Below are 141,090 nucleotides of genomic sequence, written 5' to 3' on the forward strand. Positions count from 1 at the left end.
GTAAACAACGAGAGTAGTCATTGTTTGTTCACACATGCAAACAACGAGAATAGTCATTGTTTGTTCACACATTGGGTCATCCACCACCGTACATGAAGAATCAATAAAGAATTATAATTTTTTATTTTGGGGATAAAATAGTTATTTACTCAAAATTTCATTAGTTTTGTTAACATTTTTCAGAGGGAACTAGATATGTGCAAAGAAATGTAACTTCAATTAGAATTAAGCAATTTTCGTTAGTTTTGTTAACATTACTAATCAATTTTCAAATTTTATTTATGCTCATGACGAAGCAGTCAATAAATTTTCCACTGAACAACAGCTGACGGAAGAGTGAAGATTCATCAATATCAAAGTAATCCCCAACTAGAATCTGAAGTCACACTCATAAATATTATTATATTATATTACATGGGATTACATATAGATAAGAATACTTGGGATTGAGGGCAATATTGATTTGTAATAGTCAATTAACACATTCCTAGATCGCCCTCAATATTCATCTATTTGATGAATACAACAAAAACTCAATGAAGGTAAAAATCTAAAAAAGTCCACATTTAAAGCTAGCCCACAGGGCACAGCACATGTTCGAAATTGAAACAGCCTAGAGACGGAGCTAGTAACTACAAGGTAACAAAATTGAAGAAATAGCATTTAATGTTGGGTTATTTCTACCTAACCCCCAAATCTTTCAACATTTTCTACCGCGTATCTAAATTTTTTGATATTTTCTACCACCCACCCAATTCCATTAATTAACCGTTATTTTTAACGGAACTATTTAAAAGTTAATAAAATATCTGAAATATCCCTTATCTTGAATTAGAAAAGAATTAAATGAGATAAAATGTTAATCCAATAATTAATATTTACATTAAAAATTATTAATAATAATCATATCAATTAACTTATCAAATAAATTTAATTTATTATTATCAAATAATATTTAGGGCATAAACTTTTAAAATTATCCTTTGACTGTTAGAATAAACGGTCAAATTAACGAATTTAGGTGTGGATTGAGTATTATTAAAATATTTAAGTGTATGGTGGAATATGTTGAAACATTTGGGGGCAGGATGGAAATAACCCTTTATTGTTTATAAAAAAATAATAATAAGCATTGAAAGCCCAAAAAGATGCAGCAGGCGTTTACCAGGGGTTAAAGGTTCTGCCAACGGCCACTTCCATCTCGAGCCCCCAAAGTCTCCCACTGAAGTCTTTTACTCTTTCCGTTTCTTCAATTATTTGCCCCGCTTCTTTCTTCCACCAAGAGAGCCAGAACGAAAATGTCTAACAAATCTCCAATCTTTCCTATGCCAGAGCCTCAACACTTCAGTGATTATGGCTTTGATCCTCAAATCAACTATTATCAGGTTCTTTTCAACTCTGTATTCATTTTCTGATTCTTTACAAAGTTTGTAACTGACCGTTTTTCTGTTTTTTGGAAAACAAGGTGTTAGAAGAAGCAAGGAAGCACAAGAAAGAGGCTTCATCAAGATCCATAGACTTATTACACTTCAAGCTTCAAAAACCCATCTCAAAAGAAGAATCCAAGTCCAAGAAATCGACTAAAAAGAAACGTTGGTGGAAAAATGCTCTCTTGTTCTTCAAATGGAGGTGGATCCACAACACCCATCAACATGATCTTGACCTTGATCATGATGTGCATCATGCTAGAGCTAGAGCTTTCAGGGCATCGATATCAGGCCCAGTTTATATAACCGAAAGCAGAAGCGGATCAAGCACTCCATATAGAACCACAAGCAGGCCATCTTCCGGTCCACTCGCCGGAACCCTAACGCCGGTTGCCAAAGGTGACGTCCAAGTTCCTTACTTGAGTCTCAGGGAACTTAACATGGAGCAGCAGCAGCAGAGGATGTCTACGTCTTCATTGCCTATATATTTGGTCACTTAGAAAAGGGATTATTACTGTTATTATTATTATTTTCATTATGAAAATTTTGTTATTTTACCAAAGTTTTCATTTTTGAGCTCTGTGTAGCTTTAATTGAGCTTTCATTAGGGCATCTAATTGTGGAGTGGAGCGTTTCTTATCTTTTTGGATTACGCCTGGCTCCCCCTATTTACTTGCTTCACTGTAAAAGTGTTTGATGAAAGTCTGATCCTTTTTGCTGGAGGAAAAGCTGATTCCTCCCTTTTGCGTGTTTGTTTTATTTTTGTTCACTTTATTGATTAGTGCAAGTAACACTTTGACTCGGTTTCTTCACACGGTAGTTTATCATAAGTTGATGATCAAAAAATAAAAAATCTCCAAGTGCAGAACAACAGACAATTCTGGTTCTGGGAATTTGGCAAATTGATGTATTGAATATGATAGTGATTTATTGGTAGTTGGATCCAAGAGAAGCAAATGAGGGGCCAGATTTGCTGGTCGCTCGCCACGTGTTTGTGAGTAAATGCATTACAGACAAGGGAATGCGATTGGTGCGGAAGTTAAGATAACGTGATAGCCGTCAGATTGGTCATGGAGCAATCTGACGGCAGTATTTGATTGGGAAAAAGTAGGGCTACCCCTAACAGCGACTTGTCGAATTATCGTGGTGTTTAAGTTATGTTCAAACTTCAACGGCTAATAAATAGACCAAAGAGGGGGGAGTGGACAATGTGAAGTGTCAGTTTCACGCAGAAAGGGCATCAAAACGACAAGCGGCTGCGGCGAATTATCATCAATTCATGTGCTTGCTTCGATAGCAGAGCTTTTAATTTGCACTAGTAGTGGCAATACCAGTGGGATTCGTTTTTTTTTCGATTCCACGCGAATTTAACGAGTTTAGTTTAGAAAAACATTGATTCCTGTGATAAATGAGTAAAATCTCTAATTAAATGAATGAATTCGGATTTAAAGATATTAATTCGTTTATTTATTTAAAATTTGTTTAATATATATATCATAAATAAATTGAATATATGTCGATTTGTTTAAAATTTATTTATTTTTGTTTAATTAAATTACTTTTTTATTCTTAAGTTTATTTAAAAAATTTTTTAAATTTGAAGGTTATTTGTATTATTAAGGATTTGTAATTTGGTACTTAGATGATTGTATATTTAATCTTAGAATATGGTTTGATTATTTGTATTTTGGTGTAGAATATTAAATTTGTGGCTTTTTATATTTATTTTGCTTAATTTTATTTATTAATTATATTTTTTCTAAATGAATCGTAAACCAATCTTGATTCGATTCGATTCGTTGTGGATTCGTAATAAGATAAACGAATAATAAACAAATCCGGATTCGATTTGATTCGTTTATTAATTCTACTAAGCGAATTAAATTAATCGAACCGAAATTCGTTTAATAAACAAATCGAATCTGAATACTGAGATTTCAATTCATTTAATAAACGAATCGAATCCGAATCAGTAGAATTCTGACCTAATCCGTTTACGATTCGAATTCGAATTCGAATTATTTATCCGTTTTGCCAACCTTAAATTTTGCACCCACCGATGATGAGCAAGAGCAATGTTGCTTTATTGGCACGAGTAGTGCTAGAGAGAGAGAAGCACGAGAGAAAGACGAGAGAATTTTATTCTCTCTCTCTACCCACTCACTCTCTCTCTACCCATTTCTTCATTATTTCTCTCATCTTTCTCTCGTGTTTCTCTGCACCAAACATTTTCCTATTGGCACAAACACTGTCAACGTGGCTTTGTCAGTTGGACAAACAAGTGTTGTTTTGCTTGGTTCCTTTATTAGTAGTTCTGTTTAGTCAATTTATGGCACCGGGTAATTTTTAGTTTCCTCCCCTCAGTTTTTGGCTTGTTGCACTTAGATGGTGAAGATTCGTTTATTAGTGAAAAACTCCCTGCCGTCAGTTAATTTCGTGCGTGACTGTTAGTTGACATTAGAAAGACAAAAATGCCCCTGGTTGGATTTTCAATATATATTTTTTTTCTTTCTTTCAAGCTTCCTATTTCTCTTTCTTCAAGTTCCGTGAACAGCTCTGTGTTAGAATCAAATCGAAACCTTTGTCATATGCAAACCAGTCCAGTGCCCAATCTTTACGTGAAGTAAAGGAACAATAGCCACCGCACCTTGTGTTTTGATATGAGTTTTGTCAGCGTCTTATACCTTCGGATTGTTTTGGGGAAGCCAATTATAACAGGTCAGCGTCGAATTCAAGTCTTGTTTGGGTTCATTTGGAGTGCATTTATGCTGCCTTTACTAAAAAATGTAGAATGCATTTTTGATAATTGGTCGTGCCCGAGTATTTGTTGTGGGTTTATTTACAGTGAAGAAGCCTAATTTTTTTTTTTTTTTGGGAGGGGGAAGGGGAAAGAAAAAGAAGTTGGTAAGTTTATTAAGCTGTGATTTTGCTGAAGCGTAAATGACGATAGATTAAATGGGTTTGATGTTGGTGCTAAATCAGAGCTTGATTTCAACTTAGATGGGTTAAAAAATTGAATTTTTTATTCTTAGTTTTATTTTTATGTCTAGTGATGCTCCTGATGTATTTGAAGAGCACTACCTTCAAAATTGTTACACAAGTAGACTAATTGATGCCGAACTTTGCTGAGTTAAAGTGGGTTTAATGTTAGTTGATGATGATGCATGCAAACAATTTTAAGCTGCCTTTCACCTGAGACACCATGATGTGAAGTTTTCTATTTGATTTTCTTTTAATTTGCCCGATCTTGAAATTTTTGTGGAGTTTTCTATTTTTTTTTTTTTTTGCCTGTATTTGATAAAGATTATGTGCATCATACATTGCTTATATATGTTGTGGATTGTGTCACAAGTGTTCATGGATGTGTAAGTTGTAGTTCCCAGCATCTTGAAAGTGGTATAGCTGCAAAGATTATCATGTGCCAGTCCAACGCCTGTGATAATGCTGAGATTTTAATTCAAATTCACATTAGTTTTTTTTTTAAATGTAGTCAGTAACCATTGGTATGTGTTTAATATCGTTTTTCATTTTGATTGTTTGTTTTTTTGCTTCTAGAAACCAAGATAGCTTACCCAAGAATGAAACCACTTGACCCATAGCATCCAACAATGAAGCAAATCAACTAAAGCTGCATTGACAACCAAAGCATTGAAGCATAATCTAATCCCACCAACTGATATTTGAAGGGATTGATTTGATGATATAACACATTTTGATAGGCAAAAATAGAAAGGCGGATATATCATCTTCTTCTCAGACTATGTATAGGTTTGAGTTTTTTCTTATTTTGTATATGAAAAATTCATGTTGCCAAAGACAAGTAATATCGCAAGCTTGCTATTCCTGCAGATTGGACATGAGTTGCGAGGAGCCTATTGTGTGCAACTATATTGCCTGCTTTGTGAATGTTGTTAATTATGGCTATAACTAATACTGCTTAAATTATTTGATACTAAAATGCAATATTTGGTTTTATATTCAATTTAAGCTTCACTTCTCAGTTGTGCTAAATTCAATTGAATTCATATTTGAGTGGAATATTATGTTTGTTAGTATTGTAGTTACGGCACGAGACCCGTGGTGGATTAAAATAAGCTATCGATTACTTTGGTGGCATTGAATCTTAATTTGTTTGTTTGTAGTGTGGCTACTGTTAAGTGCACACCACTGCAGTTTAGAACCTATTGGTTGCTGTTAGTTTTCATTAGTTTGCTTTTGTCTGATTCATCCAGCATTCTAGCATTCTATTGAAAGACTTTGGAAGGCAACAATTTAACGTTCATTTTTTTTTCTTTTTATTTGGTTTTATTTGTAAATTTTAAATGTTAAATCAAGGGAAAATTATTGTATTATTTGTTTGATACAATTGTAAATAACATACATCGTGAGGGTAGTTTCGTCAAATTTTGTAGCAGTGATTTTGGAGCAGATGCTTTAATTAAGGTTTGAGGCATGTCAGGCATGCCAAAAGCTGTCAAGGGCAATATTGTATTTTAAATGTGAACTTACAGTCAAGCAGAAATGTAACTGACGACAGGAGGGTTTTCACTAATAAACACATCTTCGCCATCTATCTACAAATATGTCAAACCTCAGGGGAGGTATCTAAAAATTACCCTATGGCACCCTCTTGCAAAAAAAAAAAAAAAAAAATTGTGGCACCCACATAAATCTCCCACAAGAAAGAAAAAGGAGCCATAACAATTGTATCACATCACAATATATTGATGGTTGTTGGTCTGATTATAACGTGGTTTCGATATTTAGGTACAGAAAACGCAATGCCAATGACAGTTTTGTTATTGTAAAATTTGAACATTTAGGGTAATGAATTTATGGTACTTTTATTTTTCAGATTGGGGAATTGCAATTTGAAATCAAAATCATTAGTAGCATCTACTTCACAAAATAACATCTACTTCGCAAAATGTGAGTTGAATTAGCCATGGTTCAAAATCAAAAGATGTTACCCAATTTTTTTCCTATGTGAGTTGAATTAGCTATGGTTCAAAATCAAAAGATGTTACCTAATTTTTTTCTTGTATATGGTACACGTACCCAATTGAAAGAGAAATCAAAAAATTCTATGATTACGCCCAAAATGAAAGCTCTTTAGTTGAATTATTCAAATAATTACTACCAATTGGGCCTTCCGTAATATAGTACACAAGAAACAGAGAGGCTTAAGAGCGCCAGACTGAGACTTCTGATTACATTGATACCTTTTACAATCTCCAAACAGACCTCGCTAAGAGCCTTAGCCCAAACAAAATACACAAAATCACTGGACCTTGGATTGTTCCTATTACAATTGCTCTCCGGCTGGGACAACGTACGGTATAAAAGAACCAAAATACGAGGGAAACCCAATGAAGAAAAAAAAGCGATTCACCAAGCACAAGGAGAGAGGGAAATAGTTCTGTTTCGAGCTATATCCGTTATCTGCCAATTTTTTTTTTTTTTTAAATCACATGGTTATTAATTAAGCACTAATTTGCTTGTGGCTTGTTTTCGAGACCATTAGGCATTAAGAAAGCCGAGTACTAGTTCGATGCTAATATTGTGTCTCATTTTTTTCTAAATTAAAATTTAGACTCGAATGAATCCGAATAGGCTTGACAAAAGTTCATATGATCTATTAGTATGATGCAAATATGGTTGGGTCCATATTTATTAGGTCAGATTCTTAATGGGTCAACCCATTTTATAAGAGGCCGGGTTCGGGTTTAAGATAAAAAATCCATTTCACCCATTATCCATTAACATCTAATATTAATAATTTAATAAATAGTATTTTTGTAAAGTATTTATTTTAAAAAATTTGTAGCAATCATTATACATTTGCATCTTCTCATGTAACACAATGTTCTTTTTATATTTTCCTTTCTCCTATGATTTTAATTAATGATATCAGTGCCTAAAATTAAATATTTTCTTTAGCTTGATATTATATTCTTAAAGAGCTTTGTTTTACAAAATGCTATTTTTTAAAATTAAAGATATAATACTAAAAATAATGGGTTAAATGGATTAATTCGAGTAGTTAAATGGATTAGTTTGAGTAACATAATAATAATAATAATAATAATAATAATAATAATAATAATAATAATGGGTTTCAATTCTCAATTTTCGACCCAATAAGCTAATAGGTGAGTTCGGATAAGTGTAATTTAACACAAAATGAAATTATTTAAACACGACATATTGCCAAGACTAGATCCAAATAAGTTATTAATCACATAAAAAAATTGGGCTTATAACGAACCTAATTTTAAAAGTAAATCCAAAATAATTAAGAGTTGAGCTTTTGACACCCATCAAAAGTCCTTATAACACCCCATTCTTAAAATTACCCATTTAAATAATTTAAAAGTCATTTAACTGTTGGTATGACTTATTTAATGATCATAAGAGATTATTTAATCATATAAGCTTTTATCATAATTTTTATTGTTATTTGGTTATTTTTCTAATAGAGCATTTGAAAGTTAAATAAACTATTTTGCCTCTACTGACAAAAGTTCAAATTTTAGACTTTTGAGAGTAGAGATTGAAAAGTTTTTTTTTAATTGTTAAAATATATAAAATACATCTACTTAATTACAATCTTATTTTATTCTTTTCCTAACATAACTTTAAAAAAATTACATATTAAAATAATTTCATAAATTTTTAATAAAGATCTTATTGATAACCAAACAATTAAATTTTTTTGGGTAAAAGCTTTATTTATAAAAACTCTACTAACAAAAGCTCTACTTGAAAAGCTATACCAAACATAGCCTAGATCTAAAACACCGCAATTATTTCAAAATTGCTCTTACAAATATATTTCTCCGGTTTTCATTATTTTTCTCAATAAATCCCATAAACTATTCTAAATCAATAAAACTAATAACGCAATCTTTCCATGTCTTGCAAATCATCGTTAGTATAAGGATAGGTTCTGGGGCTAATTTGAAAGTAGGTCGATTCATTCTCCTGTCAGTTTCTTTTACTTTTTCCTCTTCCCAATCCCTTTTACAGGCTGCATGTTGATTCACAATTTTTAAGGCTACTGGATACTTTTGCTTTGTGTATTAAACTTCTCAAAGTGCCTGATGCTGTGTATTCTATTTGTTTTTACTGAAAGTACGGAGTCTTGCTTTATTTTCCTAGTTAGTGCTTGTGGTATTGATGGTTTGATTATTGGTTTCGGCTATTTTTATTTTTTACTTTTGAATACTGCCTGTTGCGTTGTTTCTTCTCCATTGCTCAAAATCTCTTCTAAAATTATCATAAAAATTTAAAATATAATTTAAGATGTGAAAAATAAATGTGTGAAAAGCTCATGAAAAAATCCTTTTGTTTTTGGGGAATACGAATAGTTTTAGGGCGTAAAAGGATTTAACGAAAAAAAAAATGTGTATGTCCAATTAGTAAGTGTTTATGCTTTGTTGTAATTTCTATTAACGGTAAAATCGTAAACATGACCAAGTGATTTTATAAGAATTTTTTTTAATACACTGATATATTATAATCAGAATTCTATTGATTTTAATATCGCACACCCAAAATTTTGACTCTCAAATAATACCAAATATATATGTATGCTCTTTCTATTATTGTGGAGATAATTTTATCTCTATCTAATTTTAGTTGAGAGGAAAATAAAATTATTACTGGGACTGGTATCTTGTGTGCATGGATTGTGGTAATAGACGAGAGCCCATTGGCGTTTTATAAGGACTTTTAAAAAAAGGCGTCAAAAACTCAACTCATTAATTAATTAGCTGTCCGATTGATAGGTTGTCACTCCAAATGACAATTCAAAGCAAAAGAAGAAGGAATAAAAAAAGGAATAAGAAGAGACATTTATGGCCACCCGACTCGCAGATTACTTGGGTAGAAAATCAAAATCTTAACGAGTGATGAAATAAATAGGGCATCATAAGCAATGAAAAGCAAATACCAGTAGGCGAGCCATTTGGACTTGCAGCTCAATAGTCAATAAGGGTAAATTTCGGTTGATGAAATGAATGGTGCCAGATTTTATCAAAGGCAAATAATAAGCCAGCCATTCTTTCAACTTATACAATCATTCCCTTGAAATAAAGGTGAATTTCTCTCTAAGGAGCAAATTTCTTAGCTTAATTTTCAGCAGACCTCTAAATTATATGTTGTATAAGTGGAGTAATGATAGAGACATCTCAAATAATATAACATCTGTTGTGTGGTCATTCCTTTTAATTATTCACGATTTCTCATAAATTTTAATAAATTAATTACATTATCTTATTAGCTAGTAAATGAATGCTACACCATTGAAAATGAAAATTTAAGGTAAAATTTTAGAATAGATAATAATACTCAAATGTTTTTATCTAGAATTTAGATAATAATTATCTGGTAGAGGGTAACAATGTCATTTAAAAAAAAGAAAAAAATAATTAAAAAAGGCAAATGATAGACCCCACAACATAGCTTTTCCTGAAACACGTTGATGCCATAAATGTCAAATTATATGTGGAAAGAAGAAAAAGGAAACATTATCCAGCACGTAAAGTTTTTACAATTATATTCTCTTTTCGTCGTCTCCACTTCTCCAATACAAAGCTGCCAAGCATTTTATTATCGAACATAAGTCCCCATCATGGTTTCGTGTAATTTTCCTGGTACATTTAGCGCATGTTTGTTAGTTTTCCTTCTCGCTTTCTCAGTAAACAAACAGATCCCAAAACTACAACCGTCTTCATTTCTACCCTTTTTAACAACACAAAAACCACGGCAAAAGGAAGAAAAAAACATTGGTAGTAGCATGGAGGAGGATATACAACACAAAGTAGTGAACGTTAATGGCATCAACATGCACGTAGCCGAGAAAGGCCAAGGTCCGTTAATTCTCTTCTTTCACGGCTTTCCTTTATTATGGTACTCGTGGCGCCACCAGATCGCCGCCCTGGCTTCCCTCGGGTACCGCGCCGTGGCCCCGGACCTTCGTGGGTACGGGGACACTGATGCGCCTGCTGAGGTGTCAAGTTACACTTGTTTACACCTGGTTGGTGACGTCATCGCGCTTCTTGACGCTGTGGCTGCTGATCAGGAGAAGGTGTTTGTTGTGGGACATGATTGGGGTGCGCTGATAGCATGGTACTTGTGTCTGTTTAGACCCGACAGAGTCAAAGCTTTGGTCAATTTGAGTGTTGTGTTTAATCCTAGGAATCCTAACATGAAGCCACTTCAGGTTTTCAAGGCTGTTTATGGTGATGATTATTACATCTGCAGATTTCAGGTTCTTTTTCTTTTATCTACTATTTGAATTGAAGTGAGTATATGTGGGTTTTTCCAAAAAAAAAAAAAACAAAATTGGCTATTTCAGAAGATATACTTATCAGTAAATACATTTAACCGACTTCAATTCTTTTACCAGTTAACATTTCAGAAGATTTCACAAAACCTCATTACTTAATTGCATTTCTAGAACTTTTAGAGCTGCTAATGGACAAATTGATTTATGGTGTTATTTTAGGAGCCTGGAGAGATAGAGGCTGAGTTTGCCCAGATGGGTACTGAGACAGTTCTCAAAGAATTTTTAACGTACCGCAATCCAGGTCCATTATTTTTGCCAAAAGGCAAAGGATTTGGGCATCCACCAGATGCCCGAATTGACTTGCCCTCTTGGTTATCAGAAGAAGATGTTAAGTACTACGCTAGCAAATATGAGAAGGCAGGCTTCACCGGCGGCATCAACTATTATAGAAACATTGAACTGTATGTTACCTTTCAACTCGATTGTCACTCTTATTATTTGACTCAATTCTCAAATGCTTCCCAAATGCGGATCTTGCAATTTTTTCCAATGTTAGAACAAGAAATTCTTTTGGTAAAAGTCATCACCTATAACCCAGGAACATTCATATTGTATCGCTAAAAATCAATACAAAATTATATGAAAGCATACATGAATCCATAACGCTAAATTGCCCTTTAGTGTTGTGTGGTTGATCTTCCAGATCAACACATTCTCATAGAGAATCCTTTAGTTTTCTCATTGCTCTATCTATGATGATGAGATATCAGTAGAGAATAGAATGATACATGCAACTTAGGGACCATAACCATTTATATAGACAACTTTTTTCTGTTGTTATTAGATATTCCTAATTATGCCTATCATAGAATTAGAATACAATTGGGTCCCTACACATTAAAGGCACACACCCTATTAGATACATTAAAACTTATAATACCAAAAACCTTTTAGATCACTTTTAATTAGACTTAACCTTATATGACAATTCGCAACACATAATTATTCACATAGAAGTCCAACGTTGAATTAAAGATCTAACAATGTTAGATTAAAAAATCCAACATTCAAAACTCAAAATCTTATATATCAAGGTATGTTTACTGCTCTAGTAATGTTCGAAGAATGGATCTAAATAACATAGTTTTTTACCTCTACTCAATATAAAGGCATAATATTTTTAGAGCTTAAAAGTCCAAAAATCCCATGCCTTCGACGTTGAAGAGAGCATGGACTATATAACTCAAGTAGACTAGCCTACCCAAGTTACTTATGATGTTAAAAGAAGTTAAAAGACAAAAATCAATACTTGAATTACTAAAAGATAGAAAACTTGAGAAAATTCTATCTCTTGATAACGCTGACAGAAGAGGGCGCTAAATTTTAGTATGATTATATACTTGAAATATCTTTTGACATCTTATAATTATCATACCCTATTTAAAATGTGAATGTGAAGCTAATTAATTACGTCAATACAATATTAATGATTAACTTCAAATTTGCATTTTGAAATGTCTACACAATAATAATTTACACCCTTGTTTCTTTCTTATCATTCCAGGAATTGGGAACTTCTAGCACCATGGACTGGGGCTCAAATAAAGGTGCCAGTTAAGTTCATTGTAGGGGACCTTGACTTGACCTATAATGCTCCAGGGACCAAGGACTACATAAACAAAGGAGGGTTCAAAAAAGCTGTACCATTGTTGGAGGAGGTAATTGTAATGGAAGGAGTTGGGCATTTCATCAATGAAGAAAAGCCTGATGAGGTCAACAAGCACATTTATAATTTCTTTCAGAAATTCTAATTTGCTCTTGAATATTTCTCTCTCTCTCTCTCTCTCTCTCTCTCTCTCTCTATATATATATATATATATATATAGTTACTTTTACAAAGCAGAATGTACATCTAGATATGGTTTTCGGCTTGTGAAGACTGTGTTGTACTAATTGGCTGCTAAGATGTGAGGTTGTGCTTTGTCTACTTGTTTCCTAATGGCATTGGCTTGTAACTTATTTATGTTGTTAAACTAATTATCTTTCAGACTTTCACCGGTTTATTTATTTTAATTGCATTTTCATCTATTAATTAACTACTATGAATATATGGCCGGGTAGGATAGTTACAGAATTATAGGGATGTGGGTTTAGATAAACAAAATGGAAAAATAAGTACGAATATGAAACTGACACTAAGATATATCTTTCGTGATTTAGACTTGTAAGCTAAATTACCATTAACAAAGATAAGGAAAGTATTAATATTTGTAATTGTGACCAGATGCGTGTTATCGTGCATTGGGAGGAATTGAGCTATGGAGCTCACAATGACATCTGCGTGGTCGGGTACTACTAAGATATACAATTTTATGCATGTGATTTGTTGAAGTATTCACATAGCAAAAAAATAAATGAAAAAGGAACAGTACTCTAAGAGGACCCAATTTTTTTTTCCAAAATTATTTATTTTTACCAACCATTATCCCCTTGTCTAGTCTCCCTTTTGATTCCTAATTTTTCCCTCTCTATTCTACCCTCCAATTCTTTTTTTTTTTTTTTTGGTTTTTGACCACGAGGTATTCTGGGGAGGGCCCCAACTGTGGGAGACACCTTTAAGCCCGTACCACAACCCAGACTAGAAGTCCCCGCTCGAACCAAGAGGCACAGGTTCTTCCAACAAAAGCGACTTCCCTGCGACTCAAACTGGAGAGCAAACCCAATCAAGTCACTTAAGAAGACTCCATTGCCAATGGAGCCAACACTTTATTGGTTTCTACCCTCCAATTCTAATAAGTAACACGATTGTTAAATAATTGTTAAATGTGATGCATATCCAGCAAAGCAGAAGCCGAGCCAGTGTGGGGTAATTTTACTTGGCAAAAGTAGCAAGACAAATGCTTGACATTTGGCTTTCATAGGCATTCGTACAAAGTCATCACAATATTAACTGACTAGCAAGAGCAACATGAAGTGATTATAGCATGTATGAACCGGCGGACACTTACTATAAATAGGCCGTTTGCTTCATTTATAATTTGTATATGAAAAGCTAAAAAACAAAGAAAGCTTTCTTTGTAAAGCTCCCGTTCTGGAAAAGGAAATAATAAGTTCCTTATTTTCATTTTCATATTTTCAATATATATTTTTCTGCTGACTTTCTTTTATACTTTAATATTTTCATACAGCAAGAACTAACAACAATAACCAGAAATCAGAACATTCAATTCAGTTGCACGCAGTGTTTTAACTTTTGAGGGACTGGATTAACACACGGAGTGCAAACAAAACATAATTATTAAGGTGAATGGCATTAACATGCACGTTGCAGAGAAAGGCCAAGGTCCCGAAATTCTCTTCCTTTACGGCTTTCCTGAGCTCCGGTACTCCCGGTGCCACCAGACCAATGCATTGGCTTCGCTCAGCTACAGAGCCGTGGCTCCGGACTTACGTGGGTTCGGTGACACGGACGAGCTACTTGAAATGACCAGCTATACGTGCTTCCACGTGATTGGAGACCTCATCGGACTCATCGATCTCGTGGCTCCCAATGATGAGAAGGTGTTTGTTGTGGGACATGATTCGGGTACGTACATGGCATGCTTCTTGTGTTTGTTCAGAGCTAACAGAATCAAAGCTTTAGTCAACTTGAGTGTCGTCTTTAATCCTAACACTTCCGTAAGCAACAGCAACTGGATTAAGGCTTTGGGGGCTTATTATGGCGACGATTATTACATAGGCGGAATCCAGGTAACTCGGATGTCCATTTCTAAAATGATAGGGTTGACATCTGTTATAATTAATTAATCTTCGATGTGATGTTATATTATTGTATGTAGGAGCCTGGGGAGATTGAAGCACAGTTTGAGCAAATTAGTACTGAGTTATTAAGGAATTCTTGACACTCTGGACTCCGGATCCAATTATCTTACCTAAAGGCAAAGGATATGGGCATCCACCAGATGCTATAATAGCTTTGCCCGGTTGGTTGTCTGACGAAGATATTAAGTATTTCACCACCAAATTTGACAAGAATGCTTTACTGAAGGAATCAACTATTACAAAAGTATTAATCTGTAATGCTCCGTTATTCCTGGTCACTCTCTACATTTGACATACAACTTTTTAATTTTGTGAACTTCCAATTGTGATAAGAAATTATTAGCTATTAAATAAAATTGCACATTTCACCATACATATTTGTTAAATACTATCAACTTTTTATTTTCTTTTTACAGCACCACACTGCCAATCGGAACTAACTATTGTGATTTAACCTCTGTGTGTGTATGTAGAGTAAATATCCTTTTTATCATTGCAGGAACCAAGAACTTCATGCACCGTGGCAGGGGGTTAATTTGAAATTCCGGCCAACTTCATTATACACGACCTAGACCTGGTTTATCATATGCCAGGGGGTGAAAGAATACATACACAAAGGTGAGTTCAGAAGCGATGTGCCATTGTTGGAGGAAGTAACGATAATGGAAGGAGTTGGGCACTTCATTAATCAAGAAAAAGGTGATGAATTAATAAGCACATTTATGACTTCTTCATTGCGGTGTGATTAGCTCTTTGCATCTTCATGCATATTCCTGCTTGGGTGTCCTTTTATTTGAATGAAGTTGCTGGGATGTTCTTATGCCCGCTTGCTGTAGTTTTTTATTTGATGTGATAATAATTTATATATTAATTTAATATTTCTCTAACTTAATTTTATATTAAATTATATTTTACTATGTTAATTTTTATCGTAATTTTTATATTTTATTATTTTAAGTATAATTTAAGATTAGAGAGAAATTAAATCAAAATATTTATAAAAAAATCTACTTGAAGTAATCAGAAAGGAAAAGGAACAAAGAAATTTAATTTAAACAAATCAAGAAAAATTTAATTAACCATTATGCATGCATGCACGCTCGTGGAGACCACTTACATAAACATACATGGCAAGCTCAGCATATGTTGTGATTAATTAAGGAAGGAAATATTTTGTCATTACTTTAAATGGAAAGCATGTGCACAACTTTAGAACGGAATCTTGATGTTAATTAAATAATTCAAATTCCTTATGAGCTTGGACTTAAAGGAGGGATCAGGATACTCTCCTGATCTGAGCACTCGTGATCTTTTATAGATCTTATGTCACTTGTATTTTAGTGTTAATATATGATTATAATTTAACTATTTTTTCTTTTTAATTTATTAACCACCAATCATATTAACATAATTTGCTCAGATGAAGCTCAGATCAGAAGAGGATCTTGATCCTAAAGGAGGTGGCCAGCATGATTTCTTTATTAAAGGCCACCAATTGGAGACGGAAATAGGCACAAGTCCAGGAGAAAAGAAAAAGGAATTAGAGAAAAGCTAAAACAGCCGCACGAAGAGAATTAAGGAGAAGTAGCCGCAAGACATCCGGACAAAAGCTAGATTAATTCTTGAGTTTTTCTTTTCCTCTTCTTTATTATCTTACGTAAATGTTCCTTATAATATTTACAGATTCTCTTTATATTTCTATAAACTAATTTATTTTACTAAGGCTATGATGTACTCTAACTATAAAAATTTAATTCTATAAATTTATGTTATTTTTAGTTTATTATTCCATAATTGAGTGTTCATTATTCTTCTCAATGCTTTTAAATATTTTGTCAATATTTGAATGATTTGAAGATACATAATGAGACCGAGAATAGATTTATCTATTTTTGCTTTGTGTAATGGATGCGAAAGATAGAGATGTGCCAACGTGATTTGTGCAGTTTTATCGAAGAATTTCCATAGAGCTTAATGAATTTTTGCATATTTAAATTCACATAGAGATATAGTGGGTTAATATGTAAGGGTATTTTTAATATTACTTGAGAAAAAATATTGAATAGATTAGGGAAATTCGATCACTGTTAACATGGGTAATAATTTTAATATCATAAATGGAGGATTAATCTTTTGGTGATTTCTATTATTGCTTGCATCTTTATTTAATTTTTAGTTATTTTATTTTATTTTATTTTTATTCTAAACTCCCTTATTTAGTTATTCAAATAAATTAGGATTAGAATAATTTCGGTAGCTAATATGATATACAATCTCTATAGAACGATACTTTACTTTTCATTATATTACTTATGTCAACTAATACACTTGCTAATTTATGCAACATTATTCATTATAAACCAAGCTAGTGGCTTCGGCTTGTAATTTCAAATTGTTCAAAAAATCAAATAATTTAGGGTGCTTTTGGTATTGTTTTCCAAATGTTGTTTTTGTATTTGTTTTATAATAAAGATACGATTAGCTTTGAGAGACTATGTGTTTCTACTATACTGAAATCAATATATACCACGTACTCCATATTGTTTTCATTATATTCAAAACACTAGCATCAAAACTTTAAATGAAAAGAGAGGTAAATAGGTTATTTCCTTGATAATTTATTGCGAGAATTATAATACATACACATACACAAACAAAAAAATTTTAAAAAATAAATTTAAAAAATCTTATTATTAATTTTTTATTTACAAGAAAAATATATTTCTTAGTTTTTGTACTTAAATTTTTTTATTCTAATTTTCCTATAATCATGCAGTGCAGGGTGTAAACTAAATCATGATATTCGGTTCTCACAGACGGCGTCATTGAAGGTTTTTGATGGTTCGGCCTCAAATGATTCAAGATGAAGCAAGCAGTAAATTGTTCTTATTTACCCAGCAACCTTCGATGTCAATTGCTGTTCTCAAAGATCTCCACAAACTGGACACGAATGTGCACTTGCAAAAGGTATTTTGATGCTCTTATCAATATTTATGTTTAGAGAATTTCTGAATATGATTCTGGATTTCTCTTGAACTAAGTAAGAATTAACCAAAAACACTTTCTCGGTCCTTTTGGCCACCATTTATGGATGAAGAAACATGAAGTTGGCGGGAGATTTGGTTCTGTATTTAAATCTTTACCATCCGTCTCCTTTATTTAATTTATATCGTTAAATTTGGTAACTGTTTTTGTATGTATCTAAATTCCTAACATATGATTTAGTTAATGACTACGTGCTGCTTGTTAATGATATTTCCAAGTTTGATTGTCGATTGTCCCTAGTTTCTTTATACAAGTTACTGCATGGTTTATTTAATCTCTAATTCGAAATCATCATAAGCAATATTCATTATCCAATTTTACAATATTTAATGGACAAGTGGTGTGATGTAATTTGCTATATTTTTTTAACACTTACGAGATCTAATCAATTAAACACAGGCGTTGAAGGAAAAGCTAAATGATTAAGGGCGCCTTATTAATTTATTTTGGGCTTGGCGAATTTACTGTAATCAACTAATTAATTATCTTTAAGCTCCGAAATGCTTAGGCTTATGTGGCAACACCTACTCTACAGTCCACACTTCCAGATTTGACAAAATGAAACTTGTTAATGTGATATCTTTTGAATTTGTAATTGCTTATTAGTTGATTAATTGCATGCAATAACATGACAACTTCTCAAGCAAGTGAGACAAAATTAATGGGAAAAAGAAGATCATAAAACCTTTATTTTAAATTCAAATAATAACAATGTAATATTACCTTTAGAGTGCCTGTGAGGCTTTTCACTTAGAGATGTTTCTATAATATAATGGGTAAAAGCTCATTTAGTCCCTATATTTTGAAGTTAGTGTCCGTTTAGTCCCTATATTTTTAAAAATACCTCAAACCATCCATACCATTAAATTATTGACACTTTTGCCATTATCTTTTGTTCCTTTTAACTTATTTTTATAATATTGCCCTATTATAATAATTTTTTAGACATTATTAAAAAGAAAAAAATAACCCTATTATAATAAATTTTTTTAGACATTATTAAAAAGAAAAAAATAAATTACCAGTTTAACACCAAAAAATAAAATAAAATAAAAAATATATATTAATTTTTGTGGAACACACTCTTGAGTTAAAATATTAATTTTTCTAAAAAATTGATAATGTAATTTTTTACGATATTAATTTTTTAGACATACGTGAGCTTCCACAAAAATTAATATATACATTTTTTGTTTTTATTTTATTTTTGAGTTTAATTTGATAATTTAATTTTTTATTAATATCCAAAAAAGAAACATTATTGTAAAAATGTAATATTGTAAAAGTAAGTTAAAAATAATAAAAAATAATGGCAGAAGTGTCAATATTTAGTAGCAGGGACGTTTTGAGGTGTTTTTAAAAATACAGGGATTAAATGGACACTAACCTCATAATATAGGAACTAAACAAGCTTTTACCCTAATATAATTTATTATCATAGACATTAATTTGAATCCGCTGAGACATGTCATATGGGAATTGAAAGAGAGAGCAGCACAGCATACAAGAAAATATTCTGAAATGGTGCCCAAATTCAACAACTAATAAACAAGCAAACTTTTTATCTTATAATTTAGACTTGGCTTGTTCCACCGAAGCACTCTACAAAAGAAATAAAAAAGATTATGAGCGGGTAGACAAAATGTGAATAATAATAATAATAATAATAAAAAGATGAAAAATTTTGCATGCCAAAATGAGTAACATGTTGTACGGCGAACAAAGGATCAGTGCTCATGGGCCAATTTTATGTCATTATTTTGAAACAAATGTTAAGGTTTTGGCCATCTAGTTTTACTGAAAGATCAATGCATTTTGAAGGAAACATCAAAGTGACCCACTTTATTTGACAACTTGCTTTACCTAAGAATTGTTCCACCGGAGCACTCTGCAAAAGAATAAAAAAAGATTATGAGCGGCAGAAAAAAATTATAAAAAATAAAGCAAAAAGGTTAAAAATTCTGCATGCCAAAAGAATGAGCATCATGTTGTACAGTGAACAGAAGATCACTGTATTTGACAACTTGACAACAAGGTGACCCACTTTCTTTGACAACTTGCTTTACCTAAAAAACCGGTGGTATCTAACCTGAGATGGGCTATATTGGTGGGGTTTTTTAAATTTCTCTAAAATAGTTGTTTTTTCTTGACACTATTTCAATTCAATTAATGATACGTTTATTTCATGGAATGAAAATTGGGTGGAATGAGAATTGGCTGGAAATGAGAATGAAATTTTAATGTTTACTTGACAAAAATAAGTGAAAATGGAAATGTGCTGGAATACTATTGATGTGTTTACTTAGCAAAATAAATGTGAATGAGAATCAATTTACTAAAATATTATAGTATTAAAAATTAATAAAAATAATTAATTTATCATTATTAACAATATTATCATTATTGTTGTTATTATTACTATTATTATTATTAAAAATAATATTAACAATAATTAATAATAACTAAAATAGTAAAGTTAATAATAATTTATTATTTTATATTATCATTAAATTTTATTTATTTTATTATTTTAATTATTGTTATTTTTATTTTTATTAATATTATCATTATTAACACTTATTATTATTATTAATTTTATTAACTTTATTATTTTAGTTATTATTAATTACTGTTAATATTATTTTTATTAATATTATCATTATTAACATTTATTATTATTATTATTAATTTTTATTAACTTTATTATTTTAGTAACTATTAATTATTGTTGTTGTTGTTGTTATTATTATTATTAAATTTTATTAACTTTATTATTTTAGTTACTATTAATTATTGTTGTTGTTGTTATTATTATTATTATTATCATTATTAACATTTATTTTTATTATTATTTTAATTAATATCATTTTTATAATAATATTTATACATGTATCTAGATAATGAAAATTACATTATTATTATTATTAAATTTTATTAACTTTATTATTTAAGTTATTATTAATTATTGTTATTATTTTTTTTAATAATAGTAATAACAATAATAATAATATTATTTAATAATAATAACTTAAATAATAAAGTTAATAAAATTTAATAATAACAATTATTATTATTATTAATGACATTTAAAATAATAAAATTAATTGTGATTTGAATTAGGGTAATTTGAGAAATATGAAAAAATTAGAGGGATATAAAAGTAAACATATATTCCATTCTCATTCCCACATTTTCATTCTCAATCCCCCATGGGAATAGGATTCTCATTCTTTATTCCTAAATTGTGGGAGACTCACACATTTTATTCGCATTCCCAAATTACATTTTGCCAAGTAAACATAGGTTTCATTCTCATTCCTCATTTCATGAAGAAAACACATTATAAAAGTTAATACACAGCTCAAGACCTACGAGCTAACATATGTTCATATGAATAAAGAGTTGTAACGAACGTGCGTATAAATAACGACGAGAGAAGATGTAGAATTTGGAGTGTCTAATTTCCAATACAACTCCAAATACTCCCAAGATCACAGATCAAACATTCAAGATGGTAAAAGAATCAACCAGATCAAATCACCACGTGAATAGATTTCAAGAAGGGTTATGATGCAATCTTAATATTCAACTCAGATGAATTGAAAAAGAAAAAGAAAGAAATAGCAGCAAAAGCAGAAGAGTTAACGTGGTTCAGCAAGTTCAAACTAGCTTACATCCGCGGGGAAACCAGGATCAGTTTTATTGATTCGTCAAGATGATTACAGAGAGTTTACAGAGATTGTTACAGAGAATATCAAGTAGCTTCCTCTTGAATCTTCTCTCCTCTATATAGCTCACTTGGCGCTCGTCTTTTTCTGTTGCACCAGAATCAGCTGTTTATAACAGCTTCTTTAACGAACCAAGATGAATCCAGAAACGCACGTGATGAGCATGTGCTATAACCAATTCTTAACGAACTTGAGCAGCCGTCTAATGAACGTGTTTCTCTCGTGCTTCACTTAACGCAAAACGACGCTTAATGAAGTCGTTCCAGTGAATAAAGGCATTGCTCACCAACACGCAGCATCAGTTGCCGTATTGAAAAGTAACATTAGCTGCAAAATGCATGATCACTCTGCCGTTTCACCTATCTTGATTTGCTTCACAATACAGCAGAAGATAATTTTAATATACATATTTATATGTGATGCAAAACAGTTCTTCTTGTACTCCATCAAATAAAATTATCTTTACCAACAGCGTATTCTTGGATAATCCTTTAACTCTATTTAGCAACATAATAACTAGAAATCAGAACCTTCAATTCATTCATACACAGTGTTTTTACTTTTGAGGGACTGAGTTAACATGGAGGGCATACAACACAGAATTGTTAAGGTGAACGGAATTAACATGCATGTTGCAGAGAAAGGCCAAGGTCCTGTGATTCTCTTCCTCCACGGCTTTCCTGAGCTTTGGTACTCCTGGCGCCACCAGATCACCGCCTTGGCTTCCCTCGGCTACAGAGCTGTGGCTCCGGACTTACGGGGGTTCGGAGACACAGACGCGCCGCCTGAGGTGACCAGCTACACATGTTTCCATGGGATTGCAGACCTCGTCGGACTCATCGACATCGTTGCTCCCAATGATGAGAAGATGTTTGTTGTGGGACATGATTGGGGTGCGTTCATGGCATGGTTCTTGTGTTTGTTTAGACCTGACAGAGTTAAAGCTTTAGTCAACATGAGTGTCACTTTTGATCATTTTGATCCTAACACGTCCGTAAGCAACAACAAACGGATTGAGGCGTTAAGGGCTTATTATGGCGACGATTACTACATGTGCAGATTTCAAGTAACTCGGATGTCCATTTCTAAAACAATACTGCCGTCTGTTATACATATATATCTCCTGGACTTAAATTTGAAGAAAGTTATCAAACCATATAGTTTAATAGTATTATACTATTATATTATTAAACCACATGTTTTAATAATTTTTTCAAACTTTAACAAATTTAGGAGTCTAAATTTGAATATTTTCATATATAAGTACTAATCTGGTTTAAGATCCTAAATCTGGAAAAATTGTTAAGTCATATGCTTTAATAGTATTATGCCATTAAGCTATTAAACTATATGGCTTAATAGCTTTTGCAGACATTATAATATTGAACCATATAACTTAATAGTTTTGACGTTAATAAATTCAGGATCATGGATTAGAACTTATATATATACGCGCGCGCTCACACAATGCTTTATGATGCATGAAATATATGATATGATATTATATTATATCATTGTATGTAGAAGCCTGGAGAGATTGAAGCAGAGTTTGCACAAATTGGTATTGAGACAATAATTAAGGAATTCTTCACATTCTGGACTCCGGGTCTTATTATCTTGCCTAAAGGCAAACGATTTGGGCACCCACCAGATGTTCCAATAGCATTGCCCAGTTGGTTCTCTGAGGAAGATGTTAAGTATTTCACCACCAATTTTGACAAGAAAGGCTTTACTGGAGGAATCAACTATTAGAGAAACATTAATCAGTAATGCTCCGTTATTCCTCACTCTTCACTCAGATAAGATTTAACCTTTTTTTTTTTTTATTAACAACCAATCAACCATTGAGTGGTTTGTTCATAACATGATCAGATCAGGATTCTAAAGGTAGTTAATAGTCGTTTATGATGTCGTGTCCATGTCCAATTTATCAATTTTATATGGCCGCCAAATTGAACAGCAATCAACCGCATTTGAATTTTCAACACATATGAATATAGACTTGTAGCTTACGTTCATATGAATAACACGAGGGAAGATAATTCCTGTATAGATATTTATATGTGATGCGAAACAATTCTTCTTCTACTGCATCAAACAAAATTATCTTTGCCGGCTTTCCTCTCGTAAAGTATTCCTTTTCATTCGTAATTTTCCCTCTCTCTTCTATCCTCTAACTCTAATTAGCAACATAATAACCAGAAATCAGAACCTTCAATTGGCTCATACGCAGTGTTTTTAACTTAATTTTGAGGGATTGGGTTAACATGGACGGCATACAACACAGAATTGTTAAGGTGAATGGTATTAACATGCACATTGCAGAGAAAGGTCAAGGTCCCGTGATTCTCTTCCTTCACGGCTTTCCTGAGCTTTGGTACTCCTGGCGCCACCAGATCACCGCCTTGGCTTCCCTTGGCTACAGAGCCGTGGCTCCGGACTTACGTGGGTTCGGTGACACGGATGCGCCGCCTGAGGTGACCAGCTACACGTGTTTCCACGTGATTGGAGACCTCGTCGGACTCATCGACACCGTGGCTCCCAGCGATGAGAAGGTGTTTGTTGTGGGACATGATTGGGGTGCGCTCATGGCATGGTTCTTATGTTTGTTTAGACCTGACAGAATCAAAGCTTTAGTCAACTTGAGTGTCGTTTTTAATCCTTTTGGTTCTAACGACAACCTGATTGAGGCTCTGAGGGCTTATTATGGTGACAATTACTACATGTGCAGATTTCAGGTAACTCGGATGTCCATTTCTCAAACGATTAGGCTGTCCATTATATATATATATATATGGGTGTCAATATGGGTCAGGATTCATTTATTCGATTCGATTCGATGCGAATTAAATGGGTTTGGATTTGAAAAAATTGATTCGTTTAATAAATGGGTGAATTCGATTCGATTCGTTAATTAAACGAATCGAATGCGGGTTTGAAAATTTAGATTCGTTTATTCGTTTAGAATTCGTTTAATAAATTGGTCATAAACGAATCGGGTCGATTCATTTAAAATTTGTTTAATTAAATTACTTTTTTATCCTTAAATTTATTTGAAAGTTTTTTAAAATTTGAAGGTTAATATTGTAATTTTAAGTAAATAAAAAAAAAACAAAGTAGTGGAAACCTAAAGCTAAATCCCTAAAAATTCTCCCCTCACTCAGCCCGTCAGCCGCTCTCGTTGCTCTCGAGTCTCTACCTCTCTCACACGAATCACACTCACCCACCCATACCAAGTGAAGCAATCAAGCAACAAAAACAGCCGCCGGTAGTGCATCTATCATCGATTGAGCTTGAGGGACGCAGCCACGCGAGTGCAGCCCGCAACTCGGCAGCAACCTAGGAGCATCAGCCGCGCAACGTATTAGCAGCCACTCGAACCTACAGCAGTAGCTAACCCGTGCGGCGGTGCAGCAGCAGCAAACCCAGGCGAGCGCGACCCGAACCAGTGCCCAGGTGACCGCGACCCGAACCAGCGCCCAAGCGACCCGAATCAACAAGCCATCACCAACTCAGCGTTTCTTTGCTCTTCTTTGTTCTTTCTTTTCTGGTAAATTCTCATTCAATCTGTTTTGGATTGGTTTTCATTAGCTTGTTATGTTGTTTAAATTTTGGTCTCTGTTTATTTTTTCTGGAAAAAGATTGTTTTTCATGATAAATTTTCGATGATGAGTGTGGCAAATATTATGAAAATGACTCATTTTTCTTCGAAGTTCGTGATTGGCTGTCCAATTTGGATGTTGAATGCAGGGGATCTGCAATTATGTTGTGGGTTTAAATTTTCTCAGAACTTGAATTTGATTTCTCAATTGTAATTTTGGTTCCTAATTTCAAATATCGAAGTTTTAGATGACAGTCGATTCCAGTTTTTTCAGATATTAACTCCATAGTCGGCTGCTATAGTTCTATTTTTGTGAGCAAAAAAAAAAAATGAGAGAACTTGTCGAGTGAAGCTTTTAAGAGTCTAAGAGTGATGGTAACACAATGCTAAGCTCATCTGCTGGTGCTTTTGTGGATAATATCATGAGATTATGGTTGAATTATTGAGAAATATTGTATTGTAGAATATTATAAGATTATGGTTTAGAAAATGTTTTTTATTGTTCGGAAAATATTATGAAATTATGTATAAATCGATTATGGTGTTAAAAATTATCTGTAGGATAAGGAAGAAGCCCCCACAAATATTGGTTTAATTTTTTTTTAGTATTAGAATTTATAATTTATTATGTTGTATTGTTAATTTTTTTTTAGTATTAGAATTTACAAATTTGCTATATATTTGATTTTTGAAATTTTACAATGACTATTATCAATATTGCAGCATGTTAATAACATTTTATTTACTTTTTGGTGTAGGATTTTTGTTTTCAAGGTGACAAAGACAAATGAAGAGAATTAAAGAAATTCATTTCTTTATAATTTGAATTTGAATTATTGTTATTTGTAATATTAAGGACTTGTAATTTGGTATTTGGATGACTGTATAATACGATTTGAATTATTTGTATTTTGTTGTGGGATATTAAATTTGTGTTTTTTTAGCTTAATTTTGTTTATTAATTATATTTTCTAAACGAATCGTAAACGAATCCTGATTCGATTCGATTCGTTATGGATTCGTATAGGATAAACGAATAATAAACGAATCCGGATTCGGTTCGATTCGTTTATCAATTCTATTAAACGAATTAAACGAATCGAACCGAATATTCGTTTAATAAACAAATCGAATCTGAATCTTGAAATTTCAATTCGTTTAATAAATGAATCGAATCCGAATCCATATAATTTTGACCCAATTCGTTTACGATTCAATTCGAATTCGATTCGTTTATTCGTTTTGCCACCCCTGATATATATAAACACAATAATACTATTCTGGTTCAGGATCCTGGACTTTTTTTCTAAAATTATTAGCATTATTCCATTATATCGTTAAACCATAGGGTGAATATATATATATATTGATATCATATCATATTATTGTATGCAGAAGCCTGGAGAAATTGAAGCAGAGTTTGCGCAGATTGGTACTGAGACGGTTATTAAGGAATTCTTCACATTTTGGACTGGGGATCGAATTTTTTTGCCTAAAGGCAAAGGATTTGGGCGTCCACCAAATACTCCAATAGCATTACCCAGTTGGTTGTCTGAGGAAGATGTTAAGTATTTCACCACCAAATTTGACAAGAAAGGCTTTACTGGAGCAATGAACTATTACAGAAATATTAATCTGTAATGCTCTATTATTCCTTACTCTCTACATTTGATACACAACTTTTTAATTTTGTGAACTTTCAATTGTGAAATGAAATTATTGGCTATTACGTAAAATTGTATATTATGCAATGTATATTTATTAGATACTATCAACTTTTTATTTTTCCTTTAACGACACCACACTACCATCGTAACTGACTATTGTGGTTTTAATGTTAAATTGAAGTACAACAGTTTCAATATATCATCTCTCTCTCTCTCTCTCTCTCTCTATATATATATATGTATGTTTCAATTGGAATTTTAAAGTGCAGGAAAGTCCAGGAAAACAAGTTTATGCGCTTTAAGTTTTAAGCCTCTTAAACCCCACGGTTTTAAAATTTTTCTGGATTTTTTCTGCATTTTAAAATCTCGAACCAAAAAATAACTCTCTCTCTCTCTCTCTCTCTCTCTCTCTCTATATATATATATATATATACACACACACACACACACACACACAGAGATATATAGTAAAATCCTTTTCATCATTGCAGGAACCATGAACTTCTTGCACCGTGGGCAGGGAGTCAAATACAAATTCCGACCAAGTTCATTATAGGCGACTTGGACATGACATATCATATGCCGGGGGTGCAAGAATACATACACAAAGGTGGGTTCAAAAGAGATGTGCCATTGTTGGAGAAAGTAGTCATAATGGAAGGAGTTGGACACTTCATTAATCAAGGAAAGAGTAATGAGATTAGCAAGCACATTTATGACTTCTTCAACAAGTTCTGATTAGCTCTTTGCATCTTCATGCATATTTCCACTTGGGTGTTTTTTTGTTTTAATAAAGTTGCTGGGATGTTCCTGTGCCGGCCTGTTTTAGTTTTCGATTCATTACGAACCAAGCTAGTGGCTTTGGCTCGTAATTTCCGTATTGTTGGAATAATCAAATAATTTAAGGTGACTTTTGCTATTGTTTCTCAAATGTTATTTTTGTACTTGTTTTATAATATAGATATATTCTCTCCAGTGGAAATATACTATTTATTACCTACTAGTTTCATAATATTGAAAAAACCCAGCACAATAAATTTAAAGGATAAGAGGGATATAAAATGAATCATATGCTTGACAAGTTATTTTGATATAAAATATATATTTATTTTAAGCAAAAAAAAATATCTTATTGTTAATTTTTTATTCACACCGAAACATATATTTTTTAGATTTAGTACTTAAATTTTTTATTTTAATTGTTATTTATATCATTTAGTTAATTTATAATAAATACGAATAAAATATTATTTTTAAATAAGAGTAATTTAGTAAAGCTACGTTGCCGGGGGGTTACTACTGTAAGTGAGATTTATTAATTTCTGTAAGAGAAAATTGGCAATCTCTCACTAGTTTTTAGTGAATGTAAAAATATATTTGATAGTTTGTTTTAAATTAGCATTTGAAAGTGAAATAAGTAAGAACGTGTTTGGTAGATTGTTTTAAAAAAAAAAAAAAACTCTCTGTAGTCATATTACTGATATCAAACTAATTTTATTGTTATGAAGATGTTATAACTTGATAGAGGTACAACAATAAAAATTATTTTCTTGACTTATTGGAAAATCAAAATTATGGACAGAGTTTATTTAATAAAATAAGAGCAGAATTCGGAATAAAAATTGGAATCATAGGGCCCACCCCCATTCCTGGGAGGCAGGAATTAGGCAGGAATTAGTCTCCTATTTTCAGGAGGGAAAATGGTAAACAAACTAAAGGAAGACTAAAGGGACGACAAAAACTAGCGTGGTTTTGCCGGAACGCCCAATTTCAAAAAATGCCTGGGAACCATAATAAAATAATAAAATAAAGAATAAGAAAATGGAAAAGGCAGCTCCAAATTTCTTTCATTTTTATCTTTTTCCTAAACTTTATCCAGCAAATCCTCCCAAGAGAGGATAGAGAAGATAGGAAACTAATTTTAATCTTTTTTCCTCTTAATTTCAGCTTAGCACCGTGTGAGCATTCCCTTTTCATCAAACGATGTCGCTCTGCTTTGCTTCAATTCATTTCAGCTGGGCAGCACGTTGTGAGCTCTGCTCTGTTTCGAAAATAAATCAAAACATAGAAAATTTTGTGCCCAGGCCAAACTGACAAAATTGGAAAACTGAACTGACTTTTATTGATCATCTCTATTACAAACATTGATTTTGTGTCGAGGCCAAACACTTATTATAGAAGCTTGTAGTTGAGACAGGAATAGAAACAGAGACAAACAAAAACACACAAACACAAAAAAAAAAAAAAAAATTCCAGCAGCAACAACTCCAGCATCAATTCCAGCACCAGTAACACTTTCAGCAAAAAAAATTCCAGTAACACTTCCAGCAAAAAAAATTCCAGCAGCAACAACCTGACTAAGGGGAGCCGTGGTGTGGCGCTTTGTGAGTGGATGAGGAGATGAGAAGGGAGAGAGGTTGACCCAATTTGACCCACGAACCCAACCCGCGAACGTGACCCGGTTGGATTTCACGATCCCAGCCACTCTACTGGCCAATCAAGGTATTGATCTGAAGCTTGGAAGCCGGCCCTCGTTTCCCTGCCATCCTTGCCGCCGAAAGCCAACAAGAACGCCGTCGATTTAGCTCAAAAACCGCAAACCCGACCCGACCCACGAACGTGACCCGGTTGGATTTCACGATTCCGGCAACTCCACCGGCCGATCAAGGTATTGATCTGAAGCTTAGAAGCCGACCGTCGTTTCCCTACCATCCTCGTCGATGAAAACCAACAGGAACGCCGACCTTTTAGCTCGAAAGAACCGCGGCTCCAACGCACCACCACATGAGTTCTACTCCCTCGATCACGTGATGGTGGTGGTCCGTCGTCTGTGGGCTCGTCCGTCGTATGTGGTTTGTCAAAAGGGAAGTAAAGAGTGCGTGCGTGAGTGAGTTTGTGGTTTCTATTCCAGCTAAAAGAGAGGTGAGAGAGAGAAAAAAATTCTTGTTAATGCTTTATTGGCTCACACATTATGTTTAATTTATTTTTTTAAATTGATTGTGGGTATAACTTAAAATTCACGCATGCTCATTTTCTAAAGAGAGAGGATAGAAAACGACAGTATGCGCTGCCGTTTCTGTCTTCCTTTTGTCGTTCCTGAGTCTCAATAGCAGCACTCTTTCAGGAGTGATGATTTTGGTCTCTTACAAAATTCATAAACCCAGTTTTATCCTTAATTCAAAAAAAAAAAAAAATCCAACATAGCAATCTTATCGATGAGATCGATTTGACAACCGAAAGCCATGACATCGCGTCTCGATCGTCGAATGTAGCAGTCTGGTTGTCGACTCGCGCATCACCATCGCACGCATCATTGTCGCACGCGATGCAGATCCTCAGCCTCATGCATACATAGTCGTCAATCATCGCTGCTACTCTCCAAACTTCACTGCCACTCACCATCACCAATTGTCCAGCCGCCTCTGCTGCACGCCCGTCATACTATTTTGTTGTTATAGTTATTAATAACAAAATAATGTTATTTTGTTATATTTTTGTTGTATTGATTGTTGTTGTTGTTATTGACAATAGTTATTAATAACAATAGAAAAATGATAATAATTCATAATTATTACAAAAAATAATAATAATAACAACAATAATTAATTAACGGCATTTAGTAACTTAAAATGATTCATGATATAGTAAACACATTCATGAGAATACAACCCATTCTAATTCAGATGATTACAGTTTAAGTAAACAATTTATTCTGATTCTCATTGCCCATTTCCTTTTCAGTCATTCCGATTCATGGCCATTCTTATTTTCGTTTAGTAAAAGCACCAAAAAAATAAAAATAAAAATTGGATACAATCTATTCCTGCCAAATACAAAATTATGTCATAAAATTGCCTTACGTAACATTTTTTTTTCATGTTATTATTTTTGCAAAACAGAAAATGACTGACCATAAAAATACCAAATACCCTTTATTCTTTTCTCCATTTTTCAATCAACCTCGCGCGTTTATAATGAAATCAATACAGGCTTAATTGTAGGGATGGCAATGGCCAAATCGAGTTAGGGCTATGAGTCAGGTTCACCTCGTGCTCAACCATGATTTTATTTTATTTCATTTTATTTTTATTTATTTACTTTTTAGATATTGTCTTACAATAGGTTTTCTATTCTAAATTCTTTAATAATAATATTGTTCTATTTTTATATTACATTTGGTTTTAATGAATTTAATAAATTATTTAACTTTAACAACATTACAACATTTTGTAATAATTTAACCAAATTAACAACAAATGATTAATTAATTATAAAATAACTAAATTAACATGAGAAAGAATATTCTTAAGGAGCAGGTGAATCATATGTGTGATGTACAAGTATTAAGTTTTTTTTTTTAAGTAAAAATTAATTTAACAGCCAAGAGTAAAGTAAAGACTTTTTGCTGAGGGCCGAATGTAATTAAACCCTAAGGCCATGTTTGGATGTTAGAATTAATTATAGGATTGGATTAATTTTTGAACTAAATATGTATCCCATGTTTGGTAAGTTTAGTTGGATTAGATTAAGGGGAACTAGATTTGAATTTAATCCTAAAATCATAGGACTAATAATACTAATTTACACTTGGGTTTAGATAGGATAAGATCTAAAGAAAAAAATTGTCCACTCATGAGACTTTTATTTATATCTTTTTTTCATTTACACCTAATATTAATTTATTTATTTATTTTTATTTTTGATTTACTGAAATTTTATTTTTATTTATTATCTATGAATTAATTAAATTGACACTTTTACTTCTACTAACTCTTGAGATTAAATTTTCATTACTTGTACATTTAATAATTTATCAATAAAATTAACCATTTAATAATTTATTGCATTATTTGATTGTACTAAATTTAATAATCACTAATATATTATTAAAAATAATCATGAAATGAATAATACCATTAATTAATTGATTTTATATAATATTTTTAAATATTTGATAAAAATTAATTAAATATTTAGATTGTTTTATGCATTTTTATTTGGTTATTATATTATAACTACGCAATAACTTATTTACAATATATTTAATTTTCTTATTAATTACTGTTTAAATTTATTTTAATTGTGATTACAAAATTTCATGAATCATTGATATTTATATTTAAATGTCAACTTAAATACTCTTTAATATTATCTAAATATAATGTAATATAATCTAATCCGGTATTATACCAAATATAAGACTATATAATATAATTCAACTTAATCTAATCCAACTCAATTTAATACAACCCTAATAATTAATTTAATCTAATTTTACGTGCTAAACCCAACCTAACCCAATCCTCAATCAAAATCTAAAAGTTTTTGAATGGGATCAATCCTGCCAAGTGCCAGCAGGACTTTTCACTATCCCTCTTTAGGCTATTTTATAGGAGATTAAGACTTTGACACGGCAGCGATCTAAGTTAGTCAAGTCACGCCGACAGGCACAACCACACAAGTGTCAAAATAGTATTCATTCTTTATGAAAGTAACAAATTTTCACCCCTCGAGTAATGGTGGATTGGTGGCCTTGCTGAAGAGATGAGCCCTATCCAGTGCAAAAGTTTTATCTGAAACGTAATTCAAATTTTTTTTTTAAATAATGTTTAATAAAGATTACTCTCGGAAAATCCTTCACTCCAGTAAAAGATTCATCTCAAGAATGCGTGCTTGACTGTTTGCATTCACACGGCCATCTTAAAACAGAATGACGCTTCGTCTGACAAAGGATTGAAATCCCTCTCCCCGAAAATTTTGTGTACATTTTGTTTGAGTAGATATCATGAGCTCAAGCACTTCCTGGCCTTCGGCGTTTTTTATTATCAAAGCGTACAACCAGGAGGCCCGCTATACCAGCTGTTGTCTTTTGACCAGCTTTTACAGGGCCAACACCTTGTGGGCTGCCTGCACAAACCGAATCGATGGTACAATAAGTCAAACTTCAGTTATTGATAAAGACTTGCATACATAACTGGGAGCTGATTTGAAGGATTTGAATATGATTATGAAAATTGGAGAGAAGGATATCTTATGAAGTGAACACAGTAAATAACAATAATGACACTAATAACGTAACTTATACACAGTGACAATACACCTTCCTAAGCATAATAAGCTCTAACATATCAGTTATCAGTATTTATACCAACTAAAATTGCGCGTATTCTTCACCAAAGCAAAAATGAAATTTGGTAACAGATTCCACTATCAACTGATATGCCAGTTTATGCCAAGACATAGTAATTTCTTGGAGCACCTAGAAAAATTAACTTACAAAGCGTGTTAGTGTTTTTATTTGAAGGGAAATGAACTGCAATACCCGTTAATATGACATCTCCTTCAAAAAGTGTCATAATTGAACTTATGTGGCTAATTAGATATGGTATCTTAAAAATCATATCCTTAGTGGAGCCTTGCTGTCGAATCTCTCTATCAACCTGCAGTGAAACACATTTAAAGTTAATCCACCCAGGTAGAAACAAATTCGAAGCTTTGACAAAAGCCATAAAGAAACATGAGAGTAAAGAGTAATGATTATGAACCTTTAACCAGAGTTCAAAGTTGTAGGGGTCAGGCACCGCTGACTTTGGTAGCTGCAAATTTATTTTACACTGAGTCAAAAAGGAGTGTAATTAGTAAATACAGAACAAAATTAGCAATAGAAAATAAAATTCTCTTCCTCTCTCCTTTTCCACTACTTGATACAAGTAAGGGTGCACCAAGTGGAGGATAAATGATAAACTCTTGTCTGCTTTGAAAGAAAAACACCAATTCTCTTTTTCAACTTCTACAAACAAGGTACAATTGCCGTTCTCAAGCACAATTATTTCCTTCCCATAGCCTATCCCAAAGCCACATTTGGTGCTGTCAATGGCCAAACAATAAACTGATTCAAAATTAGGCTTTCAATATCGGGCCTGAAAATTGATTACCGCACAACATAATTTCAGCAGAGACAGAAACATCAAAGTACTTCATTCAGTTTCTTACAACAGAGCTAATTGCTGTGAAGGTGTCCTGCCCTTTAGCCACTGTCCACCGAGGACATGCAGACGGAAATATTGGACAAAAAATAAATGACAAGAAAATGCAGCATTATAAATTGGATCAAAAAAGATAACTTAATGTGCTCATACACTTATTGTTTCATAATGAAGCACACAAGTAGTGTCCAATCTTCTGATTATAAGTAGGTGTTATTTCAGAATACAATTGAATAATACTCGATCCTCATGTTCAACAGCATAACACATTACAAATGATTTGCCTCGTTTACTTATTTATTATTGGCTCAAATAAGCTTGACCAGCAAGCATGAAGGAAGTTGAACAACAGCCAGTGAAGTAAGTTGTATCATCATCTGGTGAATCTGTTTTAGCCTGCTGCTGCACACGAGTAATTTGATATGATAACAATTTAAAACTGCAATGCAATATGGAAACAGAAGTTTTAAGGGGCACTAACAGCTTGCATTCGGTAACTTTGTGCTGTTGATGGCTCAGAGTTCCCACGGCTTCTTCTCTCATTCACAAGAAGAAGTGCACATTTTCATGTAAAGAACAGAAGCAGCACTCCCACAAAAAACGTAATAAAGAATTCGATGACAATGCCTGATCCTAGAGCTGCATTTATAGGAAAAGGTTAGTGAGTACAAATCTGTGAAATGGATAGTAATTAAAATGACAACTATCACTTACTATGAACTAACTCTGAACTCATTGGCCTTCTAGTTTACGGTAGCCTCAGCGAATAAAGGTAATGAGATTTTCTCAGTACAATCTGGACGGCAACCATAATGTCCCATATCGTTTAATTTCACTTTTAAAACATCATGTCCTTCACCACTCTAAATGCAAAGAACAGATGGCTGATTCAAGATCATTGATATTTTCTTTGTGGTGTGCTCTGTGATTGTGTTTTCCTCCAAAGTTACACTATAAACTTCAAAGCGAAAAAACTTACTTGATAAAACCTAACCACGCTGGCTTTAATTGTGAAATGTTTTGAGATAGTAACGTATGTTTGAAGAGGTTCCCACTGAAAACTTGTCTTTAGCTTCAGTTCGGTCGAATTAATAAGCTCTGCCGGTATACTGGTTACAAGTAATCCATCATTAACTTCCATGGAAAATGTGACTAAAAAAGCGAGACGTGCCACCTGAATCATAAAGGAGAGTAAGCAGAATCTGCAATGAATTAAATAGAAAAATGCTGTTAAACATACCCGGATAGTTAAAAGCACCTGGTTCCCCAATGGAGAAATCGAACTTGTTTGTTTCTCTATCAAGTATCTGTGACTCATCTGCATCACTCATCAGAACAATATATCCAGGGACTTGAATAAATGGAGAATCATTAACTGGATCCACAAAAACCAAAACCGCCAAATCATTTTTCCCATTCTTGTTCCTGGCAGAGACTAGAATTGCGTCCTCACCATAAAAGTTTTTGTTTTTGAATTAAAAAATGAAAAAAATAAGTCACTAGTAAGGTATGAATAATGTAAAGCTTGAAAAGTCCATAAGAGTAGTAATTCGGGAGGTAATACCCGAGATATTGAATCATATCGAGTGAGTGATAATACTGGCTGTCACTTCCTTTGTGAATGGATAGCCCCCATTCAAAACAATATTTGCGCAGAGTTCAAGAATTTTATAAATTCCACTCTTTTCAGGAGTATAAGTAACATCAAAAGCTCTCGCCTGAACTTTCAGTTTGCCGGAAGATTGGATTCAAGGGGAAATTTTTTTTAAAAAAAGAAGAAGGCATCACTCAAGAAAATCTTATGTATGACTTCTCAAAGAAAATATGTGAATTTGTTTCTATTAATCTTCCATTTCTAAAACGATAGGGCTGAAGTCTGTTATAATTAATTAGTCTTCGATATGATATTATATTATTGTATGTAGTCAAATAATAACAATGTAATATTAGCTTTAGACTGCTTATAAGACTTTTAACTTAGAGGTGTTTCTGTGACATAATTTATTATCACATACATTAATCTGGATCTGCCGAGCCATGTCATGTGGGAATTAAAAAGAGAGAGCAGCACAGCATACAAGAAAATATTCTGAAATGGTGCCCAAATTCAACAACCAATAAACAAGCAAACTTGTATCTTGTAATTTTTATTTTTATTTTTTTGTTCTTTTATCTAAGAAGCCGGTGGTGTCTAATCTACCTTCAAATACTTACTGTATTAACAATTAACTCATTCGTGGTGTACTTTAAAAGTGTGAGATCCTAGAAAACATACTGAATTCAATCAACAGTATCTCCCCTACCATTCATTTGAGAACTTGTTTTATCTAAGAAGCCGGTGGTGTCGAATCCAAATCATACTTGTCTATCTCGGAACAGCTGCCCAAGATGGGCCACACTGCAATGCTTTTCAAAATTTCTCTGAAATACTCGTCAAAAAAAAAAAAAATCTCTGAAATATATAGCTGTATTTTCCGACACTTAATTAAATGAGTTTTAATTCAATTAAATGATGATGTTACAGCTCACGCCCTAAAAAGTAACGTACAATCATAAAAATAAAGACGAGCGAAGATAATTTTAGTGCACATATCTATATGTGATGCAAAACGATTCTCCTCGAACTCATCCTATAAAATTATCTTTACCAACAATGCATTCTTGGATAATCCGCTTGGAAAGTCTTCCTTTTCGTTCCTAATTTGTCCTCTCTCTTCTATCCTTTAACTCTATTTAGCAACATAATAACTAGAAATCTGAACATTCAATTCATTCATAGGCAGTGTTTTTACTTTTGAGGGACTGAGTTAACATGGAGGGCATACAACACAGAATTGTTAAGGTGAACGGCATTAACATGCACATTGCAGAGAAAGGTCAAGGTCCTGTGATTCTCTTCCTTCACGGCTTTCCTGAGCTCTGGTACTCTTGGCGCCACCAGATCACCGCCTTGGCTTCCCTTGGCTACAGAGCCGTGGCTCCGGACTTACGTGGGTTCGGTGACACGGATGCGCCGCCTGACGTGACCAGCTACACATGTTTCCACGTGATTGGAGACCTCGTCGGACTCATCGACACCGTGGCTCCCAATGATGAGAAGGTGTTTGTTGTGGGACATGATTGGGGTGCGTTCATGGCATGGTTCTTATGTTTGTTTAGACCTGACAGAGTCAAAGCTTTAGTCAACTTGAGTGTCGTTTTTAATCCTTTTGGTTCTATCAACAACGTGATTGAGGCTCTGAGGGCTTATTATGGTGACAATTACTACATGTGCAGATTTCAGGTAACTCGGATGTCCATTTCTCAAACGATATGGCCGTCTATTAAAATTAATTAATCTTCCGTGTGTAGTACTTAAAATTATGAAGTCATATGATTTAATTATACTGTTAAATTATATGGCTTAATAATTTTTTTAAGCTTTAACAAATTTAGAGTCTAAATTTGTATATTTGGGATAGAAAAAATATCCCCCCTCCACTCATTTTTTACATCTTTTTTAAAAATACACAATTTCTTTATTTTTTGGCTGGAATTCACCTAAAGTTACATTTTGTTTCACTTTTTCACTTCCGTTTAGAATCCGTTAAGAAAACTAATGGAAACTTTAAAAAAATGATCATTTTACCCCTAAAAATGAAAATTATAATTTCACCTTAAAAATTAACAAAAATAATCAAATTAAATCTAATTATTTTCCCCATCAGTCAATAAAGAAATTAATTCCACAACCATCAAATACAGGGTTTTTTTAAAATATGTCTGTAATTACTATGTAGAGCTAAGTTTTGTAAGATAGTATCTAGAAAAAATTAATCACTTATTATAATGTTTACTTCAATCTTATTTATAATTTAATCAAATTAGGACTAAATTTTTTTATAACTATATAGAGATTATTCTTATATAGAGTACTACTATAATGAAACTTTACTATAAAGTAAAATATATGTAAGCCCATCTTTTGGTCTTATTTAATTTGTATTAAAGTTTTAAATTGTATTAAAGTTTTAAATGAAAAGAAGAAACGTGAGGACTATGATAATTATTATGGAAATAAAACAAAAAAGTTGAGCCCAAGTTCAATTTACAATGGAAGAATACGAGAAATAACAAAAAGGTTGTTTTCTACTCTTGTTCACAAATTGTGCATTTACTTCTTGCATTAGAGAATTGGAATTATTAACAAGTTTATTTCACAATATGAGAGCAGAAATCAGAATACTCACCCCAATTTGGGAATGAAAATTCTCAGGGGATGGAAATCAGAATACTCCTCCCACAACCATTATTTCAAAATAAATTTGTGTAAATAAGTTAAAAGAAAAGGAGAAATCAAAATATTTTTTTTATTTTAATCTTTCAAAGAAAATAACAATAATAATATTTTAACAAAAATAAAACCTCCAACATAGTCCATGGCAGTGGTTTCAGGCACATCTCGAGCTTTCTGTCCGATCACGACTGCAAGCTCCACTTCATGATGAAGCGAATCCAGGGGATGAGGTACCTCGATGGTCCCTCCGTTTCCTAAATAAGACGACGTCGGTTTGAGAAACAAAACCGGCTCCTGATCATTATTTGCCGTTTCAATTAGTGATCGAATTTTTTTAAATAATAACAATAATTTCAAATCCAATAATAATAATAATAACAATAGCAACCTTGGGCACGGCGTTGCCGAGCTCTTTGGCGTGAGCCGCATAGTTACGGCCAACGGCCACGATCTTGGTGCCTGCTTGAATGAGCTTTTGTACGGCTGATGATGCAGTCGCCATCGCTTAAGCGATTCTGATTCTGATTGACCCAAAATTCGTTCTGTGCTAGCCACCCAGCAATATCATCAGTTCGAGGGCTAGCGGAGTCAAACGTCCCCGTTAACAAATATGTAAAATGTTTTCATACGAAATGTCGTTTTAAACCTACACCGATGTGTCGTCGGGTCGCTACCGCTTTTATAACTTCTCAATAAAAATATTAATAGGTGTTGCATATACAGATAAAAATCATTTGCCGGGGTGTACTTTGATTATCTATTTCAAGAGTAAATGGATCTTTTTCGATTAATAAGATTTAAGACGCTCGATCAACCTCATTTTGTAATGTTAATTTATTATAATATTTAATAATAACAAAAAATATAATAGACTTAGTTTTTTTAAATCAGATTAACAGGCAACAATAATTTTATTTGAGATAATATATAATCTTAATGATCTAAATGTTATTATTCAAATCCTCCAAATTTCACCCAAAGTAGGATCGACATGTCCAAGGAAATCGACATTTCGTTAAAAAATTGATGACAATCACCAGAAGCTTGGGTTGAGTGACTTATCTTCTTAACGAATTTTTCACATTCACAGCCTCGACCAAAACTGAAAATTTAGTAAATGAAGCAAAATCTGAGATAAAATTATCTGCATTGCATTTAAATTTTCTTTAAAACCAAGGCGAAACGTTAGGCAAAAATGTGCATTTCCTTTCCTAACTATAAGATCTTGTACTGATATGAATGACTTGCCTCGTTCACTTATTTATCATGGGCTCAAATAGTACTACCACTGACGAAAGTTGGAAGCTTGACCAGCAAGCATGAAGGAAGTTGAACAACAGCCAGTGAAGTAAGTTGTATCATCATCTGGTGAATTTGTTTTTTTCCTGCGGCTGCATATCAGTAATTTGATATGATAACAATTTAAAACTGCAATGCAACACGGAAACAGAAGTTTTAAGGGGCACTTACAGTTTGCTTTTGGTAAATTTGTGCTGTTGATCGCTCAGAGTTCCCACGGCTTCTTCTCTCATTCACAAGAAGAAATGCACATTTGCATGTAAAGAACAGAAGCAGCACTCCGAGAAAAAACACCATAAAGAATTCAATGACGACGCCTGCTCCTAGAGCTGTATTCGCAGGAAAAGGTTAGTGAGCAACAAATCTGTGAAATGGATAGTAATTCAAATGACAACAATCACTTACTATGAGCTAACACTGAACTCATTGGCCTTCTTCTGATCAAGTTTACGGTAGCCTCAGCGAATAAAGGTAATGAGATTTTCTCAGTACAATCTGGACGGCAACCATAATGTCCCATATCATTTAATTTCACTTTTAAAACGTCATCTCCTTCACCACTCTATATACAAAGAACAGATGGCTGATTCAAGATCATTGATATCTAATATCTTCCTAATTAACTTCAAAGCACAAAAACTTACTTGATAAAAGAGTTGTTGCATAATACTGTTGCAGTCATTTACTGTGCCTCGAAACCTAACTCCGCTGGCTTTAACTGTGAAATGTTTTGAGATAGTGACATATGTTTGAAGAGGTTCCCACTGAAAACTTGTCTTTAGCTTCAGTTCGGTTGAATTAATAAGCTCCGCTGATAGACTGGTTACAAGTCATCCATCATTAACTTCCATGGAAAATGTGACTAAAAAAGCGAGACGTGCCACCTGAATCATAAAGGAGAATAGTAATCCAGGAGGTAATACACGAGATATTGAATCATATCGAGTGAGTGAATAATACTGGCCGTCACTTCCTTTGTGAATGGATGGCCCCCATTCAAAACAATATTTGCGCAGAGTACAAGAATTTTATAAATTCGACTCTTTTCAGGAGTATAAGTAACATCAAAAGCTCTGGCCTGAACTTTCAGTTTGCCGGAAGACCGAATTCAAGGGTAAAAATTTTTTTGGAAAAAAAAAATCACTCAAGAAAATCTTATGTATGACTTCTCAAAGAAAATATGTGAATATGTTTCTTTCAGTGTTAGTTGCGTCAACAGACGGTGAGGGAGCAATTTCTATCTGGTCAATAATGCCATTAGTTGGTTCTTGTTGGCTGTAAGGTGAATTCAAACACCTTAAGCAGTAAACGACAACGTTTCCAGCTTGTTCAGAGTTTTAAGTAGCTCACGTGAGAAGCACATCCAGTACTTAATCTGAAACGGCAACATGTGACATTGTTTTGGATATACTCAGCTTAAGTGAGATCACGAGGCATTCACGTGATCATTAGCTGAAGCTCGTTAATAACAGACTCACACGTGTCAAGGAACTGTATGATCTGGGTGGTTAAAGCTGTTACAAGACTGGTATATAAGAAGCTGTTTTCTGGATTAAAGGTATCGAGCGTGAAGAGATTGAGGGAACTCTTAGAGAAAGTGTTTTACTTGTTCTTGTTCTTAGAATCTCTGTAACAATACTTCTTGAATCATTCAATAAAGCTGCCTGAGGAATTCACTCGTGGATGTAAGCCTTTAATGGCTGAACCACGTTAAAGCTTGTGCTATGTTCATTGTGATTGTTGTCTTGTTGAGTTTGTTTACTGTGTTTATAATTACTTCATTGTTGTTACAAGTCTAGTTAGGTTAATTGGTTCTCTAACTCTGATTATCACTAGATAAGCATCTTGATTAATCTTGGCTAAGAATCTTGGGAGGATATGGTTCTTCATTGTGTAGAGTTAAGAACCAGATTCAACAATTGGTATCAGAGCTTGGTTCTTAACCAAGATTCAAGTATGGCTGCTCAGGAGGTCGATTTGGAGAAGTTTAATGGCAGAAACGACTTCAACATGTGGAAGGTTAAAATCGAGGCTCTCTTGGTCACTCAAGGTTTTGGTGATGCACTTGAAGCTTCAACCAAGATTTAAAGAAAGGGGGTATTGTCTTCAAAGACCCCATAATAGATGACTGAAATTGACAAGAAGGCAAGAGGTATTATAATCCTTAGTCTTACTAATTCTGTAATCAGAGAAGTTGCCAATGAGACATTTGTTACTGGTTTGATGGAGAAATTGGAAAGCCTGTACATGAAGAAGTCCTTGGCTAACAGGTTGTACATCAAGAAAAAGATGTTCACTCTAAAAATGACAGAAAGCTCATCACTGGAGAAGCACATTGATGAATTCAATCAAGTGTGTGATACACTTGCAACAATTGATGAAGCTTTAGATGATGAGGGAAAAGCTTTGCTACTGGTCAGCTCTCTACCAGAATCTTATAAGAATTTTGTTGAAGCACTCATGTATGGGAGACAAACTTTCTCATTGGATGAGGTTAAGTCAGCTTTAAATACAAGAGAGCTGCAAGAAAAGAGAGAAAATCTTGATCAAGAAACTGGGGAAGGCTTAACCGCAAAGGGTCAGTATTACAAGAAAACATAAAAGAAAAAGAAGCAAGAAAAGCCCAAAGACAAGAACAAGACTCTTAAGTGCTTCCAGTGTCATAAGGAATGTTACTTTAAGAGAGATTGTCCAGAAAGGAAGAACAAACAGAACAAAGAGTCAAGAAGTCAAAATGGTGATGCAACAGTTTTAGAAGAAAAAGGGTATGAATCAGCTGGAGTCCTAATTGCCTCTGATGTTGATCAAGAAGGTAAGTGGGTACTTAATTCAGGGTGCTCTTTTCATATGTGTCATTTTAAACATCATTTCTCTAAGTATCAAGAATATAATAGTGGTAGGGTGATGATGGGGAATAATGCAATCTGTAGAGTTGTAGGGATTAGGGTTATTAAACTGAAATTGCATGATAACTCAATTCTTGAGCTTAAACAAGTAAGACATGTACCTGATTTAAAAAGAAATTTAATCTCACTGGGGATGTTGGATCAGATAGGTTGTGTTGTTAAAGTCCACCAGGGAATAATGAGTGTAGTAAAGGGGTCATTGGTTCTGTTGAAAGGAATAAGGAAGAATGGTCTCTATGTGTTAGAAGGGGCAATTGTGACAGGGCTGGTGTCAGTGTCATCTAGCTCTAATGTTGACAAAACTAGGCTATGACACTTAAGACTTGGACTATGAGTCTGAGAGGCCTTAAAAAGTTGTCAAAACAGGGCCTGTTAGGTAGTGATAAAATTGGTGAGATGGTGTTTTGTGAAGATTATGTCCTAGGAAAATCTACAAGAACCAGTTTCAAGTCATTAGTTCACACTACCAGAAGCATTCTGGATTATATACATTCTGACTTGTGGAGACCTGCACAAGTGGTATCACATGGAGGAGCTAGGTATTTTCTGTCTATAATTGATGATTTTTCAAGAAGAGTCTGGATTTATGTGCTTAAGAGTAAAGAACAGGTGTTTGGAAAATTCAAGAACTCGAAGGTCTTGGTTGAAAAATAGACTGAGAAAACAGTGAAGAAGTTAAAGACTGATAATGGATTGGAGTTTTGCAACCAGGTGTTTGATGAATTTTGTGCAAAAGAAGGTATTGCAAGGCATAAAACTGTAAGAATGACACCTCAGCAGAATGGCTTAGCTGAGAGGATGAATAGGACTCTCATGAATAAGGTGAGGTGCATGATATTTCAAGCCAAGATACCTAAGAATTTGTGGGCTGAAATTCTTAACACAGCTTGCTACCTGGTAAATTTGAGCCCCTCCACTGCCATTGAATTCAAGACACCTTTTGAGCTTTGGTATGGTAAACAAGCCAGCTATGAAGACCTTAAGGTGTTTGGTTCTCTGGCTTATGCTCACATAAGCCAAGGTAAACTAGCACATAGAGCACTGAAATGTGTGTTCATTGGGTATCCAGAGGGTACCAAGGGTTATAAGCTTTGGTGTACTGATCTCTTTCCACCCAGGTGCATAGTTAGCAGAGATGTCAAGTTCAATGAGGAAGCAGCAGTGGAGAGTATTCAAAAAAACAGTGTTAAAGCTGATCAAATTCCTGATGAACATTTTGAGGTGAAGTCACCTGGCAATCTGAATCTAAATAATGATACAGAATCAGCTGGAAGTGCTGATGATACTGGGAGACAGGAGACACTTCAAGAAGCTGGATCAACTCAATCACAAGTAATGGATTATCAGTTGATAAGAGATAGACAGAAGAGACAAAGCAAAGCACCTATGAGGTATGGCTATGCTGATCTGATTGCTTTTGCACTACATTCTACTCATGAGATAAATGTTGAAGAACCACAGAATTTCAAAGAGGCCATTAACTGTCAGTATGCCAATGAATGAAAGAAATTTATGGATGAAGAAATGACCTCACTTTACAAGAATTGTACCTGGGAACTGGTTAAAAGACCTAAGAATAGGAGGATTGTTGGTTGCAAGTGGATATACAGAATCAAAGAGGGAATGACTGCAGCTGAACCAAGGAGGTTTAAGGCTAGGTTAGTTGCAAAGAGGTACACTCAGATGGAGGGTGTTGACTTTAAGGAAGTTTTCTCCCCTGTAGTAAGCCATGCTTCTATAAGAGTGCTGATGGCTATAACAACAACACAGAATCTGGAGCTGGAACAACTTGATGTTAAAATTACTTTTCTGCATGGAAATCTTCAGGAAGAAATTTTCATGAGTCAACCAGAAGGGTATGAGGCTCCTGACAGAAGAGATTATGTATGTCTGCTAAAGAAATCCCTCTATGGCCTGAAGCAATCTCCCAGACAATGGTACCTCAAATTTGATGAGTTTATGACCACTCATGGATTTCAGAGGTGCAATTATGATTGATGTGTTTACTTTAAACAGCCAAGTCATAACAAACATATCTACCTACTGTTATATGTAGATGATATATTGATTGCTTGTGAAGAAAGGTCTGAAATAGATGCTTTGAAGACATTACTTGGTACCACATTTGACATAAAGGATTTAGGAAGTGCTAAAAGGATATTGGGAGTTGATATACGAAGGAACAGAAGTGAAGGGCTGGTATTTCTGTCTCAAGAAAAATACTTAAAGAAAATACTAGAAACTTTTGATATGGAGGATTCTAAACCAGTACAAGGCCCTTTAGCAGCACACTTCAAGCTTTGCAATCTATATTGTCTAAAGTCTGAAGAAGAAAGACTTGAGATGGCCAATATTCCATATGCAAAGGCAGTAGGATGCCTTATGTATGCCATGGTGCTGACTAGGCCTAACATCTCACATGCTGTGAGTGTTGTTAGTAGATACATGGCATCTCCAGGCAAAGAACACTAAAAAGGGGTGAAATGGATACTAAGGTATCTAAAGGGCACTTTGAAGCTTGGTCTGGTATATGGAAAGAACTCTGGAACAGAAAAAAGGTTGTGGGGCTATGTAGATTCTGACTATGCAGGAGATCTGGACATAAGAAGATCACTTACAGGATACTTTTTTATGCTTAATGGTTGTCTCATAAATTGGAAGGCTAATTTACACCAAGTTGTAGCACTTTCTTCAACTGCAGCAGAATTCACAGCTGCCACTGAAGCTGCAAAGGAAGCCATTTGGCTTAAGGGCTTAATCACTGAGCTCGACTTAAAACAAGAGTCTGTACCAATTTTCTTTGACAGCTTCAGTGCACTGCATTTGTGTAAGAACCCAGCTCACCATGAGAAGACAAAACATATTGATATCAAATTTCACTTTATAAGAAATGAAGTCTCTAGGGGAGTTATCAGGATAGTTAAAATACACACTGATGACAATCCTTCTGATATGCTCACAAAGGTAGTTCCTACAATTAAGTTCAAGAAATGTTTGGACTTAGTTGGTATATACAAAACCTTATATGAATCAGTTGGTGAATGTATCAGTTGCACGGTGTTTGATTCAAGGTGGAGTATTGTGTTGACTGTAAGGTGAATTCAAACACCTTAAGCAGTAAACGACAACGTTTCCAGCTTGTTCAGAGTTTTAAGTAGCTCACGTGAGAAGCACAGCCAGTACTTAATTTGAAACGGCAACATGTGAGATCGTTTTGGATATACTCAGCTTAAGTGAGATCACGAGGCATTCACGTGATCATTAGCTAAAGCTCGTTAATAACAGACTCACACGTGTCAAGGAACTGTATGATCTGGGTGGTTAAAGCTGTTACAAGACTGGTATATAAGAAGCTGTTTTCTGGATTAAAGGTATCGAGCGTGAAGAGATTGAGGGAACTCTTAGAGAAAGTGTTTTACTTGTTCTTGTTCTTAGAATCTCTGTAACAATACTTCTTGAATCATTCAATAAAGCTGCTTGAGGAATTCACTCGTGGATGTAAGCTTTTAATGGCTGAACCACGTTAAAGCTTGTGCTATGTTCATTGTGATTGTTTTCTTGCTGAGTTTATTTACTGTGCTTATAAGGGTAAAATCTCATTTAGTCTTTATATTTTGAGGTTAGTACCCGTTCAGTTCCTATATTTTTAAAAATACCTCAAAACATCCCCGACATTAAATTATTAGCACATTTCCTCTTACTTTTTGTTGTTTTTTGCTTAATTTTTACAATTTTTTTTTGGACATTAGTAAAAAGAAAAAAATTAATTATCAATTTAATCTCAAAAAATAAAATAGAAACAAAATTAATATATGTTACTTTGTTGTAACACACTGCTGAGGAATTAATATATTAATTTTTTATTACTAATGTCAAAAAAAAAGGTAATTTAATTATTTTTACAATAAAATTTTTTTTGGACACATGTAAGCTTTCACAAAAATTAATATATATTCTTTTTGTTTTTATTTTATTTTTGGGGTTAAATTGATAATTTAATTTTTTTTCTTTTTATTAATTTTATAAAAAGAAACATTATTGTAAGAGAGTAATATTGTAAAAGTAAGTCAAAAGAAACAAAAAATAACAACAAGGATGTCAATAATTTAAGAGTATGGATGTTTTGAGGTATTTTTAAAAATACAGGGACTAAATAGGTACTAATCTTAAAATATAAGGATAAAACGAGATTTTACGCGTGTTTATAATTACTTCATTGTTGTTACAAGTCTAGTTAGGTTAATTGGTTCTCTGACTCTGATCATCACTAGATAAGCATCTTGATTAATCTTGGCTGAGAATCTTAGAAGGATCTGGTTGTTCATTGTGTAAAATTAAGAACCAGATTCAACAGTTCTATTAATCTTCCATTTCTAAAACGATAGGGCTGAAGTCTGTTATAATTAATTAGTCTTCGATATGATATTATATTATTGTATGTAGTCAAATAATAACAATGTAATATTAGCTTTAGACTGCTTATAAGACTTTTAACTTAGAGATGTTTCTGTGACATAATTTATTATCACATACATTAATCTGGATCTGCCGAGCCATGTCATGTGGGAATTAAAAAGAGAGAGCAGCACAGCATACAAGAAAATATTCTGAAATGGTGCCCAAATTCAACAACCAATAAACAAGCAAACTTGTATCTTGTAATTTTTATTTTTTCTTTTATCAAAGAAGCCGGTGGTGTCTAATCCAAATCATACTTGTCTATCTCAGTACAGCTGCCCGAGATGGGCCACATTGCAATGCTTATCAAAATTTGACTGAAATATAAGGACCTTGCTACGTTACAGATTCTGTATGTAACGCAGCAAACGAGGAGCATCCACGCGTTGCAGGAGAGAAGAAAAGTTGTTGGAACTTCGCTGATACAAAGACTAATTTTCATTGAGCTGTTACATACAGAGTCTGTAACGTAGTTTTGTCTCTTAAATATATAGTTGTATTTTCCGACACGTGATTAAATGAGTTTCAATTCAATTAAATGATGATGTTACAGCTCACGCCCTAAAAAGTAATGTACAATCATTAAATAAAGACAAGGGAAGATAATTTTGGTGCACGTATCTATATGTGGGGTGATGCAAAAGGATCCTCCTAGTCCTCATCCAATAAAATTATATTCTTAGATAATCCGCTTGGAAAGTCTTCCTTTTCGTTCCTAATTTTTCCTCTCTCTTCTATCCTTTAACTCTATTTAGCAACATAATAACTAGAAATCAGAACCTTCAATTCATTCATAGGCAGTGTTTTTACTTTTGAGGGACTGAGTTAACATGGAGGGCATACAACACAGAATTGTTAAGGTGAACGGCATTAACATGCACATTGCAGAGAAAGGTCAAGGTCCTGTGATTCTCTTCCTTCACGGCTTTCCTGAGCTCTGGTACTCTTGGCGCCACCAGATCACCGCCTTGGCTTGCCTTGGCTACAGAGCCGTGGCTCCGGACTTACGTGGGTTCGGTGACACGGATGCGCCGCCTGACGTGACCAGCTACACATGTTTCCACGTGATTGGAGACCTCGTCGGACTCATCGACACCGTGGCTCCCAATGATGAGAAGGTGTTTGTTGTGGGACATGATTGGGGTGCGTTCATGGCATGGTTCTTATGTTTGTTTAGACCTGACAGAGTCAAAGCTTTAGTCAACTTGAGTGTCGTTTTTAATCCTTTTGGTTCTAACACTTCCGAAAGCAACAACAACCCGATTGAGGCTCTGAGGGCTTATTATGGTGACGATTACTACATGTGCAGATTTCAGGTAACCCGGATGGCCATTTCTCAAACGATATGGCCGTCTATTAAAATTAATAAATCATATGATTTAATAATTTTTTCAAGCTTTAATAAATTTAGGAGTCTAAATTTGGATATTTGGGATCTTTTCATATATGAACATTGGTCTCGCTCAAGATATTGAATTTATTAAAATTTAAAAAAATTATTAAAACGTATGAGTGGATAGTATTATGCTATTATATTATTAAATTATATAATTTAATAACTTTTATAGATATTATACTATTAGGCTGTATATTTAAGTAACTTTCTCAAAGTTTAATAAATTCAGGATCAAAGATTAAAATATTTGTATACGTGTGCGTGCGCGCTATATATATGATATTATATTATATTATTGTATGCAGGAGCCTGGAGAGATTGAAGCAGAGTTTGCGCAGATTGGTACTGAGACGGTTATTAAGGAATTCTTGACATTTCGGACTCCGGGTCCGATTATTTTGCCTAAAGGCAAAGGATTTGGGCATCCACCAGATGCTCCAATGGCATTACCCAGTTGGTTGTCTGAGGAAGATGTTAAGTATTTCACCGCCAAATTTGACAAGAAAGGCTTTACCGGAGGAATCAACTATTATAGAAATATTAATCTGTAATGCTCCCTTATTCCTCACTCTCTACGTTTTTTTTTTTTAAAAGGAAGGCTAATATTGCATTAACACAAAAAAGAAAAGAGATACAATCGTTATGATGGGTATGAACCTATCCACACAATAGTTTCACACTTTTCCAAAGCTAATTTAGTTAAAGAATGGGCAATGGTATTACAAGATCTATGGGCATACTGAATATTAACATGATCAAATCCCTTGATTAAGTTCTGAATTTCAGATATTACCCAAAAAATCTCACATCTGCTGCCCTGCATGTTGTTTACAAGATTGACCACCTCTTGAGAATCTGATTCAACCATCAAACTCCTTGCTCCTGCTTGAGCTGCTATCTGAATTCCCCACTCCATTGCTTCGGCCTCCACAAAAGCTACATCACCATTAAACTTAGAGAGCTTAATTGCAGCTGCCAAAACATTTCCAGCTTCATCTCTACATTTGATACATAGCTTTTTAATTTTGTGAACTTTCAATTGTGATATGAAATTATCAGCTATTAAGTAAAATTGTATATTACAACATGCATATTTATTAAAGAAAAATGTTTGGTGTAGAGAAGCACGAGAGAAAGACGAGAGAAATAATGAAAAAAAGTATAGAGAGAGAGTGAGTGGGTAGAGAGAGAGAGAGAGAGAGCAAAATTCTCTGATCTTTCTCTCGTGCTTCTCTCTCTCTAGCACTACCCTTTATTAAATACTATCAACTTTTAATTTTCCTTTCACAGCATCACACTATCAAACGAAACTAACTACTGTGATTTTAATGTCAACCTGAAGCAAAATAGTTTCAAATACATCCTCTATATATATATATATATAGTAAATATCCTTTTCGTCATTGCAGGAGCCAGGAACTTCTTGCACCGTGGGCGGGGAGTCGATTACAAATTCCGACCAAGTTCATTATAGGCGACCTGGACCTGGTTTATCATATGCCAGGGGTGAAAGAATACATACACAAAGGTGGGTTCAAAAGAGATGTGCCATTGTTGGAGGAAGTAGTGATAATGGAAGGAGTTGGGCACTTCATTAATCAAGAAAAGGGTGATGAGATTAGCAAGCACATTTATGACTTCTTCAACAAGTTCTGATTAGTTCTTTGCATCTTCATGCATATTTCCACTTGGGTGTCTTTTTGTTTTAATTGCTGGGATGTTCTTGTGCCGGCCTGTTCTAGTTTTTGATTCATTATAAACCAAGCTATTAGTGGCTTCGACTTGTAATTTCCGTATTGTTGGAACAATCAAATAATTTAGAGTGCCTTTGGTATATAAAGTTATCTAATATATAGATATTGATAAAAGAAATATATATAATTTCACAAACTAGTACATGTATTTATATAGTGCTATATAAAGTCATCATAAAAATTTAATATTTGCATTCTCTTTAATTTTTTTCTCTCACTATAAATTCTATAAATATTGTATAATATATCATTATCCCAAACAACTATTACAAAAAAAAAAATTGTTTCATCATAAATTTTTAATGCAACATAGCATGAATCGTTTAAAATATAGAAATAATTATTACTATGTAGAGTTAAGTTTCGCAAGATAGTATCTAGAAAAATTAATCACTTATTATAATGTTTATTTCATTCTTATATATAATTTAATCAAATTAGGACTAAATTTTTTTATAACTATATGGAGATTATTCTTATATAGAGTACTACTTAATGAAGTTTTACTATAAAGTAAAATATATGTAAGCCCATCTTTTTGGTCTTATTTAATTTTTATTAAAGTTTCAAATGAAAAGAAGAAACGTGAGGACTTTGATCATTATTATGCAAATAAAACAAAAAAGTTGAGCCCAAGTTCAATTTACAATGGAAGAATACGAGAAATAACAAAAAAGTTGTTTTCTACTCTTGTTCACAAATTGTGCATTTACTTCTTGCATTAGAAAATTGAAATTATTAACAAGTTTATTTCACAAAATGAGAGTGGGAATTGAAATCGTAGGACTTACCCCGATTTGGGAATGAAAATTCTCAAAGAATGGAAATTAGGATTGGAAAAAAGTCCAGACTGGGTCGTAGGCTTAAAGCCCCGGCACGCATAGGTTGAGCCTGGATATGGGCCACAAAATTTAAAGTCCGCACAGGTTGCCTTACATAACATTTTTTTTTCATTTTGTTATTTTTGCAAAACAGAAAATGGCTGACCATAAAAATACCAAATACCCTTTATTCTTTTCTCAAATTTTCAATCAACCTCGTAGGGTTATGATGAAATCAATACAGGCTTAATCGTGGGGATGTCAATGGCCAAATCGGGCTAGGGCTATGAGTCAGGGTCACCTCGAAAATTTTGTGTACATTTTGCTTGAAATGCAGTTGCAGTGGAGTGGACATCATAAGTTCAAGCACTTCCTGGCCTTCGGCGTTTTTCAATATCAAAGTTTACATCCAGGAGGCCCGTTATACCAGCTGTTATCTTTTGACCAACTTTTACAGGGCCAACGCCCTGTGGAGTGCCTGCACAAACCGAATCAATGGAACAATGTCAAACTTCAATTATCCATAAAGACTTGCATCCAAAACTGGGAGTGGATTTGAATATGATTATGAAAATTGGCGAGAAGGATATCTTATGAAGTGAACACAGTAAATAACAATAATGACACTAATAATGTAACTTATACACAGTGACAATACACCTTCCTAAGCATAATAAGCTCTACCATATCAGTTATCAGTATTTATACCAAGTAAAATTGCACTAATATTCTTCACCAAAGCAAAAATGAAATTTGGTAACAGATTCCACTATCAACTGATATGCCAGTTTATGCCAAGACATCATAATATCTTGAAGCACCTAGAAATATTAACTTATAAAGTATGTTAGTGTTTTTATTTGAAGGAAAATGAACTGCAATACCTGTTAATATGACATCTCCTTCAAAAAGTGTCATAATTGAACTTATGTGGCTAATTAGATATGGTATCTTAAAAATCATATCCTTAGTGGAGCCTTTCTGTCGAATCTCTCCATCAACCTGCAGTGAAACACATTTAAAGTTAATCCACCCAGTGAAAAACAAATTTGAAGCTTTGACAAAAGCCATAAAGAAATATGAGAGTAAAGTGTAATGATTATGAACCTTTAACCATAGTTCCAAGTTGTGAGGGTCAGGCACTGCTGACTTTGGTAGCTGCAAATATATTTTAAACAAGTCAAAAAGGAGTGTATTTAGTAAACACAGAACAAAATTGGCAATTGAAAATAAAATTCTCTTCCTCTCTTCTTTTCTACTAGCAGATACAAGTAAAGGGTGCACCAAGCGGAGGATAGATTTACCCTTGTCTGCTTTGAAAGAAAAACACCAATTTTCTCTTTCAGCTTCAACAAACAAGGTATAGTTGTCATTTTTAAGCACAATTACTTCCTTTCCATAACCTATCCCAATGCCACATTTAGTGCTGTGAATGGCCAAACAAAGAACTGGTGCAAAGAGTAAACCTAACTATTTAAAATTAAGTTTTCAATATTGAGCCTAAAAATTGAGTACAACACAACATAGTTTCAGCAGAGATAGAAACATCAAAGTACTTCTTTCAGTTTCTTACGACAGAGCTAATTGGTGTGAAGGTGTCCTGCCCTTTAGCCACTGTCCACGGAAGACCTGCAGACTGACATATTGGACAAAATATAAATGACAGGAAAATACAGCATTATAAATTGGATCAAATAAGATAACTTAATGTGCTCATACACTTATTGTTTCATAATGAAGCACACAAGTAGTATCCAATCTTCTGATTATAAGTAGGAATTATTTCAGTATACAATTGAATAATACTCGATTCTCGTGTTAAAAAAGCATAACACATTACATGCATACACCCCAATGGAATAATCCCATCTTCCCTCATAGGCATAAATTCTCTCTAAATCCAAAAGAAAAAAAAATGCCCTATTTAATTGCCACGAAACACAACCGTGAATATAAGACATTGATTTGGAACCTGTCTAATTACATTACAAAAATTCCAATCTGAGTATTCTTCAAATATCTGAAAGATTAAACTTATCCAACCAATAATCTTATTAGCAAAGCCAGACAAATAGAAACCTCATACCTTGGCAGAAGATTGGATTTCCCTCGCAGTCATATCAAGTGCCACTGCATAGCCTGAATCATCCCACAACCATTATTTCAAAATAAATTTGGGTAAATAAGTTAACAGAAAAGGAGAAATCAAAATATTTTTTTATTTTAATCTTTTAAAGAAAATAGCAATAATAATATTTTAACAAAAATAAAACCTCCAACATAGTCCATGGCAGTGGTTTCAGGCACATCTCGAGCTTTCTGTCCGATCACGACTGCAAGCTCCACTTCATGATGAAGCGAATCCAGGGGATGAGGTACCTCGATGGTCCCTCCGTTTCCTAAATAAGACGACGTCGGTTTGAGAAACAAAACCGGCTCCTGATCATTATTTGCCGTTTCAATTAGTGATCGAATTTTTTTAAATAATAAAAATAAATTCAAATCCAATAATAATAATAATAACAATAGCAACCTTGGGCACGGCGTTGCCGAGCTCTTTGGCGTGAGCCGCATAGTTACGGCCAACGGCCACGATCTTGGTGCCTGCTTGAATGAGCTTTTGTACGGCTGATGATGCAGTCGCCATCGCTTAAGCGATTCTGATTCTGATTGACCCAAAATTCGTTCTGTGCTAGCCACCCAGCAATATCATTAGTTCGAGGGCTAGCGGAGTCAAACGTCCCCGTTAACAAATATGTAAAATGTTTTCATACGAAATGTCGTTTTAAACCTACACCGACGTGTCGTCGGGTCGCTACCGCTTTTATAACTTCTCAATAAAAATTAGGGATGGCAATGGGGAGGGGAGGGGAGGGGAGGGGACCAATCTCCCCATATTCATCCCCGATATTTTACATATGTCCCCGTCCCCTCTCCGTCCCCGTCAGAATTGCTTGAGAGAATCCCCATCTCCTCCCCGAATAATAACAGGGGATCCCCGAAGGTCCCCGGTCCCCGAATAACTAATAGTCTAATATATTTTTTTTATTTTCGATTTTAAATTAATCATATTAAAATAAACTCATACCGCTATTGTAAGCTCGTAACCAACTTTGATAGCACATTAAGGCCTCCAATGTGCTTGGATGAAGTTTGTTATGGTATGGGCTCACAACTCTACCACTAGTGTTAAAAGCTGATTCAGAAGCAACTGTTGTAATTGGAATTGCCAAAATATCTCTAGCAATTCGAGCTAATGTAGGATACCTATTAGCATTTGTCTTCCACCAACTCAAAATATTAAAATCTTCCATCCGAGGTATAACTTTCTCATCCAAATATGAATCTAATTCATCTGCAACAACTGCACAATCTCCATTGTTTACATAATCATCAAAACCTATCATCCATTTGGTTGCTTTCTTATAAGAATCCCCTGTAGATCTAGTAGAAGAACTACTACCAGTATAATCAAAGCAATAAACAGTTGGTGAAAACTTCAATTAATACTCTTCAACTAATTCCCGGCAAAGGGTGACCACTTTCCCAACATACAACTATTTTGATATTTATTATTTTTAACAATATTTATAATTTTGTTATTTATTTATTAGTAATTTTAAAAATAAAAATAAAATTAAAAATTAAAATGAGGAAATGGGTAGGGGATGGGGATTCCACCTCATCCCCGTCCTCTCCCCGAATAAAAAATTGGGTAAAAAATTTTCCCCGTCCCCTCCCCGAAAAAAAAATTGGGTATAAAATTATTCCCGTACCCTCCCCGAATGAGGAAAATCCCCGAGGGTACCCGTCCCCGTGGGGATTTTTGCCATCCCTAATAAAAATATTAATAGGTGTTGCATATACAGATAAAAATCATTTGCCGGGGTGTACTTTGATTATCTATTTCAAGAGTAAATGGATCTTTTTCGATTAATAAGATTTAAGACGCTCGATCAACCTCATTTTGTAATGTTAATTTATTATAATATTTAATAATAACAAAAAATATAATAGACTTAGTTTTTTTAAATCAGATTAACAGGCAACAATAATTTTATTTGAGATAATATATAATCTTAATGATCTAAATGTTATTATTCAAATCCTCCAAATTTTACCCAAAGTAGGATCGACATGTCCAAGGAAATCGACATTTCGTTAAAAAATTGATGACAATCACCAGAAGCTTGGGTTGAGTGACTTATCTTCTTAACGAATTTTTCACATTCACAGCCTCGACCAAAACTGAAAATTTAGTAAATGAAGCAAAATCTGAGATAAAATTATCTGCATTGCATTTAAATTTTCTTTAAAACCAAGGCGAAACGTTATGCAAAAATGTGCATTTCCTTTCCTAACTATAAGATCTTGTACTGATATGAATGACTTGCCTCGTTCACTTATTTATCATGGGTTCAAATAGTACTACCACTGACGAAAGTTGGAAGCTTGACCAGCAAGCATGAAGGAAGTTGAACAACAGCCAGTGAAGTAAGTTGTATCATCATCTGGTGAATTTGTTTTTTCCTGCGGCTGCATATCAGTAATTTGATATGATAACAATTTAAAACTGCAATGCAACACGGAAACAGAAGTTTTAAGGGGCACTTACAGTTTGCTTTTGGTAAATTTGTGCTGTTGATCGCTCAGAGTTCCCACGGCTTCTTCTCTCATTCACAAGAAGAAATGCACATTTGCATGTAAAGAACAGAAGCAGCACTCCGAGAAAAAACACCATAAAGAATTCAATGACGACGCCTGCTCCTAGAGCTGTATTCGCAGGAAAAGGTTAGTGAGCAACAAATCTGTGAAATGGATAGTAATTCAAATGACAACAATCACTTACTATGAGCTAACACTGAACTCATTGGCCTTCTTCTGATCAAGTTTACGGTAGCCTCAGCGAATAAAGGTAATGAGATTTTCTCAGTACAATCTGGACGGCAACCATAATGTCCCATATCATTTAATTTCACTTTTAAAACGTCATCTCCTTCACCACTCTATATACAAAGAACAGATGGCTGATTCAAGATCATTGATATCTAATATCTTCCTAATTAACTTCAAAGCACAAAAACTTACTTGATAAAAGAGTTGTTGCATAATACTGTTGCAGTCATTTACTGTGCCTCGAAACCTAACTCCGCTGGCTTTAACTGTGAAATGTTTTGAGATAGTGACATATGTTTGAAGAGGTTCCCACTGAAAACTTGTCTTTAGCTTCAGTTCAGTTGAATTAATAAGCTCCGCCGGTAGACAGGTTACAAGTAATCCATCATTAACTTCCATGGAAAATGTGACTAAAAAGCGAGACGTGCCACCTGAAACATAGAGGAGAGTAAGCAGAAGCTGCAATGAATTAAACAGGAAAATGCTGTTTAACATACCCGGATAATTAAAAGCATCTGGGTCCCCGATGGAGAAATTGAACTTGTTTGTTTCTCTATCAAATATCTGTGACTCATCTGCATCACTCTTCAGAACAATATATTTAGGGACTTGAATAAATGGAGGATCATTAACCGGATCCACAAAAACTGGAACCGCCAAATCATTTTTCCCATTCTTGTTCCTGGCAGAGACTCGAATTGTGTCCTCACCATAGAAGTTTTCGTTTCTGAATTAAAAGAATTATAAAAAAAGGAGTCACTAATAAGATATGAAAAATACACTGACTGAAAAGTCCACAAGAGTAGTAATTCAGGAGGCACTACCCGAGATATTGAATTGACTGAAGGGCCATACTGATTATTTCTACACTGCCCTCTATGATCAATTCCTTCTGGTATCCATCCCCAATCCTTACAGATAGTCCAGACGACATTGGCTGCCAAAATTGCATCATCATAGAGGACAAAAGCACAGTGCCGGAACGTGCACTGAGAGAGACAGAGATGTTCTCCAGCATATCTGAATATCTGATCTCAAAGCCAAGGAAACCACTACAAAGAGAAAGACATATAAAGACGATAAAGCAATCATCCGAGACAAACCTGAACATGATATAAAGAGGGAAACATAGTAAGTTACCCGAATCTGGGACTTATCATATCCTCAGTTGCTTGCAATTGACTTGGAAAAGAAACAAACTGTGGTGGGATACTGAGGACAGAAATGTTCACGGCAGCGGTAGCAAGATTACCATTGACATCAGATATTGTATACGAAAAGGAATCATTCCCAATATAATCTTTGAAAGGGGTATATCTAAACATTCGTCCATACTGCAGAAGTGAACCACGAACAGGCTGAAACATGAATAGATAGTACAAGCTCAGTTCCAATGCAAACTCTTTAACTTTGTCATACTGTACAAGCCATAGCATTTATGCATGGAAACTAGTCGTAGCCATTTGACATCCTGCGTATCTTACTTTTGAGAACTCAATAATACTCGCATTGTTGCCAGCAAAGTAGTCGTTGGCTAAAGCATCCAATGCAATTGACTCGTCCTCCCAGACAGACACTTTATCATCATAGGCTTTAGGAAAATACTGACCTGAAAGATATCAACGAAATAAGTCTTAGAACACATGTTTAATCTTAATTGCAGAAGGCTTAATAAACATCATTTGTCGCCTGTTGCCTGTTGAGAAAGGTGAGAAAATTCCGACTTACTACTGTAAACATTAACTAGGAAAGGGCAGAGTGAGAAATTCGTGCCATCATATGAGACACACATCTCATACGTGCCAACATCCATAGCCAGATAGTGGCCACTGTATGATCCATCATTGTTATCCACAAACATCCAGCTGGAAAAGCCAGAACTATTCATAGAAGTAATTTCTAGTTTGAGCCCTGACTGTTGTGAAAGGACGGGATTAGAATAGGAATCCAAGAGCTGCACCACTACTTCATGTGTGATCAGCTTTGCCACTTTAGGAGTAAACTTTACAACTCCTGAGAGAGTCATATTTACATCACCTGTGGGCAAGTTAAAAATACATTGATGATTAGGAATTGGAAAAATTGAATCCAAGAAGCTGAAAGTTTTATTGAAAAACAGAAAGATTATGAGGAAAAATGAGTCATATTGAGTGAGTGATAATACTGGCTGTCACTTCCTTTGTGAATGGATGGCCGCCATTCAAAGCAATATTTGCGCAGAGTACAAGAATTTTATAAATTCCACTCTTTTCAGGAGTATAAGTAACATCAAAAGCACTGGCCTGAACTTTCAATTTGCCGGAAGACTGGATTCAAGGGGGAAAGTGGGGAGAAAAGAAACAAGTATCACTTAAAAAATCATATGTATGACTGCTTAAAGAAAAGATATGAATTTGTTTCTTACAGTGTTAGTTGTGTCAACAGACGGTGAGGGAGCAATTTCCATCTGGTCAATAATACGATTATTCAGTTTTCCAGTAGATCGACTCCCTGTTCAAAAGTCTTTGCAATTCAGATATTTGATATAAAGGAAACAACCGAGTGGTGAGAGATTTGCACGTACCGTTGTAAATCTGTGTGGGAGATATGCTTGGCCAAACAGTCGAGGAATCAATTTCCGTTACTATTTGTACTTGAAGCCTTTCTACTTCAACTGGATATGGATATTGGAACATGTCATTCAAATAAACTGAGAAATGTGCAGTTTCCCCAGCAACAGAATCATTTAAACCAGATCCATTGACAACACTGCTTGATCCATTGCAATAACCTATTGAAAGACATTATCAAAAGGATTTGAAAATATAACCGACCCATATGGAGGTAATAGGACCTAGCAATGACATTAAACAGACCTACAAAGACGGTATAAGTATACGGCATATTGGAAACGCTTTTGTTATGCTTCTCATCAGATATTGTGAGTAAGAAGTTTCCTGATTCCTCTATAGTGTAAGAAAACAACTGAACTCCAGGAGCAACTTCTTCAAATTGCAAATCTGCTACTGGTATGGACAAATTTGTCTCCTTTTCAACAACATCAGCATCAAATGCATAAAACCCAGGAACAAGGTTCCCATATTGATCTAGCTGGTGTATGAATATTTCCATCTTGGAAAATATCTGCCATGCAGCTACTTCATATTTCCATTTGGCTACACAATTGGAAACATCTACAGGTCCTACAAAGGCCAAATTCAACATTTGATCATTGGGGGAGAATATAATTTTCCTAGAAGAACGATTATATTATTGGCATTGAACCTATCTTTGCTTATAAGACAAGCCACAGAACATCACCTGGATTTACCTTGAATGGTAAGGGAGAGCCATTCAAGGTCTGATTTCCGGCTTCTACATGCAATGAGAAGTTTCCGGCTTTCATCAAAATAAACTCTATGATGATATAGCCAACTTCATTAAGACCCATGTTTGTGATGTTCGGCGTGAGAGCGGAACCATTGGCATATAATGCTGATACTGTAAAATTAAAAGAACTCAACTCTTCACTGGTTGAAGTAACGTTGTTCCCAAATGCATCTTTAGGAAGTATCATAATTCTAGCTTTGTTCCCTGCTTCAAATTCATTGATGAGACCCATCCATGAAGCCACACAAACTGAGGGGTTTAATCGCCCTTCAATAAAGAATCAATAAGCATGCTTAACGCTCTTGTATTTCTTCAAATCAACACTTTAAAATTTGCCAAAACGTACCTGGTTCAACTTTGAAGTGGAGAGAAGAATCCAGTACTTCAAAAGGGTCATCCTTGATGATCGTATTAAACAAGCCGACTGAAATTGGAATGAATAAGATTCTCCAGTTGCTAGTGTCCTCGCCAGTTTCTAGCAGAACCCCAGAAATATAAGAAGTATTTCCAATCTTGCCATTCACTGTGAGTGTAGGCTTAAAAGCACTCTTTCCAAGAGAAGCATCTCCTCTGCTGTCAAAATTTCCGAGAACTTTTATCCTTATAGTTGCTGTGTCTCCAGCTTGGAATGTGTTGTTGTCATCTAACCAACTGAAAGCAAATTTCGGGGAAGGATTGCCTGCAACAAACTAATTTATGTGACTATAATTACTTTTGAAGAAAATAAATCTAAAAATAAATTTAATTACTTGCAAGCTCTGCGGCAGAGGCAGAGGACAAAGTGGAAGCCAAGAGTGAAATGAGAATGAACAGGTGGGATTGAACAGCCATGATTGAGTTTTGATGTTAAAACTAACAATGTATTGATTTTGTTGTATTCATGAAGTGATCATCATTGTAAGGGAGATGGTTTATCAATAGCGATATTTGTTGAAATTTTTCTAGCCGTTGGATTTTCGGGAGCGGTTGGCGACGGTTTAAAACGGTTGCGTCTTCGCGCGGTTTTATTTTACATTTAAAAAGAATCTATTTAAAAAACTGAAAATGCTAAAACATCTAGGCCTTAGATATGAGGGTTTGGCTACGGTACAACCCCCTCACACAACTGAAGAGTGGGTCTCAATAAAATCCAGCTGTGTGAGGGGCTGTACCTTACGTTAAGGTAGCGGCCTCCTATATATGAAGAGCATCGAAAGTGTTTTCACACTGTTTTTTTTTTTTGGGTAATTTTTAAAAACCTCCCCTGAGGTTTGGACTTGTTGTAAGTAGATGGCGAGAATTCGTTTATTTGTAAAAAATCCCCTACCGTCAGTTAATTTTAACATTGACCGTTAGTTGACTGTGCAAAGACAATATTACCCTTAACAATAGTTTATAAACTGACATAACTAAAAAAAAATTAAAATTATTGGCGCGAAAAGCACAAGCCCTATTTTTTGACAATGTTATTCTTGTCAATTCCAAAAATTTACAATATTATAGGTAAAGATTATGACTATTTCATTTTCAAGTTTTTAATTTTATCTTTCTTGTAGGAACTTTAAGGAAATATCAATAATTTAAAGAGGATTTTTCAAGTTTTTAATTTTATCTTTTTTGTAGGAACTTCAAGAAAATATCAATAATTTAAAGAGGGTAAAATAGCCAACAATTTTGATTTTTTTTTTAGTTATTTCCGTCTACAAACTATTGTTAAGGGCAATATTGTCTTTGCACAGTCAACTAACGGTCAATGTTAAAATTAACTGACGGTAGGAGGTTTTTTACAAATAAACCAATTCTCGCCATCTATTTGCAACAAGCTTAAACTTCAGGGGAGATTTTTAAAAATTACCCTTTTTTTTTTCCTTTTAAACAAATAACATTTTTTTAGTACGAATATCATTATTCTTACTAGAAACCAATGACGTTCCACAAAAAAAAAAAAAAAAAAAAAAAAAAAAAACGTACTTTAAAAATCTTTAAAAGAAAGGAAAAAAGGTACTGACGCTGGAAACCTTGTCTGGCATTTACCCCTACGAAAATCACTAGTAGTGAACTGGAATACTAGATGATGGCATGTTAATAAGATCTCGTAAAATTACCACAAGCTTTGATCTTCGCGGACAACTTTTCTGCCCTATTTTAAATTTTCGAAATAATATCTTCAACTCTTCAGGGTTGAACATCCCTGTATAATTGTCTGAGCCCCTTTTTTTATTTTTTCATATAATCGTCTCTTCGTAAAGCAAGAAAATGAATAACTCGTAAAACAGAACGAGAACCTGAGATATTTCATGCCGTGTTAGGAGCTATTTGCCAAGAAATCGCGTTATCCAAATTTTACTGGCATAGCATTGAGTTTTTTCCTCAATCGTGACATACAATAATATTATTATTTTGCGTGTAATTGAGAGTTATTGAAAAGTGTAAGCTGAGAAGCCATGGAGATGCATCATCTCATTGCAGGCAAAGAATGCAGTCATCTCATTTGCAACAGAAGCAACTCAGGGTTTTCGATTAACTGTTTCCACTCATTGCAGAACTTTGCAACAGTTGCTCCATCCAAAACTCTGTGATCAGCACCTATATTAACCTAAAAAAGCAAGTACTGTCTCAGCAATGGAAAAATTACATCTACTATCAATCAACTTTAAAAGATTCTCAAAAAAAAAAAGAAGGATAATTTAGATGATCACCGTTCTGCTCATTTAAGATCAACACACATTTAAATAAGGGTAATATAAATGGGATTGTGGATTGTATAGCTTACGGTCATAATTGATGAGGGGTACACATTTCCATCGTCTGAAAGACGTGGAACTTTCTCAATTCGGCCCATTGCAATGATGGCAACTTCAGGCAAGTTGAGAAGTGGCGCACCAAATTTTCCGCCGATTGCTCCAATATTGCTGAGAGTTATTGTTCCACCAGAATTATCAGCTGGATTAAGCTCGTTATCCTTTGCTAATTGTTGTAACCGTGACAGTTCCTTTGTTATCTAATCACAAAAAAATAGTACGCTTCAAATGGAAAGCAAGCGACAGTGCACATTAAGAGATAAATCAACAAAGATGCTTGAGGAATTAGTCAAAAAGACTACCGACAGAGAGAAGGCATTGAAACTAAACATTAACAACCCAAAGCACAACGTATTCTTTCATTTCCACTCAAAACTTTTCTTGCTAAAATAAAGAGGCAATGAGAGAATATCGAAGTTACACCTCAACCATAGAGAATAAGTATTTCCCAATAGAAAAATAGAAAAGAAAAAAGAGTGATGGACGCACAGTTCTGGATAACAAACCTCCAAGATGGAAAGGGACTGAACATTCTTAATGTTAGGTACGGCTAGACCATGTTGAGTAGCCATTGCAATTCCAATATTGTGGGAACCTATCAAATTCAACAATAATTATTTCAAGAATTTATAGAAAGAGAAGAAAGAGCACATGCATTATAGTAAACTACAAAATCACATGTAAATTTTCATGAGCACAACACCCCATGTAAGAGTCAGGAATCATCCATGTCAATGGGCACTGTTTACAGATATACAAATTATAAGTTTTCAATGTCATATCTAAATATGTCCACTTAATTTTTCTCTGTAATTGCAGACTAAGATGTTAAAATGAACCTTTCACAAAAAGAAAAGATGTTAAAATGAAGAGAAATAGAGAATTAAACATGCTGTGCATTCAGTCCTACGATATATAGTCATCTTATTAGCATAAAAACTATATATTTCATGCTTATCTGCATTAAAAAAACATTATGGCAACATGAACTTAGCAGAATTAATCTACAAACCTTTAAGAATGACCTCAAGTGACTCCTCATTGAAGCAACTATTCATGAAGGGATATTTGCTCATGGCCATCGAAAGTGACTTTATCAATGATGGAAGGAAAGTATGCTTAATGTTTGGGTCAGAATTATTATTTTGAAAAGATGCCTTAAGCTTCACAAGAGCATCACAATTTATCTCTTCTACATAATGAAAATGCGGTATTTTTGCAGCCATGGACATTGTTTTGACCATTGTTCTCTGGAAACCCCTGAAGAATCAAGCATAATTAACTCATTACTAGATTTCATTTCAAAACAGTTGAGATACTAACAAACATATTTTATGCTACTTAAATTGCACACTGAGAAATTCACACCACAAACCATACATCGCATACAAAACAGATCCGATAGAAGAGAGCCAAGTGCAAAATGTGCGGACAGAATTAGCGCATTACTGCAATTTCACTAACAAAAAATCTATCAGCAATTCTGCATTACCTCAAGGGAACTGTCTTATCATCAGGGTACCATTTAACTTCAGCAAATGTTTGTGGGTAGGTCTCTTCTTCTCCTAAAAGCTGCTCTCTACAATCAGCACTTACAGAGGCAGCAGATGGGCCGTCAGCAGCTCCTTTCTGAACAGCATACTTAAGCACGTCTTCTTTTAAAACTCTCCTATCTTTACCAGTTCCATCGACATCATTTAAGTTTATTCCATATAGCTTGGCAAGGTTCCGGACAGCAGGTGTAGCTAGAACTCCACCAACTGTATCTTTATTCAGCTTAGAATCAGGTGAATTTTCTGACCCTGGAGGTTTCACACTTTCCAAGACATCAGAACTTGAGGTTGGAACTGCAGAATCCCCGACAACCAACTTTAGAAGAGTTTCTCCAACCTGATATTTGCATAAAAACTTGCAATTATAAATTCCCTTTTTAAGAGTGTAAATACAGCCGTGGATAAGGTAAAAATAGTTGATAGCAGTAATGTTCTGATTCATTGTCCATCATAAAAAACAACTCTTCTCCAGAAATTTATAACAGTAACAATGAGCACTTGCATATCAGTGTCCATCCTGGTAAAACTACTTGCAAGAATGAAAGTTCCTATCCACTTGAGTCCTTGCTCTCCTGAAATGATGTGAATTTTTCTTCCATTTAATATTTTCATGGCAAAGGACAATCAAGAATCAATTATTCTACAATAGTGGAGCAAAATTATGATGATCATTATAATTTTGCAAGTAATTCTATGTGTTTGAAACAGAATTTCTATCAAATGTATGGTCTAAATTGTTTCCTCAATACACATTTCCCACTAAGGTCACAAACTCCCTCTTCCATATCCCAAGCTACGCCACGCAAATAATAATATCCAACTTGTTAAACAAATACATAACAAAAATATTAGTGAATCATGACATACATTTTCAAAGGCCATATGCTCATTACTTGAAAGCAACAATCAATTATGAACCGCAGCTGCACTCCCAAAAGCAAAAGTAAAAAAGAAAACCCACCTTTACAATGTTGCCAGGAGCATGGAGAAGTTGAGCAACTTTTCCTTTGTAACGACTTGTTATTTCAATTGTTGCTTTGTCACTCTGAACTGCACATAGTGGTTGAAATTCTTCAATTTCATCCCCCTGCCAATGTAGATTACATGAATATTTACAACGACCTTCCAAAATAAGCTCATCATGGAAATCAAAATATAGGCATAAAAGTTACACAACCAAACAAAGATACACTATGTCTATGGCAGATCATTCATACTCAAGCAAAAGTCATCCAGTAGTTGATCATTACAAGATTTCATTCACTGAAGACAAAGAGTCCTTGAATCCTAGTAAACAGTGGATGATATTCAAACCCAACCAAGGAAGAGTACAACACTTAGAACCAAAACCACAACAAAACTTTCTGGAGTTATATCTGTTTTACAAATTTTATATACAAAACTTTGCCTCTTGTCTAAGAACCATAGAAATTTTCATGAGTAAACCTTCAGAATTACAGCAAACAGCACAAAATTGAACATCAATCAGCATCCTAAAATGAACATCTAAACAAGATATTTTTAATCTGAATAAGGGAAAGATAAAGCATCAATAGTATGGACAAGATAATAATAATAAAAAACAATTCACAAAGTTAACTAAGCTTTTTTCAGAAACATGGCAATAAAAAAATACATGCAAGAGACAATTAGCATCTCTCACCCACCTCTTTTACAAACCATTTGAGAAGTTCACACTCAGCAATTCCTTCACCAGTTTGTGCTAAGGGTACATCAACTATCCCACTAGCCGGAAGATCAGCCAAAGCATGATTTGAATAGCAACATCTACTAACCATAGAGGGCATTTCCAACTAAAAGATAGACAAAAAAAAAAAAGGACAGGAGAGATTTGAAAATAATATATACGAGAACAAAATTTTCACAACTATAAAAATATTGTCCCAGAACAGAAATTCTACACTATTTCGCCAAACAACCACATAGACACTACATACACATGCAGTTATATTTTGATTCAGGAGCATAAACCCAATGAAAAACCACCGAATCATTCACTTCACTAAATGCATGACACAAGTCCAATAATACATAAGAAGCTAAATTATCTCCTTCTTATACTTTTCTTACCGTTTTGTGAGAATTTCATCAATTGGAATGTATTGACAGATGACATTTCTTACATAGAGCCAAAATTTGAATTTGGCCTTCTTGGTTAAAATTAGAACCAACAACCCTTTGTTCATAAAGTAACTACAAAACAAATATTTGTGCAGCTCTCTCTCAAAGCATTGGGGTTGACGAATTTTTTTATATATATGTATTCTCCATCAACTAACAATCTAACAGTAACTACAGACTACAACTATAATTAAGAAGAAAATAAATCAAACATTAAGCGGAAATTAGATCATTGAGTAACAAAATAATAGGCGCGAAACAATAATAAACTCAAATAACTGAGCTCAATCAATTTTAAGAGTTACCAAAACTCACGCTGCTAATTTTATAAACGGAGCGAAACGACGACGCAGCATAGCTAGAGAGAAATCCTATAAGTGAAGGCGTTTGCACCGGGAACAGCGACGGAGACGGAGAAGGAACAGCGATTTGAGAGGTGTAGGGGCGCAGAAATATCCAGCTGGAAGTCGGAGGCCTCTTCTGCCAAATCCTTCTACTGATCATCATCGAACCGAGTCCGAAACGGGAGCTGGAATCGTCGTTTTGGCTTTTGTTTTCTTCAACCGACAATTCAAAGGACCCTTTCCTTGAAGTTGGAGACTACCTATAATAGCAGTTAATTTTTATGCGTTTGCTCGCACTGAATATGGGCATGGCACTTCCTCTGCATTAGTGGCCGTTTAGTAATTAATCAATCAATAATACCTGTTTTCTTTTTTTTTTGGCTTTCTAATTAAATTTACGATCAATGTAAAAAAAAAAAAAGTGAAATTACTGTTTTTTTTTTACAATATTAATTTTTTTTTCTGTCAATCTGGTGTTACGTTAATGCAGATTATATAGACCGGCTAATTTTAAAAAAAAAAAATTACATGGACCTCAGCAAATCTCGTAATTAATGCAAGATCTTGCACATATATTTAAAAGAATAATAACATAAGCAATTAATTACGACGAGTAATTTTAATTTTATATGAATCGCTCATCTTTTTATTAACTTTGTGAATTATCTTTAAATAATTTAATTAAATATTATTTTATTCCTTAAATAAGACAACAATTCTATCCTCAAGTTTTCGATTCCGAATTATAAAGAAAAGTCAATTTAACATTTTAACTACTATTACTCCCGAACGAATGGCATGTGTTTCACTAATTACAAAGAATTTTTGTTGATATGTCAGTTGAGGGTAAGATGAGCGAGCAAATAAGACGGCGATAATAACAATTGCTAAGGGGTAAAATTTGGGGTCAAATAATGAGGGCGTGACAAGTGTGTAGAAGCTACAATGGCTAAGGTGCCCTTCTAAAACATGAAAGTACAATGCAAACGCTAAGGGTAAAGTGGGAACATAACTAAAAAATGAGTGCCACCATCTTAAAACCTGAACAAAATATAGGGTCCAGCTATGGTGCAACTGTGTTATCATACCAAAGTTGCTTTTAGTCATTGGATCCATCTTAACTGTAGTTGACTGAGTTGCACCATAGTTTTGCCCCAAAATATAATTTCTCTTATTTGACCAAGCATCACCATATACCACCCAGGGACTACTACAACAGTGGTAGGGCCTTCACTATAATTAACACATATCGACATAAGACGGAATTCATAGGAACCGGTCTAAATCTCTCCAAAACTCCTCCCTAATAGTCACATCTAAGGCAGTCAATAGAGATGTCAGCTACTCTAAAATTCAATTGGCTCATTTAAAATGAATCAGTCAATGAATAACGTCTGCTGTCTTTAAAGATAATTAACTAGTTCAGAAATAGACAATTCCTCCAAAACAACAATAAACATAACATATGTGTACATAATTTTTTTCTCAATAAAAATGGAAAATTGATGCTCGGCATGCCTAATTAATAAAAACGTAGTGACTACAACATTTAATTTTGATTTTAATTGTTGCAGCAGCTTTTAGACTTTAGTTACTATTTTTTTTTTTTTTTTTAGCTTCTTCTTGTTATTACTATTATTATTTGTTTAATTTGATAAGAGAACAGCGTGTTAAAACTTATCTTTAAGGACGTAGACAGATTTCTTCGAATGAAGATCAAGAATGACGACGTGGAACTGAGTTGGCCGAAGAAGATGAAGATAATGATCACTGATCATATCGACCAGCTCTGTTGAGATTATGATTATGTAAATCACAACATTGCATAATCATTTGGACGGCTCATGATGGCAAGTGACTGGCCCGTGAGGCCGCTACTTAGACTGAACTCACCCTGTCCCTTTCTGCAGACACTCACTATAGGAAACAAGAGATGCTGCTGCCTTATTTTGAAAAGAAAGGGGTGTCATCTGAATATGCGTGGGGTGCTTAAAACAACACACAATTTTTCATCATTTCTTTCAAGAGTGAAGCACACCTCGTGGAAACTCTTATGAAACTACTAAAATAACTCTTATTTTGGTTAAAATTACAGAAAGGAACAAATGATTGCAAAAGAGCTTAATTAAATATTAAGCATATTTTTTTATAACAAAAATCTTGTTCAATATATAATTTATCAGTTTATTGCCTTAAAATTATTTTGATTTTAATATAATTATTTATATCATATAAAGATGGGAACATTCGTGATTTGTAAGTCTAAAAATATTTTAATTTAATTAAATTCATATGTTTCCTTTTATATAATTTTCTCTAATAATAGAGATACAATCACAAATATGGTGGGATTTTATAAGGATTTTAAAGGGGTGTAAAAAGTACCACTCTGCTTTCAATAGTTGGCCACCATGTTTAAGGAAATTAGCCGGCCTATTTTGAGTCCATGAGATTATTATTCCATTGTTGATATTTGAAATTATCAATGAGAGATTTTAAAGATGCCCAATTGAAACTCAAAGACAATCTTGCCTATGATTTGTTATATATATATATATACATACATATAGAGAGAGAGGTATACAACTATTGCTTTAAATTACAAGACACAAGTGTTAGGGAAACAATAGATGTTGTGTCTTGAAAACTAAGTTGATGTGATCCCATACTTATAAAATAAATAAATATTTTTGCTATTGTTATCAAATTTACTATTTAAAAATTATGTTTCGTATACAGTATCAACTGTTATTTTATAATTAAAGTTGTATCTCAACAATAATATGGCTTATAAATTTACAGTAGTTCAATATTAAACAAAACCTTAGAAGAGCTCCAAAGATTTTTAATTACCCAATCAACTCAATTTTCGAATAAATTATTTTTTAATTAATAACGAACAATCCCAACGAGTTTGAAAGTGATCATCGATGATTGATATCAATTTTAATTATACAAAATGAGTAAATAAAACTAAAGATTTGGTAAGATAAAGCCATCCACTTTAATAATCAATTATGAAGCGCATGCCGAGCTTTAATCAATGGCCCTTTTTCACAAAATCGCGATCATATTTGGTACGAGAAAGCTTCTTTCTTTTCAACCCAATTATGGACATGGTTTAATGATTAATTAATTTGTAATTAAAACGACAAGCTACAAACTAAATGGTCAAAGACGTATCATCACTCAGATACTGTTCTTGTTTTGAAAGATGAAACATAATCTAGAGATTATCATTAATGACGGGACTTAATCACCATTTTTTACAATTAATTAAAACATAGAAGAATGTAGGAATATCACATTCACTGTTGCTCGAACCTTCAATTTAACATGATGGCAGAGCAAATATAACCATTACATATATTCTGTTTGGCTTCCTCGAAATTAAGAATCTAAAAGCTTAAAATTTGTTGTTTGAGCTCTTACTTTCGACATTAAACTTCCAAGTTAAGCAGTAGCTTAATCATCGAACAAACCATGAAACCAAAATTATTAAAAATCTTGGGATAAATAAATTAAATGTATATTTTCTCACCTTCGAGCTTAAGCTTCTAAGCCACACGGTATAATAATATAACTTAATTAGCAATGTGTATTTGCCTAAAATTATTAAAGGTTATTCAATAAATGTTCCGATCGAATCGGATATTGAAATGAGTAACCATTAATCAATTTTGATTGATTCCTTTATTATGAAAACAGTCCAAAAACAATAGACCAACTAGGAATAAGTATGTCTTCCTCATATGGGCCAATCTGGCTGTCTTGATTTGGATTTTTGGAGCTCAATTATGATCATAATTCTATTAGCAAATAATAACCAAATTATCGGAAACGACATGATCTAGAGAGCACTAATAGATATTTGTGACTCAATGACCTTTCTAGCAATCGAACAAACAGCCTCAATTGAAAGGAATGTGCTAATAACTGAATCATAATAATAAAAAGCACATGGACCCATTAAAATCAATTTTATACCTATTAATTATGGGATTAGAATAAGTTTTTTTCCTTTTACATTAAGTGCTTGCAGCATTATGTGCATATATAGAATTAGTATGTGCATATATAGAATTAAAGTGACACAATATATTGTATTGTCTTAAAACAAAATAGATGTATCACAGCGAAACAACATTATATTACTCAATTCTTATGTTTATAAAGTGTTGAACACGCCTAAAACTTTTCCTTTAAGCACCCATGCATCTTGCTTGAAACAATGCACTCTCAAGCTCTCCAACTACGTACATATGGTTCATTAATGGCATACACGATAACACAAACCAATTCTTGCAATCTGACTCAAAGACTAATTTGGCCCTAGTTTCTCGCATTGTAGAAGGCAAGAAGAAACCAAACAATGTGGACAATCTAATTAATATCGGTATGAAGATTCTCTCCACTATGATTTTAAAATCTTAGAGGTATAAACAACAATCATGGTTAGGGTTTAAAATATGGGGAATGCTTGTTGACTAATAGTGGAAACAAAAGGAAATTAGTGTACATCTAGTAAGAAATTAATGTCAAATTGATAGAGCCCCACCAAAGATTATTACCCTAAGATCCACTAAATCCCTTTGTTGAACTTTAATTTTTGACTTGCACGCGTTAAACTATTTTCCATTGTGTTACTTTAACATTCTAATCGGAAAAAAGGCTTCGCAACTATTCAAAGCAAGCAATGAAATATATAAAAAGTGGGGCATCAGCGAACTAGCACATGGTGCTGGATGAGTATATGGCTACTTGCTTAAGCAATGTTGAGATAATGAGATCTGTTATGTTATTGGTTATTATTAAATTAGTGGTTGATTTGATTGAAACTATGACTGCTCTGTCACACGTAGTGGGGATAAGAGGAAAGACGTGTTTGTTGTTCGAATTCTTCAATACAATGTCTCAGGCTTTGGGACCAAAGACACAATAACTCACTCATTACTAACAAATTTAATTTAATCTGATTAATTATATATCAAAACCCCACTAGAAATGTGACCGATGGATCATACCCCCTCCTTTTTTATTAATATATATTATCTTAAAATTTTTATTTGTTACAATGATCAAAGAAAAAATTATTATTGATTTTATGAGCTTCGTTATATGTTTATGAACTTATGTTTTTCCCAAAAAAAAAAAAAAAAAAAAGAAATCGAAACATATAACAAAGAATTTGAACCCGTTTTGATGGTGTTTGTTGAAATATTGGTATTGGCTGGGAAGGTGTAAAATCCCACCTAAGATTGGATAGCTAGATAAAGTGATAGGAAATGGAATTATTCAACAAAGAGAGGTTATTGAAAGTGGGTGTAATTATTGCGGATAAAGATTAGTTTGATTCCTTTAGTGATTTGGTATAACTAAATGCACATGCATGGTTTCGTGTTAGTGTGACAATGAAGATAATTTTCATACTTAGTGTTGATTCTTTATTTCATTTGGCATAAAACACTCATGCGGATAGAGAAGAAGGAAGAAGGAAAAAAAAGCCGATAAATTTTGCAGAGTACACATTAGGATGAAGAAAAGGATCGAATTTCCTCCTTATCTGCACCGTTAAATCTTAAAGGGAGTGTAGATTTTTGACAATGGGTCCACAGAGAAACAAAGGACGGCTACCTTCTACATCTTCTTCTTATATATAATCCATTAGCCCCCTTTTTTTTTTTTAATTTTATAATAAGCAATTAATACATAAAAATAAAAATTGAAATAGAAAGGAAGCTGGCTGTAATAGCTTTAATAGACAAGGTGCGTGCTACAGTTGAAACTCGGAAGGTTTTAGGTCCAATTGTTTTGGATCCATCGAAAAATACTAAGGGAAAACATGTGGGGAACCAAAAACAAATAAAAAATTAAGAAAGTTTATTGCTTCCAGTATAAACTAAATTTAACTCTTTGTGATGTGGACGTTGAGCCATAATCCTTCGATCGTTTATTTGATCATATAGGCCCTAGTGGTAATGAACATTGAAAAGGTGACATCATACCAAAACAATGGATGCATTATCAAGATCCCACTGGAATCTTGTTGCATAAAGTAATACATAATTCAGTGGGTTGTGATTTTTATTACCACTGTATGATTAATTCACAACTTCAACACTATTAATAGAGAGTCACAAAATGGTGTTATGGATTTATGCATTCATCGTATAGTGTATACTTATACGTATACAAATCAACAATAAGTATACACTTACAAGAAGTAGAATCCACGGCATCACATTTTTACATAAATTGTAACAAAGTTTCAATCTTTGAAACGATCGAGTAATTCAATAGTGGCTTTGTGGTAGGAACGGTCGGTTGAGAGTCATGAAAATTGAAAAGCAACTAATAGACATGTTAGCTGCAATCCAAGTTATTCAAAGTGAATTAATTCTACAGTTTAAAATTTATGTCATAATTAATCTCTTTAAGAATTGAGGTATCTCGTAGATTTATTGAAATCAAAATTACTTTTTCGAAACTAAATTGATAGAAACCACCACAGTAAGCCAGCAAACTCGTATAATTTTAAGAGTCTGGCAACTATAATTACTTCAACAAATTAATATATATACAAGGAAAAGAATCCAAGACAATCATAATCAGCCCTTATGACATGTTATATAAATATATACCATTTTTAACGAAAGGAAAAAAGATGGGAAAGTCATTTCTTTGGACAAGGTAATTAAAAGAAACGTATAGAGCTAATAACTCTATATAGACATAAAATAATATAACCCAAAAAAACAAAATGATACAAGGATATATACTCACCATTTTGCTCACGTGAAAATAATTTTTTTTTTTAAAGGTAATATAACATTCTAGCATTTAATGTTTTACGAAAAGAAAGTGGATGTGTTCTCCTTTTTTTGTGCAAAATGACGAATTGTGATTGTATGGAACACTAGGGGTTGGTCTCAGCATTATCACATATTTAGATTCCACGATGATATGACTCGTGAACAATGAGTTTTAAAAATCTTCTTTCATATTTTGCACTTTATATAATATTATTTTTATATTCATACTTATAGTTAACTATTAATCACGTTCTTATTTATTTTGTTCAGCATAAAATTAGATTAACATCGGGTCCAAATACTAGTAGTATTGAAATAACCTTTGTAATTACCATTTTATTTTATACCCATATACACATCATTCTATTTTAAGTTAGCTCAATTACGAGCTTTTATAAATATACATGTACGTCAATGTCGAACAATGTTACGTAGACCGCCTCCTTCAGGCCTTATAAAAGTCTGCTCTTAAACTTCTTTCACTCACATTTTGCTCTCTTAAAAACTCAACTAAACAAAGGAGCTAATAATATTAGCAAAAGAGCATTAAAACATGGCTGCATCACAAAATTCCCAAAAGTATCCCACAATGCCAGAGGTAAAAATTATCAACCACTTGTATATTATCTTACCTATCATCTTTCTTTTCTCTTAATTTGTTTCTCATATCATAATATTTATTTATTTATTTATTTTTTTGGCCTTAGGTGCTGGATGAGCTAAAGAGAATGACAGACATAGGATTCCCAATTGCTGCCATGAGCTTGGTGAATTATCTCAAGAACATGGTACTAGTTGTTTGCATGGGGAGACTAGGGAGTCTTGAACTCGCCGGTGGGGCTTTAGCCATCGGCTTCACCAACATCACTGGCTACTCAGTCCTCTCCGGACTGGCCATGGGCATGGAGCCGCTTTGTGGGCAAGGTTTTGGTTCAAGAAACTTGTCATTAGTGTCCCTCACTTTACAAAGAACAATTCTCATGTTACTTATTGCTTCAATACCTATTGCCCTGTTATGGTTCAAACTTGAGCCTCTCATGCTTAGCCTCCATCAAACACCCGATATAGCAAGAGTTGCTGGAGTTTATTGCCGCTATGCGATCCCCGACCTCGTTGCTAATAGCTTTCTTCATCCTTTACGTATCTATTTGCGTAGCAAAGGCACTACATGGCCGTTGATGTGGTCCACTTTAATCTCAATTGCTTTTCACTTCCCGCTCATCATTTACTTGACCTTTTATCTATCTCTTGGGGTCCCCGGGATAGCAATTTCTAACTTTATCACAAATTTTAACTCCCTGTTCTTCCTTTTATGTTACATGTTCGTTACTCGTGCCAGCGACGAACCTTTATCAACACCATTAAAAACATCTCAAACATTGCCAACATCTTCTTTAACAAATTCTTCATCATTAGGTCACGAATGGGGAATTCTAATTCGACTCGCGATACCAAGTTGTATGGCCGTTTGTTTAGAGTGGTGGTGGTACGAGTTCATGACAATTTTAGCCGGGTACTTACGCAATCCTCAAGCGGCACTAGCAACATCAGCTCTAGTAATACAAACTACGTCTCTAATGTATACATTGCCAATGGCACTCAGTTCGTCGGTGTCGACCCGAGTAGGCAACGAGCTCGGAGCTGGTCGGCCGGTGAAAGCCCGTTTGGCAACAGTGGTAGCCATAGGATTAGCCCTATTGGTCTCATTATTTGGGTTGTTAGGGACAACTCTTGGGAGAGAAGCTTGGGGGAGAGTATTTACAAATGATGTCCAAGTGCTTGAGCTTACAAAGACTGTTTTGCCCATTATTGGATTATGTGAGCTAGCAAATTGTCCACAAACCACAAGTTGCGGAATTCTTAGAGGAAGTGCTAGGCCAGGTATTGGGGCAACAATCAACTTTTGCTCATTTTATTTGGTGGGTGCGCCATTGGCAATAGTATTAGCCTTTGTTTGGAAACTTGGCTTTGTGGGTCTTTGTTATGGACTTCTTGGAGCTCAAATTGCATGTGTGGTGTCAATATTAACTGTAGTTTTCAAAACAGATTGGGAAAGAGAGACGTTCAAAGCCGCAAATTTGGTGGGCAAAAGTAATGATGACCAAACAGTCAAATGTGATGAAGAAGCACTTATTGGGTTTGTTAAAGAAGCTGCTTTTGAAAAGTGAAAAATTAGAGAAGGAACACACAACCGATACTAAGCTTAAGATACGGCATTAACAGGACAAATTCAAACGCCTCTTTTACCTTCCATTATTATTAGTTCTCCCAACTCCTTTAATGCACCATGTACGTGTTGGTTTTGTCTTTTCCTTTATGTTTGCCACTTGTCACTTCATTGGTTCGAAACGTTGGATTGCGAAACATATTAATGTTGTTTTTTTTAATTTTCTTTTCAGCGTCACATATACTAGTGTACTGTATATTCTTCCATTTCCAAAAGTAGCGTACACACATGGGCGGACCCAATTAAGGCCTAGGAGGGGCTTCAGCCCCCCCTGGGCCATTAAGTTTTCTTTTAAATGTACCCCAAGTTCCTTATGAAAACGTTATATAAAAAAATTTGGACACATTTTTCATACATTAAAAGACTTGTAGTTCAATTGGAAGAGTGTTATTTAATGGTTTCAAAATCTGGTTCAAATCCCATTAGCCACATTATTTTATGTTTTTAAATATTTTGTAGGAACTACTTCGAAAAATGATATTTTCACGCATTTAAATATTACGAAAAATAATATTTTCATGCATTTAAAATAAATAATTTATTACTATTATTATTTATAATTTAAAAGAAAGTAATAAAATTTGAGTTTATAAGACTTAAAATGTATTCAAGTGAACATAAAAAAAATCTAAATTAAATAAAAAGTTTTGAACTAAGCCCCCCCTCATTTTAGTTTCTGGGTCCGCCACTGCGTACACATATATTATATATGACAAACGATTTGAGCTCATATAACAAGAAAGTTGACTTGATCGAACCCTGCTTGATATTTTGGATCACTTATAGTTAATCTAAATTAAAATCAATATTTTTCACATGTTTTTTTATACAGCATGTGGATGCATGTGCACATATGGGATTGCCTAAACATGTGCTTAGCACATGCGGCTATGAACACACATGAAATTTACTTATTTGTTATTCGAAGCTTCAAAAATGGAAATTGACTAAACCTCTCATGGCATACACTTTAGTTTTGGCACCCATACACATGACATGACAAAAGTATAAACCACACACTAACGTTTCATATATATATATATATATATATAAGAGAACATCCTCATCATTTTAACAAAGTGAGAATACAACTAACAGATAAAAAATATAAATTTCAATACACTCACACACAAAATAAAATATAATGAAATATGTCTTTTTTTATATTTTGATATACATCCTCACTTTAACAAAGTAAGCATGCCCTTATATATATGTTCCATTCTAAGATCCCAGATTTGTTTAAATCTAAGAAAGCATAGTTTAATAACTTTTCCAGACTTTAATAAAGTTTCAAACACTATGTGTCTACTCTTCTAGACAAGGAGGAATTATTCCGTGGGAAATAACACCTAAGATAAAATGCCTGAGGAACTTTTAGAAAATGACAAGAGGAGGAATTGGACTCATATTGATTCCAACTCTATGGTCTAAGGAAGCTACGCCCAAAGTCATAAGGGTAGGGAAATAGGAACATATGGAATAAATATGTATATTTCTACACAATCAAATTTACATCCATGCGTAAAATAATGACGGGTGACACGTGTCATTAATGAGAGTTTAAGGCAAAATCTTAAATCCATGTCACCAATCATCTATCAATAGAGGCTCATTCTAAGAAAAAAGAGTCTTTGGCCATTATAAGGACACTGTCCAATCAAAGAAAAAAACTTATTTTCTCCTAATTTCTTTTTCTCTTTTCTTTTGCACTAACTTAGGTGTTGGAGTGCTTTTCCAAGTACCCTTGCCGGCTTTAAGATCGATCAACGCTGTCAAATTCTCCACAACTACAAATATATGTGAAAGTAAAAATTCTAGCACCTTGAGGAGCATTGGCACAAGAGGTCTCCAATTTCGTTCTTTATTTTATGAGTAGTGATATTTGACCTCCTCATTATATTTCACCAGCCCTCAATTTTTAGTTAGTCTTATTAAAATTTTTAAATTAATATTTATCTATCAACATCCTCCACCTAATCTTGAATTTACCCTTATTATAATTTTTATCTTTTTTCCAAGCACCCGTCATATAATACTTATAAAATCTATTTTTTAAAAATAGATATTAACAAAAACTATCATGTGAGTGTACTTAAAAGTTATTTATCTTTTTAAGCCATTTCATATAAGTATAAAATATGTATTAGTATATAAAAAAATTAACGGGGGCTCTATTTTATTTGCTATAGACTAACATTTCGCCACTATTTTGTGTTGATAAAAGTTTAATTAACAAATGGGAACTGTCAAGTTTAAACAGCTGCATGCTCCAGCTCATTATCTGTTGAATCCAGCTCCCCATATCCAAGGACAAGGCGGCTGTATCCACTAACTATATAATAAAAGAATTAGCCAGAGAATTAATTGGCTTCGAAGAAAAACCCTAATCAATTTCTCTTCTATCGGTCCAACATTTCTGCTAGTTCATGAATCAGAACGTCATGCATAATCATTTCAGTCTCTAGAGACTTATCATTGATATTCAAAATTCAATTCAGAGGGCAGTGAAAAGTTCTACTTTCAAGTTAAATGAGAACATAAATTATTAAGCAACACTCCCACCCCACCTCCTCTCTTGTCCAGTTTTTGTGTGGAAAAGTTTATCAAAGAATGTGGCTGGTGCTCAAGTACGGAACTGTGCATACTTGAATGAAGATAATTAATTGACATGACTGATGATACCATCGATTGAATGAAGATAATGCAGTTGTTAGTGTTGTACTACTCTAGTCCTTTGGGGCCCGTAAACACATACAACTAAGAAAAGGGACACCATTATTTAGAATCGTGAAATAACCTGATCATCAATTACAAGAATGTGTGAGAGTAGTTAACACGGGTACTGTTAACGAGATCAAATTTAGATTCATAGATATAATCAGGAAGATGTAGATAACAGGTTGTTTTCAAAAACAAGCAGAAGCAAGCTCACATTCAGATATTGCCAAAAGTACAATGCTCGACTCTAGCTAATGAATGAACGATGGAAATTGTCACATCAGAGAGATAACATGGTAGTGTTTCCGTTCTGGTAACAAAGGGACCAGCAGATTTGCAAATCAAAGTGTCATGATTGCATATTCATGACGTAGTGTGCATGAACTTTTGAAAGGGACAGTTCATATATGGTAAAAACTATTTATCATCGAGGGTATATATCTGTGTGCGTGTGTATATCAAAAACGTTTTTGATAAAACTTTTTCACTGTTGCACCAAATCAGTTGAAAAAAATAAAAGGTTTGATATCATTGTAGCTTTTTCAAAAAAAATGATTATGCAGAATCAACTTTTGAAAGTTATTGCAAGCAGTAATTGATTTTGTCCGCTGTTTAAGAGAGCTTTTATGATGATCCCTTTCATATGCCTCCTCAATTGGGGCAATGTCAAAGGTTTGAACTTCGAACTTTGAACTTAAAATCTAATTATTTTCGGACTCATGATTTACTACATTCTTGGCTTTAAAGTGACAAACTTGGGTGTTTCATCAAACCACAAACAATGTATCTACTGTTTTGAATTTATTACCATTTGCGTCACAGACTGTGATATATTTCAGTTTTCAGTTTGTTCTATTCTAGGGTTTTGTTTATACATCTACACAAAAGTGAACAACAACATATCAACAACTTTTCCTGTTACCTTTTCAACTAGAGGATCTCGTCAGCCCTAGCAATCTCATTCACTATACAATATTCTGCAGTCATTTTGGATATATTGATTATCACCGGCTGGCAGACAGAGAAAATGCTCAAAAATTGGAAACAAATCTCTCTTGAAACAACCAATAAACCACTATCAATATATGTTACATATAGCCAACCATTTTTCATTTAAAATTAATGTACCCTCAAATTATTCGATACATTAAAGGAATCCAGCCCCAAATTGACAGGTATGATATATCTGTCTCTTTTTGTAAGCTAACCATGCATGGGGTCTATACAATGATGTATAAAATTTTGAGGTAACCTAAGAAAAGGTTTGAATCCTAGACTTACAAAGTTGAGATATAGAGTTTATATAATATCAAGTGAGCCTTAGGACAAAAATACTAGTAATGCTATGCTTTGAATGCATTACCCAGGATAATGCCATTTGCTATGAGGCGGCAATTTTTGGTCTTTTGAGTAATCCAGTAATTAGGTAAGAAGATAAACACACCCCTACAAAAAACAAAATATACTATAATTTTATTTAAAGACACTTAAACCCTTGTTGTATTGTATATTCTTTTTAAAGTTATCTTCTTTAAAGGTAGAGAGGTGGGTTTAAGTCTAAATCAATTTTTTGGTTTGTTATTTTTATAGAATTCGAACTTAGGTGATCAATTAAATGTAATTGTTTGAAAATCATTTTGCTAAGCTTCATTGTTATATTGCATATAACATATCCTAATTTAAGAGTGTAACGATGGATTTCCAAGGCATATTTGAGAACTTAAGATTCCCAATTGATGATAACTCTAAATTTTATGTTAGACACTCAAATTCTTTTATTATGTATATAATAAATCATATGCTTTGGATTCTATAACAAAAAAATCTAAAAAATGTGATTAAAAAACTTGGGATTTTCAACCGCAAGTGCGGCGTCGTGAGACCGACTCATTCTCACAAAAATCTATACGATAACTATTATTAAACATCCATTTAATGAAAGGCCCAGTGCAACTATGAGAGGAGCTTAGGTTTAGTTTTTAGAGTGGAGCTATTGACACCCCTACACTATTCTTACAAAACCCCACTTTAAATAAAATTATAATTAAAGAAAATTAAAAATTAAACACCTATAATTTTTTTTTCCAGCAAATTACTTAATTCATAATCAATCCTTTTTTTAAAAAATAAATTCTATATGTTGCTTCTTATTTAACTAAAATAAATTGTACAAATTTAAAATAATCTATTGTTCTCTTTTGATTTCTTATTGATTAAATATTTTTATACTTAAAACTGCTTTAAAATTATAATTTTAAATATGTGTTATTTTAGCCAATGATTAACACTAAAAAACTTATCATCCATATAACTTTTTAATTTAATTTGTGTGTAGATTAATAATAAAATTGAAAATAATTTAAAAAAAATAGTACAATAATGCTTTGAGTTTCAACAATAAAACAAATCAAATGAAAATTGAGAATTTAGAAAAATGTATCTAAAAAAAATGACATTTTCAAAAATAAAATAAATATAACTAAAAATGGGATTTCATGAGGAGATGAGAGGGGTGCCAATAGTTCAACTCTTAGTTTTATCACATGTAAAATCACAACTTCTCGGCTCTCTCATCGAAGTGAATAAAAATATTTTGGGCCACATGAATGCTTGATTGGGCTTGATCCATCGAAATCAAATTCCATCTCTGTCAAAGAATCGTATTCGTGGGGAAGCTTCACAAGCTGGCGAAGCTGATCTTACTCCTTAAGAAAACAAAACCGACGTGGATTTGCATAATAAAGATATTTTTAAGCCACCCTACAAGATTTGTACAATAATGGAGGGAAAGATACAACATCAAATCATCATATTCTTTTCCAAAGTTGAATGAATTGTCATCATGATATGTATTATCCTCTAAAAACTTCACATTCACTAACAATTTAAGTTTCTAATAATATTTATAAATGCAAACAAATAATGCTTTTGAAACATACTTATTATTTATTTTTAAATAATTAATCTTCTTCAATATGGACATTCACGGGTGTTAAAAGATAAATATCAAGCTATAGACAATATTGTCTTCATATAACATTAAATTTTAATTAAAATAACTTTATCTAACCTCAAATTTATATTTTAAAATAAGCGAGTACGGTTAAAATAAAACAAATGTTAATTAAGTCATTTAGACTTGTAGTTCAATAATTCTCACATGTTCAGCATGTGTTTTTGAGTGAATGAGTTTTCCTTTAAATTAAAGTAAAGTAGACGTCTTTACTCAGATGATCTTGAAGCAGGTGGTTGTCTCTAATGCTTTTTATATATTAGTTGTTGCTGTCCGGGAATTAGTTAGCAGAAACTGGTAGATTTTCATCACTCACATTTATCGTGAAGCAAATTCGACAACAGATTTTATGGCGAATATGACTCGTTCACTCTCCCATAGTTTGTACTTATTTACTAACCTATTTGTGGGTATTTCTTTAATTATTTTGAGATTATTCAACCCCGTCTTATTCCTGTTTAACTCACTTAGTTGAGCCCCATCTAATAAAAATAAATAAATAAATAAAGTAGACGTCTTTCGACATGTTAGTGTGAATAAACTTTAGAGCTTAATGCTCGACAAACCTTTGAGCTGCACCATCGAGGATCGAAAAGAAAATGCTGATCACTTGATTGGCAGCAAATAGCAAACGGCAATAGGGCTCAAGAGCCTTTTTGTTTCTTTGTATGGGGACCATCATCTTGTTCATTGAATGCAACCAAAGGAATAAATATCATATTTTGTTGAACCAGAACTGATTGGTCCTCTCAATCGATTGCTTCCTTCTTTAAGGGTTAAAAGGACAAGCAATTTAGTGAGAATTGATCTGGGATCCAATAAACACCCTAGTGGAATTTATTCCCCCTACAGATCACAGACCCAACACAGACAAAAAAAAAAAGATTAATTAAAAAAAAAGATATGAATTCCAACAGTAACTGCTTTATTTACTTTTAATTATTTTTTAATTTTGACTAATTAAATAATTTTTTTTTAAAAAAAAAAATTATTTAGTATCAACATCACTTCCCAGATCCCAATCTCATAGTTCCCATTTTACTTCCAACGCAAGTATTTTACAAAAATTCTTTGCTTAGTCACAATCAGATATGACTGACTGGCTACATAATTAAAGCACTTTTTTCTCTCTGTTCTGTTACTAATTAAATGGATTTAAAAAGTCCTAGTTTCGTTCCAAGTCAAGTCATTTGAATTTCGATTGCTTTGCTTTGCCTTGCCAAGCAAAGCCCGATCAGCTCCATCATTTTTCCTCACCTGTGACCATGGACCAACTCCCCAGTACTCTTCTTGATTGAATTTTCATCAGAATGGTCAATCAAATTTGGGACCCATGAAAGCGAATCCCAACCATTGAGTCTTTTCAGACTGAACCGAGCACTCGCTCCATCACAATATCCCCATTATTGTATGAATTTTTAAATTCTCATCAATACAACTTTTTGATGGTAGGATGTTGCCATTGTAAATTCTTCTTACTAATTTGTTTTTTTATAAAAAATTAGTAAGAAGAATTTAATTTTAAATGCGTTAAAGATAATGACTAAACTCAAAAAGTTTTAAAGTCCCACCAAACCCCCGAATCCCATCAAACTTAAATACCTGTTTATTAATTCAATTTGAAAAAATATCCACCGTCCACTAATTTTTTACACTTTTTTTTAGAAATATACAATTCTTTTATTTTTTGGCTGGAATCCACCTAAAGTTACATTTTATTTTATTTTTCCACTTTCGTTTAAAATCCGTTAACAAAACTAACGGAAACTTAAAAAAATAACCATTTTATCCCCAAAATGAAAATTACAATTTCACTCTAAAAATGCCAAAAAAACCTGCATTTGATGGTTGTGGAATTAATTTCTTTATTGACCAATGGGAAAAATAATTAGATTTAATCTGATTATTTTTTGTAATTTTTAAGGCGAAATTATAATTTTTGTTTTGGGGGTAAAATGGTCATTTTTTTAAGTTTCCGTTAGTTTTGTTAACGGATTTTAAACGGAAGTGGAAAAGTGAAATAAAATATAATTTTAGGTGAATTCCAACCAAAAAATAAAAGAATTGTGTATTTTTAAAAAATGTGTAAAAAATGAGTGGACGGTAGATATTTTTCCATTCAATTTTTGTTCAAATCCCAAAACCTGAAAGTCTTCTGTGTCAATTCTCTCACAAGTCTGAAGCAAAAACTCGTACGACCCACACATACACATCAGAATTCAAAGCGCCACCACTGGACCGCATGCCCCTCTCCTTTTCTCTATCATCACATAAGTAATGGAAAATTAAAGGAAGCAATTAAGGAAGGGTGATGATTATTGGGAAAGTAGATAATCATTAATGAACATCATTAAATTAGCGAACGCAGGGAGTTAAATTATCTGATAGAGTGGTGGCGCTAGCTGGTGCCTGCCACCTGTCCCATCTGGCGCCGGCTCAATGTTAAGAATCTGACTGAATCTGTGCCTACTGGCAACTGGCAAAGTCCAACGACGGCTGAAGATGCGACGCGTCGCCATGCTCCAAAATTGTACCACCTGGAAAGACACAGTACGTGTTTAATGAGTATCTCCAATTCAATTAAATATTATTTAACGTCTTTCAACCCATGCTGAAATGCATATCCAACCTTGTTTTCATCGGTCACGCTTTGTTTCTGCTACTGCTCTCCCACTTGCTCGCGTACGCTCAACAAACTTACTTGCCGCATTTCGTCAAACACTTTTCTGTCTTTGATTGGCTAAGTTAATTAAATCGCAGTAAATGTTGATTTTTTTTTATTTTTGAATTTATTTATTTGTTATTTTCATTATCTCATTTTCTTCTTCTACTTGGGAAAACATATTCGTTATGTTACCACTGATATATTCGATAGGTTGTTCAAATAATATATGGAATTTAAGTTTATTTCTAATACATTCTCCCTGACTTAGAATTGTCGCATGGATCCAACACATGCAGTTTACGATAATACTATGTTGAGTGATTACGTAACCCCAAAAAATCTCAAAAAATAATATTGTAATAACATATGCTTAAAGCTCGCTTTAACCAGACTAATGCTCTATTTTATATTGCTCCAAAGCGAAGCTACTAAACTAAGTATTGTAAACAATTACAAATTTTATTGGAGATGGGCAGAACTAAACCAAAATCGAAAAATTACCGGTTTAGTTTTTTCGGGTTTGGTTCGATTTTTTTTTTTTTATATATATATAGAAAAAACTGAATATTTCAGTAGTTCCCTGTAAAAACTGAATATTTCAATTCAATTTTCGGTTTAAAATTTCAAACCCAAAAACTAAAAAATAATTTTTCAATCAAAGAAATGCCACGTGACATTATTTGACAGGTGAATGCGAATGCATATTACTACTGTGCATGTACATGCACCATAACAATAATATGTGTGTGCGTGTTGTGTGTTAATTGATCCAAACCCTAGCCCATGCCCCCAAATGCAAACGGCAGCCCTCATTTCTCACTTCTCATTTCTCCCAGGCCAAAAACCGGAAACCCCAAATCAAATCAAATCAAATCCTCACACCCTGACAAATGAAATGGCCAATCCTAGCCCCCCAAAACCAAGATCCTCTCAAATTCCCTTTTCTATCACAAACCCTAGTCTCCTCACAAATCTCAATCTCAAATGTTTAACCTACCAACCATAATTCCTCATCGGCGAACACCATCAGTCCACGCCTTCGCCGTCATGTCTGCAACTGTGCCACTCGTTGCTGCTTTTAATTTTTTTTTTTAATAAGGTTTAGAACCGAAAATTCGAACTGGAACTGGACTGGCGGGAATTCCGTTTCGGTAGCAGTTCGGTGTCCTTTTTTTTTGTTTAGTTACCGAATACTGAACGGAGCCAAACCGATGCCACCCCAAAATTTTATTTCGGAAGCTAGTAAGCTACTGTACATTTTTATACTGGGAATTCCGTTTGCATGAACGTAACAAATATTTGAATTACATCTAAGCACGAATTTGATGCAAATGGTATATGTGAGTGCATTATAAATAAGATTTGTGCCAGCTTTGCATGAATGGGCAAGTTTCGAAAAAGTTGAAAAAAAAAAAATATCAGTCATTGTTTAAGCAAGAAAAGCAGGAAAATGAAAGCACACAAGATAATGTCATGCCATCATATATGTTATCGGTTACCTCTTTTCTTGTTGCCATTGCTTTCCTACATTGATAGTAGATAGCCAGCAAAGGCCAAAAACTTGCAACAGAAAAGTCTTGTGTTGTGTTTTGATAGGTTATCGAGTAATAGCAGTGGGTTGGGAGAAAATAGATCGCATTGACTCTCCATCTCCAATATCTCTAAGCATGCGTGCAGGAGTTGGCTTGCAAGATTTTGATAAGATCGATCATAATTCATAAGATCGGTATGCATGATCAAGATAATCAAATGATGAAGAAAATTACTTTAGTATTATTAGAGATAGGCTATTTTGGCTTTGCAGTATTTATTTAATTAATTAATTTACAGTACGATGAAGATGTGTCTTTGAATAAATTAAAAGTGAAAAGCTACGCTTTTTATCAAGACTATTAAAAAATTTTATCTTCTAATATATGTGTACAAGTCATTGGCAAATGTCTGTCTTTTATAAGATATGAATTTTTAGCCGGTACTAATACCATATTTAAATTCGATGCTGACTGACCTTTTTGTTAATCTTTCATAAATACGTAATTTGTAGTCATTGAATAAAAATATAAAATTAATTAAATATTAATCGTATATTATTATACATGCACGTCTAATAGAAGATTATACACCTAACTACACAGAGTCAAAACAATCACAAACTCTAATTCCTAACAAATGAAGACATGCCACTTTGTAATTCTGTAGTAAGGCATCAACATCTAATTGAAGCAAGTATACGTAGATTTGAATCCAGTACTGAGCTGACCTGTGCTTAATTCTTCATAATCTTTTTGGATACGTGTATGTATAGTAATATACAGTTAAGATTTAATTAGTTTTATATTTCTATCTAATAACTACCCGATTGTATCTTTCTAAAAGTTTAGTAAAAGGATAAACTCAAATGCTGAATTCATATGCATGTTAGAAAATGTTTGCATCCACACCTGGAATTTTTTGTTTTTTTTCCTTATCTAACTATATACTTGAAAGCATAATCCATTTTTTTTAATAATTCATTATAAATTTGAAAGAACCTAATAATCTGTGCAAAAATATTCTTTTCCTCGTCATTTTCTTTTATTGCATTATAATTTAGTGATCTTAATCAATTATAACAAATTTGTCAAAATTATTACCCTTAATAGACATGTGCCATCCAAGAATTTGCTTAGATGGAGGAGTCGAATGGAAAGCATCCCTTTCAAATATGCTTTTATATTTCTAGGAGATTATTATAATCACTTTGATTTGGATTTGTTTTCTCTAACAACATTAGTCATGCTGAGAGTCGGGGACCATTTCTCTTGACATACACTACTGAATTTTATCATGCTTCATTTTTATATTCTCCATACAAATACTTTTTTATCACATAATTAATCTGATCACTTTAGTTAAAAGATTTCAGTTGGTTCCACGTAGAAGCAGAATCTAAACTTTCTTTTTCTTTTTCTTTTTTTTTTTGTAAGTAGAAGCAGAATCTAAACTAAACTGAGAATCCAGAGTAAAAAATTCCAACATTATTTTCTTAAAGAATGTATGCTCATGCTTCCACATCAAAAGAGATTAATTAACATTTAACCCAGAATTTTATCTCTTACAAATAATATTGTTATAAAAAAATCACACAAATTTTAGCGGTCAGTTGAGAAATAAAATGCTTAGATCAAGGAGTTATGTGGATAAGGTACGTACATCAAGTACTTTTATTGGATAGGTTTTGTACAAATATACCCGTATAAGTTCTTTGGATAAAAATTCAAATTAAATTTATAATTGACAATTAATTAACTCTAAGGCTTAATAAATACAAGTTATTTTGAATTAATGAAGCAAGAAATATATAAAAATACGTTACCACAAGCCCCCACATTTTAAGCTATTTTTGACGAGTGGGAATGTCCGTGCAAACTCTGAAGAAGCAAGCAAAAAGTTAAAAATAAGGCCGTGTCTGGCACTCGCTTGAAAGTGCAACTGGGTTTATTCATAACTTCATTACCATTAAATTGGGAAATTGGAAATTCAAGAAATAACGTACACAGTAATCAGAGGAAGAAACAGAAAAAGAAATAAAAAGAAAAAGAAAGAAAAAGAAAAAGAAAAACAGAAAATGGAATGGAAACTAAAAGCAAGGGGGTACGTGGCAGTTAACAATCACTAGAAGTCAAATCGTTCGCTACGCTAATCGTCCTTGTTACTGCTCTTCATAGCTGTGCGGGACCCACCATCACAGTACAATCCTATCGGGGTAATAACGGGAAGACCCCTATAAGTTTACAATTTCTTAATTAATAATAATGTTTTCATTTGTATGAAAGAGGTCCCTTTTCTGATTAAAATGACTTGAAATACCCTTTGTCTTTGACCACATGCATGGGCATGGGTGGGTATTTTTGAGTTACGTTCCAACTTCTCCATAAAATTAAATCAATCAAACTCGATCCATTCAAAAACAAAAAAAAAAAAAAAATCTAAAGCAATCTTCATTCATAAAACAAGTGTAATTTTATTTATTGATTTTTCTTGCTATATTGTTTGAGAACTTGAATCAAAATCAATTGATTTAGAATTAGAAAATGAGAGAAGGGAGAGAAAATGAAGTTTGAAAAAAAGAGAGGGGCGAGAGGAAAAGAATGAAAACGAGAGAAGAAAGAGAAAATGATAGGAAAAAATAGAAGAAATTAATCTTAATTTTATTATTTATTTTGACATTAAAAGGTTGTCTAATAAACGTATGAAGTTTGAAAAAAAATAAATGCTATCTCTTTTTGTTTTCTTTTGTCTTTTCTCTTACGAAATTTTTTTCCATTACTTCTTACGAAATGTGAGTAAAATAGACATTTTTTTTAAATATTATAGAGGATAAAAATTAGCCAATATTATATAAAATTTAATATAAATTAATTTTAATAATTACTTAATTGTAAATACAATATTAATCTTATATAATATAAGTTGTAATCTGAATAATAATTCAATATAATTAAAAATAAAATAAAATGGGAGTCTGGGATCTATTTAAAAAAAAAGAACCAACTATGCCCTTATTTCAAAAACATAAGAAATAAGGGATCCAGATATTATTAATCCGATTCACAAATAACCTCTCTCTCTCTCTCTTTCTGTCTTCTATTTATTTTGTCAATTTTTCATAAGCCAAAACCAGCCACCATCAACAAAACCATAACTGAGAGATGGAAGAAAAATTATTTCTCTAAAGAAGAAGAAGAAGAAAAATAGAGAATGAGATATGGTGGGGCTAAGTATAGTTTTGGAAAACCAAAAGCATGGTGGTTTTAACAAGAAAAGCCCTCAAGTTATTAACAAAGCCACTATGATTATTAACAACAAGCCTTCATTTTCTTCTGCATCATCATCGGACGCTGCAAATTCTCACTCAACTTTCCCAGTTCCCACTTTTCTTCAGCATTGCTTTCTTTGCAAACAAACCCTTTTGCCTGGCAAAGACATTTACATGTACAAGTAAGTTATTTTTAGCTTTTAACTTCTCAGATCTTCAAAACCCAGAAGTGCTTTTGCATGCCGTTTGTGTTTCATGTTAAAGTTTCATTTTTTATGCATGTGTTTGTAGAGGGGATAGAGCTTTTTGTAGCGTGGAGTGCAGGTGCAGGCAAATATTCATGGACGAAGAAGAGAGCTTAAAGAAAGAGAACTGTTCGTTTGCTGCTATGAATCCCAGAAGCACTTCATCTGCTGCTTCTGCTTCTTCTTCCCGCCACCGTAAAGGAACAAGAAACCGAGCTGGTGGCTTCGTCTACTGATATTAAAAGGGAAAAAAAATTGTATCCCAGTTTTACCCTTAGCCTAATTTTGTAATGACAATCTTGTACGCTGTCGTTTTGCTTCTGGATTTGCGGCCAAGAAGCCATTTTTAACTTCCTTCTTTCTAAGCCCCACGTATCTATGGGGACTATGGGATCCCCTGGTTTGATTTGCTGTCAGTGTGTGGGTTTTTTTGGCTCAAGGGCATTTCCGGTATTTAAATTATATTAAATGATATTAAACGTGATTAATTAGTTCAGTAATTGAATATTTTAGTTTTATTCTGGATTTTAGTAGTGGGATTTAAGAGTTTAAGGCTCGTGAGAGTTATCGTTTTCTTGGAACAAGCAAAGCGAATGGTGGGGGCTTCTTGTTCTGTTATCAGAACTTGTGAGCATTTTAGTGGAATCGTAAAGGGAATGTCTAGTTCACGCACTGAAGGACAATGGCGAGTGATAATTAAGTGGGGAATATTTCTGTCCTTTTACAAATTTTCACAATTTTATAAGCAGGGATCTTAAGTTTTGTGTATTATATCAAATGCCTCCCCGATTTGTCTGTTTATTGCTTACCCAAATGAACAAGTGAACAAGGCACAAGGTGGCATTGCGTTGCTGTCTGTCTGCAGCAAATAGAAAGACAGACAGACTGAGTTTTGATGAAATGTATTTACAAAATTGGAAAGGTAGAATGGTAGATGGGGTCTGATTTTGGAAAAAGACAAATTGAACTGACACGTTACATTTTGCCCTTTTTGTAATTTTCAAACACTTCTAACCCTAATCCCTTTCTTATACAGGAGAGTATCTATGGCTCGTTTGATATCGTGGTGTCCTGGTATGGAAGTTCAAACCATCCATGAAAAAAAATTGATGGGTGCCTAGTGTTTGGTGGGTACCGTACAAATTTTTATCAATAAACGTGGGCCAATTAAGCTGTAAGCGTTGATCACTTTGGTAGCACAATTGCCAAAAAATACCAACACAAAAAGAGCCCAAAAGCTTGTTACCATTTGGTTCTTTTACATGCCACTTCCAAGTAAAATGTGAATATGTTACGGATTTATGGGCTCCTCGTCGCATAGTGATTTAATCTTGTTTAAATTAGGATTAGGGTTGCGATCGAATTGTGTTTATATGATAGTTTGTGCTTATACGATGGTTATGGTTTTTGGTTTTTGAGGTGCTGTAACAAATGGAATAATTCCACTACATATTTCAATTTACTTGGTAATTAATAGATGGTAAATATTAATCACCAATTCACCAAATGAAAGTGAATGTCTATCTCACACTTTTAACTATGGTACTACTAAAATTAAACAAAATCACAACAATTAAAAACATGCCTTAAGTGGGTTCCCACTTCCCATGGGCAATGCTAACACTCCTCTTGCAATTATGAAATGTTATTATATCATGATGGTGGCAGGTTAAGAAAAGATGTGCATGATATTGATGATGATGGGATTTGGAATTACTTGCGAGTAATACAAACAAGCAACAGGAAGAAAGTTCCAAGATGCCAGCCCAACAAAGGCTAAAAAGATATGCAGCAGTAATGAGGAAGAAATGGCATGCATTTGTCCAGTAGTAAAATTTTATCCATTTGGTAAAAAGAAGAGAGTAAGCCGGTAAGGGTAGGCACAAAATAGTGAGTTTCTCAAAGCACAAGAAAGAGGTGAAGAATTAGGACAAAAGGATCTTTAACTTTTCTTATGTGCCCATCTCGTGCAATTTTTTCAAAGCTGGAACCCTAGAAAGCACAGCACGTATAAAATATAGAAAAGATTGACCGTACTAAATTGGAATAAATAGGGCTTCCCACTTAAACGTCTTTTATGCTTTGCTATATAGTCCACAAGCCCCTCTCTGGAAAAGGCGCAGTTAGGTCCCTTATTGCTTTTCAGCATTTTTGGGGGAATGAAATGCATTTTTCCACCTGTGTCCAAGAACAATTTCTTTGTTGCCATACATATTCTTTTCTTAATTACAGGACTTGGAATTTTATACTTGGAATCTAAAATCAAAAGTCGGTTGTAGTTTTTATATTGAGCATCACTGGTTAAAGATCCTATCAGTTGAATCAAATTTTACAGTGTAAACTCGTATGCAGTGTCGTGAGGTATTCACCTACTTTCATCGAATTGATATTATATGTATAATGTATATTTATTCTTTTTTCTCGATTGAGAGGTACATACCATAATATTCCAACAAAAACAAATTTGTACGCCGCTAGTATTCAAAAGTTTTTCGTTGATGTTTTGGCTCCATTCAACTTTCTTTTTTGAGCTGTAATCTACAATAAAATAATTTTCGGTACAACATTTCCTACTCTCAGCTGAAAACCTAAGTTTTGTATCATACCCGTAAATTTTATATTGGCAACACCCAAAGTTTATAGTTAGTTGTTTGAAGCGGAAATTTCACTAAGCCACGTGTCACAAGAATAAGCTTCTTCTAGAATTGGGGTTGAATAGAAATTTAGATTAGATGGTCTATAATTCACCTGATCCTGTTGTGTAGTTTGAAAAATAAGGTCTAAAAGCTTGCTCAGGCGGCATGCTCAGGCGTTGATGTGGCCTAAATAAGTTATTGTTGCAATCTTCACTTGGCTTGAAGAGTCACAAACGCTATGATATTGCACACCAGAAAAATTCTTAGAAAAGATTGGAGAGGTCACAACGGTCTCACTTAAAACCCAGATTCCTTAAACTCTTATCCCCTTGGTGACAGAACTTTTCTAAACATGTACAATACCACATGATTGGTCCACTCTTGGTCTTCGAATGCTCCCCTTGGAAATAGTTCTGATAACACCGTTTATTGATTGATGAGCGAAGCAGATATACAATTAAAATAAAATTGAGAAATAAATATCACATAGGAGATAAAAGTTTACGTAATTCAGTTTTTAGCATACGTCCACATGAGAAGAAGGAAGGAAATATTTTACTAATTGTGTAGAGTTTACAAGTATTGTAATAATTTTATCTCACAACCCAAAACCCCAATACACCCAAACTCTCAAATTAAGAATTTAAAGCTCTCAAAATATTTTCTCAATTGATGCTTCTTCCACACTTTATTTGCTGATTTCTGCATGCCCTTAACTCACCTATTTATAGGGCAAGCCAAGCCTAAAATGTCCATTTTAGTTGGCTTTAAAATAATAATTTATTATATTTTTATCAAAATTGGTGTGCATTAAAATAATAATTTATTTGTAGAAATCAAATTATTTTAATAAAATAATTTGTTTTGTTAAAATTGGTTGATGATATTTTATTGCCACCATTTTACTATATTTAGACTATAATAAAAGGTGTTGTCGCTGAATGCCCCGAATAACTAGTCTGACTAAATTTCACATTTGCTTTGCAAGTTTTTCATTGGGCAATATCTGGTACAAACCCTGAGAAGCATGTAACACATCCCGGACTTGACCTTTATGGGCTGAATTGGGTTATTGGGCCTAATATCGTTTTTTAGGTAGAAACATTAGTACATATAAAATGGAGGATAGGATATTAGTGAAAATTTAAGGGGTCAGCAATGGAAAATATAAAATAACTTCAGGTTCTACAATCAAAACTTGGCAGTTGTATCAGACAACTACTAATATTTACAATAAACTAACTATTAGGATTAATTTACAACCTCCACTCAATTATTCTTTAATTTAGGGAGGAATTGAGTCCCCATATTTCAATATGGGTACTCAAACCGGCAGCTCACCGCTCGGCCACCTATTGTGTTTGGACTTTTATAACAATTGAAATATCCCGCAAGGAAGGCTGACTAGAGTAAAATGGCGTCTGGTTTTTCCTTGGCTTTAAACTGACAACGTCCCATCAAATGCTTCTGGTACCTGTAGCTATCACAAGTTCCCCAAACCCCCCGAAAGTAATTTGTATTTAAGTGAAGCGTAGCAGCAGAGATTCGTTGAATTCAACAAAGCCTGTTGAACCTTGCCAAAGTACTTTTGTTTCTTCTGCGATCGATATAACCAAAACACTTTGATTGGCTTTTGTCTCTCATTCTACAGTGTTTGAAACAAGTGCAAAACAGCATAAGTTTCTTGTGTTTTAAAACGTTAACGTACGGGTATGGTAAAACTTACCATATTCTCAGCTACAAACAGAAGCAATGGTAATTTTACCAGGCATAAGATGGCTAAAAGAAGTTCAAGACTTCAAAATGATCCACGAAGTTCAACTTACAAATAAGAAAATCGCAGAAATTACCATGTGATACACAAGGAAAACTATTAACTAAAAACTGCAGTGCACATCCATTTTGAAGTATCAAACCAGTTCCAAGCGAATTCAAATATACAACTTAGGCTCAAGAATCTCCATGTAAAGATTTCAATTACTACATACAGACAATATTTATAGCATTTGGAACGTAAACTCATCATCCGAACCACAATCCACCATCTTTCTCGACATTAGGCTAACCGGATTTGAATAGCAAAACTGCTTTCTGATCCAAATAGAAATAAACAAAGTGGTTTGTTTCGTGAGTCACATATGAACCTGTAAAGAAAACAGATTAAAGAAATCTCAGTACAACCCTTATCATTGGAGTGTTAAGATAAAAAGAATTTCTGTTCTTGCGAAAGGAGTGTGCCTTACTAGAAACAACACTGAGGGAGGAGGATTAAGCAAGTCTAAAGTTATGAATCACCCAGATGAATCAAGCTAAAAAGAGGTGTGAATGCCTCCAAACTCAAAATTAATTAGAATCAAACGCCATAAATAGTGCACATAGGACAGCAAACAGAATCATATGTCAGTAATTTTCCATAAGTCTGGCAGCTGAACATTGGCAATTGAGGGTTGCAGGATACTCATTGCACAAGCTTGAACAAAGCAAGGTGAAGCACTATACATCTGGACACATTATGCCAGGATAAATCTAACCTAATTTTTTTTTTCCCCCCAAAATTCACCTAAAGTATTATTCTGTCTAAATGGAAGTGGAGGGAATGATGGGTCCAAACTAAACAGTAGTTACTTTTACTACCTTTACAAATGTTTTATTAGCTCAGCAATTCATTTAAATACAGTTTCACAACGGCAATTAAATAATCCCTCTAAGGAATGTACCCCTTAACATTCATAGCTTATGAAACAAGGAAAAATAAAAGAATAATAGTTAGATCAGTAAAAATACGTCCAATTGAGGAATAATGACATTTGGATACACTCAACCTACCCTAAGTTAGGTTCAGCGGCAAAAGCAGGTGACAAATTATAGGCCAAACTGTCTTGTGGACTTGGACTATTCCAACCTAATCCATTTTTTCAAATCACATGAGATAAAATAATTTTCCATTCAATAACAAATTATTTTTCCAATTCTTTGTAGGCAAAAGCTTTTACATGTGTAACTCTATTAAATATTCATAATTGTGCTTTTCTTATAGATGTAAGAAATTTAACTTTCATGGGTGTAAGCAACTCTAAACTGGAAGCAGATTAAATTCAAGCCAGTCAGAACGCCAACTATGAATATAGCCTCAAGAAACAACTCCGTGCTTGTTTTCCAGAAGTAACAAGCAGATCTCTAACTTGTGGTTACAACAGAAATGTGATGCCTGAGAAACATGTTTCCCAAGAAAACTGCCCAATAAACTTTTGTTGGTACTTTAGAAAATAGATGAAAGCCTAAACTAATTGTAATCCTTAAGAGAATCAAGTTGAACTAACCCAAAAGCAGTTTAATGAGCCCATTAACTATGTTGGAGGGTTATGAATTCCAGTACATTCATCCGTGCCGACATAACAAGTATATCACAGGTTCTTAACTTCCATGTAAAGAACAGACCCAGAGCAGGCACAATTCTCAATTAACATAGACTTCATCCAAAGTTAGAATTCTACTAGTCAAGAACACATATGGATCTTACAACTGTCAGCCATGAAAGGAAAATCATTTGCACAGCCAAACTTTAGGAGTAATTGGGAAATTAAAAAATTCGAATTATCGGATTCATATCATGCCATATGGATCAAGCTGTTAATTAGCCTCACAATCAACTAAACTAAATAGCCTAAAATCCCCATCATGATTACACAACACCTTGATCCATCTCCAGTAATTATAGCTTCATCCCAAAAATCCCCAAGATCTCATCAAACCTAATTGTCATACATCTACACATACAAGGTCATAAATTTTACTTCACCCAATCAACCAATGCATAAAAATACAAGCAAAATGCATAAAGTTAGCCTAGATCTATCCCGTTTTAACTATAGTATATAAAGCTAAATTAACAAATATAACATCAAATCTGAACAAATTGGAGACTAAAGACAGAACCCATGAAATAGAAAGGAATTAGGAAAAAAAATGGAAGTAAATGGGGTTACCAAAATTGCTACCGACAATACAGTGCCAAGTAGGTCCATGCTTCTTATCAAAATCCTTCTTTATCCTCTCAGCTACATCTTTCTCTACACTGTTCTTCTCAAATGCCTACTCAAAAACATCAAAATCAAAACAGCCAAAAGAATAAAATACCCAAAATGAAAAATCAAAATCAAGTAACTGAAATTGAAGCTTTAAGAAAATGAAGCTAACTGCAATAGCAATATCAACAGCCTCCTTTTGCAGGTCCTCTTTCATGTCGGCGCTCTTAATAATGATTCGTTTTCCAGATTGGGACACTGCCACAGTCGGTTTCCGGTCGTCGGAGTTGGGTTTCACGACCAGAGCTCCAGTGACGCTCTTCTTCGTTTCTTCACTCATGGTGTTTGTTGTTTTGTCTCAATGAAATTTTTTTCAGTTTTTATTTGTTTTATGCTTTTGCTAATAAAGAGCTGAGCAATACGCAACAGGAGGGACGTCTCTCTCTATGATTCTATGAGTCTATCAATTATCAAAGATTCAAAGGTCTTGTCGTCTTTTTTATTTCTTCCTTTCTTTTACTGTTTGGTCACTGCTTGTGCTTCTGCGAGGGATACCAGTCTTTACTGTTTACTTTTCCGTACGTCGTCGTTTCTTCTGTAGCTAGAAACTTCTTTTCTACCCCTCGTAAACTTTTCTTTTCTAAATTTTTTAATATTCAATTTCGTTCCCCATGTTAAATAAAATACTAAAGAAAAACGTTAAACGCATAAAAAGTTAATGTAACCTTTTAAAATATAAATCGATTAATATTATTACGTTAATCTAATATCAATTTTTATGGTAAACTATGACATTTATCCTTCAATCATGTGTATTAAATAAATGGAGTATTGAAAATTTTAAAAGATTAAGTGGAAAATAAAGATTATGAGTGGACAAAAATGTCATTCTCTATATTGAAATTCAATTTTAGAATATGAATTTGGCAGTTATAGTAGTAACTAGTAAGTCCGTGTATCTCTTTCGATAGAATTAATAACTTGAAGCATCAAATTGTAAGGCCATAACTACTCTGGTTGAAGCATCAATTCTTTGCTTTCTTTCCACTCTTGGTACTTTTGAGTGTCCGTTGCCCAAAGTTGTTACCCATTTTCACTTTAGTGTCCATTACTCAGGGTTGTTGGCCTTATACAATTATTGAAGGCAAAAAGAAGTAAAGAAACAGAAAGTTCTAAGCTACTTCGTACTAGAATTAAGAATATGCCACTTCCTAGTTAAAGATGTGAAAGAAAACATTGGCTACACTTCATCATCAGAGTGCTGGACCAAATTACTGGTTACTCCTCTTCAATCTTTTCACGATGAAAGCAGCATTTTCATTTTCATGTTCATTTTGGCCATCGGATTCAGAATCTGCGGCACCCAGGGAGTCATCAGCCATAGGAGATAAAACCCTTTCGGATGCATTTTCATCATCTTTTGAGTCCTCACTTGAATTATCACCCGCCTCAGCAGCCTCGTTATCATTAGCTTCATTGTTTGAAGCATCTCCCTCCCCGACAGTGTCCAATATTTTGAAATCCCGTGAAGTGCTACGCTTGGCATGCCTCAACAAATTGATTTTGCTCACCTTGCTGAGCTGGATCAGGTATTTTTCATAGTCTTCAATCTGGAAGATCAGGTCTGGGATGCATTTATTCTCCCTTTTAATCTTGTTGAGTATACCTTTACTACTAGCATTTTCTAGTTGACCCTGCAAAGTTTGCAATAATGCTACTGGTAAACAAGGAACACTAACTAACCAGCAATACAGAAAATGTAAAGTGATTATTCTATATGATATTATTCAGAGAAACAATGCTCAAAAGAATCTGAGTTCACACCCTCTGCATCTCCGCCACAAAGTTGTATAGAGGGACTGTGAGCTGCTTGCAAGTTAGTTCTACAAGCCTCTGGAACTCAAGACTAGGTAAAAGCTGCTTGCAACCTTTGGGGGCTATCCTAAGCTTTGACATCTGAGCTAAATGCTTGTAAAGCCTCGTAGCCAATCTGAGAAAATGCTCTGCTTGAGGGTCTGCATATTTTAAAGCAAAGAAGATGCATATTTTGAAGTAAAAGACGACGCATAATTTAGAAAGTATAACAGATTCATTGGCTAGCGTAAACCACACGCTTACCCTTAAGGCTCATCAAAACAAAAGAAGATAACACTTTGACAAGTGCTTCAGTCCTTGAGTAAAGATTTTCCTCAAATCCTAGTCCTGAAACGTGGTCTTCGTCGTGATTGACATGAATGCCTTTTTGGGTAACTAGAGAGAATGTCTTCACCCTTTTAATGGCCCAATCCATATCACTTACAACTTCTTCAGTTAATTGCAGTATACAAGACAAAATAGCAGTACTCGTTGAATGGTTTATGAGAGGGTATAATTCAGACACCTCTAATGAATCGCTGCTTCCTGATCCAGTGACCTTCAACAGCTCCTGGGCCAAGGACTGGGCCACAAATAAATCATTTGGAGGTGAACTTAAGCAAATGGCAAGCTTAACCACACTTTTCACTACATTGGCATTCGTTATGCTATTGCTTTTGCAGAAACCCTCGGCCCAGGTTCCATGAGAATTCTTCCATTTGCAAGGCAATTCATTGCCAATCATCACTATGATATCACAGAGAATCTGGGGGGAAAAAGTTCAATCTTAAACTTATATAGCTTAGTGAACAGAAACTTGATAAAATAAAAATTGCACGTAGCAGGAATGGAGCAGATAATAATGCATTTACCTCAACTTCACGGAAAAATGAAAGTAGAAGGAGCTCTGATATTAGTGGCTTCAAAAGTTTTTCAATGAACAATTCTTTGCTTCTTACATTTAGATCATCAAGCCTGGAGGACTCATCACTCTCATAATCCAAAGCATATTCAAGTTTGGAAACTGACAACAAATCTTCAAGCAAGCCAGTCAACTGTGAATTCTGTAAACTAATTGTGATCAGGTCTCTCAAGCAAATCAAGGCTAGACAGAGATGTTCTTCGACATCTTTTCTTACTTTACTCTCCTTTCTTTTCTGATCTGTTCTAGACTTTGGCCTAGATTTTAGCAAAAAAATCAATTTCAGCAACGGAGGACCCAGAACCTTCATGTCCCCATAAATCAACGTCTTTAATGGATCTTCCTTTCCAACAACAGGGGAAGATTTTATTTGATGAAAGGTAGTTTCCAAGACAAAAGAAATAATCTTAGAACAACGTTTTAATGTCTCGGCTGAGGAAGACTGGCTATGTTTTTGGGAAGTTGCAGTACTGTTAGAGCATTCAGTATGGTATAGTTGCAATACCGTTTGCAGTAGCTTGAAGATGCTTGAAGTTGCCAGAAAAGGAATTCGCTCTTGAGTGATGTTGCTGTTGCATGAATCAGGGATAGTGGCTGGTGTCCCATGAGCAGAAGCCCGGACATTCACTTTTCTAGCATTACTCTGTCTCGACACACCTGAATCCTTTTCCAGTGCGTCATGAAGAACAATATATTCAATTAGTTCCTTTTCAAGAGCACCCTTAGCTGCATCTGCTGCTTTTTCCAACTCATTAGCAATAGTATTTAATACCACTTCAATGATCCCTAGCAAAATCAAAGAACAGCATTTCCTTTTCTCCTCTGCAAGAGAAGTAGAGACTTCTTCCTGGGCCAGACCAAGAATGTCTGATCTGACATGAAGAAAAACAGAAATTAGTAAATATTAAGACCAGGGTCCAATAAACCTATTAAGATCTTCTAGAAATATTAAAATGCACAAACTTCACAGGACTTTTTGTGATTCACATTCCAACAAACAAGGACTCCCATGACAAAGGAAATTTCAGAAAATATAAGAGGTGGAAAATATTATGAACCTTCGAACTTTGCATTTCTTAGGAACTTCTGGATTTTCAATAACGCAGTCGAAAATGATTCAGCAGATGAATTTTTTCCCTCCTGCAGTTTTGATGTTTGTGATGTGAGTGAGTCAATTCTGATTATCCTTCTTCCCTTTTTATTATCCGATTATCATAAATTGCATTATTTCATGCAGTACAAATAAAAATACCTCATTGTCTTGCGAAAGGGAGAAACCAAAACAAGTCCGTGCAGAGTCTGAGGGATGACTTTTGCCATGTGACTGGAGGACTAAAATCAAAGAGACACAATACAGAAGACAATCTAAAGGCTCATCAATAAAAGCTCTTCCATTTTCTACTTTAATACAAAGATTGACCCCAAGCTGAACATCTGAATCCTGCCAAACAAGTGCTTCAACATCAATACTGAATTTGGTCACTTATATCTATGTTGACCAATATGAATGATGCATGCAAAGTGATACGACATAAGAGTTCCTACCATAACAATTGAAAAAAATGTAAATATTTTACAGAACTTAAATTATTGCATGAAGTTCGAGCATGAACTTCAAATGAAGTACCATGAAGCATCAAATACTTACCTCCCTGAAAAAACGGAGGAAATGAGGCAAGAGAAAATCAAAGATGGGCCCACCAGCTGATGGATCCACCAAGACAAGCTTCACAAGCCCTTGATACATCACTTCCTTGACTTTTGCCTAAACGCACAATCCAATAGCTTAAGGAAGATGGCTCAATAACAAATGAAGGAAATCCATGATTGACAAAGAAAAACCTGCTGATAAAGACATCTCTGCAGCAAGGCACTCAACTCTTGAAAGAGACCCCCGTGAGTGCTGCGAGGTATCTCTTGCTGGCTGCAACTGGCTTGGCTTGATGAATCTTGAAGAGACAATGAGCCATCCGTCTTGGATTGTTTTTCTGCCATTATGAGATCAATAATGGCATTTGTTGCTGCATGTCGAACTGCATCTTCTCGTCTAAACATGGCCTTCCGCACAACCAAAATGGTATAATCCTGCATAATTAAGTAAAACAAGCAGAAAAATACTGCTAAAAATGTCCAAAGCAAAATATTTGAAGTTAATAAAATTCAACTAGATTACGAAAGTTATTTAGAAAAATGGATACTCAAGATACAAAATAAATCTTGACAGTCATGGGCTATTGGATTTGAAACCTAAATACACATTCATAAATTTTTATTTTAAGTTGGCAACAATTTTTTTTTAATATCTTTCATATTTGAAAAAAAGAGCGATGCCCCAAATCCAAAATAAATCTTCATAATCATGAGTTACTGGATTTGAAAACTTCAAGAAAACAGAGATTATTCAATCTCAGATGCCCCATTATAGATCAATAACCTCAAACACGAGAAAATGTTTACCTGAAGATCACGGCTGAAATTGATGAGAGGCAAAAGTGCAGTAACAAGGTAAGTGGCAACCTTGCCATGCATGAAAGTGAAATAATCCAACAATTCCTTCAGACGAGAAACATGTTCCAACATCGGGTAAGGATAATTTTGAACCAGATTGCCTATCAGTCTGCAAATCAAATATTAATGCCACTGATAACCATGTCAACTAGAAAGATAACAAGTAATGAAGATGCAATTACCTTATGACTGACATGCTCTGTTCTGGCTTTAAAGAAAGGACGCGAAATTTGCATTGCTCAACAATCTGCAGCACATTAACTAAATGAATTCTTACTGCAAAAAACAACCCAATACAACAATGATTACAAACTGGTCATAATTCACGCCACGTTGATTTCCCACTAATCAAACCCATTTTTTTATTCATTTAATTGATTCAGCAGCCTTATTCAATAATTAGCGAAAGACTTCTGCAGTCAACAATTATACCAACCTCACTCCTAGCCATATCATGCACCTCAAATAGAGTTTTCAATATCTGAATACCAAGCTTTTCAATGCCCAGCAGACCATTTGATTGACAGTGCTCTTTAAGGCTTCCCTCTTCCACTGACTCTAGCAATATAAAACCAAACTGAACAATGCTAGGCACAACATGCTCCCTTCCATAGTTACTCTCATTTACCTAACGACCCAATGAAAACAACAATTAATTTATATCTAAAACATCTATTTATTTTGTGCATAAATGTGGCGGTAAGCACAGGCTGGGGATAGATATAAAGTAAAATGATATTACAGCTCTTAAGACAGCCTTCTCTACTACTTTGACACTCTGCAGAAATTCATCCTTGGAATCATTGGGTAGCCACATGCAATCTCTGGAAAAGAATCAATAGGTCACAAACAAATTGGCATTAGTACCAAACAAGATGAAATTAAGGTCATTGACTGAAGTCCTAAAAGACTTTATGTTCTGATAATATCAAAGTAACCAAGACTAACAACCAACTGATCCACCATAAAGACATTCCAAATCCTATGTAAAATGCACAGCAGAACCAAATACAACAATCATTGAATAAGAATCAAAACCTCAAAAATCTAGTACTTCACTACTGATCCATGAATTTACAACCAGAACTGAATCTAATTGGATGAAAATATTTAGAAGCATTTAATACTTGGAAAACTTGTAATCTCGATAAGCTGTAAGCAGAGCTGTTTTCAAAATCCCCATAGCACTCTCACTGAACTTCCTAATCCTTGCAACCGACAACAACACAGCAACTGCAAAATGATTAAAAGCTCGAAGATCCAACTTCACAAGCCCCATAACCTCTTGTCCCAATGAAGGATCCTGCTTCACTGCGAAATTCACATGAAGCAACACAGTCCCTTCAACTTGCCTAACAATTGAAGTAACTTTCGAACCCATTTTCGATCCAAAAAACACCACAATCCCTTCAATAACTTCCCTCTTATTAAACCCTCTCGATGCCAAAACTAACAACTGGTACACAAGCGTAGGCAAGTCTTGCAAGTCCACAATCTTCATTCCCTCAAACACCTTCATCAAAAACTCACTACACCTCCTCTTATCAAAAAACCCCAATTCCCTCACAATCGAAACCAATTTCAGCAACAAACCTTTTGACCAATCGCAATCAAGAAGACGATCGAACACTAAATTCACATAATCCCCGCCTTTCTCACTCTCTCTCAGCAAATTAAAGCACTTGGGCAATAAATCAAGCATCTGGGCATCATCCAAATTCACAACTTGTTTCATATCCGATAAGATTAAGTCTAAAATTATTTTAATTTCGTTAACTGGGACGTCACTCAAGAGGGTGTTAAAGAAACGAATTGTTTTGACAGAATTGGAGTCGCGTGGGATTTTGAGCGATGTGAAGAGGTGGGTGTAAGCTGAAAGAAGTGAAGATAAGAGAGAGGAAAGGGAGGGAGTGTGATGAGAGAGAGAGATTAGAGAGAGAAGAGAACATGTGTATTCGGAGATTGCCTGAGAAGGTGACTGAGAAGACGCGCGAGAGTGGAGAAATGAAATCAGGGTTTCGTGGGATTGTGGAGAGAGGAGGTATTCAGGCAATGAAACCACATCGGTTTGGTGGTTTTTTTGCGCTGCCAGGCGGATTATGTCCGCGTCAGTCAGCGGCGGAGATGCTGCTGCAGCGGTGGTCATAGCGATGATTTTTTTTTTTTTTTTTTTTGCCGTTGATTTCTTTTGTGTGTGTTCTTCGATAATTGGAAGCTTTAAAGAGCGGGAATTTTGGTTTTGTTCACATTTGCGCGGGGAACATCCAGGGCATTTTGGGTAACTCATGAAGTTGCGGCTTTGGGCTTTTGATCGCTTTGGAAGGGAAGTTGGACTATTGGCACCCCTTCGGTAGTCTTATCTTTTGCGTTATATTTAATGATAAATATAAATAAAATTAACTTCACTTATATTTTCTCTTTCTTTGGTCTATTTTACTCGCACACAACAACCATAAGTGGCACACTGCAGCCTGCTATCAAACTTCTTAGCCAAATTTTCTAATGCGTAATTCGCAGAACTTAAAAAAAAATAATAATAATCTACAATTTTCCATTAATCACAGGACCCACGCTACTGCAGAACATGCCTGAAGGCTGAAGGTGAGGTTGAACAAGTAGCCTCTGCTTTTGCACACTTAGGCACCAAGTGTATTCAATCCCGCTGTGTGTACTGTGTAGCCTTTCATCACCGACATCGGTCCATGCTTAAAGGTGCGTTTGGAATTGAGGTTGGACAGTTATAGTTTAAAAACTACAGTAGTAAAGTGTTTAGTAAACACCAACTGTTGTAATTTTTAAGATATATTGATATAATTTTTCACTTATATAATGAAAATCTATTATATCTTTAATAATTTCATCAAAATTATTATTTAAAATTTATATTTACTATATATTACTAATTTTTATTTAATACTTACAATTATTTTTCCTCCGCAGCTGTAACTTAAAAATTACAGCACTTCAATCCTAAACGCACCCTTAGTGTGAGTAAGTGTTGATCCAAGTTGCCTTTCTTTTTCAGGCACTTGCTAGCAGGCTCGTCATCAGTTCTTCTATCTTAGGATGATTTACTTTGCTTAATCTTCAACAAGAAGCCACGTTCACATCCAAATGAAACAGAGGCAATCTCGAGAGTGGATCCGTAAAGCTTCTCATTGGGTCTGTTCCCAGGGATTTGATTGTGGAGGTAATCAAAGAATTTCCAAGATTCCTCCATTTTTATAATTCTTTAAAAAATAAATAACTTCACTTCCATTTGCCAGATCCACATCCATTCTTTGTTTTTTTCTCCTTCTTCTCATCATCATCATCTGGATTCGGTTTCATTTCCCTTCCTTTAAACCTCAAACTCATTGCACAACAACATGAACTGGAGATAAGTAATCAATATTAACCATTAAAATTCTTAGAACAAAATTAACCATTTTTTATCACATACCTGTTGCGTCCGCTTCGAACGACGTAAGAATAGATCAAAGAGACACTGGTTGCGAGTTGTGTAAATAATACTCACTCAACAGCTATTACACAAATACAGAACCGCCTTCAACGGTTGCCAGTCCATACCTGAATTATCCACTCACTAATTTCAGTCGTTAGATCTCTTACTTTTAAATCAAATGGTTATATTAGAGAGAGACAAAAGCTGTAGCTAGATCCTAATAATTAATCGAGTTCTTGAAAGGAAATTGAATCTCTTCATACAAAAAAAAAAAAAAAGAAACAAAAAGAGGGTCATTCCTCAATGATCGAGAATCTCATTACATGAGACGACTTATAGAAGATTTGTTGAAAGTTAAAAGTATTGTCTGTCGGATTACATAAACGGAACTCTTTGGTCGGTGAAACGGATGTTTTTCACTTTTTGTTCGGATATTCATGAGGATTTTCACTGTTCCTGAGAAGAAGGTAAGGTGACGGGAATTTGCTATTGTCGTCGTCTTCAAACCTTAGGACCGTACGTCATTTAAGGGTGGCAAAACGAATAATCGAATCGAATCTTAATTGAATTTTAAACTATACGCGTCAAAATTCTAATAATTCAGATTCGATGATCTAAATGTAAGAAGCAAAGAATTGTTCATTGAAAAACTTTTGAAGCCACTAATATCAGATCTCCTTCTACTTTCATTTTTTTCCGTGAAGTTGAGGTAAATGCATTATTATCTGCTCCATTCCCGCTACGTGCAGTTTTTATTTTATCAAGTTTCTCTTCACTAAGCTATATAAGTTTAAAGTGATTATTCTATATGATATTATCGTTAGCTTCATTGTTTAAATATACGGTTAGTGAAAGAATCGTTTGTGATTAGGTACTTTACAACTACAACACGATAAGCAATCAAAGTTGCATGAAAGAATCAGTAATTAGTAGTTAGGTTAGAGGTGAAATATGCATGTTACGGGGAAGTAGAAAACATGTCAATTTGTTATCATAAAGTGAATATCCAATTTAAGAAGATAATAATAACTGGATTTTGAATTCAATTTCACTCTGTTTTAGTATTATGTATTATATCTCACGAATATGATATCAGTGAAAAATGTATAAGTAATGGGATTTGAATTTATATTAATGCCATATATACTAGCTATGAAAATGACGAATTCTAAACAGATTTTGCTATTTAACAAGTAATTAAGAGGTCTAGCAATCAATTAATAAAAAAGTAATTCAATATAACATTGCTACAAAGAAATTAAACTATTTCAATGAGACTGATGATAATTATATCTAAGGTTTGATCGAACAAACGGTCAAGAACAGCAAAAGCTAATCTTAATTTAGTAAATCCATTAGCTCATAAAAATGTTTCATTTTTTTTAATAGATCAGCCTCGTAGATCTTGTCAAATCAACGCTCATGATTTAATATGTTCTTGCACTTATAAAAAAAAAATTGCACTTATCAAAAAATTTACTGTTAAAGTTAATTTAAAAAATTGAACCCAAAAGTAAAAATTAAGACTGTCAATTCTAACATAAAAGTTGTTAAATAAGTCTATCAAATTAATAAAATAAAGATGATTATGAAAAAGCTAGAAATATTAAACAGTAATATTGTCAAAGAAAATTTTATTATTCGAAAGAGAGTATACAAAAGAGCTTTAAAAGTATGCTTGAGATGTTTAGTATGTTGTTTTTCTATAATCAAGACAACTCTTACCAATCCCATAACACCGTGACCTTGTTTTTTTGGCTTCTAAATCATATTTGGAGAGGCCTAATTATATTAATAAACTACAAATAATAAAAAACAAACTAATTTTATGTTAGGTCTATTATGTATTTTAAGTATTGGACTAATAGTCCATTATGTATTCAATAATCATCTTTAATTTAAATATTTTTTTAACTTTTAGCTTTATTACAAATTTATTGTTAAAATTGATGGAATAATGCCCAGGCTTTAAGAGGGTCTGAACTCGAAAAAGTCTAGTTTAAGTCCGCAATTTGTCATCCCAACTTTTAAATAAGTCATGTTTATAGCATTGCTGATTGAAGTACTTCTCCCCAGAAAATGCTAAAAGCTGATAGTTACATATCATGAACCTTTGTGTTATGGTACCAATGATTGAAGTGATCATTTCAAATATTTCCATCGTACTCAGTGTTAAACATATGTTTGGGTAGCGCTATACATCTTAAATTTATTATTTTAAAAAATAATTTTAATTGATATGATATTTATTTATTAATTAGTAAAATAATAAAATTAATTCATTTAGTTCATGTAAAAAATTACTAACCACTCAATTAATAACGTATTATTTAAGATAAAAATTGAAATATCTTTATTACTCTATCTGATTATCTCTTTTAAAGACAAAAATTAATAGTATTTGATCAGCTTTTTTCTTTTTTCAAATTTATCATGCCAATATGTTTTAATATTTAGTTATCAGTATTTTTAATATTATAATACAATTTTTACTCATAATACAACTATAAAATAGCCACAATCCCTTTCGCAACGTTAGAAGAAAATTTTGTCCCCCCCATGCCAATGCCCAATACTTGCCCTCTATTTGAAGAAAAAAAAAAAAAATCTCCGCTGATGCACATTCATTGACTTTTTGAAGAAAATCTATTTTAAACATGTGTTAAAATTAAATTTAACTGATATGCCTTTTAAAGGTTTTTTATATATATATAAAAAGAAAAAATGCTTTCAATAATCAGCATTATTTTTAAGAGTTATGTGGAGAGGAGAGGGATATCAATCATTGGATAAATATCTTGAAAAATTAATAAGATTTCTTAAAAGGAAATAATTGGCTTCCAAATCTTCTACCAGTATCAAACATTTAATAGCGACAAGTATTTTTATTTTCTAATCATCCATCTTAGGAGATGATATATATCGGCTACATAGTCAAAACGAGCAAGTCTCTTTCTTTCCTTTCATTTTCTCCCTCACATTACTTTCCCAGGAAACAAACAAGTCGATTGCGAAAGTGATAAAATCGTTAAAAACGATAACATTGTATTGTGTGAACTTCGGATTTGTCAGAAATCGCATCTCCGGCGCTTCTCACCCTCCATGAACCTACATACGTCCTCAACGGACCGCCTACGTTGAAACCAATAATTCAATGACACGTAGGATAAAGTGGCCCCACGAGTCTCAATCGGGCCCAGCAATGTAAAATTATCACATCATATCCATTACGTGGCTCGCCGTTTTAGAAACACGATCACGAAATTGAAAGTTTCGAGAAAAAATTATTTTATTTTACACAAGAAACTTCTTCCTTGACAACACGATCCGCTAATCGTGGACAACACGATCCGCTAATCGTGGACAACTTGAACTTTATGTTTCTTTAATACAAATTATAATTTATTGGTATTTACACTGTGCGTGGAAATTCTATGTTTAAAAAAAAAAAAAAGTTTTGTGATGAGATGGCTTGAATATTTAAGTTTAAAATAAATTAGATTCTCAAAATAATTAAAAAAATCGGTCAACACATTCACATCTAAAGATTTGAAAGGCTACCCATGTGGAAAGAAAAGTAGTTTGCAAACTAAGTAAGATATTTCCTATCATTGTATGTATATATTAATGATATGATTACAATGTATAAATAAATATACATTAAATAATACAACATTTAAAAATTGGTTAGATAAAAGTATTTTATAGCCCATACAGTAATTTTTATTAGCTGTTATAAATTTTCAACAAATCATTTTATGTCACGTCGCTTTATCCACACTTATTTAGATGATAGACTAGTAGTTATATAATTATTCTTATATTAATATTGCCAAATTATAAACTTAAAAGTTAAAATAGAATATTGATATTTTTGTTGTTGTATCGCTTAATATTTTACATTAAAGTAAAAATTAAATCATACATATACGTTATGATATAAATTAAATATTAAAACTCAAAACGGATAATTCTGCATCCAAATATTTGAAAGAAAGTTTTGTTCAAGTAAACAAATGAAAATACTTAAATCTCTTTTTATATTTTTAACAAGAAGTGATTTATTAAATTAAATCATACTAATTTAGGAATCGTAAAAAGTTCAAACAACTTGTTAAAAGATCTTCAGTACAAGTCGTCTAGCTGCTGAGCTGCAGCATATTGTTGGCTTAAAACTATAAGAATTGGTTGAACAAAAGAAATTTTTAAAAGTAAGGTTGAAATCCCGCTCACAGCGTAAACCAAGATAATTGGAGCGTGTTGTCGCTTCCCGCGAGCGGGAGTGGGCATGTTAAACGAGCCATCCTTATCCAAATAATAATAATCATGATATGATGATGTAATTACATCATCATCATCATCCTCATAATCCACCTCTTCCCTCTCGAGCTTGAGCTATTCGATTTGTAATAAAACCAATTAAAAGTTTGTGTCAGCTTAAACACGACACCTACAAGTGGACCACCATACATTGAATATATACAAAACAACACAAAGATTTCCAATTCTATATAAAAAACCGAAGCCCAAAACAAATTTGGAAAAAAAAAAAAAATCAAAGAGACTGGACTGATGGCTAGCGGCACCAAAGGAAGAACAACTTTGGAGGTTGGAGCTGATGGGGTTGCTATCATCACCATCATCAATCCTCCTGTCAATTCTCTCTCTTTTGATGGTAACTTTTTTTTTCTATTATATTTTAGATCTTAAACATTTTTATTTTCTTTTTTCCCTTATATTTTTGGTTGGCTGGGTTGTTTCATTTGTTTTGTGTTTCTTTTTGTATATTTATATACCCATTTGGCGTAATAGCTTTGATTTGCTGTTTTTGTCTCACGGGTTATTATTGATGTTGTTGTAAATTGTTCTAAAATGTTAAACGATTCATTTTGCTTGAAAAAATTTGAGTGCAGTGTGGAGCCTTGTTATGCTTGTTAATGATTTCACTTGAGAATAGCAACAATTTGGGTGGAGGCTGAAATTCTCCACTTTGGTCTTTGATTTAGTTCAGAAATAGACAAAAAAAAAAAAAATCAAATCGTAGTTCAGGAGATTGATTATAGATTAGAATTGGATCCCATTTCAACGTTAAATTTTGTAGCTGCTAGCCCCTTGAATCATCTGGACAGTTTTTTTCTTCAAAAATCATTGTTGTTAATATTTTTTAAAAAGAACATTGTATTAGTAATAATTGTGATAAATTGTGTAACTCTTCTCTCTCTCTCTCTCTCTCTCTCTATATATATATATATATTCAGTGTTATTCAGTTTGAAAGAGAACTACGAGCAAGCCTTACGCAGAGATGATGTCAAGGCGATTGTTGTTACAGGTGAGTACAAAGAAAACAGCTTATATGGAGATATCATGCTATCGTTATCTCTCTATCTGTCCCTGCAGATCAATGTTTTGTGAACCTAATATCTTATTTCATGGAGCAGGTGCCAAGGGTAAATTTTCTGGTGGATTTGATATTACTTTATTTGGAGGAATTCAAGGGGGACAGTGTATGTTTATTTGTGATTATTTTTTCCTTTTACCTGTTTTCATATATATATACGGGTAATACATGCTTCGATAACATTTGCTTAACCATTTTTCAGTGGCAGAACCAAAACCTGGTTATATAGCAGTAGAAATTTTGACCAACATTGTAGAAGGTACACAATTGTTATCCTTGTATTCCTGTTTGAAAGCTCTCTGGTAAGTTGTGCTTATGTAGATTGGTTATTTAATTTTTAATTTCCAGGTGCAAGAAAACCTTCGGTGGCTGCCATTGATGGGCTCGCCTTGGGTGGAGGATTGGAGGTTGCAATGGTATGTATCGGCAAATCTTTTGGACTGCTGGTATTCTACTTAATTTTGTGAGACGACCTTATTTTTCTGGTCTATCAGGCCTGTCACGCACGGATATCTACACCTTCTGCACAATTAGGCCTTCCTGAACTTCAACTAGGAATTATTCCTGGATTTGGAGGTATGATTTATTTGATTTGAATGTGGATAATTATGTTGTTCTCATTGCGCTTTGTAAGAACTAGAGATTCTGACTAGGAGTTTTTATGAGAAGAACTAGAGACCCTGCTTGAAGGTTTTTATCTCTTTTTCTGTTGTACAATTCAGTTGAATTGAATTCTATTCTACTAGCTTCAATATTCAATGCAATATTTTATCCATTAAATGGAGAAGAAGGTGATTTAGACTAGATATCTTTCAAATCATGTGAGATTCCAGTTCTTTTTTCCAGGAATCTAATTAGGCAACTTATCCATGATCGTTTATTTCTGTATAAAAAGGGGGAAAAATGGTATATAATACCCCACCAGTTTGGAAATAAAGCTTAGCTGCGGCAGTTAATATTTTGTATTACTTAGATGGCAGGAGCTATACTGTTTCATGTGAGCCAAATGCTATTATACACATGCATATGCACCCAGATACACCCATTATTGTTCTGAATCAAGCATAATATTGTCATATGGTTTATGATCCAGTTTTTAGAACTACATTGCTTGCTGCTATTCTAAACTCGATTGCCACCCGTGTCTATTGAAAGATGCCTCTATGATACTCTTTTGAGGATCACAACTAATATTAGCTTGGGCTAAAGTTTGTTGATCAATGTACAAATGGGATTTGTAGTTAACAAATGGGATTTTTTTTTTTTTAACTGTGTAATCTAACAGGTAGCAATAGTCTAATATAACACATGGTTTATTGGATATGGATCAACACCAACGCCGACTGAACAATGAAGGACATATAATCTGAAAAATATGAATTACGATCGCTTAAATAGTTGCTCAATATCTTTTACTAAGTTATCTGCAATTTTATGATGTTAAATATGAATAGTTGGTGTTTTTTGACATAGCTGAATAATTTGTCCATTCCTTTGCTATTGCAACTCTTATGCTCCTGATATTTGCTCAGGCACACAGCGACTTCCACGTCTTGTTGGTCTTCCAAAGTCCCTTGAAATGATGTTGGTATGTTTTGGCTAATTCTTTCTCTTGCTTGAATTATTGCTTGGGATATTTCAACATGATTGCTGTAAACTTTTCAATTAACTTATCCATCTTCCCTGTGTCTAAATAGATGTCAAAACCAGTTAAAGGGGAGGAAGCTCATTCTTTGGGACTTGTGGGTGCTGTCGTTGCACCTGATCAGTTGGTAAGCACTGCCCGTCAGTGGGCCCTGGATATCTTGGAGCACCGAAGGCCATGGGTTGCTACTCTTTATAAAACTGACAAGATAGAGCCCCTTGGGGAGGCAAGGGAGATCTTCAAGTTTGCTAGGGCTCAGGCCAGGAAGCAGGCTCCAAACCTGACTCATCCGATAGTTTGCATTGACGTTGTTGAAGCGGGTGTTGTGTCTGGTCCGCGGGCCGGACTTCAGAAGGTACTAATCTGTCTCCACCATTTTTCTGCTTCCTTTAAAGTTACAGCTAACATGCAATTGTCTGGTGAAAAATTTATTCTGGCAGGAAGCTGAAGATTTTCAAAAACTTCTTCGTTCTGAGACCTGCAAAAGCTTGCTCCACATTTTCTTTGCTCAACGTGGGACCTCAAAGGTTTAAATGGGTTTTACTGCTAGATTTTTGTAGTTCATCCATAAATCATTGGCAATAAGTCTCTGTTTTATTCAAGTTCCAATCTTGTTTCATGCTTAACTGATCCTAGTGTCAAGGTTTTGACCTTTTAACGGTGCTAACACTTGGCTCTTAACAATGGATAGGTTCCCGGGGTAACTGATCTTGGTTTGGCCCCGAGACGAGTGAAAAAGGTTGCCATTCTTGGTGGAGGATTAATGGGCTCTGGAATAGCTACTGCGTTGATTCTTAGTAACTATCCTGTTATCCTGAAAGAAGTAAATGAAAAATTTCTGGAGGCTGGGATTGGTAGAGTTAGAGGTGAGGCACTGCCTTATATTATCCTTGTATTATAGTGTCTTATACCCAATTTTCATTTGTATTCTCAATAATATTTTTTCATTCATTTTTTGTTCCCTATTCAGCCAATCTGCAAAGCCGTGTCAAGAAAGGAAAGATGACTCAAGAAAAGTTTGAAAAAACCATATCTCTTCTTACGGGAGTTCTGGACTATGAAAGCTTTAAAGATGTGGACATGGTCATAGAGGTAGTTCAAAATGTGTGTTGATTTACCATACTTTTGTAATTGTTTGTTATCAGAAGTTTAATGGGTCTTGTCTCTATTATTTTTGGTTGATGCTTTGGAACAGGCCGTTATTGAAAATGTTTCTTTGAAGCAACAAATCTTTGCTGATCTTGAAAAATACTGTCCGCCACATTGCATACTTGCATCTAACACTTCGACGATTGACTTGAACTTGATTGGTGAGAGGACCTATTCAAAGGATCGAATTGTTGGTGCCCATTTCTTTAGGTAGTATCCACTGTAAAGTTGTCATTCTTCTCTCTCCTGCCTTCTTATGTTGACCCCAAGGATTGAAATGTGCTTCCGATGCAGTCCGGCTCATGTCATGCCACTCCTGGAAATTGTTCGTACCAACCAGACTTCTCCCCAAGTAATTGTGGACTTACTAGATATTGGGAAAAAGATAAAAAAGACTCCAGTTGTGGTTGGTAATTGCACAGGCTTTGCTGTCAACAGGATGTTCTTCCCGTACACACAGGCCGCCTTTTTGCTTGTTGAACGTGGTACAGATCTCTATCTGGTTGATAGGGCAATTACCAAGTTTGGAATGCCGATGGGCCCATTCAGGTATGTAATACATATTCGATATGTGATTGGTGATTTTCTTCTCACTGCTGCTGGTTTTGAAACGTTTGACGTCTCCTTGAACGGGCTTCATATTTCATTCATTTCAATGCAGATTGGCAGACCTGGTTGGTTTTGGGGTGGCAATTGCAACTGGCATGCAATTTATTGAGAATTTCCCGGAGCAAACCTATAAATCAATGATTATCCCAATTATGCAAGAGGATAAGAGAGCAGGTAGAAATTTGGCTGTTGAACTGTGGGAGCTGGCAATTTACCATTAATCAACTTCTATTTAACTTCCAAATAGACTTCTAAGTGTCTGTTATGAACTTCTTTCAGGTGAAACCACTCGCAAAGGTTTCTATTTGTATGATGAGAGACGAAAAGCTAGCCCAGATCCTGAAGTAAAGAAATTCATTGAGAAGGCTAGGAGCATGTCTGGTGTTGCCATTGACCCTAAGGTTCTCTCTTTCTTTCTCACTGGCTATTCGAAACTTTGTTGCACTGGTGTCTTCCCACTTACTGTTCTTGGGGCTGGAATTAAATTTAATACTAAACCACAAATTATTGAAATCAGGAACAGCAGAGTATGATTATGAGTATGTAATATGGAACTCTTTCACATTCTTTGTCATTGAATCTTGTACAGTTTGCAAAATTATCTGAGAAGGATATTGTGGAGATGATATTCTTTCCGGTGGTGAATGAGGCATGTCGTGTCTTTGCTGAAGGTATTGCAGTCAAGGCAGCTGACCTTGACATTGCGTCTGTTATGGGCATGGGTTTTCCAGCTTACAGGTTTGTAACTTTTATTCATAGAGGGTTATTTCTTTCCAAATCCAGTTCGTGCTTTAAGAACTTGCTCTGCTATTTTGATCAGGGGAGGAATCATGTTCTGGGCCGACTCTCTCGGATCGAAGTACATTTACTCACGATTGGAGGAATGGTCAAGCTTGTACGGAGAATTTTTTAAGCCATGTGCTTTCTTGGCTGAAAGAGCTGCCAAGGGAGCTACTCTGGTAAGAAATCTGAAACTATTATTTTCTTATTTAGAATGAAAATCTTCAATTTACTCGCATTTATTATTAAGAAATTAAAAAAAAGTCATTAATCTGACTCTTAATTGTCATCATCTTCTAAATGAAAATGGAAGGAATTGAAGTTTTCGTAATTTTAAAGAATATATTAAAGATTGTTATTCCCCCGAAAGAGTGACTTGAAGTTTACCCTTTTCGACATATATAGTTGCAATGATGAATCCACGAAATATTACGCGGTACATCACAAAATATTCAGGACCCACTGCTGCATGGCCCATCTCGGGCAGCTGCACCATGATAAAAAGTTATGGTTTGCGTTAGACACGACCCCTTGAAAAAGCAAGTTGTCAAAAGAAGTGGGTCACTTTGATGTCTTGTGTTATGATTCTCATGAAGTGGGATATTCTGATGGGTCCTTATGGACCACAAATTTTTGAGAACCACTTGATTTTGGTACCCTTTCCCTTAAAAAAGCAAAACTGGGTGGCCAAAACCATCCATTTGTTTCAACTCCAGGCAAATAATGATATGAAATTGACCCGTGAGCTCTGATCTTCTTCTATTCACCATACAACGACAACACATTTTTCTGGCATGCAAAATTTTTCACGTTTTTGCTTTTAATTTTTTTCCCCACATTGTGCCTGCCTGCTCACTCATAATTTGTTTGTTGATTCTTTGCAGAGTGCTCCGGTGGAACAAGCCAAGTCTAAATTATAAGATAAAACTTTGCTTTGTTTGTTGGTTGTTGAACTTAGGGAACAATTTCAGAACATTTTTCTTTCTGCTGTGCTGCTTTCTCTTTTCAATTCCCAGATGAGATATGCTCGGCAGGATCCAAATAATTTATGTGATAATAAATTATGTTATATAAACATTTCTATGTTAAAAAGGTCCTATAGGCAGTCTAAAGGCAATGTTACATTCTTATTTTCTTATTATTATCACTTTTAATAAAGATTTTATGTCTTTTTTTTTTCATCAGACTTTTTTTAGAAAAATAAATAAATAAATGTGCGAAATCTTATTAAAGGGAAAAAAGAAGAGTTAAAAAAAAATACAGTAATGAGAATCTGTGGTAGAATGGAAATGCATGCCACGAATTAAAGATAAGCAATTTAATCACTGAAGCAAGAGCCATGTGGACACGAAAGTTCTCCAATCCCATTAGTTTTGTTTCACTTGTTTGAAAAGTTGTCATATTATTTGAATGCAATTAAGCAATTAATAATTAATCACAAAATTCGAATTTTGTGAGTATTTGTTGCCACAGGAGATCGGAACTTCAACACAATTAGTTAATTGATTGAAGTGCATTGCAAAAGTCCTTATAAATTAATCTCATTTGACTGTTCGTCCTTAATTATTATTATTATTATTTTTTTTTAGCAATCCTTTTGGATCAAGACTTTTCGTTCTTGAAAAATATAATAAAAATATCTTAAGCAAAGTTCCTATCCAGTACCCACGGTGTTAACTGTTCTTTTGTTATTTTATCAACAATGGATGCCATTGTTCTAAACTTCTAATTGCAAGATTATATGATTGTTTACATTTATCAACAAAATTGTAAGAAAAAGAAAAAATTCCTTATGACTTAACACACACATTCAAATAATTTAAAGGACATCAAGAAGTTCCCCATACAATTTCTAATTTTCTATGATATGCTTGTTACACGTTGTCAAAGAGGGGATAAAATAAAACTATGTGGTTGCAACTAGAGCTGGCAAAACGGGTCATCGGATCGTGTTCGTGTCGTGTCAAATTTAGGTCGATCCAAACTCGACCCATTTAATAATCGTGTCAAACTATTGAGACCCAAACCCGACACGAAAAAATAATCGGGTTACCCAATAACCCGCTTAATATCTATATATTAAACAAAAGTTACATCAAATATTTACACTTTATCATACATATGTATGCACATACATACATACATCCATCCATCCATACATACATACATACATAATTTATCAATATTATAAAATATACATATCTACTAAAATATTACACACACTATTGAGGTTTTAATTATATATATGTAAATAATATTATATATCAATATTATAAAATATACATGTCTACCAATATTTTATACATTTACACTATTAAAGCTCTAAATGTATTTAAAATTTTATAAATAAAATATTATGTCTATATTCATCCTTTTAAAGAATAAAAAAAATCATCTCTAATATTTGAGTTTTGATGACAAGAATCAGCAAATTATTTTAAAATAATAAATATAATCGGGTCATTAATCGGGTAAATGAGTCAAGAATTTTAACCCTAACCCGACACGGAAAAAAATCGTGTCGACCCGAATCCGACCCATTTAATAATCGTGTTAAATTCGACGACCCATACCCATTTATTGGTGTCGTGTTCGTGTCGAGTAATCAGGTCGTGTCAAATTTTGTCAGCTCTAGTTGCAACATATCATAACCTTTTGTCCTTTTTTGCAGTTTAATTATCTGACAGTCCCTCATATTTTTGTAAAATTAAAAAAAGGACTAAAATTTTATATTTTTACATATAAGTCCCAATTAGGATAAAATGACATTCGAAGAGAATAAGCACCTAATTAATTACTATAAAGAAATACGACCTTTTGTGACGGCTTATTACCATCACAAAAGGCCGATTGCAACGGACACAACCGTGGAATACAAAACATCATGGTAGAAATCTTTTACGTTGGTTTATTATTGTTTGCCAAAAAAAAAAAAAGTCACTTGCATTTAGAAGAGCACGTAAAAACTAATAAACTTATTATTTTATCACTTTTAATTTAGAATAAAATATTATTACATAGATTCGCACACCTAAAAATTTAAAACAAAAAACACAGATGATTCTTAAGAAACATAAAGTTTATAAGCTTTTGAATTATTTTTTAAAAAAATTTAACTAACTTCCTTTTATATATTTTTTTTCTTTGTTTTTCTATATGAATTAATTAGGCCACTTTTAGAAATTCAAAATTTCTCTTATAAAATTTAAGGCAATGTTGGTATTTTATATAGAAACTAATAAATTGTGGGTACAGATAAAGTAACATGTTAACTAATAATGAAAAAGAAATGAATGATGATACATGTACAAATTCTTGTATAAACTTATTTTGTACAAACTGATGTGGTATTAATTTATTGATTGAATAAAAATACAAAATAATGAAAATAAATCATGTGGACCAAGAGATATTTAATTCAACTAATTTTATCATGTCACATCAGTTTGTATAAGATAGGTTTGTACAAAAATTTGTGACTATATCATCACTCAAAAGAAGTATGATAATAAATTTGTGATAATAAAATAATGAAGTGTTACAGCCTAAAATGTTTTTTATTCATAAATTGTGTTAATAATTCATATATTTAATATATATTTGATAAATTTATTCTATATTAAATGTACATTACATGTCAAAAAAAATTATTTACATGATGTTACATCATTGCTCTTACAATGTTACTCATTTTTATAGTCAAAATAAGTTAATGGATCAAATTTATAAAATTTAAAACAATACGACTCATATGTGTAAATATTTTAAATCTTTTGAAATTTATGATTTTATAATAAACAATAGGAACTGCAATGTTAATAACTAATTCGACAAATCTCTTAGCCTTTGAATAACTTTCATATGTGTCCAACTTTATTTAGGTATAGACTGTAATGAATTCATTGAATGATTTGCTTTATTTATTAACTGCGAACTAAATTTATTTAATCATAAACTAACTTGTATTTATATCTTCTGTAAATTCACATGATAATCACATAAATACATATAATATGATTAAATAAATTTTAATCAAAATATTTATACAATTAAAAATATTTTAAATATTTTATTAATCAAAAAATAAATTAATATGTTTAAAAGAGCAAATAATCCCAACACCCGCAACCAAAACCAACACCAACGAGGCCCCACAAATTCCCAACCCAATTGACAAACCTGTAATGACTCATTTTCTTTCAGTCTTTCGAGAAGGTGGTGCGGAGGAAGGAGCAACAGCAGGCTGTTTTAGTTCTGGAAGCCGAGCGACGGGGACAAATAGGGTATCAAATGGCCGAATGTTATTGCCATTAACATCAATTATAGCCTGTGTTTCAATTCCAAACCTTGAAGCAACCGATGACAAGTTTTCAGAAGGCTGCAGCACATAAGAGACAAGATAATTCACTCTGTTTCGCAACTGAGTCTGATCAGGACACTTGCAAAAGACCGGAAAGATAAAAACATCACCGACTTCAAGTTTGGTAGGGACAAAAGCAGGGTTCACAACCTCAACAGACTGATAGGTTGTGAGATTCTGGTACTTGTAAGTGGATACAGAGTAAAAGGTGTCACCAGACTTGAGCGTGTATGAGAGGTTGGCAAAAGAGATGGTGTGAGAAGGGTTTAAAGTATTGCAAGAGCATGTTATGGGGACAAAGAGAGGCTGGTTTTGGATGAGAGGAGATGATGGGGAGGATATATTGCTGGGTTCTGATATCATGCGGCGGCTCACTGAGAAAAGATCAGCTATGGAAGCCAGGTCAAGGAAGTCAGGAGCCGAGGCTCGGTAGAAAGCATAGGTTCGGCATGGATAGGTGGTCTGGTTGGCCGAGCAGGTGTAGCCTGTGGTGCTTGGTTGGGCTTGTGATTGATGACAGCTGAAGAGAAAGAAGAAGAAGAAGAACAGAAAAGAAAAGGAAAGGCACTGGGATTTGTTTCTCATGTTGGTTTTAGCCTTCTACTTTCAGGGCAGATCTGTACAATATTTAAGAACGGAAAATGAAATTGAACGCTGTCTCTAGTCAATGTCGTAGGCAAGACACCTCTGTGTTTCAATCTTGACTTCTCTAATTCAAGAAGTAACTTCAGTTTCAACTGTTTTGAGTCAACTTGATTGAAGAACGCACAAAGCCACGCCAGCTCCTGGTTTTATAATTTCTTATTGACATTTTGATATTCACCACTAGCAAGTTTCATTATTATGATTTTGTTGGATAATTGGATATGATCCTTTTCTAATACTGTCACCCATAAGTAACTTCAGTTTCATACATAAGCACATCGATAAGTATCAAGCAAACATATAACATAAACAGACTATACGGAGGTGAGCTTAAAGATGATATGAGCCTGGTGAAATTCCTGCTATCTATGGAATTTATAACGACTTTTCTAACACTCGTGTTGATTACAGAGGCAAGCAAGAAGGGAAGGCACTTTTGAATTGTGAGTTGTCGTGTGGGAAATGACGCCGAAAAGATACAGATATTTTTTTCACAACAAAGAGAGTTCAAACTTCATTAACTACACCGACGGGCCTTCGGTCTAATAGAAAAAGTCTTACACTTATAATATTGAGTGCAAAGTTTCGAGCCTCTAAGAGTATTATGGGGGTTAGTTTCAGTTCTTCTTCAATTATCAACTAATTGAGTGGAGACAATTTTTTTTTTACAAAATGTGAGTGGAGTAGGCACCCTTCGAATATTAGAGAGAGTTTAAAGTATATGTGTAAGTGCTTCAGTGGGTTAATGTTTAACAATTTCTGTATAACAGAATTCAAAAAAAAAACTTCATTAACTACCTCACATCATACAGCACTCACATTAAAGAACCAAACTTGGTTAATGAACGGTTCTGTATGAAATTAAATTTTGTATTACATGGTCAAGGGGTCATAATTTATGCAAACAAGAATTAAGAATATCAAACAATGATGTCACTATGCAGTGACTTTTTTTTTTCTCTTTTTTAAAAGGTAAGGGGGTGGGTAAGTCAAAAGGGAAAAACTATTTATCCTGAATTTTGATCCCGAATTTGTGCTTCGAAAGTTAAATCGTACCATTTGATTTGGTTTCATTTGCTTTCCACTTTCCCTTACCAAATCAAACGGTGTGTTTTGGCTTTCGGGGCACAAATTCGGAGCCAAAATTCAGGTAAATAGCAGCACTCAAGTCGAAATACTCTTAGACTGTGAAGAGTACATGCCGTGATGTCCCTTTCGCTTGATCTTTCCTTTTTCCATTATTGTTGCCAAAATGGCAAAGTAATTTGTTTGAATGAGTGTAAAGAGAGATTTGAGATTTCACCGTATTGTAATCAAATAATTCCATCAAAAAGGAATTTGGTTATGTTCACTACATGCTCTACAGTTTCTGTCGCACAGTACAAGTTCATAAATATAACGAATTTTTTTTAGTAAATTTAAAATAAAAAAAATGTGACAAATAATAAAAGAAATTTATATCCATTGTAAGGTATTATTTGTGAAACTGATAAAAAGGAGTAAGAATTAAGTCATTATGTGAAAAATTGAAGATGTTAGATAAAATTAATAATAAAGAACGGTATATCGCCACTTTGCCACCCATGAGTTTCATAAGTCCTTCAAAAATAGATCGACTCCTGGCTCTTGATATATATATATATATATTAAAAAAACAAAAAGGAAGACGTACGGGATGAGTTTAAAGAATTTGCAAGTTGTTAAATAATAATGTGTCGTGTGCATCACGTGGTTGAGGAGAGGACAATCGAGAGGCCTGAGGGAGGGACCCCAACTTTCGATGTGCCCTCCCCAAAAAAACCAATTATATTACTTTGTTGTCATGATTTCTTGAGTTTTAATTTACTTTTACTACTTTTTTTTTATAATTTAACATTAATATGTATATTACAATTAAAAAATAGATATATATTTAATAATGAAAATTTTATTAGAGACTACTTTAGATTAAGATTATGTTTGATTGAGAGGTATCATAACTTTTAAGGTATTGTAAAAAAAAAGTTAGAACTATAAAATAAATAAAAAATGTATAGTATATATGACTTTTAAATAATAATTTTGATAAAAATAATAATAATGTTATAAGTTTTTCATTATGAAAAAGTAAGATATCCACTTAGCTTCTAAGTTATAATTGCAAATGTTTACTAAAACAATGAAATACTTTTGTGCTGTAACTTTTAAGCGATATACAGTTGTCCGTCCACAAAACCAAACAAGATCTAAAGTTTGGTATGACACAATCTATATTTCTACTCTTCTGGTTAGTGTGAAGATATAGTTTCCTCTACTCAATTATATAATGAAGAACAAAATGTGTGAGTCCCAGTCCCAACATATGCTGCCTTTGAATTTTAACTTCTTTTTATTTTTTGCTATTTAATTTACTTGAATCTACGTGTGGTGTTGTAAAGATGAGGATGATTCATTTAAATTGAAAGGGGATTTTAGTTACAATGACCATGCAGTTGTTGGAGATGTGATTGTATCATTTGTAAGTTGCTACAATCAAATTATATGTATGGGTAGACGCACAACACCAACTTCAGCTAGAACTTTGAAAATGGGGTTTCACAAGTTTTATTTCTCTATTTGTAAATGTGTTTAGGTTAAAAAATTCCGAGTTCGAACATTGCACTTTATAAAATACTGATTTAAGTAATTAAATGATGTGTTTGGTTATTACAATTAACATTGTGGTGCTACAAATATATACTATTAATTGGATTGTTTTAAACAGTATTATATTGCTCAAATTAGTGCTTTTTGAAGTGGATAAAGACTCAAAATTAAGTAAAATTTATAAATTTAATGAGAAAATTAATCATTTGTTAATAATTCAGTAGTACACTCTCGCCTGTAAAATTATGTGATATTTTTCTATGCTTTCAATCTTCAATGGGAAGATAGAGACTAGAGGTAGGAAGAATTGTATCAGCAAACTGTCAAGAAATATCATTGATACGGATTCTTCATATAAAAAAAAAAAAAAGAAATTGTTTATTGAGCACATGCCAAATTCCAAAAGCTTTTCTGGCAGCATAATGGCCTCCACTACTTTTTTGCCGAGTAAAATTAAATTAAAATCTCTCAAGCACAGGCGAAAGCAAAATGGAATAAAGGCCCAACATAAAATATCAGTTATATTCACTTGGCATTTTATTAAAATTAATTATCGAGGGCTATATACAACCACTCAAAAGTCAAAAGAAAACTTGTTATTCTCTCTCTCTCTCTCTGTGCTTAATTTTCATCAAGCTTTCTTGATATACAAATTAATCTAAAGACCATTTTTTCTTTTCTCTTCTTCTAACCATGAAGGATTTGAGTTTTTATGTTGGAGTAATAGGTGAGTGTGTGTGTGTGTATTTCTATCTTTATATATGCAATTTTTAGCAAATTAAACATCAAACATAGAAAACATTGCCATATATACATTTGCATGCTTTATAAGTTTTTTGTTTTCTTGTTGCAGGCAGCATAATCTCAGTGCTCATGTTTCTTGCTCCAGTGTAAGTCTTTGATCATATCGACCAAATCCCATCTCTTTTATCTGCACTATATCTAATTAATTGCATATTTAATTTATAAAGATATATTACTGCATCACAATTAATTAGTTTTTATATATGAAAATTGCATACGAGCAGTAGAACATTTTGGAGAATCATAAAGCATCGATCGACTGAGGAATTTCAGAGCCTCCCCTATATCTGCACCTTGTTAAATTCATCTCTGTGGACTTATTACGGAATCACAAGACCTGGAAGCTATCTTGTCGCCACTGTAAATGGCTTTGGCATTTTAGTCGAAGCTGTTTATGTAACCTTATTTTTCATATATGCTCCAACAAAAGCAATGAGGGTAACTTTTTCTTTTCTTTTTTCTTTTCTAATATACACTCACTACTTGTTAATTGTTTCATTTATCATATATAAAAATCATTCTCACGAGCTAAGAAAATATTACCCACGCCATGCGTGCATTTTGGAATAATTGCAGGCTAAAACTGCGATTATTTTCGGCATACTGGATGTGGGATTTTTAGGAGCAGCAATTGCAGCGACTCGTTTGGCATTAGAAGGAGAAGCTCGCATTGATGCCATAGGGTTTATGTGTGCCGGCCTCAATATTATTATGTATGCATCGCCTCTATCCGCCATGGTAATTAATTATCTGCTTAATTCCTAATCTAAAATTTGTTCTTAATTAATTAGTTTTTCTTGGTTAATTAATTTCTCACAGGATAAGATCTACAATATTATTGTTCTTGTTAATTTCTTTTGCTTTTTTCTTCCAAAACAAGAAGCCTTTCTATATTCGGTATTCTCATGCCGTAACCAGATCACTAATTATATATTTCTCTATAAGCTACAGATACTCTTCTTCATCTTCTTCATCTTCTTCATCTTCTTCATCTTTCCTAATAAATAATAATTTATAGAGTTAAGAGTCAAAACTCTCCATGCATTCTTTAATGCGAACTTGTCATGACAACTCTTCATCTACTCTTCTTCTTCCTCCTAATAAAATAATAATGTATGTCTTTAATATAACAAGGCATGGAAGTGATTAATGACGTGATTGATGGCGTTAATCACTTCCCAGATCCTCTCACTTGTGTATTCAACTTCAAAATATCTAATGACGCATATAAATATATATAAATGGTTAAGATTTAATTATTTGGCACATTACGGCAAGACCCCTGTCTTCATTAATAGGGTGGCAAAATCTGACCTTTAAAAATGTATTGAAAAAAAAAAGAAAGAAAGAAAAAGAAAGGTGGCAAAATCTAAACCATACTCGCCATGGCAACATATTTCAAGACAGCTAGCCACCGACATTGGTTGGGCCGTTGAGGGGCATGGGGATCGAGTGGCCCTCAGCTAAGCCGTCAGATTTTTCTTACATTATTATTATTATTATTATTATTTGTTCTGTTTGGTCATTCAATATGTTTTTTTTTTTCTTTCCTTTTTTAATGACATAATAATAATACTGCATATAATTGCTGGTTCATGTTTGATCCACAGAAAACAGTGGTGACAACAAAGAGTGTGGAGTTCATGCCATTCATGCTCTCATTCTTCTTTTTCTTGAACGGTGGAATCTGGGCTTTCTATGCTTTGCTTGTTCGTGATATTTTCCTTGGTGTAAGTGCTTTTTCTTTTTCTTTTTTAAAAGTCTTCATCTCTTTTACATTTTTCTTTATTTACATAATCACGTAACACATATAATTATGTAGCAACCATTGGATAAAAAATTAACGATCGTAGAAATATAAAATAATAAAATTATATTATTTCTACAACCGTTGAATTTTTATCAACAAATTACTATATAATCATATATGTTACATGATCATGTAATATAACAAAAGTCTTATTTTTAATATTATTAGTTTGATTGAAAGGGGCTCACACTCCGGTTGAAAAACCCTAGGCGGACAGTACTGGATTAAATGGCTAGGGCAAGTAGGTCCATTTTAGTCGTATCACTTAGTGGCATTAAGGTCCAAACAAAATTATTGAGTGTCCACATTAATGGCTAATGCTGCCCCCTTCCATCTTCGTTCTATGCTATCTTTCTCAAACATATCAACACGTTCTGCCAATGTCAATTTTTTAGAGAGTTTTGGGTACCACACGGTGTGTACAAATTTATTGGTTGATGTACATTGAAAAATTCAACTAGTGCAAGAGAACCGCCCAAAATTTTCCTCAATTGCGATGCTTCCTCCATTATTTTTGAATAATTGATTCCTAATTTTGTGGCCCACAATTTTCCGCTTCATAAGTTAATTATTTATGAACCCGATTGTAGTCGAAAATGAAAACCTTTCTTGGTTCAACCCATGCCAGCTTATTATTATTTCTTACTTCTTAGCCATGCCAATGTTCATAAGCTTACAGAGATTTAATTTGGATCCCCTCATGGTTTTTGCGAAAAAGGCCAACAATACGTATTCAATATTCTGTTAGGAAGATAATCTTATATTGGCTGGAAATAATGATTGGGTTAATTATATAAGTACTTTTAGTTAATTTTGTGGTTCATTATCTATATATATATATATATATATATATAGGTACCAAATGGGACGGGATTTTTGCTGGGAACAGCTCAGTTGGTGCTCTATGCAATCTACAGAAATGCAAAGCCATCAAAGAATGCTGCGAATTCAATGGAAGAAGGAGCACAACACGAACCGCTAATTATCTCTTGAAGGGCAAAGATAAAACTCTAGAACTTAAGTCGTTCGTTCTTCATTTTCTTCAATTTTCATACTCTCTTACGCAAACGATAGGGAGGTGATATAATACAATCGACCATAGACATAGCTTGTGTGTAATTATTCAATCACCGTTCGCTTGTTGTTTTGAGCTTGTTCATTAAAGGGGTTGGAGTATGTGATTGTATTCGTAGCGTATTGTAATTGTTAAGAAGCCAGCCGGTTGCATTTTGTGTAATATTTTTTCCAGTGTTGAAACTTCAAGGTTTCGTTTTTAAAATTGTAGAGCTATATAAATTTTATTTTATTATTTATTATTAATATTTTTTTGAGAATATAGAGATATATAAATTAAAGCTTCATTCATTTGTTATTCATCCGTCTTATTGGTTACATACGCCATCAATCTCAAATTAAATAATTAATCCATCTTATGATTCGTAATTTGCATGCCGCGGCCTGCATCAACGTGAGAGAGTACAAATTGAGATTTGAGGCTTAAAATTATCCTAAACCCAATTTCAAGGCCTCGATTATCCTCTTCGAAAACGCCAAATAAGAATACGATTATCCTTTTTGGGCCGATGCAGTAAATAACTTGGGTTGATTGAAGTTAGCCCAATAGAGATTTGAGTCCCTTGATGTAAAAGGCATAAGAACAGGCAATGAGTGAGACTATTCGCACTCCTGTGAACCCCTCTTGAACCCCACCCCCCCCCCCCCAACCCGGGGGGAATTAAGTCTATTAAGAGTATTTAAATAATATAAAATTATTTTAACACTTTCAAAATGACAAAAATACCCTCAGTCAAAACTTATACGTGTATGTCCAATTTTTCAGCTTTTATTTATTTATTTTTATCATTGTTAAACCCATACCGGCGTGTTTTTTTTTTTTTTTTGGTTCCTCTTTTTCAGGGCCACATATTTTTTTGGACTCTGAGTTTCAGCCACCGGGGGTAATGGAGCTTCAGTATCATTCCCCAGCTAAATTTTTTTATTTTGTTTTGAGCATCATTGGCATGATTCGGGTGTAGTGGCAGCCATGTGCGTGGTTTGTGGACTATTGAAGTCGTATCGGTTTTGACGTGGCAGCAGTGGTGGTGGCTTGGCTTGGTTGTGGTCGACTCGGTGGAGAACGTGGTAGACGGTGACGGCATGGTGGTTTGTTGAGCGTCCAGCAGCGGCTGGGAGCCATAAATGCCGATCATGTTGTTGGGTGCAGTTCGGGCGCGAGACATAAATTTTTTGTTTTTGGGTTTGGGGTTTAATTAGAAATGGTCTTTTTTATGTAATATTGTTAAAAGTAGTTCCACTCAAAGCGAATCCATGAACTGTGAACCACAAAGCACACAAATTGAATCTCTAGGGCGGGCCCAAAATTGTAGGGCCGGGCCTTGATTCCTCTAATCTTTTCCCCGAAAGTATTATAAGTTATTATTTTACGGCCCACTCAATAATGAGTAATGACATTACAATCAACTGTTTATCGTCGGGTAAATCCACACACGGTGGAAGTTTTGAAAATTTGCGTTGAATGCGTGCGAGATAATTTTTTTACACGTAAAATTTATATTTACAAGGGAAGGGAAGGGAATGGCATCTCTAGTTGAGGAGTTAGGACCACTTTGGAGATTAAATTAGGATCTTGTCTTATTTTAATCAGCAGATCCATAAAATCCGTTTATTTATCTTTTTCTTTAATTAAAAATTCAATACAGCTTACGAATTCAAATTAACAACAATTTCACACTAGTCGAACCCCACCGCAATAAAAGTATTCGAGACTCTTAAAATATGTTTGAAATCAAGATTTGTGAAAAAAAAAAAAGATAAAGGATAAAAATTAGTGTCAATTTATAAGAACATTTTCAATTAACCATTTTTCTTATTTTTTGGTAGTTCAAAACACAGAGTATCAAAATCAACGATCAATATGTTCAGTATCCAATCCACGAGTTTTTGAAACGATAATAAGTGGCCTACTACTGTAAATTAGGCTAAATTGAGGCTGTTTCTGCAAATTTTCCCAATAAAAACCCCTGCGTCAAAGTAAAAATACAAAAAACAAAAAACAAAAAACAGACCTCATGCTGCAAAAAAGCATTTGGATGGGTTTCTCAGAATATCTGAGCCGTCGCATTTGATCATGAAACAACAAAGCATGATAGGGACGGGAGGAGAAAAATCAACGGCCATGATATACTGTGGAAAATGGTGGATGCATCTGATGTTGACAGGGGATCAACTAAAATCTAATGGAGGGGGGCACATCGCAGTCACAGTGTATTCCTCTCCAATCATGTGGTGTTACGTTGCAGTAACATTCACGAAGAACTGGACCCCACCACAAGTTCCATTAAATAACGAAAAATTCCCACGTAGCCCCGCCCCCACGGACGTCGCATGGGACAAAAGCTTTGACTATCACTGTGTTTTTTTCTGATCCAACGGTGGATATTGCAAGATAAGACAGCATATTGTCACGGGTGTTACGACCCCGTGCGGCCCTCCCCACTCTCATATCGCAAGAGTAAGATTATTTGGGGCTTATTAGAAGAATGGCTCCAGTTACCAACCAATATGCAGGGTTTGGCCTAATCCCTTCTTCTTCAACGTTAAATTCTTGACTAGCAATAAGCTTCCTGAACTCAATTGCACCTTGAAGTAAGTCTCCCACAATCAGCACAACTATAGTCAATACTAACATATAAGCGCATAATTGGGCATCACGATTGCGGTCCGTGCATTATGCTTAATACTATCTATCAATCGCTAATGTTTTCTCCTTAATTTAGGAAAGCCTATTGTTTATTAAACAAATGGATTTTTATATAGGTACAAAAATATAAAAAAAAGATCAAGAGATTTTTGATAAAAAGAAAATTTTCCCATAATTCTTAAATCATTGGGTGGTTATTGTTTTCTTTAAATATAAATAATTCTAAATTTAACTAAAATTTGAATAAATCTATATGTAAAAATCACAATCATATGTTTTTTTTTTTTAGTTCAATTTCAGACTACCTCTCGGTAATTGATTATCTTCAGATAGTTTCTTTTAATTTTTAAAAAAACCTTGTCTTTTGAATAAAAATAAGAATAACTTAAGGCTTTTTAAAATAAGGGGGGCAATTTGAAAATGTTCAATTCAAAAAGGGGTAATTTAAAATTTATCTTTTTCTATATTAAAACTTGAAAACATTACTTTTACAAAGAAAAACTTGCAAATTTAATTGGCAATGAAAAGATAAGGTTTTGTTAAAGTAAAAAACTATAGTAAAAAATTATAGTTTTTTTTTTTTGGAAATTAATGATATATAGATTTAGATTAACGATAAGTCAAGTATTTTAGCTTAACTGTAGTTGGACATTTTTAATAAAATTTTGATCGTCAAATTAAAGAAAAACAAACAAATTCCAGACTGCTAAACGAGTCAAAACAATTTTGTTAATGTGGTTTCATTTTCAAACCCACATGTGATCAATTATTTAAATTAAGGTTAGTTTTTAAATTTTAGCTCATTTATTTTTTTAAGACATTTCAATTTATTCTCTTCTGAATCAACATTTAACATCCTGAGGAGAAGATTTTCGATCGAGGATCGATCAGTCTATTTGAGAAAACTCCATATGTATTTGCCCCCCCCAAAAAAAAAAGAAATATTTTTAAGTACAATAAACAAGAAAATACTAGTTATTACACCCACAATAATCTTGTAATCCACGAAAAACATGAAACGATTAAATTCTTCAAATGGCAGTAACGTGATTATATAGAATAACTTTGTGGAGCTCTCTAGAGGAGAGACGGAGAGAATGTCAAGAACAAGGAACGATATATCAAATATGATATAAGAACTATTTTGGCTAAAATTCTTGTGGAGCTGCTTGAAAAATGCAAAAAGCCATCAAATAAATATAACTGTAAATTGTCGTGTTTTTCTTATTTGTTTCAAAAATTTCTTTCATAATTGATAGCAACGGCAGATAAAGATGAAAGACGGTGAGATGAGATGAGTGAGGTTCAGTCAACACAACATCATCAGCGGCGGGGACCTCACTCAACCATTATAGGCAAACAAGTGCAGCAGTCGCGGCTCCACAAACACTCCGCAATCATAAAAAAACTCAAATTATTTGCACACCATTTTTCTTCCTTTCTTTCTTTTTTCTCACTAGACAAAATAATCAAATATCTTTTGAATTGATTGAATATGCTGTTAAAATTTGATTGATGTAACTACGGGGTTGTTAGAACGTCTACAAGTAATATCGATCGTAATTTTTTTTATTATTGGTAGTAATTTTATTATAGACTTCTTAATGTTGTATAGCACGTGTAAATTAATATGCAAGTTGTAAATACAATGATAAAATTAATTATTTGAAATAATGAAGGATTTTAACATAAACATGTCCTATAATAAAAAACTTACAGAATTGTAGATATTTAACGACTCTTTTTATTTTTTCTTTAGCACAAACGTTCTTATATTTTAAAATATAGATTTGACCTACATTACACATCATTATTTTTATTAGAACGTCTACAAGTAATATCGATCGTAATTTTTTTTTTTTGTTATTGGTAGTAATTTTATTATTAGGCTTCTCAATGTTGTCTAGCACGTGTAAATTAATATGCAAGTTGTAAATACAATGATAAAATTAATTAGTTGAAATAATGACGGATTTTAACATAAACATGTCCTATAATAAAATACGTATAGAATTGTAGATATTTAACGACTTTTTTTGTTTTTTCCTTAGCACAAACGTTCTTACATTTTAAAACATAGATTTGACCTACATTACACATCATTATTTACCACCTTGACATTGTTGGTTAGCAGCTAAACGCTGTTATTTAGTGCCTATAGATTATATGATTTAGTCGCTAATTAGTACCATCTTTTCTTGTTTTAACACCTTTACAATATTGTTTAATCGGTCAAGAATTAGCACATATTCACCCTATGTTAAGATATAAATAAAAGTAAAAACGTCCGCAGCTAAGAATTGTTAAATACACGATTAATCAGAAGATAGCATAAATTAATTAGCTAATTAACTTGTAGCATCAACCAAAAAGACAACCATCACATTAAAAGTTTCACCAGTACCACTCCTTTTAAATCTCTTGGGAGTAATAATTTTCTCTCATTGAACCTATTTTCTAGCTCACTAGATGAGTCAGTAGCAGTATAATAACTAATAAGGTACTTGACTAGCTTACAGAATCTGTAAGCTACAGACTGCAGCATCAGCCGTTGGATGTGGAGTGAGAAACTAAACAATAGAAAATCGGATGGTGGTACTAATAAGCCTCGAGTACAGGAAAAACACTGTGGGAAGAAGAAGCAAATGGAAGTTGACACGTAGAGTTTAAAACAAGGAGCCAAAATATGAATAATAAAATAAAATCAAATAAAAGATTTTGATGTGAAGGATGGAATCTAGTGCAGAAGCTTTTGCTTCCTCAGTCTTCTCATCCTAACATGGAAAATGATAAATAAAATAAAATAATGATCAATTAAAAGCAAATAACCACAATGGGAGGCTTTTAACAGTCTCGTGTGTAGATTCTTGTGTTTGTGCTTTAGCAACCTAAAAATTGAGGATAAGTCTGAAAAATGTTAGGGTTTTGGCTCGTCGTGATGCGTGTTAAAATAAATTTTCTACGCTTCCATTAAAAACAGCATAATAACACGTGAGCCCCTTGTTTGATACATTTTCTTACTAAGAACATGATTTGACTATTTTGTATCAAATAAGTCTCTGACTTATTAAAACAATCAATTACCCTGATAATATTGCATGTTTATTGTCAAAATATAAAAGGAATCTATGGAAATTACCACTAAAATGTATTTGATTTATTATAAAGGTAATTTGGTTATTTTATTATTTATTATAACCTAATTTTAGTCTAAGATTTATCATTGTATATATACTCTAGCTATTAGTTGAAAGAGTGTGATGATTAATGACAAATTTAGAATTTAATATTACAAAAGGTAAAAAATTATAGAGATAAATATTTAAAGGACAAAATCTAAAAAAAAAGAAAAGAAAATATTGGAATAAACTATTACATTAATAGACAAAATTTATAAAATTAGTTTATTAAAAGAATGAAATAAGATTATAAAATAATCAAAGAGTATTTTAAAAAATTAACTCTTTTAAAAAAATTTATTATTTCTAATCTTAAAAGTCTGAAACTCAAGTTTTTGCTAACAAAAAAAAAGTTATTTAATCTCTATAAATTTTACTCAAAAGTGTCAGTAGAATTAAAGAAAACATTTTTATCATTACATAAATTATACTGAATAGTGAATATACACTTAATTGATTTGAATGTATAAACCAATCCTTTAGTTGAGAAATTGTACAATATCAGGGAGCCACATGTTATTGACAGTTATAAAAATGTAGGAGAAGTCAGTGTTCCACGTGCTTATGGGGACTCTCTCTCCTTCTTCAATGAATCAGTAGTCCAGTCCACATACTCCCATTACTTCACAACTTCAATGCAATTGTTTTTTTTTTTTTTTTTTTTGACACTCAATTGCACTCTCTGAGTCTGACCATCTGTTCCCCAACCCTTCTTTTGTTTGCTGCTTCATCCCCACCACTCTCTCTCTTTCCCCATCACTCCTTCTCACACGCTCACACACAAATCAACAACTAGCAAGAAAAGCGCTAGCAACTGTTACTGAGCATTAGTAGTGTTAATTGATGAGAAAATATTAGCAATAAGATTCATATAGCAAGCCCTATCTTCAATGGAAGCAAGAGTTGTTGGTGTTAATCATGATCAAGGCGCTGCTGCAGCAGGTGCTGCGGTTGATGATATGGGGGATGGCATGCAGTGCAGTAACCATCCGTATAGAAATAACCCAGGTGGGATCTGTGCTTTTTGCCTTCAAGAAAAGCTCGGCAAGTTAGTTTCCTCTTCTTTCCCTTTACCCATTCGCGGCTCCTCTTCTTCTTCTTCGTCTCCCCCTTCCTTCAGATCTGACAATATTGGTGGTGCTGGTGTTGCTTCCGGCAATGGCGGTGGCCTTGTTACCGGCAGTGCTGCTGCTGCTTCTCTTTCGCTTTCTCTTTCAGCTCGTCCTACTTCGACTAGTAGTAGTACTACGAGAAGTAGAAATGTTAGTAATGGCATTGCCAATGATCAATTTTATTACACAACGAGGCGGGCCAGGATTCCTTTTCTTTTGGCCAAGAAGAAGAAAAAGATAATGGTTGGACCATCAGCAACATCAGATCGTGCGGCTGATATTGTTTTCAAGAGAAGCAAGTCTACTACAACTCCTAGAAGGGGCCATGGGCATTTTCTTGATGATACTAATAATGAAGATTTTAGCCCAAGAAAAAGAGGGTTTTGGTCTTTTCTCTATCACTCTTCATCATCATCGAAGAATAAAGTTGATCACAAGATCACAACTTTAGCAACACCGAATGGGGGGTCTTCTCATTTGAGATCTTCATTGTCTAAAAAGAGTGCTACCAATATTGTGATAGAGGAAGATGATGATGATGATGATGAAGACGGAAGTCCCAACAGTGCTTCTCAAGCAACTGCTTCATCTTTTGAGAGGAAAGTTTCAAGATCCAGATCTGTTGGCTGTGGGAGCAGGAGCTTTTCAGGTGACTTCTTTGAGAGAATCTCAACTGGGTTTGGTGATTGCACCCTCAGAAGAGTTGAGTCTCAAAGAGAAGGCAAGCCAAAAGTGCACAATGCTGCTTCATCTTCTCATCACCATCATCACATGAAAGAAAGAGTCAAATGTGGTGGCATTTTTGGTGGGTTCATAATGACCTCATCTTCCTCTTCATCATCTTCATCGTCTTATTGGGTTTCTTCATCGTCTACTGATCATCAAGATAATGTCAATGGAAAATCATCATCATCACTTGCTCATGGAAGGAGTAGGAGCTGGGGCTGGGCTTTTGCTAGTCCGATGAGAGCTTTCGGCAGCAAGCCCTCTTCAAAAGATGGCAGCAAAAAAAGAGACCACGTCATCAGAGAATCTGCTAATAAAAACACCACTCCAAATTTGGCTGCGATTCCTTCATTGTTAGCTGTGAGAGGCTAAAGATTCATCATTTAATTAAAATTTGGGGTTCTTTGGGTATACGATTTCTCTGTTTTCCATCTTTAATCCCTTGTTCTTAATTAAGTTCCTTCTAGTGCTGCTGCCGCTGCTACTGTTACACTTCTTTTTAATCTTTGTAATTGTACTTTTGTTTTATGTGCAAATTGTTCGTTATCTTTTCTAGATCGGCTGGCTAGTAAGCATATGCATTGAGGAGAAGAAATGTTGACTAGTATTAATTAGTTAGTATGTATTCTGTTTTGTTGTGTGATTTGCCGGGGTTTCGTGACTATGAATCTGTTATGTGTTTTCTTTAATTTGATATTACATTTCATTTCTAGTGTTTCTTATTATTATTTGTAAGCTGCATCTCGGGACTTTGTGCGTATACAAGAGATTTGGTCTAATTTTCTAATAATTTTGTAGAACAAAGTTGCTGAATTTTTCTCGGCACATGCTTACACATGTTCGTTGGTGATAGGCATGTTGGAAGGCCTATGCTATGACCATGTAGACTCATCCAAATTTTGTTCTGATATGAATCAAAATTTTAAGTGGAAAAAAAAATTGCGTGATTACATGTTTGGTGCAGCTAAGAACACCTAGACTATTTGACATTTTGACATCTAGAGCACTATAGTATTGAAATTTGAAAGAAAAAAAAAGGGTATTCTTTGCCAATGCAAACATGGTCTTAAGTCCTGAGAGTGATCGAATTATCTCAAGCTACCCATCACAGCCCTGATTTTTCCAAACCCTAATTTATGACACACGAAAGATGATGTACGGAAGGATGACTACATTTGGAAACACAGCCGTAATCATGCGTGAGCTATAAATGATTTGCCAGTGTAAAGACCCCGGCCCCCCGCTGTAAAATATAGATACAAATATTATTTAATTAACTGTACTAAGAGCAGGTTCCTTGTAAATGGAAGCTGTACCAATCTGTGGGTTTTTTTTTTATTGTTACAGGAGAATAATGTTTAAATTATAACTTATATTACATAAAATTATAACTAATATTTATAAATCAGACTATTATTGGGACTAATTTATATTAATACTAATGAAATTCTGCCCAGATTTTAATCCTCACAAATATTCAAGGGATGTCTACTCTCCACTCTTGAGTAAGAAAATAAACTACCTTCACTTAATTTTAATTAAGAAAAAAAATATCCCCATAATATATTTGTGAGAATTCGAACTTCTGCCTTCCAATTTGTGGGTGTTTATGTGAAGCAAAGATTCAGTTTACTTTATTTCTTTCTAATTCAATGTTCGAGCTGTTAGTCAAAATTTGAGTGTGCAACGAATAATCATCACTAACAGTTTGATTACGGGTCTACTTAGATTATAAATTATTTCTTCATTAGGATGTAAGTAATCAACAATTTATGAATGTGAAGGATTCAGAATTTTGCAGCATTTATGAATATGATCCTGAGCTCTGCCCCTTCATCATGAGTTGTGAACTATAATATTAATTGAATTCTTTTAGCAACACAATATATATATATATATATGATAATTTCGCATTAAAAATTATTCATTTTTCAGAAACAAAATAAAAAAAAAAAGAAAGAAAGAAAACACAAGTTAAAGATGTGAGAAAATAATGAAAGGGACGCAAGAGAAAAGAGCGAAGTACACGAAGGGCAAAGAGACAAGGGAAAAGGCTGCTTCACACTGTTACATTGGCAATTTGGGCACAGACAATTAATACGTGGACCCATTCTGGAAGCTGCACTTTTTTAATCCACAATGCCCTTTAGATTTTCATTTTCCTTTTGTCATGAAGATGTTACATACTTGCTTTTGATTCTCAGAATTCAGATATTGGGAAGGGGCAAAGCTCCTCCTCCTTTATGCCTTTTTGAACCAAAAAGTCTTTTTCTTTTGTCACCTAATTTTCAAACTTATTTTTTTTTCCTTTTTTTTTTTTAATTTAGTAATTTAGCTCACTTAATGAAACCTATTAGCTTTTGCTTTTAAAAAATGCTAAGTGGGTTGTGTTTGTACATTGATCTTAATTTGTGCTATTTTCGCAATTTACTCAAAGAAAATGGGAAGAAACACATAAATTAAAGCTTGGACCGTTGAACGCTTATTATTACTTAACAAAAAAAAAAAAAAACACACACACACACACACAAAACCAAAAACAAAAACAAAAACAAAAACGATTGAACTCTTGATCTTACTTCTTAGGGCCAATAAAATGAAGCTATGTAGGACGACGCCGTAGGGACACAAAGGGCCGAAAAATTTATGGCCATGCACTGAACTTTCCCTGTTACGTTTGGACGGACTCGACTACCTACTACTATTGAAGCAACTATTGACAACAACTTACGATATGGTCAACTAATTTCATAAATAAAAGTCAATTTAATGGTAATATTGTGAAAATTTTAATAAATACACGCGACACACTTGTCGGCCGATCGCTTTGATATATGTTATTAAAAAGGAATAAATATCAAATGGGCAAGTGAATTTCGATTAGTTGTAGAATTTGTTCATTTATTTTATCTATAAAATTGAAACCAAAATCTTGAGGCGAATTTTTCAACGTATACTAAATTAGATTGACCTAAACAGTGAATTCGGTTGATTATTGACTAAAATTGTCGACATTTGGCAGAATAAAATGAGTAACACATTAGTTTCCTCTTAATATGCAACTTGGTGATAACATATCAACATTTCAAATAGGACTATTAATTTTACATACGATGTACACTTAGAAACTTCGTGATTATGGGGTAGTTTATGCATTAATGATGGCCGTATGTTTTGGAAAAGGTAAGAATATATGTATATTAAAACTAATAAAGGCGGCTATTATTTATTTATTTATTTATTTTTTGAATGAGGCTATTATTTATGTGTTTGTTTTTCCTTCGAGGAGGAAAATGGGCGTCCTCTAGTTTCATGGAGTGGGGAATTTGATATGACGTTAAGCTTATCTTTAATGGGTTGTTGAACAAATTAGACCTTTGTGTATGTTGTATTGTATGTTATAATCAACATCATTATCGTTTTTTGGATTCTTGATTTGCGACATAAACATGGGTCCCATCCTCACATGCTTGCATTATCTTAACAACTTTGAAAGGAACGTTTTCTTTTTTTTCTTTCCTGATCTTTTGTCGATTTGATTCACAAAATTTCACAAGCCACAAATTGATCAACATTTTTCTTAGTACAAATTATTATTGTTGATGTTGTTTGTAACTATATACCTTCATGTCTATGGACATGGCTAACATTGAAGCGAGCTTAGATCGGGCCTAGGCCGAGCCTACACCAAGATCTAGAATTGGGCCTACTTGACAAGACCTATCTTGCTTTGACCAATGTTTAGGTGCCCTAGTTTTGACTGGGGGTGATCACAAGCAACATTTAGGAAATTCTTGTGTTATCTTCCTGTTAGTAGACCTCGAGTAATGGTTGTGCGACCCTCTAGCACTAGTCAAAACATTGGACCCTTGACAATGGAGTAATGGTTTTTCACCCACTTCATTTTATCTTATCAACCTCTCACTTCTCAATTAAATTTATTTATTTATTTCTAACCGCCAATCCCATTTGCAGTCACTCTTGGAATCTTCAACAACATTACTGTATGTCGATCAATTCGAATTGGGACACATGCTATCGCCCTAAAATCTCAATCTCCTAGGCCAAAATAACGGCACCGTGCATATGCCCAGTTGGAACATGATCTTTCTTTACTGTTCAAACTACCCATATATTTTTTTAACGTATTAAATTTTATTTCTGAATGAGATTATTGAAAGAGTTGCCGTGAAGTTTTTGGTCCTCCAATCACTAGACTTTGATTTCTGATATTTAATTTTAAGTTGTAATGATTTTAGTTCAAGCAAGCTGGAGAAATAAGAATGAAGCTTGATTTTGGATATCGAATTTCAGAGAAAAGGTTCTTTGTGATTGTCCGTGAAGAAATCACCACATGTGATTTCAATGAGGTTAGATCCGAAAACCTGTAATATCGACATACAACCCATTACTGTCACCGGGCACTAGTTTACAAAATTGGCATACAAAATTGGCATATTCCTCTGTTTCTTCAGGTTTATTGATGCCTCTTAGTGGTATTTATTTGAATAAGATTTTTGCCTTACCATTTGGTTTATTGATGATTTTTGCGTTACCATTTGGTTAATTGATTCTGCCTCTTAGTGGTATTTATGGTTATGGACCTCAACAAGAATAAGACTAGTCTGCTGAATCCTCGATGTATTGTTTACATCTGCAGGTCTTAAAATTCCAAGAAATAAGATCAATTGTTTACACAAACGTTAAGTTAACCTCCTTATTTGCAGCGGTCATCAAACTCAAGGATGTTTTAGATTTAGTTTTCCCTGTTTTGTCACTAAAAATGCAATCAGATTGCCGATTAAGGTTAAAAAAACTATTGCGTATCACAAATTGACGACTGACGTTAACATAATTCACCAAGAGATTGCAAAAAGGCAAGGTAATAAAGTTGCATCACTTTTGTAATTTGGTTTGAATTGTAGATTTATACGAGTAGTTATAAAGACAAGACTTCATTAGTTTGAGTGCTTGATAGTGATTATGAAATGCACAGTGACATAAGCATATTAAAAAGAAGCTTCTTCACAATCAAAGAAGACAAGCCGAGATCAACCGCTCTTGCAGCTTAACAACAGCCAAAACTTCACTCGTCTTGGCAAAATTTATAGGATGGTAGGAGTATTGTCCTTTATATAGTGGCTCAACGGTTCCATCTTGTAAGTTATAAATTCCCATATCTTTACCTCCAAATTCAGTGTGTTCCTCCTCGTGCATGTACCAGTAACCCTCGCCATAATCATCCGTAAAATATATGCAGTTGGTTTTACAACGAGGTTTGCTCGATACATCTAGGGATAGAGAAGAATTATGACCCAAAAAGATAGATCTATTAGCCAGATTCTTGATCTCCTTCCATCTTTTGGTACCTAAGTAGACTTCAAAAACTTGAAATCCATATGTTCCATAATGTAAGACGTCTTCATTGCCTGGATGAACAGGTCGTAAGTCCACGCCTTCACGTGAAACCACCCATAATTTTCTATCCGAATCTTCCGAACCGACCAAATACAAGCATTCCTGTTTTTGCCGACGCAATCCATCGGGTAATGGAGCAGAGGCTGAGCGTGCAACATCACCATCGATGGCGAATATTTCAGTGTCACCATTGATAGCATAATACTGGTCTCTGTTACAAATAACATCCCCAAAACTGGAATGCTCTGTGTTGTTTACTTTTGTCCAAGCTTCATCACCAGGCTTGGCCCGGGCTAATTTTGCAGTGCCACCGTAAATAATAACAACTTGCTGCGAATCTGAAACAGCACATTTGGATATACAAAAAGCAAACGTAGTCGTGTTTTCAACATCCCAATCCGGGATTGTGTCCATGTGTGGGAGTTGGAGCTGAACACGTGAGAAAGGATGGAACATAACTCAAACTCAAATCTGGGGCAAGCTTAATAAGCCAGCCCCCCCGTGAGGGTAAGTACCTCGCAGAGTCAAAATCTGGCAATGTTACACGTCGAATCATACCTTGGGTCAGACTGAAGAAAATAGATTGATCTTTGATATGTTCTTGATCTTGATCTTGATCATCCTCTTTCGCTGGTGCGGGTGGAAACACGAGCCATGGAACTTGACTTGATTTGTACATGAAATTCTCCGAAACTGCAGCGAATCTCCATGACGTGCAGACCCCACCAAAGGAAACAAAATCCTCGTACCACTTTACCCACCTTGCAATTTCCACTAGAAGATCGCCATGAAGGTCTGACCAAAGATTGTCGTTGGCCGCCATGGTTTGCTCTCGTTTCTCTACTCTCCTCTCTTCCATTCGCGTCTGATTGTTGGTGATAAAGTTAATGATACCATACAAATTTTTGTATAATACAAATCAATGTGACATAATATTATTATAGATTGAATGAAAACAAAATAAAGTTTATAGATCGTCTAATGTTCTTATTCTATGAATCATGTTATATTAAATCGACTTGTACAAAAATAATTTGTACAAGTAGATATAGGCTTAAACCTTAGAAATTGGCTAAAATATTGGGAGGGAATCCACTTGAACAATTTGTTTTTTTTTTTTTCCCGTAATACTTGAACATAATAAAAATATAAAACGGTCAATTACTGTATTTACCTTTAATTTCCTGTTCTTAATTAAGTTTTAGTCTTTTGAAATTTTACTTATGTTTTACCTGCAAGTTGTTGTCCTTTTTAGATTAGCTAGAATTAATTAATTAGTACAAATGTATTCTCCTTTGTTGTGATTTGCTGGGATTTTGTGATGATGAATCTGTTGTGCGCTTTGGATCTCTATGCATAAATAAGAAATGAGTTTAATTTTCTAATGATTTTGCAAAACAAAATTTGCTGAATTTTTTCTTGCACATGCATACGCATGTTTGTTGGTGTTAAGACAAGTTGAAAAGTATAGGATCTGACCGGATATACGAATCAAAATTAGGAAAAATAAAAGAAAAAATTGAAATGAATAGAGCAGCAAGTAATCTTTGTGTATATACTGTAAAGGTTGTAAATTGAAATGAATCAAGAGAAATTACATGAACAAAACATTTGCGAAAAACTCAACTATCTGAAACAGAAAACCAGATACAATTCAAGCTGATATTCATCAAAGAGTGAGATTTTCACAGAACATGAAGAGTGTAAAAAGCTTGCCTCAGCGGGTACTTTTTTCAAACACTAGCCTATATGAGTATCACTAAGATGTGCAATGCCTATGGCCATTTGGTGCCAAAATTAAAACGCTAAAGCAAATTTGTTTTTGATAACATCTTGAAACACTTTACATTAGTAACTAATCAAAGATACTACGTGCTATGCACTATTAAGACATATACTTTGTTTGATTCTTAATCATGTTTGATTGATTCTACCACCTTTGCAGTGTTATATGTATGTGTGTGTATATATGGGATAATTATCCAAACTAGTATCCGGACTGAGGCCGTTGGATTTATTTATTTATTTATTAATCTGCTACACATGGTCCCAATCCTGGACTTTAATTACAGTCTGGGATCCCAGACCGCGTAACCCCTCTCTCTCTATATATATATATAAAAGTAATTTTGCAATACAGGAATTCTTTACTTTTATTGACAAGTTAATAGACAAAATCATGGAAATGCACTATTAAAAGTTGTCAATAACAGTTGATATCAATACAACAGCAAAGACTTAGAGTGAGTCAAAATTGCTACTGTAACAACATCACTTAAAAAGTTAAAGCACCGCTAACAGCAAAGGATCTGCCATGCGCGGCCACTCCCTAGTGTGCCCTGACTTTGTGGTTCAACAGCATCTCTCGAAGCTCTGCTGGATCAATCTCGACCGCCCGATTCTCCGGCCTGTAGTACCCAGTGATGGGATCTGGGGCCCAGGCAGAAGAGGCCCCAGAATCCTCTCTCACCGCAGGCCTCAAATCATTTTTCTCCATGATACCAGTCCGAGATATGGTCCCCAAGGGTGCTGCTGCAGCATATCCTCTCCTGTCCATTTAAGAAATTATTAATTATTCTTATTAAAAGAAAAAAAGAAAGAAAGAAAGAAAGAAAGAAAGAAAGAAATCATTAATCATAAGTGAAAGAAATGAGAATTATATAACAAAGAAAAAGATTACTTTAAAGAGTTTTTATAATTCACATGGTGAAACAGAATCATATGATCTAGCTAGCTTGTGCAAACCGAGGTGTTACTAAAAGCGCTAATAATCAATCTGCAAATGCTTTAGGTTATTGAATTAATGCGTCTCAAGAATGCGTTTAAAACAAAATTAAGCGATTTCGCCTTTCCAAAGTATTTGCGGAGGAACAAATATACAAGGTCCTGTATAATATTAAGGAAAGATAAGGGTGCAAAATAATATTTAGCCCAATTAAGACCGTCCCAATGTTAGTTTACTTTTTGGCCCCTCGTATTCATGATTTTTATGTTCTAACCCTCGATGAATCCGATCATTTTAAAAAAATTTATTTTTCACATACGAAAGTCGATCAAAATCACATGGCGAGTTTACAGAAAGGCTACGTTTGTTTTTTTTTTTTCGAATTCGTTTGTTTGTTAAGTTAAGAAGGAAAAAAAAAAAAAGAAAAACATTTGGGAGATGACTTGATCTCTTCTAAAATGTCACTAGAAATGTTTAGATTGATCAAGAAACAAATATAAACAGCTAAGGATTCAATGATGATGAGATCAAGCGACACAACGTAGAACAAGAAACAAGATAAAATTATCATTTCAAAGAAGACCCAAAGAGAGAGAGAGAGAGAAAAAAAAGAGTTCTGTAAACAGACCTGCTAATGGAGAGCGAGATGCCATCAGCAACAGGAGCAAGAAGAAGCTTAGCTTTGAAGAGAGAGCGGGCCATTGTTTTATTTACTTATAGAACTTAATAGATATGAAGATAGCTAGCTGGGATGTTTCTGTACAGTGCTACTACAGAAGAAGAAAGATTCTGCTCCTGCAGTAGCTATAGGCAAAAGCTAGCGGCTCGCTCTCTTTGTGCTGTGCTTGTGAGGAAGAAGGCTTTAGGGTTTTCTGTTATTTATAAAGAGAAAGGAGAAACTGTGAGGAGGCGACTTGTTGGATTTGGGTTGGGCCGTTCTTTCAGAAGAC

General features: G+C 33.8%; 17 protein-coding genes, 2 long non-coding RNA genes and 2 pseudogenes across 23 annotated transcripts; 12 read left to right on the forward strand and 9 right to left on the reverse strand.

The window, feature by feature from the left end:
• Positions 1–1,135: 1,135 nt before the first annotated feature.
• On the forward strand, positions 1,136–2,231 carry LOC18032945. The gene is made up of 2 exons (XM_006419451.2): positions 1,136–1,385; positions 1,466–2,231. Exons 1-2 carry the CDS (start codon positions 1,299–1,301, stop codon positions 1,925–1,927), a joined length of 549 nt encoding a protein of 182 aa, XP_006419514.1. The 5' UTR covers positions 1,136–1,298; the 3' UTR covers positions 1,928–2,231.
• A 7,749-nt stretch (positions 2,232–9,980) lies between these two features.
• On the forward strand, positions 9,981–12,542 carry LOC18032943 (epoxide hydrolase A). The gene is made up of 3 exons (XM_006419452.2): positions 9,981–10,701; positions 10,939–11,180; positions 12,284–12,542. The coding sequence occupies exons 1-3, from the start codon at positions 10,063–10,065 to the stop codon at positions 12,528–12,530; spliced, it is 1,128 nt and encodes a 375-aa protein (XP_006419515.1). The 5' UTR covers positions 9,981–10,062; the 3' UTR covers positions 12,531–12,542.
• A 495-nt stretch (positions 12,543–13,037) lies between these two features.
• LOC112096451 lies at positions 13,038–15,286 on the forward strand (annotated as a pseudogene).
• A 6,568-nt stretch (positions 15,287–21,854) lies between these two features.
• Positions 21,855–23,084, forward strand: LOC18032941 (annotated as a pseudogene).
• A 497-nt stretch (positions 23,085–23,581) lies between these two features.
• On the forward strand, positions 23,582–27,394 carry LOC18032936 (epoxide hydrolase A). The gene is made up of 3 exons (XM_006419454.2): positions 23,582–24,052; positions 26,311–26,552; positions 27,074–27,394. The coding sequence occupies exons 1-3, from the start codon at positions 23,582–23,584 to the stop codon at positions 27,318–27,320; spliced, it is 960 nt and encodes a 319-aa protein (XP_006419517.1). The 3' UTR covers positions 27,321–27,394.
• LOC112096105 lies at positions 24,442–25,864 on the forward strand. Its single transcript, XR_002904255.1, has 2 exons — positions 24,442–24,864; positions 25,674–25,864. It is a non-coding gene; the product is annotated as an uncharacterized LOC112096105 (long non-coding RNA).
• A 4,979-nt stretch (positions 27,395–32,373) lies between the features above and the next one.
• Positions 32,374–38,497, reverse strand: LOC18032934 (probable acylpyruvase FAHD1, mitochondrial). Its single transcript, XM_006419455.2, has 7 exons — positions 38,233–38,497; positions 37,962–38,138; positions 36,477–36,517; positions 33,576–33,639; positions 33,128–33,178; positions 32,905–33,022; positions 32,374–32,489 (listed from the first exon to the last, which is right to left on the reverse strand). The coding sequence occupies exons 1-7, from the start codon at positions 38,344–38,346 to the stop codon at positions 32,374–32,376; spliced, it is 681 nt and encodes a 226-aa protein (XP_006419518.2). The 5' UTR covers positions 38,347–38,497.
• LOC18032915 (epoxide hydrolase A) lies at positions 36,163–49,735 on the forward strand. 3 transcript variants are annotated; one of them, XM_024178920.1, is made up of 4 exons: positions 36,180–36,780; positions 47,738–47,823; positions 48,209–48,450; positions 49,313–49,729. In XM_024178920.1, the coding sequence occupies exons 1-4, from the start codon at positions 36,381–36,383 to the stop codon at positions 49,557–49,559; spliced, it is 975 nt and encodes a 324-aa protein (XP_024034688.1). In that variant the 5' UTR covers positions 36,180–36,380; the 3' UTR covers positions 49,560–49,729. The 3 variants fall into 3 exon arrangements, with proteins under 3 accessions (XP_024034689.1, XP_024034688.1, XP_006419522.1); XM_024178921.1 differs by lacking the exon at positions 47,738–47,823 and having other exon boundaries at positions 36,163–36,851; positions 49,313–49,735; XM_006419459.2 differs by lacking the exon at positions 36,180–36,780 and having other exon boundaries at positions 47,160–47,823.
• LOC112096104 lies at positions 39,321–39,926 on the reverse strand. The gene is made up of 3 exons (XR_002904251.1): positions 39,788–39,926; positions 39,549–39,705; positions 39,321–39,472 (listed from the first exon to the last, which is right to left on the reverse strand). It is a non-coding gene; the product is annotated as an uncharacterized LOC112096104 (long non-coding RNA).
• A 904-nt stretch (positions 49,736–50,639) lies between the features above and the next one.
• Positions 50,640–53,253, reverse strand: LOC18032906 (probable acylpyruvase FAHD1, mitochondrial). Of its 2 annotated transcripts, XM_006419461.2 has the most exons (7): positions 53,012–53,252; positions 52,752–52,917; positions 52,565–52,617; positions 52,052–52,114; positions 51,586–51,636; positions 51,363–51,480; positions 50,640–50,956 (listed from the first exon to the last, which is right to left on the reverse strand). In XM_006419461.2, exons 1-7 carry the CDS (start codon positions 53,123–53,125, stop codon positions 50,841–50,843), a joined length of 681 nt encoding a protein of 226 aa, XP_006419524.1. In that variant the 5' UTR covers positions 53,126–53,252; the 3' UTR covers positions 50,640–50,840. The 2 variants fall into 2 exon arrangements, with proteins under 2 accessions (XP_006419524.1, XP_006419523.1); XM_006419460.2 differs by lacking the exon at positions 52,052–52,114 and having other exon boundaries at positions 53,012–53,253.
• Positions 53,254–54,807: 1,554 nt separating this feature from the next.
• Positions 54,808–59,689, reverse strand: LOC18032882 (protein GAMETE EXPRESSED 2). Its single transcript, XM_024191514.1, has 16 exons — positions 59,493–59,689; positions 59,090–59,422; positions 58,675–59,010; positions 58,230–58,556; positions 57,938–58,144; positions 57,779–57,864; positions 57,539–57,680; positions 57,103–57,411; positions 56,859–56,983; positions 56,515–56,732; positions 56,199–56,426; positions 55,872–56,101; positions 55,567–55,805; positions 55,328–55,484; positions 55,094–55,251; positions 54,808–55,014 (listed from the first exon to the last, which is right to left on the reverse strand). Exons 1-16 carry the CDS (start codon positions 59,572–59,574, stop codon positions 54,907–54,909), a joined length of 3,285 nt encoding a protein of 1,094 aa, XP_024047282.1. The 5' UTR covers positions 59,575–59,689; the 3' UTR covers positions 54,808–54,906.
• A 1,313-nt stretch (positions 59,690–61,002) lies between these two features.
• On the reverse strand, positions 61,003–65,943 carry LOC18032866 (lipoamide acyltransferase component of branched-chain alpha-keto acid dehydrogenase complex, mitochondrial). The gene is made up of 8 exons (XM_006419464.2): positions 65,534–65,943; positions 64,744–64,890; positions 64,038–64,163; positions 63,016–63,413; positions 62,536–62,783; positions 62,030–62,118; positions 61,496–61,723; positions 61,003–61,318 (listed from the first exon to the last, which is right to left on the reverse strand). The coding sequence occupies exons 1-8, from the start codon at positions 65,723–65,725 to the stop codon at positions 61,205–61,207; spliced, it is 1,542 nt and encodes a 513-aa protein (XP_006419527.1). The 5' UTR covers positions 65,726–65,943; the 3' UTR covers positions 61,003–61,204.
• A 6,868-nt stretch (positions 65,944–72,811) lies between these two features.
• On the forward strand, positions 72,812–74,742 carry LOC18032860 (protein DETOXIFICATION 55). Its single transcript, XM_006419465.2, has 2 exons — positions 72,812–72,972; positions 73,082–74,742. The coding sequence occupies exons 1-2, from the start codon at positions 72,928–72,930 to the stop codon at positions 74,540–74,542; spliced, it is 1,506 nt and encodes a 501-aa protein (XP_006419528.1). The 5' UTR covers positions 72,812–72,927; the 3' UTR covers positions 74,543–74,742.
• Positions 74,743–87,647: 12,905 nt separating this feature from the next.
• LOC18032855 lies at positions 87,648–88,561 on the forward strand. Its single transcript, XM_006419466.2, has 2 exons — positions 87,648–87,980; positions 88,090–88,561. The coding sequence occupies exons 1-2, from the start codon at positions 87,748–87,750 to the stop codon at positions 88,277–88,279; spliced, it is 423 nt and encodes a 140-aa protein (XP_006419529.1). The 5' UTR covers positions 87,648–87,747; the 3' UTR covers positions 88,280–88,561.
• Positions 88,562–92,450: 3,889 nt separating this feature from the next.
• Positions 92,451–95,328, reverse strand: LOC18032852 (dynein light chain 2, cytoplasmic). The gene is made up of 3 exons (XM_006419467.2): positions 94,877–95,328; positions 94,666–94,771; positions 92,451–92,823 (listed from the first exon to the last, which is right to left on the reverse strand). The coding sequence occupies exons 1-3, from the start codon at positions 95,042–95,044 to the stop codon at positions 92,741–92,743; spliced, it is 357 nt and encodes a 118-aa protein (XP_006419530.1). The 5' UTR covers positions 95,045–95,328; the 3' UTR covers positions 92,451–92,740.
• Positions 95,329–95,635: 307 nt separating this feature from the next.
• LOC18032851 (Fanconi anemia group I protein homolog) lies at positions 95,636–102,333 on the reverse strand. Of its 2 annotated transcripts, none has more exons than XM_006419468.2 (13): positions 101,116–102,333; positions 100,731–100,812; positions 100,425–100,616; positions 100,171–100,235; positions 99,938–100,097; positions 99,323–99,565; positions 99,129–99,245; positions 98,733–98,921; positions 98,539–98,620; positions 97,431–98,347; positions 96,823–97,324; positions 96,529–96,719; positions 95,636–96,398 (listed from the first exon to the last, which is right to left on the reverse strand). In XM_006419468.2, the coding sequence occupies exons 1-13, from the start codon at positions 102,273–102,275 to the stop codon at positions 95,976–95,978; spliced, it is 4,323 nt and encodes a 1,440-aa protein (XP_006419531.2). In that variant the 5' UTR covers positions 102,276–102,333; the 3' UTR covers positions 95,636–95,975. The 2 variants fall into 2 exon arrangements, with proteins under 2 accessions (XP_006419531.2, XP_024045632.1); XM_024189864.1 differs by having other exon boundaries at positions 95,636–96,477; positions 96,527–96,719.
• A 5,439-nt stretch (positions 102,334–107,772) lies between these two features.
• On the forward strand, positions 107,773–114,151 carry LOC18032845 (peroxisomal fatty acid beta-oxidation multifunctional protein MFP2). The gene is made up of 18 exons (XM_006419469.2): positions 107,773–108,108; positions 108,692–108,763; positions 108,873–108,938; positions 109,035–109,091; positions 109,181–109,248; positions 109,327–109,408; positions 110,365–110,420; positions 110,530–110,832; positions 110,918–111,004; positions 111,169–111,343; positions 111,448–111,569; positions 111,673–111,836; positions 111,921–112,175; positions 112,288–112,409; positions 112,515–112,636; positions 112,825–112,973; positions 113,056–113,194; positions 113,900–114,151. Exons 1-18 carry the CDS (start codon positions 108,006–108,008, stop codon positions 113,933–113,935), a joined length of 2,178 nt encoding a protein of 725 aa, XP_006419532.1. The 5' UTR covers positions 107,773–108,005; the 3' UTR covers positions 113,936–114,151.
• A 3,053-nt stretch (positions 114,152–117,204) lies between these two features.
• On the reverse strand, positions 117,205–117,960 carry LOC18032838 (serine/threonine receptor-like kinase NFP). The gene has a single exon (XM_006419470.1). It carries the CDS (start codon positions 117,958–117,960, stop codon positions 117,205–117,207), a length of 756 nt encoding a protein of 251 aa, XP_006419533.1.
• A 3,378-nt stretch (positions 117,961–121,338) lies between these two features.
• LOC18032835 (bidirectional sugar transporter SWEET17) lies at positions 121,339–124,571 on the forward strand. The gene is made up of 6 exons (XM_006419473.2): positions 121,339–121,372; positions 121,499–121,535; positions 121,674–121,887; positions 122,026–122,187; positions 123,060–123,179; positions 124,115–124,571. The coding sequence occupies exons 1-6, from the start codon at positions 121,339–121,341 to the stop codon at positions 124,250–124,252; spliced, it is 705 nt and encodes a 234-aa protein (XP_006419536.1). The 3' UTR covers positions 124,253–124,571.
• Positions 124,572–130,733: 6,162 nt separating this feature from the next.
• LOC18032833 (sericin 1) lies at positions 130,734–132,694 on the forward strand. Its single transcript, XM_006419475.2, has one exon. The coding sequence runs from the start codon at positions 131,050–131,052 to the stop codon at positions 132,367–132,369; it is 1,320 nt and encodes a 439-aa protein (XP_006419538.1). The 5' UTR covers positions 130,734–131,049; the 3' UTR covers positions 132,370–132,694.
• A 6,699-nt stretch (positions 132,695–139,393) lies between these two features.
• Positions 139,394–141,025, reverse strand: LOC18032801 (late embryogenesis abundant protein Lea5). Its single transcript, XM_006419478.2, has 2 exons — positions 140,769–141,025; positions 139,394–139,964 (listed from the first exon to the last, which is right to left on the reverse strand). The coding sequence occupies exons 1-2, from the start codon at positions 140,840–140,842 to the stop codon at positions 139,745–139,747; spliced, it is 294 nt and encodes a 97-aa protein (XP_006419541.1). The 5' UTR covers positions 140,843–141,025; the 3' UTR covers positions 139,394–139,744.
• Between the last annotated feature and the right edge of the window lie 65 nt (positions 141,026–141,090).

Source organism: Citrus clementina, unplaced genomic scaffold (genome assembly GCF_000493195.1).
Source record: "Citrus clementina cultivar Clemenules unplaced genomic scaffold, Citrus_clementina_v1.0 scaffold_9, whole genome shotgun sequence".
Taxonomy (NCBI): Eukaryota; Viridiplantae; Streptophyta; class Magnoliopsida; order Sapindales; family Rutaceae; genus Citrus; species Citrus x clementina.

Coding starts and splice junctions, on each gene's coding strand:
- LOC18032860 (XM_006419465.2), top strand. CDS start 72,928: ATGGCTGCATCACAAAATTCCCAAAAGTATCCCACAATGCCAGAG. Junction 72,973..73,081: donor AGTATCCCACAATGCCAGAG/GTAAAAATTATC, acceptor TTTTGGCCTTAG/GTGCTGGATGAGCTAAAGAG.
- LOC18032866 (XM_006419464.2), bottom strand. CDS start 65,725: ATGATGATCAGTAGAAGGATTTGGCAGAAGAGGCCTCCGACTTCCAGC. Junction 64,164..64,743: donor TCAAATGGTTTGTAAAAGAG/GTGGGTGAGAGA, acceptor CTACATTGGCAG/GGGGATGAAATTGAAGAATT. Junction 61,319..61,495: donor ACCCCTCATCAATTATGACC/GTAAGCTATACA, acceptor TTGCTTTTTTAG/GTTAATATAGGTGCTGATCA.
- LOC18032882 (XM_024191514.1), bottom strand. CDS start 59,574: ATGGCTGTTCAATCCCACCTGTTCATTCTCATTTCACTCTTGGCTTCC. Junction 56,427..56,514: donor ATGATAAGTCCCAGATTCGG/GTAACTTACTAT, acceptor TTCTCTTTGTAG/TGGTTTCCTTGGCTTTGAGA. Junction 55,806..55,871: donor AGATGCTTTTAATTATCCGG/GTATGTTAAACA, acceptor TCTATGTTTCAG/GTGGCACGTCTCGCTTTTTA.
- LOC18032851 (XM_024189864.1), bottom strand. CDS start 102,275: ATGAGTTACCCAAAATGCCCTGGATGTTCCCCGCGCAAATGTGAACAA. Junction 98,922..99,128: donor TCCTCCGTTTTTTCAGGGAG/GTAAGTATTTGA, acceptor CTTGTTTGGCAG/GATTCAGATGTTCAGCTTGG. Junction 98,348..98,538: donor AAGAAATGCAAAGTTCGAAG/GTTCATAATATT, acceptor ATGTCAGATCAG/ACATTCTTGGTCTGGCCCAG.
- LOC18032943 (XM_006419452.2), top strand. CDS start 10,063: ATGGTTTCGTGTAATTTTCCTGGTACATTTAGCGCATGTTTGTTAGTT. Junction 10,702..10,938: donor ATTACATCTGCAGATTTCAG/GTTCTTTTTCTT, acceptor GTGTTATTTTAG/GAGCCTGGAGAGATAGAGGC. Junction 11,181..12,283: donor TATTATAGAAACATTGAACT/GTATGTTACCTT, acceptor TTATCATTCCAG/GAATTGGGAACTTCTAGCAC.
- LOC18032852 (XM_006419467.2), bottom strand. CDS start 95,044: ATGAGTGAAGAAACGAAGAAGAGCGTCACTGGAGCTCTGGTCGTGAAA. Junction 94,772..94,876: donor CTGTTGATATTGCTATTGCA/GTTAGCTTCATT, acceptor GTTTTTGAGTAG/GCATTTGAGAAGAACAGTGT. Junction 92,824..94,665: donor TATTGTCGGTAGCAATTTTG/GTAACCCCATTT, acceptor TTTTCTTTACAG/GTTCATATGTGACTCACGAA.
- LOC18032945 (XM_006419451.2), top strand. CDS start 1,299: ATGTCTAACAAATCTCCAATCTTTCCTATGCCAGAGCCTCAACACTTC. Junction 1,386..1,465: donor CTCAAATCAACTATTATCAG/GTTCTTTTCAAC, acceptor TTGGAAAACAAG/GTGTTAGAAGAAGCAAGGAA.
- LOC18032915 (XM_024178920.1), top strand. CDS start 36,381: ATGGAGGGCATACAACACAGAATTGTTAAGGTGAACGGCATTAACATG. Junction 47,824..48,208: donor ACTACATGTGCAGATTTCAG/GTAACCCGGATG, acceptor TATTGTATGCAG/GAGCCTGGAGAGATTGAAGC. Junction 48,451..49,312: donor TATTATAGAAATATTAATCT/GTAATGCTCCCT, acceptor TCGTCATTGCAG/GAGCCAGGAACTTCTTGCAC.
- LOC18032906 (XM_006419461.2), bottom strand. CDS start 53,125: ATGGCGACTGCATCATCAGCCGTACAAAAGCTCATTCAAGCAGGCACC. Junction 52,618..52,751: donor TGCCATGGACTATGTTGGAG/GTTTTATTTTTG, acceptor GGGATGATTCAG/GCTATGCAGTGGCACTTGAT. Junction 51,481..51,585: donor ACTTGGAACTATGGTTAAAG/GTTCATAATCAT, acceptor GTTTCACTGCAG/GTTGATGGAGAGATTCGACA.
- LOC18032845 (XM_006419469.2), top strand. CDS start 108,006: ATGGCTAGCGGCACCAAAGGAAGAACAACTTTGGAGGTTGGAGCTGAT. Junction 108,109..108,691: donor CAATTCTCTCTCTTTTGATG/GTAACTTTTTTT, acceptor ATATATATTCAG/TGTTATTCAGTTTGAAAGAG. Junction 111,344..111,447: donor TGGGATTGGTAGAGTTAGAG/GTGAGGCACTGC, acceptor TTCCCTATTCAG/CCAATCTGCAAAGCCGTGTC.
- LOC18032801 (XM_006419478.2), bottom strand. CDS start 140,842: ATGGCCCGCTCTCTCTTCAAAGCTAAGCTTCTTCTTGCTCCTGTTGCT. Junction 139,965..140,768: donor ATCTCGCTCTCCATTAGCAG/GTCTGTTTACAG, acceptor TTAAATGGACAG/GAGAGGATATGCTGCAGCAG.
- LOC18032835 (XM_006419473.2), top strand. CDS start 121,339: ATGAAGGATTTGAGTTTTTATGTTGGAGTAATAG. Junction 121,536..121,673: donor CTCATGTTTCTTGCTCCAGT/GTAAGTCTTTGA, acceptor GCATACGAGCAG/TAGAACATTTTGGAGAATCA. Junction 123,180..124,114: donor TTCGTGATATTTTCCTTGGT/GTAAGTGCTTTT, acceptor ATATATATATAG/GTACCAAATGGGACGGGATT.
- LOC18032833 (XM_006419475.2), top strand. CDS start 131,050: ATGGAAGCAAGAGTTGTTGGTGTTAATCATGATCAAGGCGCTGCTGCA.
- LOC18032855 (XM_006419466.2), top strand. CDS start 87,748: ATGGTGGGGCTAAGTATAGTTTTGGAAAACCAAAAGCATGGTGGTTTT. Junction 87,981..88,089: donor AAAGACATTTACATGTACAA/GTAAGTTATTTT, acceptor ATGTGTTTGTAG/AGGGGATAGAGCTTTTTGTA.
- LOC18032838 (XM_006419470.1), bottom strand. CDS start 117,960: ATGAGAAACAAATCCCAGTGCCTTTCCTTTTCTTTTCTGTTCTTCTTC.
- LOC18032936 (XM_006419454.2), top strand. CDS start 23,582: ATGGACGGCATACAACACAGAATTGTTAAGGTGAATGGTATTAACATG. Junction 24,053..26,310: donor ACTACATGTGCAGATTTCAG/GTAACTCGGATG, acceptor TATTGTATGCAG/AAGCCTGGAGAAATTGAAGC. Junction 26,553..27,073: donor TATTACAGAAATATTAATCT/GTAATGCTCTAT, acceptor TCATCATTGCAG/GAACCATGAACTTCTTGCAC.
- LOC18032934 (XM_006419455.2), bottom strand. CDS start 38,346: ATGGCGACTGCATCATCAGCCGTACAAAAGCTCATTCAAGCAGGCACC. Junction 33,640..36,476: donor GAGTACCAGAGCTCAGGAAA/GCCGTGAAGGAA, acceptor TCCAATATTTCC/GTCTGCATGTCCTCGGTGGA. Junction 32,490..32,904: donor AGGAGATGTCATATTAACGG/GTATTGCAGTTC, acceptor CGGTTTGTGCAG/GCAGCCCACAAGGTGTTGGC.